Source organism: Lissotriton helveticus, chromosome 4_1 (assembly GCF_964261635.1).
Source record: "Lissotriton helveticus chromosome 4_1, aLisHel1.1, whole genome shotgun sequence".
Taxonomy (NCBI): Eukaryota; Metazoa; Chordata; class Amphibia; order Caudata; family Salamandridae; genus Lissotriton; species Lissotriton helveticus.
The window spans coordinates 2119880577-2120024755 of NC_136063.1; positions in this window are offsets into that span (position 1 = coordinate 2119880577).

Below are 144179 nucleotides of genomic sequence, written 5' to 3' on the forward strand. Positions count from 1 at the left end.
AGCAGCTGGACTCATGGGTAGACACTGGTGACCAGGGTGACCAACAGGTGGTTAGTGACCCACAGCTTTATGGGATAAAGACTTCTACCTACTGAAGACTCGGCGGCATTTAATGCCTTAATTGAACAGGCAGCTGCAAATCACAAGGTGGAGATGCATGCCGACCCTGTGGAAGTTGACTTTTTGTTTGATACATTCTCTGCATCGGAAAAGACTGTTAAAACACTGCCAATGCTTAAAGGGGTTCTCAAACATGCCACTGACATTTTCAAAGAACCCACCAGGGCAAGGGTGGTCAACCCACGTATAGAAAAGAAATACAGACCGGCACCTGGGGACCCTGCTTATATACGGGGCCAGTTGCCTCTGGACTCTTTGGTCGTCTCCAATGCACGCAAGAGGGCGAATTCACAGACAACGGGTGAAGCTCCTCCCCCGGACAAAGAGTCAAAAGTGCTGGAGGCAGGGGGCAAAAGGGTGGCAGCGCAGGCAGCAAACATATGGCGCATATCCAATACACAAGCCCTGTTGGCTAGATATGATAGGGCGCATTATGACACCTTGGAACAGCTTTTGCAGCACCTTCCAGACCAGTTCAAAGAAGAAGCTGAAATGTTGATCCAGGAGGGCAAGCTCATTTCGAATGCTGCGATTAAATGTGCGCTTGATGTTGCAGATACAGCGGCAAGGGCGGTGAACACTAGTGTTATGTTAAGGCGTCAGGCATGGCTCCGCATCTCAGGCTTCAAGCCCGAGATCCAAACAACTATCCTCAACCAACCCGTCAATCCAGACAGACTGTTTGGCCCGGAGGTTGACACCACCCTTGAAAAGATTGAAAAAGACACTGAGACGGCTAAGTCCATGGGTGCTCTTCAGTCTCAGCAATACAGGGGCAACACTTTTCGTCGCTCAGGTACAAGAGGTGTTCCCAGAGGACACTTGGCACAGCAGACAAGTTTCAATAGAGGAGGCGCCCAGGCCTCTTACCCCAAACAAAATAGAGGTGGTTACAGAGGAAACAGCGCCAAAGGCAGAGGCAGAGGCAACAGTAGTTCCCGTTCCTCTGCTGCCACCAAACAGTGACTCCCTGTCACTGCCCCCCGACCATCCAACACCTGTCGGGGGGAGACTCCAACAGTTCCTGCCAGTCTGGAGAAACATCACCACAAACAGGTGGGTAAGAGATCTTATCCAGTTCGGGTATTGTTTGGAGTTAACGTCCACTCCACCCAACATACCCCCAAGACAACGTCCTATGTCAGCAGAGCACTTGCACTTATTGCAGCAGGAGGTTCTCGTAATGCTGCAAAAAGGAGCAATAGAGCTCGTGCCAGTGGAGGAAGAAGGCACAGGGGTTTATTCCCTGTACTTCTTAATACCAAAAAAGGACGGCTCACTCAGACCCATTCTGGACCTGCGCCCCCTCAACCTATACATACTCTCAGAACATTTTCACATGTTGACACTACAACAGGTTCTTCCACTATTAAACCAGGGAGACTTCCTCGCAACCTTGGACCTCAAGGATGCTTATTTTCACATTCCACTCCACCCTTCCCACAGAAAGTACCTCAGGTTTACCATACAGAACAGGCTTTACCAGTTCAAGGTCCTACCCTTCGGAGTGACCACTGCACCCAGAGTGTTCACGAAGTGTCTGGCGACCGTGGCGGCGCACCTCAGGAGACAGAACATACATGTCTACCCTTACCCCGACGACTGGCTCGTTCAAGCCAAGTCGGCTCAACAGTGCGCCGCGGACATGTCCCACACTATTCACCTCCTTCACAGTCTGGGGTTCTCGCTAAACTATCCGAAGTCGCACCTCCAGCCAGCCCACGTGCGGCAGTATCTGGGCGCGACCATAAATACTCTGGCTGGCAAAGCACAGCCAAACCCAGCGAGGATCGCCAACATCCAGTCGCTAATCCAGAGGTTCAGACCCCAACACTCACTCCCAGCGAGAGTGTTTATGCAGTTGATAGGCATGATGGCCTCCTGCATCTTCATAGTCCCGCACGAGAGACTGCATATGCGTCCGCTCCAGGAATGTCTAGCGCATCAGTGGACGCAGGCTCATGGACAGTTGAAAGACCTAGTGTTGGTGACCGGTCGGGCATACAACTCTCTGCATTGGTGGAATCCACACAACCTTTGCAAGGGCCGACCGTTCCACGAGCCTGTAACACAGATCATCCTCACGACGGACGCATCTCTCCAGGGGTGGGGAGCTCATGTGCTCCACTACACGGTGCAGGGACTATGGACGACACAGCAAAGGAAGATGCACATCAACTGTCTGGAGTTGATGGCGATCTTTATGGCGTTAAAGTCCTTCAAAGTACATTTGTGCAACAAGGTCGTGTTGATCCGGACGGACAACATGACGGCCATGTACTACATCCAGAAGCAGGGAGGTACACACTCTCCACAGCTGTCTCATCTGGCTCAGAGCATGTGGAAGTGGGCCATTCAGAGGAACATCTTCCTTATGGCAGAACACCTTCCGGGCAAGGACAACCAGATGGCGGATCTGCTCAGCAGGTACAGCCATCAAATGCACGAGTGGGAGATACATCCATCGGTACTCCGCCCGTACTTCCAGCAGTGGGGTCATCCAGAGATAGACCTGTTTGCCACAAGGGAAAACACAAAATGCCAAAGCTTTGCCGCCAGGTTCCCTCACCCACAGTCGCAAGGCAATGCGATATGGATGAACTGGTCAGGCAAATTTGCGTACGCTTTTCCCCCAGCACCTCTCATTCCGCTGGTGGCAAGAAAGCTAAAGCAACACTCGATGACGCTCATCCTGGTTGCTCCAACGTGGGCACGCCAACCATGGTACACCACGTTTCTAGAACTTTCCGTGGTACCGCATCAACGGCTGGCACCTCTCACCCAGGCTCTTGACGCAGAACCATGGCGACATTCAGCATCCAGACCCGCAACAGCTCAATCTGGCGATCTGGCTCCTGAAGTCCTAGAGTTTGGCTACCTTAATCTGCCTCCTGAATGCATGGACATCATCAGAGAGGCAAGAAAGCCCACTACGAGAGCTTGCTATGCAGCGAAATGGAAGCGTTTTGTCATATACTGTACAGAGCATAACATAAATCCGCTAGATGCATCCATTCCAAACATCATTTGCTACTTGTTACATCTTTACAAATGCAATCTAGCGTACGCTTCCATTCGGATACACTTGTCAGCCATAGCAGCTTATCTTCAGAACAGGCAGCACCTCTCTGTTTTCAGGGTGCCTGCCATTAAAACCTTTCTAGAAGGGCTGAAGCGGGTCATTCCTCCCAGAACCCCGCCCGCTCCAGTATGGAATCTCAATGTGGTCCTCACTAGGTTGATGGGTCCACCCTTTGAGCCTCTACATTCATGTGAGATTCAATTCTTGACATGGAAAGTGGCTTTCCTCATTGCCATCACGTCTCTCAGACGTGTTAGTGAGCTACAGGCGCTCACGATACAAGAGTCATTTATTCAGGTTCATTCCAACATGGTGGTGCTCCGCACTAACCCCAAGTTCCTTCCAAAGGTGGTGTCACAATTTCACGTCAATCAGACAATTGAACTGCCCGCATTCTTTCCAAATCCAGAGACGGTGGCGGAAAGAATGCTCCATACCTTGGACGTTAAGAGGGCGTTGATGTACTATATTGACAGAACACAACCATTTAGAAAGACACAACAACTATTCGTTGCCTTTTCAGCTCAGCACAAGGGCAACCCCATTTCCAAAGCGGGAATAGCCAGGTGGATCGTTAAATGTATTCAGATTTGCTATCAGAAAGCTAAACACACTTTAACGATCCCACCCAGGGCACACTCCACACGCAAGTTAGGAGCCTCCATGGCATTCCTGGGAAACATTCCTTTGGAAGACATTTGCAGAGCAGCCACGTGGGCCACACCACACACATTTACCAAACATTACTGCGTAGACGTACATTCCAAACAGCAGGCAGCTGTAGGACAAGCTGTTCTCAAGACTCTATTTCAGACTTCTGCAGCTGGCACGGGCGGCCGCCGTTAATGGAGGTACTGCTATATATTCTATGCAATAGATATGAATTTAGCAGCCCACATGCCTCGAACTGAATATGCTACTTACCAGTATGCATCTGTTCTTGGCATGTAGGGCTGCTAACATTCATATCGCCCACCCTCCTCCCCGGCGCCTGTAGCAGCTGCAGATTGCTTCTTGCATTCAATCATTAGCATGGACATCTTTCACACTGTCATACTCCATCTTTGCCGCAATGGATAAAAACAATCTGGGGATGGAGTCGATGCCCATGCGCACTGTAGTCCAGGGGAGGAGCCACCTATCTCGTGATACTTCGAAGACTCTTCCAGGACAACAATGTGCAATCATCCGGACCCAACACTAGGCGGCGATCTATGCAATGGATATGAATGTTAGCAGCCCTACATGCCAAGAACAGATGCATACTGGTAAGTAGCATATTCATTACCACCTGCGCTCACTCAGGGCGTGAGCGTTGACATTAGCTGCGTGACACCTCTATGCATGCATATCGAAACAATAGAAGAATAGCGAGCAGGTACATAAAATGGTTAAAAAAGAGAGGTCCACCCCCGCCTGGGACCGGCATGAGAGAGAGAGAGAGAGAGAAGGGGGGGGTGGGGGGGGTTGGACAGGAGCTGCGAAATACTGGGAAGCCTCGAAGGAAACATTTTATATAGCCCACAGCGCGGCCGCAGCACAAGGAAGGCCCGTGTCTAACATCACAGGCAAGGTACCCAATATTGTTATAAGGTGACATAGAAAACACGTGCCAGCAGCGGAAAATGCCGCCACCCTACCATGTCCGTGCCGGACCTAGGGAGGCTGGCCTGATTGCGTAGATACAATGGAGGGTAGCGCTGCCGCTATAGACACAACTGGACCGTCGGCCACCAAGGCCCGCGCACACCAGGACTGTGCTGACGCCGACGGCCCAGCCGCGCCTGCTCCCCGACCAGTGCTCTGTTCCCGTCCGCCGCCCCCGCCCATACAAACCGGGGCAGGCTGCAAAGTCGGCAGTCTCAGCTGCCGTATCGAAGACCCCTGCACGCTGCCTAATCCACTGGGCAACTGGACTGAGGGAGGAGCGACCAGGGGGGGGGGTTCCCCAGGGGTTGTTCTAATCCTTGCGAGGGTGGCCCGGGGGAAAACGCTGTGAATGTGAATGTAAATCCCACCACGTGGGATTTAAGGCGAAATCTTCATGGAGGGTTATTTCAAAGGGCTGTAACTCTGTGAACAGGGGGCCTGACCCGGCCAGTCATTTCATGTTCCATTAGTTTACAAGGATCAAGGTTGCGCAAAGCCTTTTGTCGTTTTGTTGTGGTGCATGGTTTTCTTGAACATTTTACGACTAACGTGTTGTCGCTTTTGCTTGTGTATTTGTGACTACGCTCAGTCTACAAAGCGGTTCTTGTTTCCATTAAAACATGGGCAGGCTGTCTTTTGGCCCTATTTCGCATTTCACAATCCCCATGCTGACTTATTTAGGCAGTTTTTTTAAATGAAGTGGCTCGAACTACCTGACGTAAAGTAATCATTAGCATGCAAGGTATCACTTTTCTGGATAATGCGAAATGGAAGCAATTCACGGAGGGATCGAATGCACACGGGCGACCCGCCCGCCGAGGGGGACACCGCCTGGGACTCATGCACACAAACGACCTGCCCGCCGAGGGGGACACCGCCTGGGGCTCGTGCACACAAATGACCCGTCCGCCGAGGGAGACACCGCCTGGGGCTCGTGCTACGGCCTAGAAACGGGCCGGGAGAGCAAACTAAACCCGCCCCTCAGGGCGCCCTGGCCCCCAGCAAGCGCGACCGGGAAGGTCGTCTGTGAGGGCTCGACGTCGTCTCGTCTCCCCCCCCCCCCCCCCCCCCCCCCCCCTCCTCAGCGGCCTGTCGGTAAGCGGGCCGCCTAGCCCGGCTCAACCTCCAAGAAGAGGGAGTAGGCGGATACCACCTGTGGCCGGGGGGGGGGGGGTGCAGCCAGGCTTGCCCTGGCCCCCAGCAAGCGAGACCGAGAAGATCGGGTGAGTGCTCGACGTCGTTACCCCCACCTCCTCAGCGGCCTGTCAGTAAGCGGGCTGCCTAGCCCGGCTCAACCTCCAAGAAGAGGGAGTGGGCGGCGGGGGGGTACAAGCCCGTAGGCCAACACTCACAGCAAATTAGGGTCACGTCACATGCGGCATCCGGGTCCGATCCTAGTCCTGGTGGGAGAAGGGGGGGGGGAGGGCTACCTATGGGCCTAATAGAAATGGTGGCCTGGGAGCGACCTGCCTTCTACGTGACCCGTCTGGAGGGGGGGAGCAGCGGCAAAGAGGACGCGGGTGAGGAAGGGGAGCCCCTTATACCTGGGGCCACGCCCCTTGACCAACAGCCTGCCCGCGCCGCCCGCAGGGTCCTGCTGCCCGGCTCCCTCAAAGGTACTACGGGGGGCTGCCCTCCTACGGGTTCCCCTGCAGGGACCACGGGCATCCTGCATTATTAACAAGCTTGTGACTGCTAGGTGCTATAAAGCATCGAATCTGTGGCTGAAAAGATCAGGTAAATATAAAATAATATTAAGTGTCTCTGGATATATTAGCAGGCATACGTACCTGAAGTCTCGGGACCATGCACAGATAATAAAATGCTGCAATTGCAAATTCCCAAACTGCATTCTTGAAAACAAAGGCACTGGATGCATTCTTGTGGGGAATAATGGAAAAGCCACCGCGTCGAGAGAATTAAATCGAGGGACACCAGAAACCTTGAAAGCGTGCGCCGGCTGTGAGGTGAACTAGCTGACGAGGAACCGACCTGAGGTGGACGAAATACTTGAAAAACACAGGGGGAACTCTCTACGCCTTTGGGAGAGAATAACAGCGTTTCCAGTCCACTGGAAAATGGGGTTTGTCGAGCACAGCAGCGGGTTCTGAGAATGTCACAAATTGAAAATACGGGAACGGAGACAGCGGGACCGGAGCTCAGCTGTGCTGTTGCTTCCATCAATCAAGCTTGTCGGGCTGCTTAATTTTCGGATCTCGAAGCAAGGGTGATTTAAATAGAACAAGCTGTCATCAATGCGCGAATGCAGCCGTGTGTTTATTTGAGCATCGCGCTTTCAATTTAACAATAGCAGTTAAAGTGAAAGCAGCATACAAAAATAAACACACGGCTACCTTTGCCAACGTCTAATGAAAAACAAATAGTGCTTACAGACTATTTGAAGGAGACCGTGTAATGCCGCAAGTAAAAGATCCAGTCCCGATGGGCGGTTCCAAAAGGAGACTGGCCGTAACAAGGAGGGACTAAGAAGCCTCATTCTCAATGGAAAGCCAGCATTTACCCTGGACGATGACGCCAGCCAATGCAACATATGGGCGGGACTTCCACACCACCTCTAAAACATACCCTAATACAGCATGCCTCGCAAAGCACATGTGCTACAATGCTAAGCGAGACCTAAAAAGCAGCGACACATAGTGACATCAGTTTGATGGACGCTTAACTTCTGTTTATATGTACAGAGTGCTGATGCCCACGGGTCAAGTGCTGCATAGTTATGCATAAATGGTGAGCATCTAAAACTAAATCACCGCAGAAATGTCACCGTGCTGTGGCAACTTCCCATACTTTAAATACAGAGTTTACACCCAGCATATTTTGGCAAAGTAGTAAAGCCAGGGTTAAATGTAAAGTCTCAGTGCAATGGCTAAAACTTTCCCACTGTCCTGTGTCAAGCCGTGGAGATTGGGTGCTTGTCTACCTCAGCGAATTGCACACTTAGTTGGGGATCTCTTTCAAGGATTCTTTCATAGCACTGGCTACTTAGACAGAGCTTCTAAGCACACTTATTATACACAGAAAAGGGACTAAAGGCAGAAGATTTTGAGGCCGAAGATTCTACTCCATCTCAATTCATTCATCAAGTTACTTTCTTTGTAGACTTGAGTCGCCAAATGTAGTGATAGAAAGCAGAGAAGGCTTACTCCAGGGTGCAGTAGGTAGTCTGTCACTCCAATACAGTACTGTCAATTATATGACTACCTTGGAGACTATTTACGTAATTTAGAGGGCACCATGGATTGAAACCCACAAAGTAACTCCACGACTCACTGTACCTGTGGCTTAGGCTGTCATCGATGGCTCTTTTCCTTAGACCGTCAGAGACATTCAGTTCCGTTTAGACCACCATGGATTCCTCCTTTCCTTTCGGCATTCACAGGCGGCTCCTTCCAACTTTCAGGGACTACCTGTCCCTAACCGAGGTGGAAATAGTTTTACCATGTTTTTGGAGACCCCTGTAAACTGATATGGTCAGCAGGCCCACGGATGTGTTAAGTTTATGCTTTAAAACTTATCTGAAGTAGTTAAACGTTTTGCACAGAAATGTGTGTGTAAATATTGTCATCAACAGTCTGTAGAGATACGCATTAGCCATTTTAAATGCAGGATTTTTTGTTAATTACATTCTTTTTTTTAATTCATATAAGGCCATGTGTGATGATTTATTTTGTTTAGGATCAGTTCTATTCTGCTTTTAAGCTAATTCAGTATAACTTCATTTCCTACCCACACTGACCGGCTGGCTGCTAATGTATGAGCTACTCTCTGGGTTTCTGGAGGGAAACAAGTCCAATGATTGCGTGTGGGCCAATTCACGTGCAAGTGTACACGGAATTTTTCTTCCCTGAGTACATATTGAATGTAGTGAAAGGGTAAGGCACGCACCGCTAATGTGAACCAATTGAAAAGTTGAGAGGTTGTTGTGTGCAAACCAGGGCTTTGCTGTCTAGACAAATCAGCGTTGGGGTAAATTCTATGAAGCAATTCCCGATGGGAGTTGTCCCCCAGTGCACCCCTTTATGAGTACCCGTAGGTATAAATAAGTTCAAACAGACACAAAGTTCATTCCAAAAGAATTTTTTGTAATGGTGATTAACTCTTTTTCATAGTATCACAATGTTCATCTGCACAATGGATGTACTCTTCAAACATCAATGAATGTATTCACAAATATTTCTTTCCACATTCCTATGCATTTCGGGCTCGTCCAGCCCTTCATCAGGGGAATTCTCTAAGAAAAAAATGAAAAACGGACTGTTTTCAGGGAGATTTCTCCTATTCATAAGATCAACCAAAAATGCTTCCATGTATCTGGATTATTACTACTGTAAGATTCACGTGTTCCAAGTGCTCGTGAAAGACATAATGCAAGTCAAATATGGGTCATAAATTTCCGTGCATGTTTAGTGCTCATAAAGATTAACTTCTGCGGTGCAATATAAGACTACGAGTTGTTGAAAGAAAACAAAGTGCAGGAAAGAAGAAACCAACACCCATGCTCAACCAGGTGAAAACGAGCGATGTTGCTCGCTCCAATATATACCAGAATTAAAAAATGAAAGGTAGAAACACACACTTCGTATCGACCATTGATTCCAACCATGAAGTGTCAGTACCATTGTTAGAAACGCGGTAAAGTAGTCCGAAATGTGGACAAGTTAGTACTCTCTGGAAATGAAGTGTTAGCACACGATTAATCACGCGTTCCCGCCGGCGTTTACAGCCCGAGGGAACCGGTGTTCATGATAAATAACGCACGCCGAGTGCATGGTGGTAAACATCAAAAGGGAACTAACGAAGAGTCTACCAATATGGGGGCCATTTTAAAACGGTAAAAAAAAATCGTAGAAAGGCACAGATAGTGTTAAGTATAACAGCCATTCAAAAGCAGAAGGTATTGTTAAATGGCAATATTGTACAAACAAATCGTCAACATTAAAGACAACAATGAAAATATGTCTACGAAGGTGTCCAATGAGTTTAAAGGAACGGATAAACACAGTGTCAAATGTACAAGTATGAGTCTGAGGAGAAAAAGGGTTAAACAATAATACACATTATGTCTGGAAAAATAATTAATACTAGAGCATCATGAATCAGTTTAAAATTAGCACAGAAATTCCGTACGGTCATTTAGCCCTGTGGGCTGCATCGTGCTCAGGAAACGTATCCAAAAGTTTTCTCTTTGGAGCAATTTGTTCTTGGGGTTGAAACCCTCAGTATTGACAACATTATCAAGTATCATGAATTGTAGTTGTGCTATGTTGTGTCTGTATTTCAGAAAGTGCATGGCCCCGGAAGATTTCATATTGGCAGTTCTTATGTTACTCTTGTGTTCCAAAATTCTGGTTCTTATCTTCCTTTCAGTATGTCCAACATAACACAGGCCACAGGGGCACTTCAGTAGATAAATTACATTCGACGTATTGCAAGTTGCATTGACTTTCAGTTTGATTTTGTGACCTTTCATGGCCTGATGTAGGATGTTACCTTTTATTACATTATTGCAATTACTGCAATTGTAACATGGTTACAGTCCTTTATAACTTGGGGGTGAACATTCAATCTTGGGATGAGTTAACAATTCTTTAATGTTCGGACCTAGAGTATAGGCAACAATTGGTATTTGTTCAAATAATCCCCTAAAATCAGGTTCTTTACTCAATAGTGGCCAATGTTTTAAGATTATGCGTCGGTATTTGTTACTCAAAGTGGAATATATGGAAACCACTGTAATTAGTTTTTGATCAATCTTGGGTTTCAATTTGAGTAAATCTTCTCTCTTCATCAATTCACACTTTGATTTGGCATTGTTCGCTATCTCATCAGGGTATCCACGGTCTTTAAATCGTTGGCACATGTTGTTGATTTGTTTTTTACACTCGGTTTCATCAGAAATGATACGTTTGACTCTCATAAGTTGGGATAAAGGAAGATTGTTTCTTAGATTCTGCCTGTGAAAACTCAAATAAAGAAGGGTGCTGTTACGATCAGTATCTTTCCTGTATAAGGTAGTTTGGAATTTCATGTTCTCCAGTGTTACTTGTACATCAAGAAAGTGTGCAGTGCTCCGATCGTAGGTCCATGTAAATTGAACCCGGTCATTGATGTTGTTCAGACCTTGTAAGAATTGCAGAAGTTCCCTTTCTGATCCAGACCATAATAGAAAAATGTCACCTATATATAGGATATACAGTCTACCGGAGTGTATCCATTCAGGTAGATTCAGGATGTTGTTCTGTTCAAAGAAATGCATGAATAGGTTCGCGTAGACTGGGGCAGCACAGTTGCCCATTGAGGTCCCGTTAAGTTGTAGGTAGCAGGTATCTCTCCAGGTGAAATAACTTTGATACAGGGTGAACCCTAATATTCCATCAAAAACGGTTGGAGTGTCGGGTTGATGTCAGAATTCAAAATTGCATTTTCTGTCGCTTCTATCCCTAGATTGTGCGGGATGGACGTATATATTGACTTGACGTCAACAGTACATAACCAGTATTCCTCACTGCTTGATAACACCAGATTATCGAGTTTGTTCAAAAATTGAGTGGTGTCTCGTATGTATGTAGGCGTTTTGACCACCAAATGTTGTAGGTGTTTATCCAACAGCTTACCAACAGGCTCGTGAATGCTGCCTCTCGTGGAGAGAATTGGTCTAAATGGAGGTCTGTGTAGGTCCTTATGGACCTTCGGTAACATGTATAGTGTAGGAGTTTTCGGACGTTCCTGGGTCAAATACCGTTTGTTTTTTTCCGTGATCACGTTGTCTTCAAGAGCCTTCTGAAGAATGGTTTCCAGTATTTGTTTGAATTCTTCTGTTGGGTTCGTGTCCAAAGGTGCATAGGTGGTGAGATCCGTTACATGTTGGTGTACCTGTTGATAATAAAATTCACTGTCCATTACAACTAAAGCGCCACCTTTATCTGCATTTTGACACACAATATCTTTGTTCTCAGCCATCTTTTTCAATAGGGATCTTTCCTTAATCGTCAAGTTACTGTGGTTCAGCTTAGTTTGAAATTGTCAAGTTGTAATGTCTTGTTTCACCAAGTTCTCAAAAGTATCGATCAACTTGTGACTGATAAGAGCCATAAATGTGCTGTGTGGGCGTAGGTCCAACAAGGTGGTATCAGGTGGAGTCTCAACTGTGATTATATTCTCAAAATAATGGCGAAGTCTGATGTTTCTCATCAATTTGAAAAAGCTCACTTCTAATTCAAGAGTGTTAGAGTTGGTGGTAGGTACGAACGATTGGCCTTTTTGCAATGTCTTAATTTCCAATTCAGTAAATGTCTGTGATGAAATGTTAATGACTAGATTGTTGAATTCATTCATCGTTTCTTGACCTTCCTTTTCTCTGGCTCTTTTGTTTTTTTCTACTATTTTTTCCCCGCCGGGGTCTTCCTGCGCCTCCAACCACCAACACATGAAGATGTGCATTATATGTATACTACGTGTATTTAACCGAGGGCAATGCGGGGACGGACAGTGAGAGCAGCCCCTGGTATGAAGCAGCAACCCTTCCAGGTGTGATCTGTAGCAAACAGGAGAGTAAAATGTGGTCCGAAAGACACTATCACCAAAACACCAGTAGCTGTGAGGCTAACCATACAGTGTCTGGGACAGAGAGTCCACAGAGGTAAAATAAACACATGAAACACACAAATACAGGACAGAGTGCCCACTGAGGTATACTCATCAACTGAAACAAAGCAGAACAGGGAGTCCAACGAGGCAGAATCAACTACTGACAAACAGGGCAGAGTCCACAGTGGCAGATTTAACATCTGGCACAAAGCAGGCCAGAGAGTCCCTAGTGGTAAACTGAGGGCAGTAATGGAGAGAGTCGATGAAAGTAGACTAAACAATTGACACACACTTTGGCAAAGAGTTCACAGAGGTAGAATAAGCAGCAGGGCAGAGAGTCCACAGGGATGGAACAACAACTTGCACACAGCAGGGCAGAGTCCACAGACTTATAATCAACTGACTCACACATTAGGGCAGAGTCCACAGAGGTAGAATCAACTACTTACACAGAAGGGCAGAGTTTCTATGGAGGACAAAAAAAACTGAAACAGAAAGGCGGAGAACTCGCAGGTAGAATAAACAGCAGGGCAGCGAAGCCACTGAGGTAGAAAAAAAGAATTGAGACCAAACATCAGGGAGCCAATTGAGGAAGAGTACAAAACTAGGCAGGGAGTCCACAGAAGTGGGACAAACAACGTACACACCAGAGAGAGCGAGAGCCCACAGAGGTAGAATGCACCACTGACGCACAGCAGGACAGGGAGTCCACAGAGGTTGAATAAACAGAGCAGAGTTCACAGAGGTAGAATAAATAACGGACACACGGAAGGGCAGAGAGTTCAGAGAGGTAGAATCCACAACTGAGACTAAAGAGTCCACAGAGAAGTAGAACCAACAATCGGCAGACAGCAGGGCAGGTGAACCTCTGGTGTCTGCGACAGAGTGCCCGAGATGCACAGTCCGCATTAGATCAGGATTGTGATGTTATCCCTGATCTGTACAGATCCAGGGCAGGCCTCCACAGAGAGGTGTGATGACCACCTGAGCCCCGGCCAGAGCACTCACTGAGCGTCATAACAATGACTCTCCACAACAGGCCACGTCATCGCACTCAGTAACAAAGCAAGTACCAGGAATACAGAAGCCGGTGATGCAGGAGTAGGACTCTAGCACAGCAAACAGGAAAATACATAATTTGGGTTTACTTGTTGACGTATCCAATGAGCTAGGTTTGCAGTGTAAAATATATGTTCGAGGCATATGAGCTGCAGATCTCACACTGCATTAGAGCACCACCTGGTGTTGGGCTCGGATGATTGCATGTTGTTGTCGTCTTGGAAGAAGTCTTTGTAGTCACGAGATAGGTGACTCCTCCCTTGGACGATAGTGCGCATGGGCATCGGCTCCATCCTTAGATTGTTTTTTTCCGCCACTGGGTTCGGATGCAACTTTTCCGCTCCGGTTCGAAATCTACTTTTCAAGTAGTTTGACGGGTAAAAACTTTACCAAACAACTTTCTATATCAATAACTATAGACTCCACTTCATCAGCTGGATTCCGGTCATCGACGCGGGCCTTTGGGCCTATCCACGTGGTGAGGCCTACAACTCATGGAAAGGACGCCATTCAAGAGATGCCTCGAGTGTGGAGCAAAAGTTCCACACAGCGACCATCACGAGGTGTGTAACCTGTGCTTATCACCAGAACACGACGAGTCGAGCTGAACAGCTTGCGCATCCTTTCGATCCAAGAAGACCATTCGAGATTGGAGGGCCCGTCGACGCGATATGCAGAGATCAGCTCCAGAACCGGTGGATATCTTCAACGGTGGTCCATGTGTCCCGGAGGAAGATTCAGATGATCGCCAGATCGTATATGAGGCAGACGACTCTGATGACTCCATACCATCAGGTCAACGCTCGAGTACGACTGCCCCTTCCCCTTCCCCAGCCCCAACACCTAAATCAAAGGCCAAAACTCCGCCTTTGGGGCCCAGTCGCGACCGAAACACTGCTTCGAAAGCCCCGCCATCGAGCCCGGCTTCGAAGAAACTATCAAACCCTTCTGGTAGCTCCATACCAGCTCCCTCGGCACTGAAACCAAAAGAAGTCCCTTTTCCAAAACACACTCCGAAACCGTCCACTCCTAAAGACAAGACGGCTCCGAAAGCAATGAAGCCTGTCTCCGACACTTCCAAGCCAAACAAGACAGCTTCCAGCCCGAAGTCTTTGGTGCTGAAACCTACAAAGCCTGCTTCCGATGCCCCCAAGCCCACAAACCAGGCCTTGAATCCAAAGACATTACCTTCGGTGCCGAAAACTACGCCAAAGGACTCTATAACAGCTCCTAAGGCTAAAGACTAGCAACAACCATGCCCAGAACCGATAAAATTGGCGCTGAAAGCGGTTCCTCAAGAAGAGGAGCTTTTACAACCTGATCCTTTGCAAAAAAGGAAATACACCAATACCTAAGGGCTACCATAACACCAATACAGCTCTAGCTTATCCCAGTCCAGCCAGGATACAGAGCATTCAAGCCTTTGTCCCAAAGTTTCAAAACCAACACTCTCTCCCAGCCAGAGTGTTCATGCAACTAGTAGGCATGTTGGCATCTTGCATTTATATTGTACCATATGCAAGACTGCAAATGCGCCCATTGCAGGAATGTCTTGCACATCAGTAGAATCAGGCACAAGGACAACTTACAGACCTGGTGTTGGTGGACAGCCGCACACATCGCTCTCTGCAGTGGTGGAACACAAAAAAACTTGTCCAGAGGGCGGCCGTTCCTCGAGCCTGTTCCACAGATAGTACTGACAACGGAGGCATCCCTTACAGGATGGGGAGCCCATCTGCTTCACCATACAACTCAGGGAAGATGGACCGCTCAACAAAAGGTGCTTCACATCAATCACCTAGGGCTGCTAGCAATATTCCTAGCACTGAAATCCTTCCAAGTACATGTACGGAACAAAGCTGTCTTGATCAGGATGGACAACATGACAGCCATGTACTACATTCAAAAACAAGGAGGCACACATTCCCTGCAGCTATCCCAGCTCGCACAAAACATTTGGAAATGGGCCATTCCACAAAATATATATCTTCTTGCAGAACACCTTCCAGGAGTTCACAATCAGATAGCAGATCTGTTAAGTCGACAGACACAACAGATTCACGAATGGGAACTACATCTGCAAGTTCTTGAACTACTCTTTCACAAGTGGGGTCATCCAGATATAGACCTGTTTGCCACACACGAGAACGCAAAATGCCCAACCTTCCCCGCCAGGTTTACACACCCGCTGTCCAAGGGCAATGCAATATGGATGAACTGGTCAGGCAGATTTGCGTACGCTTTTCTGCCAATCAAATTGATCCTGGTAGCTCCCACATGGGCACGCCAACTGTGGTTCACCACACTGCTAGAACTCTCTCTAGTTCCACACCAAAGACTGTCTCTGACACCATCCATTTTAACGCAGAACCATGGAGACATCAGACATCCAGATCCAAGTCAACTGAATCTGGCGATACGATTCCTGAAGTCTTCAGAGTTTGGATACCTTAACTTGCCACCAGACTGTATGAATATCATTAAAGAAGCCAGTAGACTTACTACTAGAGCTTGCTATGCTACAAAATGGAAGAGATTTGCCATTTACTGCACTAATGATCAAATTGATACTCTTGATGCTTCCATCCAAAATATCATGTTATCTTCATTTTCAAAGATGTAATCTAGCATATTCATCTATACGTTTACATGTTGCAGCCATTGCAGCATATCCACAAAACAGACAACATATGTCATTGTTTAGAGTACCTGCAATCAAAGCTTTTATGGAAGGATTAAAGAGAATCATTCCTCCTAGGTTACCATCCTCTCCAGTGTGGAACCTAAACATTGTTCTTACCAGGCTCATGGGGCCCCCATTCAAACCTTTACATAAGTGTGAACTGCAATATCTCACATGGAAAACAGCTTTCCTTATTGCTATTACCTCTCTTAGGAGAGTTAGTGAGAATCAAGCTTTCACTATACAAGAACCATTTTTACAATTATACCGTAACAAGGTGGTTCTACGGACTAATCCTAAATTCCTTCCTAAAGTAATTACTCCTTTTCATCTAAATCTATCAGTAGAGTTGCCAGTGTTTTTTCAAAACCCAGACTCTGTAGCAGAAAGAGCTCTACACACACTAGATGTAAAAAGTGTTCTTCTCTATTACATTGATAGGACCAACACTTTTGGTAAAACAAAGCAACTGTTTGTAGCTTTCTCTCCACCACATAAAGGCAACCCCATCTCTAAAGCGGGAATTGCAAGGTGGATTGTAAAATGTATACAAATATGCTATCACAAAGCAAAACGTACATAAACAGTTTCTCCTATAGCGCACTACACACGTAAACTAGGAGCCCCCATGGCTTTCTTAGGGAACATTCCCCTAGAAGACATCTACAAGGCAGCAACATGGTATACAACACACACGTTCACTAAACACTATGTGTTGATGTGCAAGCTAAGCATCAAGCTGCAGTAGGCCAAGCTGTCCTCACAACTCTTTCAAACTACTGCAACAGATACAGGTGACCACCGCTAGGGGAGACACTGCTGTACAATCGATGCACAGTGTGAGATCTGCAGATCATATACCTTGAACGGAAAATGCTACTTACCAGTATGCATCTGTTCTTGGCGTGTAGAGCTGCAGATTCTCACATGCCCTCCTGCCTCCCCAGGACCTGTATCTGTTCCAGTTCTATCTTAGATATACACGCATGGACATCCCTTCTTAATTTCTACCAACTCCATCATTTCCCATCATGGCGAAAAACAATCTAAGGATGGAGCCGATGCCCATGCGCACTATCGTCCAAGGGAGGAGTCCCCTATCTCGTGACTACAAAGACTTCTTCCAAGACGACAACAACATGCAATTACCCGAGCCCAACACCAGGTGGCGATCTAATGCACAGTGTGAGAATCTGCAGCTCTACATGCCAATCACAGATGCATAGTGGTAAGTAGCATTTTCCTTCTTTCAAATTAATCTTAAGCTAAGAAGCAAAATTCAGGTAAAAGTAGTGCTCAGATTTCATGAAAATACATGTTTAGGTCCTTTCAGAAAGATCACATAGTGGCTGTCAGCAGTTTTACAGGTCTTCTCCTGGTCGTGCAAGGGCAGACTCTGACCATCTGCCAAGCTAATCACTGCAAGGCTTTATCAAACACTGCCTTTGGTGAGACGAGTAATGCGTCCCTCGGCAGGACAGAGGCACCCGGCTAGGGGCTTTCGAGTCTTCGTTAGCAAGCATTTGCAATGCAATAGATCAAATTGCATTGCAAATGGTTCAGCTTAAAACTGAGTGCAGCGCCGCTTCAAGGATACCGCGCTCAGTTTCTTTTTTTTTATTTAAACTTTAACACTGAATGTGGCGTCCTTAAAGTGGGTGCCGCGCTCAGTGTTCAAGTTAAAAAAATATATACAGAAACCGAGCGCGGTGTGCTTGAAGAGGTGCTGCACTCAGTTTTAAAGTAAAAAAACAAACAGACCGCGGTGTCCCTGAAGTGGACGCCGCGATCAACATAAATGCTAAATATAAAGTGAGCGCGGTGTCCCGAGTGGAGGCTGCGCTCACTAAAGTAATAAAAAGCATACAGTTTTGAGGGCATAGCGCTGCAGCCGCCATTGTCCCCATCAGTATCTATTTTAAAAATAGTGCTCACCCACCAGATAAAGTCCACTGTGTATCGCCGCAAGTAAACGATCCAGTCCGGATGGGAGACCGGGCGGCAACAAAGAAGCCACCCTGGCTGCATACCTTACAAAAAAAGATACGTTTCTTCGTTCGAACTTTTCAAACAATATTCTGCAGTGCGACCTCCCACTCCACCTTCGGCAACAAAGAAGCCTCATTTTCAATCAAAAGCCAGCATTTACCATAAACTATGACGGCAGCCAATAAAAAAGATGGGCGGTGATTGAACTCCACTTCTAAAATCTACCCTACTACAATATGCCTCGCAGAGCGACAACACATGCGCGCTGCAACGCTAGGTGAGACCTATAAAAGAGTTTCTCAGTGCCATCATTCCCTGAAAGTACTACTCCAACAATCTTTGCTAATTCGGGTTCCACCCAGGCAACCAAACGGGGATTGATATTGTGACTTTGTGATGTCCTTGCGGTGGCTAATGAGAATTCTTTGTTTCATCCTCCTGAATTTCTTTTTGCTGTTTAATTAATTTGTTCTCTGTATCCTTCTGTGCTGCATCATGGTGACTTGAAGCATCTTTCTGCTAACAAATTCACGGTGACTCAGTTTTTATTCCCTGTAGTTTCACACAAATTTTGATGCTCTTCATGACCCTTAGGGTGTGAAGACTTTTGTTTCCTCACATTTTGCTTGTGGCATCCCAATCTGCCAAAGCCTGGATATTTTGTGTTTTAATGAAACACTTATCACTGTACAACTGGTTATCAAAGCAAATGTTTTAAAACTTGCCCATAATCACCTGTTGAATCGCACTGCTGTTGCATTTCCACTACTCTGTGTAAGTTATAGTTTTCTACACTAATTTATTTTCTGGAATACAGACTAAACCACATTGACCGTGTTGGAAACCTCACCAAAATGTTGGAGTTTCAAAATAGCTCATATAATATGCTCTCACTTGCCACTTAATGATGAGTTTGGAATATAATACATATTGTTTTTTTGAAAGAATGCTTTTACTTTCAAGCGTGGATTGTAGCATTCCTCAAAACCACAATGCACCAGGACACATGCTTATTCATAAATCTTTTTTCTCTACCATCGGATTTGCATATGATTCGAAGTGCTCCAGAGCAGACTAAACCAATGAACATTTTGGCCCTAGAGAGGTGGATGGAACATTCCATAAATCTCCGAAGCAAGACCAATGTACTATATGGTACTGGGAAATTGCTGTGGGTGTTAAACTTCACGAAGGCACAAGATATCCATACCTGGACATTTTGCAAACGTGTCTTGAAGCCAGTGGATGAGAAGATAGCCAAGTCACTAAGGTGAATAATCTGAAGAGGATCTGACATATGAAATGGCCATATGGCTGGATGATCTGATTAAGGAGATGAAAAGGTGAATATAAATGCTAAAAAGTGCAAGACAAAGATAAAAAGACCTTGGGGGACCCTCAAATGATGGAATAAGTAGAAGATTGAAACATGACTAATCCTATTCAATCTCGGACATCCTGATCCCACACCTTGCAAAGATGTACTCCGCGGCTATAGATGACTTCGCCTTGCCCCCGACACTTAATGAGGCAACCCTCGTCTCCTTACTCAAACCTGGCAAGGATGGCACACAGATGGGTTCTTACCGCCCTCTCGCACTCCTCAACACGGACTACAAAATCCTTGCTGTGAGAAGTTGGCCTGATATGCAGTGCTCACTATTCTAGTGATCACTATGTATCAGTCCAAACAACCCTTATTGATGTTTGGTTGTAAGTCAACCTGATAGACCAGCTATCCTAGTAGCATGGACACGTGCAGTCTTTAGGCTAAACTCTAGAGGGCGTGTTAAGCCAGCTGTTTTACCATCACATATACCCCTTGAACACCAAGTGAAAGGACACCACACAAGTTGTTATGAAAATAAACGTATATTTATTTATAACAAGACTACCCTGGCTCTTTATGAGACAGGGAGCTAAGCACACAACAAAACTCTTAAAGAAATACTTAAAGTCGCACAATTTACACAAATGCCCGAGGGGCACGAAAAACCATATACACAAGAAGTGGAATGCGAAATTACTAGCAGGTAAGTACTACTCTTATAGACTTTAGAAACGCTAGACCTACAATGCTGAACCCTTAGATTAGAAGCAGGAGGCCTAGGGACGTTGTGTGCAGAGTGGGAACTCTCACGCGTAAGGCGGGAAAAAGTCTATGGAGGCTAGTAAAAGCAAAGTTAGTGTTCTCGGGCGAACCCGACTAAGTAGAGCTGAAACGACAAAGGATCCTGACAGTTAGACTATGCTGGAGCACCGAAATGCTCAGGTTACCTAGCCCAGGGGCTGCGGCTGCATAGGGCTGAAAAGACGTCGGAGATCCTCGCTGCAGTCTATGGAGCCTGAAGAAAGAAGTTGCTGGCAGGCGACCAGTGAAGAAGTTTGTGGTGATCCAAGCCTGGATCGATGAAGATGAAGACCAGTAAGCAGAGGGGACCAAGTTCTGAATCACTAGCCAGTGATTAGCTGGGCACCAGGATGGCACCGGACGAAGTCACCTCGACCAGGTGAGTGGGCGACGCTGGGCTCTGCAGTCTCTCGGACCAGGAGGCGTTGTCGGCGACCAGGATGGAGGGGCGAGCTGGCCCACGAAGGTATCTGCTGTCGACGTCGCTGGACCCAGGATTGGGGCAACAACTCTTGGCAAGCGCAAGCCCACGCGGTGGACTCAAAATGGCGTCTGGAGTGGACCAGGAGGGTCCGGGGTGCTCCTCTGCTGGAGGGGAGCAAGGGCCAGTCTGGAGCAACCAGACCAGCGGTGTTGTCGTCGTGGTTTGTCGTCAGAAGGGCCACTAGCCAACGGGCAATTGACCTGGACAACGCGGTGAGCAGCAAAGAGCAGAAGGGCCCCACGCAGATCTCGTGGATGCAAGGGGGCTGGACTTCGGTGCTGGAGCTGCTCAGGGTTGGGGCTTCTCGGACCCCAAAGCACTCACGTGAGGATCCCTCAGTAGTCGTGCTGGGCAAGCGTCGTGCAGTTTTAAAGATGGCCGGTCCCTCGAGGTCTCGTCGCACCCACGGGTCTCAGCTGGGCTGATGATGTAGGTAGAGGTCAGAGGTGCCAGGAAAGCCGGTTCTCGTCGAGCTGGGCAGTCTTGATCCGGAGGAGAGACTTACAGCAGACCGCGATGCTTGGATGGTGCCTGCTGCTGCAGGGTGACTACTCCTTAGTCACAAGGGAGAAATCTTGAGAAGAGTCTTGAGTTCCTTTCGTGGAAAGTAGTTTCAGGATTCAAAGATGATCTAATTTGGAAGGGGGCCTGCTCCTACCTTTATCCTGCAAAAGGGGGCTGGCACGCGACTAAGTCCTGCCCTATGGGTGGGACTAGGAGGGGGGTGGTTACACCCCTCTCCCCAGCCGGACTTCCCCCAGCTCAGGGGCTGGTGTGCCCCTGGAACTGGTTCAGACCGGCCTATGCATAGTGAGTACCGGGGTGCCACTTGCAGTCACCTTCCTCTATAGCCCTGCCTACCTGGGATACACAAAATCCTGTCTGGACAGTGCTGGCACCGCCCCTGGCAGGAAACCCTTTGTCCTTGCCTCCCGCGCTGGAAGGACTCCCAGCAGCAGGAGGGCAGACTTGTGTCTCGGTGGCAGCATCCATTTTGTGGAAGCTGAGGCTATGTCAGACTTTAACCGGGGTTACAGGTTACCAACATGTCGTGTCCCTCTAGAAGGGTGGAATGCTAACCCCGTCGCCAGAATTGGCGAGGGGTTAGTATTCCAATTCGTATGACACCTTACTCGACATGTTTTGATAATGTTATACCAAAGTTAGCATTTGACCGCGAGGTACATAATGCACTTAAGAGTATATGGTATAGCGTTATCATGGAACAGCTATTAGGACTTGGTTCCACAAGCTGCAAACGGGCTCAGCTCATGCCAGAGCACCATTTCACATTATTCCAAGCACTCTGCCTTCAGGATTGTTAAGGCCTGCCATAGGAGTGACTGATAGGAATATATGTGTCCATTTTAGGGTTAGATATAGGAATACTATATCTAAAGCAAAGGGTGTGTACACCACCTTGCCTCAGCTGTCAAGCAGCCAGTTGTGTCAGCTTTGGATGGCCATCCAGGGGTGGCATAATACATACTTCAGCCCCTGGTAGGCCCTGGGTGCACCTATGCCCTGGGTACCTAAGGTACACTGTACAGGGGCTGATAAGGTGACCCAGTATCCAATTAGGTATGTACCTAGGGTACATGGAATCCATTTTACAGAGAGAGCAGTGGGCCTGGGGTCCTGAATAGCAGGGCCCCAGGTCAACTAAGTCAGAAAACCAGCAAAACACCAGGCAAAAAGTTGGGGGCAACCATAGTCAGGGATCTACCTTCCTACATAACCCCCCCCCCAAACGAAAGGAGATAAGGCTATCCTTGACCAGGTAAGCCTATATTGCCCAAGTGGTCATATAAGGAAGTACCAGCACTGGCATGGTTACCCCCTATCTCATGGTCCACTAAGCAATCCCTCACCTTAAGGGTATCTGCTAAGCGTGGAAGGGTATACTCAGATGTGAGTCCCTTGCTCATTGCACCATCAGGATTCAAGCAAGCCGGGCCGACGACGGCTGAAATGCCAGAAACCGGTCCCCGGAAGCTTGTTTCCTTCCCAGTGTAAGAATTGGCTTGGTAGTTTGGTTTGCCCTGTTCCCATCATGCACTGGGACAGGAACAGACTAATTTGCATATAGCCAGGTTCTGAACTGGGATGGTGCAGTGAGCTAAAAAACGGTGTTGGATCTAGCCCTGATCTCTTGACTGGGTGAGAGTATTCTGCTTAATTCAGAAACTCTGTCCATCACCACCCCTTGTTGTTAAATATTCAGGATTGTTAAGGCCTGCCATAGGAGTGACTGATAGGAATATATGTGTCCATTTTAGGGTTAGATATAGGAATACTATATCTAAAGCAAAGGGTGTGTACACCACCTTGCCCCAGCTGTCAAGCAGCCAGTTGTCTGATTTAGTTAGTCAACCCAGGGGTGGCATAATACATGCTGCAGCCCCTGGGAGACTTCTGGGTACACCTCTGCCCTGGTTACAGGGACACAAGAGAGGGCCCAGTGCCAATTCAGTACCTGGGTACAATTTGGAGTAGAGAGAACAGCTAGGCTGTGGGTCTGATTAGCAGGCCCACAGCCAGGGAAAGTCGTAAACCAGTGAAGCAAAAAGCAAAAATCTGGGGTGATCATAGGATTGTAGACCCTACTCTCCTACACTTGCCTCCGCACTTGCTCGCAGACTGGCCCCTATGGTTCCTGCGCTGGTGCATCAGGACCAAAATGGGTTCGTACCGACAAGACATACGTCCCACAACATCCGCCGCCTGTTCCGCTTGCAGGAATATGCCACGAGACAGTGGCCACGAGCAGGGTGCCTAGTGCTGGACCTGGAGAAGGCGTTCGACTCGGTGGAATGGCCCAACCTGCGAGCGGTAATGGACAAATTCGAGCTGGGGGACGACTATCAAACGATGGTTGGACTCTTATACCGCAGACCCACGGTCCGAGTCCGTACTGGAGCGTTACTCTCCGACCCTATTTGTGTGCGGAGAGGCACCAGACAGGGTTGCCCACTGTCACCCCTGCTGTTTTCCTTAGCAGTGGAACCCCTAGCTGCGAAACTCCGGTCACGGGATAGATTGGGGCATACCGATGGCGGACGGACTACATGTAGTGTCATTGTATGCTGATGACCTTCTCTTGTACGTCAATGACCTGAGCAACGTCCCGACGTCCCTAACTGCCATTTTCGGCACCTTCGAGGAAATGTCGGGATTGCGGGTAAACTGGGCCAAATCGGGGGCCTACTCCTTCAACCCGAACGTTCCCAAGTGCGACATCCACATCGGGGGTGAGACATTGCAGTGGTGCCCCAACACGTTCAGATATCTTGGGATACACATCTATCGAGACCCCATAGATATATTGGAAGGAAACCTGATGAGAGCGATTGCCTCTACCCAAGCTCAGGTTGGGTTCTGGAAGACATTGCCACTGAATGTTCCAAGTCGCATAGCCCTAGCAAAAATGATAATCCTACCGAGGCTGTTGTACTACTTTGCAAACATACCGACTTATGTACCTACCCGGGTGTTCCGAGACCTCGAGGTCCTGCTGCGTGACCTGATTTGGAACGAAGGTCGGCCTCGAGTTGCATTGACGAAACTCTACATGCCCACTGAAGAGGGCGGACTAGCTGTTCCTAACATGGAGCTATACTATCTAGCAGCGCAAATGCAGTGGGTGTCAGGCTGGCTAGGTGGTAAGAACCTGGGAGACACGGACGCCACTGTCTGGTCCCTATTCCAGGTCCACGTGTTGTTTCACCCGCTGACACGGACTCCCCGACCGCCACAACTGCTACTCGCGGTGGCGCGCAGGTGCATCCTCCCCTGCTTGCGCCTGACTCGGGCGACGGTACCATATGCGCCGATATTGCCACTATTAGGTACCCCGACAACGGCAGGGACCCTAACGGCTGTAAGGTTGGATAGCTGGACCACCGCGGGGTGGAAACATTAGGTGACCTATACTCTGACGGCGCCCTCCTACCCTTCGCAGATCTAGTGAGAGACGCATCCCTCCCGGCTGGGCAGGCCTATCACACGCATCTCTCATTCACGCGCTGACTACCACTTGGGGAGACATGTCTGGTGAGCCACCAACGCATCACTTCATGCAATACCTTCATGTCATGAGCAACGGCACTCACATCATTCATTGGTTAACGCAAGCACTCCTCCTACACACACACCCAGCAACAGTGCAGCTGAGGGAAAAGTGGGCGACTGACAGGGGGAGGGACTGGACGGACAAAGAGTGGGCTATGATCCTGGCTGGCCCAGTGAACATCCCCCGCAATCCTCGCTTCAAAATCATACAGCTTTATATATTGCACCGCGCATATCTCACCCCGGACAAGATAAATAAGTATTTTTCAGTCACAGACACTGCCTGCGGACGCTGCTCCCTACTAGGTGCGGACCTCCTCCACATGCTCTGGCTCTGTCCTGCCCTCCAACAGTACTGGGAAGTGGTGACCATGATGCTCCGACATTGCACCAAGGAACAGGTGCCACACACGTGGGAAGCCTGCGTCCTAGGATTGTACAAACGCACGCGACTAAACAAAGTCCAGACCAGATACTGGGATCTCGGACTCATCACGGCCAAGAGACTGCTTACCAAGCGATTGAAGGCTGAAACACCCCCGCACATCCGACACTGGAGCCTGTCGCTGACAAATTGGGCACGAGCAGAGAGCTCTGTCCTGAAACGGGAGGAGACAGCGGGGCTCAGAAAATTCCCTATTGCACAACACTGGGATGACATCCTACATTCCTTTCTGCAGAAATGTGTGGAACAAGGGATTACGTGAAGATCTGTGTGCTCACCCCCCCCCCCCCCCCCCCCCCCCCCCACCGATACCGGTTCCTGCGAGCCACGTACAGTACACCATACGCCACCTATCCGACCACTGTGCTCTGCCCACCGTTTGACACGTGCTTGGCTGTTACACATTGGCGAATGCCTGCCCCCCTCCCGGACGTGCGTCACCGCACGCGACGCTGCACCACAGGCCCGGGCACTGTAGAACTGCACCGGAATGACACGCCCAACAGGCCCCTGCACCGGAATGATACGCCCAACAGGCCCTTGAGACCCCCCCCCCGTAGCCTTGCCGGGCGGAGAGCCTGCACTTCTCTCCCCCCCCCCCCCCCCCCCGGTCTCCCACCTGCTTGCCCCATAAGACACGACTGACACGCTGACTCCAACCCCCCCCCTCTCAACGATATGGCAAACTCTACCCGTATCTACCCATGCCTACCTCTTACATAGCTCATGTTACTGTTTTATAGTTAATTAATAATCTGGTTTCGTCTCCTGTTAGACCATGCCCATGCGAATACAACTCTGCATTTCATATTACACGACGTCCTCGGGCGTGACAACTAGGGCCTAGGCGCTTCACCTGAGTGCTGAGATAAATGGAAGTCATTTTCGTCAGGGTGGGCGAGCAGGGCGGCCACGCGCTCCAAACACGCTTAGACACTGTGCACCCTCATCACTCGTTCATATAACACCATGTTCACCTGAATGTTGACCCACGCGGATACCCTTCCCAACGACGCACGAAAGACATGGTGGGCTCAACCGACACTGATGCTGTTGATGAGTGCCAACCCAACGTAGCAACTCTAACCCCACAGACCCTATAAGGAAAATCCATAGACCACACACTTTCGTAACACCGAATGATTGTATGATTGCAGAGTTATGTGACATGTTGATATGCGCTGCCGAACCCCAGGGTTGTCGGCCTTGAAGCTGTGTTCACTTATCCCATCTAGTGCAAAATTCATTACCCGCAGCTGGCCCGACTGGGTTGTAAGCTACATGCTGTGTACAATGTATGTTAGACAATAAAGGTCTTTTAAAAATAAAAAATAAATGAGTACAGCCTTCAAGAAAGTAGGAAAACTAGGTATCTACTGAGCCTTTTTATATTGATGGCTGTTGGAAATGACTTAAGTGTTAGTTTGGTTTACTACCCTATTTAATTTATTTTAAACCTAGTTTGTTGACTTTTAGGACTCTGCGCACTTTACTCCTGCTCACTGATAGTACACTACTTGTTCTCGATCTTCTAAACATGGAAAAAATAGCATACACCTAATTGGCACATTTAGTGTACTTATATGTCCCTACTAAATGGTTCTATGTACCCAGGGCCTGTAAATTAAATGCTACAAGTGGGATGCAGCACTCATTGTGCCACTCACTAAAGTAGCCTTATAAAACAGGTCTTAGGCCTGCCACTATAGACCAGGTTTAAAAACTGCAATTTAGATCTGACAAAATAATCCTTTTGCCAGACCTAACCCTTCCTTTTTAATGTGTTTAAGTCACCCCTATGGTAAGCCCTAACAACTGATTGGACAGGGTTTGTGGCATTTAAAAAGTAGGATTTGTATATTTCATGTTTTGCATATCCTGGCAGTGAAACCCCCCGAAGTGTTTTTTCACTGTAGTAAGGCTGATTCTCCCATAGGCTTACACTTTTTTACCTAATTATATTTAATAATGCTAAACCCAGTTTGGGAACAGCTAGATAGCTGCTTCTTCAGCTCATTTTAATTGTAATTTGTGAAATTGTCTTTAATTGTAAAGTCTTATTTTAATTTACTGTTTTGAGAATGCCACTTTTAGAAAGTTCGCATTTGTCTGCCTTAACAAAATGTTCCTTTTCGCCTGTGTCCGTGGTCACGTGACTGAAAGGAATAAACATCACAACTCAGGAGAGCCATTAACAGACCATGGACAAAAGGCTTTGGGTTTGAGGAAGGGTGTTCTTTTCCTGAGCAACTTCAAAGGGTAGCTTGAGGGCTGTACCCAGCCCCTTGTTGACCTCTGAAGATAACTGTCCTCTCACTGACAAAATGCTGTGCACACCTGGTGGTCCTGCCTGCCCTTTGTTTCAATAGCCAGCCTGCAGCCAAACTCGTGGGGGGCGGGGGGGTTGGTAGACAAAGAGTTGACTCTCACCTACAGATGGGCACTGGGTATAAAAGTGGTATAAAAGTGGCACCCTCAAAACTTGAAATAACTATCCAGGACCTGTGAACATTAAGGACTGCCCAGCTGTCTGAAGGAAGACTGGACCAGCTTACTTTTAACCCAGGATCCCAAAGATGACTACAAGGGTTGGTTGGCTGACCTGCTGCTTGTGTTACAGGGAAACAACAATCTTCTAAAAGCATCTCCTGCTGTCCAGCTGACCAGACCCAACTTGGCCTGACCTGGTCCCCACTGCTGGCCTATGTGGGAGTAGTCCTGAAAACCACTCCCCTTACCCCCTCCCCAAGTGCTGTCCTCCAGATCCTGGACCCTTGAATGGAGTTAGTGTACTCTTCCCTGCTCAACTGAAGTTTTCACTGCATCCAGCGCTCTGCAGCGCAGAACCATGCAGACCTTGCATGCCAGCACCTTTTCAGTTCATTCACCAGATCTGATGCAGAACAGCTCGGGACAAAACAGGGATTTGTATCTCATCACCTCACAGCTCCTAATTGGTGACTTCACAGGAACTAATGCAGTACAGTCCAGAATGATGCAAGGCCTCACATTGCAGCACCGTACAGCTCCTGATCCACAGCTCAGCTAACCAGAAACAGAGCCTCACATGCACCAAGGACAAAAGGTACAACTCCCAGAGGGTCTCACCTGGTCCTGTACCCGACTGGAGCTCCATCGCAGTCAGTCTGAACCCTTGACTTCGTCCTAGTCTGGCCTGATGCTTAATGCCTTTTTTTTGCGAAAACTCTTTTTATTTAATTTTACACTAATCAACTAATGGCAAAACAAGCGGTGCAAGTCCTCGCAATCGTTCACATAGTACTGTGTCCATTAAGTGAGGAAGGCACTCGGAATCCATTCCCATACACATTGCAATTGCCATCACAGTTAAAACATATAAAGCTATAGCCCCAGGAACAGAAACCCACTCCCATATTCCACAAAACCCATATAGAAAAAGAAAAAAAAATAGAAAGATAACTAAAGGTACTTGGATGATACGCTACACAGTCAATAGCAATGGTTGGTGTTGGAGAGCTTCTATATGAGAATCAGCAGCAACTGGGAACTGGAATAGATGCAGCACCCATGTACGTGACAAGCCGGCAACTAACGGCAGACCCTTGGATAGATGGGTCGCCAAGTGAATTACATTTGTATCATCATCTCTAAGATGCCCACCATCCTTTCCATTGTGATAGCTTGGCACAAACATGCATGCCGTGTCCGTGCTGGAGCGTCTTTCCTCTTCAACACTCCAGCCACTGCCAATTTAGCTGCGCCCAAGCAAATCCACATTATGGTGGTGTTGCCCTTAGTCTGCCATTTAGGTCTGTCATCATGCAGGCCCAATAATGCAAATTCCAGGGTATCCGTAATTGGGTAGCCCAGAATGTCTTTCATTTTCACCAGGATTTGACCAAAAAGGCTGGATTGCTGGGCAGTCCAACCAGATGTGAAGAAAGTCGCCCTGCAGCCCACATCTCCTCGAGCATAAATCAGAAGTATTAGGTAAGATGTTCTTCAGCTTAGTGGGGTACAAGTACCAATCACAGAGTAGTTTATAGTGTTCCTCTCACAGGCCCAGTGAATGATAACATTTTGGGATATCCTTCCAAAGTTTCCTTCACTTTCCTTCAGAAATTTCTCCCCTTAGAGAGTGCTCCCAGAAAACGAAATGTACCTCTGTGGTGTGCAGCGTGTTCAGTAGTAGGGAGTAGAAAAAGGAAGTGGCTACGTTTGAGGATCCTGCTCTTCTCATGAATTGTTCTGCAGGGGTGAGTTTTCTAGTGGCTGCGAGTCTATCATCTGGGTGCAGTGCCCAATGTTTCAGTTGTTCATAGTAGTAATGTTTGGTGTCTGGAAGATGAAAGTCGTGCTGGAAGTGTTCGAAAGGTAAAATGTCCGACATGTGAAAGAGGTCAGAGAGGGTAAGACAGTCCCTTTTCTCCTAGTGTCAAAAGGACCAGGCCGTTGAAAATGCCTGATTGTACTGTATCAGCATGTATGGGACGGAAAGGTAGACCATGCAGCCAATCTATTCACCTCATTCCATATTTTGAGTAGTTTTTGTAGGGGTGGTCAAGTAGCTTTGGGGGCTCTCTGCTTTTGGTTTCCTCAGCACATCCCATATGACTCTCTACTATTGCCCTCTCCATGTTTAGTCCGTATTAGTCCAAATGTGCGGTTTTATGATAAAGGTGGAAACCTAGGAGGGCTAATCCACCTACATCCTTCGCCGCTATGAGCACTTTAAGGAGCAGACTGGCTCTCCTGATCTGCCAAACGAAACAAGTGATCAAGGGTCGCACAGTAGAAAGAAACTCCCAATCTATTGTAGTGGGGAGGCCTTAAAAAAGATATAGCTCCATCAGCATCTTGATCGCATTTATACGACCCATTCATGAAATATACTGGGGGCCCAGCATTTGAGATCAGTTTTCAGCTGCTGGAAAAACTGAGAGCTCATACAAGGCTGACTGCTTAGGGGTGATTTTGATGCCTAGATATGAGATATCCTTTTTTGACCATTGGAAGAGGGTAGAGACCATCAGCGTCTCCATGTCTGTGTTGGTCAACATCAGATTAAGTAGAAAGGACTTAGTCAGATTAATATGGAAGCATGATACACCCTCAAACAGGCTTAACTCCTCCTGAAGGTTTGTCAGGGAAAGCTGAGATGAGATAAGCGTCAATAATTTATCATCATCAAATAATGAATTTTGTGTTCTATGGACCAGAAAGTAATGCTGCTTATGATAGGAGTGGATCGTATATTGGCAGCTGGGGGTTCTATACTCTATGCAAATGAGTGGAGAGCGGGGACACCCTTGCCCCCTCCTCAATGAAAAAGCTCTGCGCTCATGCCATTAATCAAGAATCTATACCATGGTGTTAAATAATTGGTTTGATTATTGGCGATAGACACAAAAGCCAAAGTGTTTTCAACATGTTGAATAAAAAGGACTAGTCCACCTGATCGAATGCCTTCTCAGCGTCAAGACATAACAGCACAGAAGGTATTTGTTTTTAGTGGCTTTCTCATTCAGGTGGATTACATTGTCATGTCTGCCCGCCCTTAATGAATGCAGACTGATCCTGGTGTGTCAAGTCTGGTATCATATCTCATAGCCTAGTGGGCAAAATCTTTTAATAGAGCTTGGCATTCAGATTAAGTAAAGTTATAGGCTTGTATGAACCACATGAGTGGGGATCTTTCCCCAGTTTTGGGATAATTAACACGTTCGCCTCGCTAATGGACGGCATGACTGCTCCCATCCCAGCTATATAATTTAAAAGGGAGGTCTGTGAGGAACCAAGTCAAAGCTAAATGTCTTATAAAATTGAGCTATGAGCCCATCTGGTCCCAGCAACTTATGGAGTTTCAGGGAAGCAATAGCCCTCTGGACCTCTTCGTCACTGATCGGTTCTCCCAGCAACTTTTTGGGTAGGAGTCACCCACGGGAAATTTGCAGTGGTGAGGTAATAGAGTTGAGAATGGGCATTAACCAGGTTAGCCTTATACAGCTTTTCATAAAATGTGTAGCATATGCAGACATTTGCTACATCAGAGCTCTCTAATTCACCCGAATCCCGAAAAATATCCCCGATATATTCCATTTCTCCCTTGACCCAGAGTGGTCTCACCAAGCATGAACCCACCTTGTTAACTTGCTCATAGGACGTGTGCTTTAGGTGCAGAAGCAGATGTTCTGCCCTTTTGGTATAAATAGCATTGAGTTTCTCCAGTAGTGCAGTAACTTTTTGCTGAAGGGTTAGCGTTGGAGCGGCATGTCTCTGTTCGGGTTTTTACAATTCCTCTGCAAGTGTCCTTTAGTCTTTCATTCTCTGTTTAGTGTTGAGACTAGCCACGAGGTCCGGTTGCAGGGAGCGCTAGGTGCCAAACGGGTGCTGGGCGTAGCGGGCGGTGTGCCATTGTCGCCCCACCCACCTCCCGAGACCTATGGGGAGTGGATGGTTTTTTATACAAACCACACAGGTCCCTCAGAGGTAATTTTCACGACTTGGTGGTTTTTTGCACTATTTTACGCAACTATTTTTAACTTTCACGTCCTCTGGTAGGGTGGACCTTAGCGCGCCCACACCGCCGAGGTACACATCCCATTGGTCCTGAAGAAAGCCCGGTAAATCGTACACATAAGGGCAGAAACATGTCGACCCCACGTTTATAGTGGAAATAACCAATACATTACTTGGCAGATTTCCCGACACATAATTTTAACCTTGTCAGACTGACCACAGAATAAAAATGTTTCTTTCTGGTACAGTTCTTTGACAATTTTAATTATCAAATTTTTTCACACTACTGTCACAAAACCAGCTCCGCAGTAACCTGCCGTTGCAGCACACCAGGGAGGCATTCGGCTTCTCCTGGTGGGCCCGATGATGAAGCATGTCACCACCCAGTGTGGTGAGTGAGGGCTTCCTAAAAAAACCTATAACGACTTCCAATGTGTAGTGTATAGGGTCATATCGATCTCTGATCATGTGCTACTAATTTATACTATTCTGTTGACACTCTCTTGTTGTTTTACAAAATAAGCTTGGGGGACTGAGGGTGTCCCTTTCCCTCTCTCTCATATTGTTAATACCGCGTTGAGACTAGCGCCATACGTTTCACTCTCAGTACCGCTTTGTATGTGTCCCAGTTCTTGGAGGGGGCGGTGTCTTGGGGCGGTTTATTTCAAAGAATTCTCTTATGGTTTTCTACAGGTCATCCCTGAAAAGATGATCTCTTGGCGGTATTTCAGAGGTGGGTCTAGCAACACAGGAGCATGGTCAGATATTGTGATTGGGTGATTTGTCGCTGTCCTCAAGTCTTGGGTAAGAGCTTGGCTAAGGAACACATAGGTTCGAGGCATGAGATGCTTTGCATACTCCTGCCATCTAGGGGTGGGTCAGGATGTTTACAAGTTGTTTTTCTCTGAAGATGTCTTTTCTCTTTCAGCCCTCATCAGCCAGGATAGCTTGATTTTTCTCTGCAACCAGGCTGCCGCGTGCAGGGTGCTGTTTTGATGTTGGATGCCCTGTTGATTTCAATGGAGATTCTGTGGGACAAAGAAACACTGTAGGCTCGGGGACCAGGAGCGACCACCACTTCGAGGATGTTGAGGGATGGTTAGGCACCGCTGGGTTGGGCACACAAGGCCGTGGGGCGTCTGGTGCAGGGGTGCATTTAGACTTCGGATTTTCTTACCCGCTCTGGTCGTGGTGGGGGTCCTCTGGATTGAGGCTGCAGGCATCGTCAGGAGGCTTGGGGCAGGTGAGGGGTCGCCGGATCTTGGGTCAGGATCGCCGGGGGGACCACCTTGTGGTATTTTTCCGCTTGGGCTGGTTACGGCAGGTGCAGAGTGGGCTGGATTCGTGGTTCTTGGCTGGAATCAGGAGGTGCAGTTCAGACAGGTCCTGTAGTCACGGGAGAAGCAACCTTTAAAGTGAAGGCAGGCAGGTCCTCTGGGGTTTGTGAGGTTGCTGGCTGCTGGACACGCTGGGGTTTCGTAGAAGCAGGTTCTAGGCGAGACAGGCCTGTAGGGCTGGGGCCAAGTCAGTGGACGTCGTCCTCTTGTTAGCTCTGCACGGCTTCTCGTCCTTCTTCCTCTCTTCTTTTCAAGTGGTTGCTGGATCTGAGGAAGGAAGGTTCAGGGTGCCCCTAAATACTAAATTTAGGGGCGTTACATGTAGGTAAAGGGCATGGACCAATGGGTCCCTTCCCTGGGGTGGGTACAACCCCTATTCTGCCACTCTCCAGTGGGAGGGGGGCAGGAGCCTGTTCCTGGTTGGTTGGGTCCCCCCATCCTCAAGATGGCGGGGACTCGAGGTTGTGCTTCACCTCGCCTCCCCCGCAATAGGGGTGGAGTTGGCAGAGGTGGGCACACCACTCTTCCACACTTGTTTTTCCCGCTGGTTCTCCCGCCCAAAGTGGGGGGTAGAACCAGTTGCTGACAGCAGCAAATGGTCTGGAGAGGCTCACATAGGCGGCATGCCTTTGAAGCTTCTCCTTTGTGAACCCTGCCCATCCTGGGGGAGGAGACTTGGCATCTTGTCCCAGGATGTGCATTGTTTCAGGCCCCCGGAAGCAGCAAGCTCTTGACCCAGGGGTCCAGAAACATGTCTGTTGGTGGCAGCCTAGGCAGCCGCTCAGTCAGGTCACCAAGAGTTGGTAGAGTTTCAGGAGGCATCTCTAATATGACCTCTGTTGTGTATTTTACTTCAGTGTGGGTTTAATGTGCTGAGAAGTTTGATACCAAACTTCCCAGTCTTAAGTGCAGCCATTATGGTGCTGTGGAGTTTGTAATGACAAACTCCCAGCATCATATACTCTTAATGGCAGCAAATGCACTTACAGTGCCCATGAATGGACCAGGGTACTGTGGGGTACAGGGCTCATGCACCTGTCCCCTCACCACTGGCATAGGGCACCTAGCCAGAGGGGTGACTGATGTATGCCAGGGCAGTGGTTTGTGGGCATGGCACACAGGGATGTGTGCCATGTCGACTCTTCACTTTGTTCTGCACCAAGACACACAGCCTGCAAAGGTAGTGTGAGTATCAGGGTACAGGGCCACTAAGGGTGCACGGTAAGTGCTGCAGCCCTTAGAGGCCTTCTCTGGCCACAGTGCCCTCGGAACCTGTTGTACCATTTACCAGGGGCAGTGTCCAGAGATGCCAATTGGGTTTAGGCTTTAGTGCAGTTTTAGGGAAGGAACATAGGTCATGGGTACCTGATTAGCAGGAGTCCCGGGCACACTCATTCAAAGAACGTCAGCAATTCAGCAAAACGTGGAGGCATACCATGCAAGAAAAAGGGCACTTTCTCACAGGTGCCAGTTACAATTCCTCTCATGGAATGTTGCTTTCCTCATCGCAATAACTTCACTGAGCCGAGATGGTGAACTTCAGGCATTAACTATACAAGTGCCTTTCTTTCAGCTTCACAGAGACCGAGTGGTTCTTCGCACCAATCCCAAATTTCTCGCCAAAGTAGTTTCTGCTTTTCATATGAATCAATCGTTGAGTTACCTGTGTACTTTTCTCAACGTGATTCTGTAGCAGAACGGCCTCTACACATCCTTGATGTTAGCAGTGCGCTACTATATTACGTTGAAAGAACAAAAACAAAAATTCGCAAAACAAAGCAGCTCTTTGTTGCTTTTGCTCCACCACACAAAGGCAATCCCATATCTAATTCAGGCATTGCAAGATGGATTGTAAAATGTATCCAGACATGTTCTGCAAAAACAACTTTGATAATAACCCCTAGAGCGAATTTCACTTGTAATATAGGGGCTACCACGGCCTTCTTAGGTAATATCCCCCTAGCTGACATCTGTAAGGCAGCAACATGGTCTATACCGCACACATTCACCAAACATTATTGTGTAGATGTGTTAGCAAGGCTACAAGCTAATGTAGGACAGGCAGTACTTGAAACACTGTTTCAGATAACAACTACAAGTTACACCTTCTCACACATACACTGCACATATCCAGTAAACATCAGTTCTTGGCATGTAGAGCTGTAGATTCACATGCTTTGCATACTCCTGCCATCTAGTGTCGGGTCTGGATGTTTATAAGTTGTTTTTCTTCGAAGAAGCCTTTCCAGTCACGAGTTAAGGGGACTACTCCTTTCGGTGATAGTGTGCATGGGCATCGACTCCATTGTTAGATTGCTTTCCCGCAGAGAGTGAGTAAGGAGTTAGTAAGTGTAGAACAGAGATGTCTATGCGTTAGTATGTAAACTGAGAACTGCAACTACTACAGGAGACCGGGGACGCAGGTGGGCGCATGTGAATCTACAGCTCTACATGCCAGGAACAGATGCTTCCTGGGTAACATTATCCGTTCGAGGCATGTGAGCTGTAGATCACATGCTTTGCATAGATTATAAAGCAATATGCTGCCAGAGTGGTGGCTAATCCTTAGTATTGGGATAAAGTGTTCTCCAGGTGTCTAAGTCACAGCTCCTGTATTTTCTGTTTCAAAGCTTTGTGAAAGCTACCAGTGGGTGATCTGTGGGGATGTGTGCTATCCATAACTGAGTGCGATGTGAGGTTGTAATCCCCCAGCAAGACTATCTCGCCATCTGCGAATCCCCCTGCAAAAGTCAGGAGAGAGTGTATGAAGGGCACCTGGTTAGACTTAGGCACCTAAACAGAAGCAAAGGTACACTTTCTCCCTCTAATACACTCCTTCACTGGAACAATCTTTCCCTCTTTGTGTTATAACCCTCAGGTTGACATTTTGAGGGAGGAATGGAATAAAAGTGCCTCACCTTTATGCGTAGTAGATACAGAGGACTTGTACATCATGAGGTAAGTCTTATGCTTATCCAGTATTGGGGTATCTTTCATAGATTCACATGCCTGAATCATTCCCCGTCGTCGAGGCGGGAGTCCCACGGTATAAATATATACAAAAGCAGTGCCTAAAAAATTTCTTGTAGTAGGCTGGAAAAGGCTAAAGGCCTAACTAGGCCTCAAAACTTAGCAGCCTATCTACATCATTATGTAAAAAGACCTGAAATAGTAGCCTCAGCCAATCAGCTGTCCTCACCCTCTAGAACCTTCCCGGCTCAGGCAGTTCTCCTCAGATTTTCACTGCACTTCGTGTGTAAGGGAGTCTCCCTGAGTGCCTACTCAGTTTTTTGGCTTTTTTCCTCAAAAATGTCTGAAAAGAAGGCTCTTTTCAAGGCTTGTTGAACCTGCTATAAGAAGAGGGTCCATGTGGATGACCAGCACTCTGACTGCATTTATTGTCTACACCCCTCACATGTTGTGAAGGACTGTAGGATTTGCCGTACCTTCCTTTAAAAAACAATCAGGGATAGGGAGGCAAGGGTTCTTTGGTGGTTAAAATCATCTTCCACTGATGATGAGGACAAGGCCTCTACCTCCAGCAAGAGAGCCAGATCCAGGGAAAGCTCTTCTCCTGAGAGAAAGAAAAAACTTAAACCCTCTCAGAGAGCCTCAGAACCCTCAAAGAGTGCATCGTCTTCTTCACGAACGACAACTGTGAGTACAGCCCAGGCTAAGACTGTTTCTCTGGTGTCTGTTCATACTACTACTTTGACTTCTACTTCTTCAACTACTTCTACGGTCACCACTTTGGCTATTACCTCACCTCTGATGTCTGTAAAAATGTTGTCATCGCCTGTGAAGCCTTCGACGACAAAAAACAAGTTGCCGTCTGTCCCGTCGTCGACGTCTCCATCGACGACGGCCCCGTTAACTAAAACTTCCGGTCCGTCAACGAAAATCCCGTCGACGAAGCCAACATCGTCGTCGACGAAGACACTGACGACGATCTCGTCGACGAAGGACTCGTCGACCAAGAAACCATCGACGACCTCGTCGACGAAGGACTCGTCGACGAAGACACCATCGACGCCCTCGTCGACGAAGGGCTCGACGACAACGATGCCATTGACGACCCCGTCGACGGCAAAATCATTGCCATTGACGACAGTTCCATCAACGGACAAGCTATCGACGGTTCCGTCGACGGAGAATCCAATAACAATGGCTTCATTGTCATCAACTACTACGATGGCAGTGGCATCTGCTCATCTGTTGCCCAGTTCACCTCCGACAAAGATCCAATATACGTATTTTCAAATGAAGACGTATCAGAGGCGAGATTATTCTCACATTTCTCCACTCTTACCATCACGCCTTTTGGAGACATATGTGGAGGAAGATTCAGATGAAGGTGAAGAGGATGACGGTCCTTTTGGCATTGCCCGTCACCCTTCTCAATTGAATATCAAATATCAGGAGGACAATGAGGATGATGTCCATGGTCATTATGCACATGAAGATTTCCCGACGCCATATCAATCACCCCATGCCAGACCTCCTCGATCTGAGGACACTGGTCATCTGCCATCTACTTTAATTCAGGATTTACAAGCTATGTTGGCAAACTATCGCCAGAGATTTCCTCCAACTCCAGTTACACCTGCTGTGCCGCCTACCCCAGTTGACGTGCCAAGGCCTCTGTCACCGCGAGCATCATTGTCACCGAGACAGGATACTGGTCCTGCACCTCAAGTTGACACGGATACTTCTTCTCATGATGACGATGATGGCAGGGAAGAGGGCGAATTGCTGGATAATACACCCATAGATCCATGGGAGGATTATGTCATTCCTATGCCTTCACCGCCTGCGCCCCGCCCTTCAGATTCTCCACCTGAGGATATTGGCGGATTTCACAATATTATGCATCGTGCTGCTAATAGATTTGAATTGACCGTCACAGTTGAGCAGTCTGACTGCTTTTTGCATAACTTTAAAGAGGGATATCGCAGAGTTACTAGGGCTATCCCCATTATTTAATATGTATGGAAGGAGGGCCTCAACATCATGAAAACGCCCGCTTCCATTCCTGCAGTCCTTCCAAGAATAGAGAAAAAGTATTGAGCACCATCGGATACTCCATCTTGTTTAATAGGTGTGATGGGGCAGGGTCAGGGGGTACAGTGAATAGCGAGACAGAGTCAGGGGGATCAATATCAAGTGAGACAGAGGCAGGAAATAGCGCTCTTAAAGAGGGTTTTATTTTAAGATATGCTTTCCTTCGTTTGGTAGACACTCTTAGTCTTGCGAATTCGGAGGGCTCCGTCCTGACTCCTCTTGGGAATCCCGAGCTATCCAGAATGAAGCCGTGGCGGAGTGCAGCTGATCCGCTTTTTCAGGTCTTGTTAGGGGGGGGCTTGTGGCTTGTCGGTGTTCAGGCTCCGGTCTCCATCCGGACGGTTCCGCAAAGGAAAGGAAAGAAAAGGAGAAGTCACTGGGGCGTCCTTGATAGAACTATAGGGGCCCGGGGTGTGAGGGAAACCAAGTGCTCAATTATATACACGTCCGTAGTGCTCGTGTGGGGTAGGGTACAGAGGCTATACAATGTTTACACTGGGTCTCGGGTGTTCGACTGGCCGCTCCGCCCCACCCAGCCCGCTACTTTGCCCCGTACCTTGTGCAGCCACGCTCCTCCCGTGGGAACGTGGCAGGGCGAAGCGCCGAACCGGTGGCCTCCTGGCTTGAAGAAATCAGCTGGGCTCTGCTCGTATCCTTCTTCTCCGACACTCGACTGCTCCGCTCTCCGTCTCCACTCCAAAACACCTTCCGCCTCCGGGAAAACGCCGTCCGCCTTCTTGCTCGTTCTTCCGGCTTTTGGCTCGGCCTCGCTCTCAGGGGCGGGGCCTCGTCGTACTGCAGTCCGGGTTTAAAGGGACCCTGCTCTTTTTCCGACGGGAAGTTCCATACACTGCCGACCTCCGTCGTGAACCAGTCCCCTTGTTCAGTCGCATCAGTCTGTGCAGGGAGGATAGAAAGGGGGGTCAGCGGTACAGCGGACCACCAGTCCAAGGTAACATCAGTATCCACGTCCACAGGACCCGCCTCCCCGTCACAATAGGTCACCCTCGACCAGACTCTGTCATATCCCAGGCTGCACAGCAGAAGTCCAAGAATCCTTCTGTTCCCATTTCAACACCACCTGACAAGAAAGGCAGGAGACTGCATGCCATTGGGAAGAAGTTCTCTGCAAATGCAGCAGCCTCCATTAAAGCAGCTAATTCGTTGGCTATCCTGGCCCGTTATGATAGGCAGATGTGGTCCGATCTGTCTGAATTCCTTGATTTGATCCCTGAGGATCATCAGCAAGAGGTGCGCAGGATCGTACTGGAGGGAGAAAGGGCAGCTTCGGAAATCATTGATTGCGCCCTTGATATTTCGAACACCAACTTCAGACAATTGGCAGGAGCAGCAGTACTTAGGCGTCAAGGTTGGCTCAGGGCTACCACCTGCAGGCCTGAGGTCCAAACAAAAATCTTGGACATGGCATACGATGGGGATTCACTTTTTGGAAAACACATCGATGACGCTTTGCTGGCAATAACAACAGATACGGACACAGCTAAATCCCTTGGTACCCTGCAATACAAGAGGGGATCCTTTAGAGGAGCAAGAGGCCGTGGTTACTCCTCCAGGGGGAACTATTCCAACCAGCAAAATCGCCAATACCAATCTCAGTACAAACAACCGTACTATCAATCCTCTTACAGACAGCCTGCCTCTGGTTCTTTCTCTCGTCAAGGAGGGAAACGACGCTCAAACAATCAAGGGCGTGATTCCAACAAGCGCCAATGAGCTTTGCCGGACGTCAGCTATTCATCCTCCCCTTCCCGTGGGCGCCAAAATTTCCGCCTTTTACCAACAATGGCGGACAATAACTTCGGATCAGTGGGTCCTGGATCTTGTCAGGAATGGACACACTCTGGAGTTTTTGCAGAAGCCACCAACAACTCCGCCCAGGGGTCCCCCTCCCCCTCGTCTTCACTTACTCTTCAAAGAAGCCTTAAAGATGCTACACAAGAATGCGAGAGAACGAGTTCCTCCTTCTCAGAAAGGGAAAGGATTTTATTCTCGCTTATTCCTCGTAGAGAAAAATTCAGAAGAGTGGCGTCCAATACTGGATCTGCGCAAACTCAACAAATATCTAAAGAAACAGAGTTTCCGCATGGTAACGTTGACTGACATTCTGAATTGTCTCAACAAAGGGGACTTTATGGCTTCTCTGGATCTGCAAGACGCCTACTTCCACATCCCTATTCACCCAAAACACCGCAAATACCTAAGGTTTCAAGTGGCTGGCGTCCACTTTCAATTCAAAGTGCTTCCATTTGGCCTCAAATCGGCCCCTAGAATCTTCACCAAATGTTTAGCCCCGGTGGCAGCAATGCTGAGGTCCCAGGGAATACAAGTTTACCCATACCTCGACGACTGGCTGTTAAAAGGACCGTCGAGAAACTCCACAATGGAGGCGGTCAGGAGTTCCCTCTCCCTCTTCTCCAATCTGGGACTGACCCTCAATTCGAACAAATCTCAGCTTCAACCTCATCAGGAGTTGACCTTTCTGGGAGCGGTCTTGAACACATGCCAGTGCAAGGCGTTCTTGACTCCGGAGCGGCAGAACAAACTGTTAAAACTAGCAAAACAAATATTTGCAAGAAGGTCACTTTCAGTTCGTATATTTGCTTACCTTCTAGGGATGTGCTCCTCTGCAATCAGCCTCATCCCTATGGCGAGACTCAGAATGAGACCGTTACAGGAGGAATTACTTCGCCAGTTGAGGCAAGTCGACGTATCGTTCGACGACTGCATCAAAGTAACTACCAAAATGAAGCAAGCCCTTCTTTGGTGGTCGAAGGCGCACAATTTGTCACCAGGCCTCACTTTTCTTCAAGACATTCCAGAGTTCACCCTAACTACGGACGCTTCCATGGAAGGTTGGGGAGGTCACCTTCAGAACCTTCAGATCCAGGGACGGTGGTCTCGTCAGTACTGGCAGAAACACATCAACAGCCTAGAGCTGAGGGCCATTTTTCTGTCCCTGCAAGCCTTCCTTCCAAGGATTGCGAATTCGTCTGTGCTGGTGCATACGGACAATACCACCAGCATGTACTATATCAACAAACAGGGAGGAACAAAATCTCTCACCCTGTCGCTGGAGGCTCAGGAGATGTGGGAATGGGCCCTACGCCACGGCATATCCCTCAGAGCAGAACATGTGCAAGGCGTCCAGAACTCTCTAGCCGACAACCTCAGCAGGGCTTTCACGGGCTGTCACGAATGGGAGCTCAAACAACATCAAGTAGAGAGGATCTTTCAAACATGGGGAACACCAACGCTGGATTTGTTCGCCACGCAGCAGAACAGCAAATGCCTGTTTTATGCCAGCAGGTTTCCCCAACAGGCGTCAAGGGGAAATGCCCTTTTGATGAGATGGTCCGGAATATTTGCGTACGCTTATCCTCCGATTCCGCTCATTCCGAAAGTACTGCAAAAGATGAAGAGGGAGCATTACACTCTCATCCTCATTGCTCCCCGTTGGCCACGGCAGTTTTGGTTTCAGGAGCTCCTTCTGCTCTCTCAACAGCCTCCACTTCATCTCAAACTGACAGTGTCAATGTTAACAAGAGAGGGGGGCCAGATCCAACATCCGGATCCTCAATCACTGCACTTGCACGCTTGGCTCCTGACTTCCTAGAGTTCAAGGATCTTAACATCTCCTCGGACTGCAGGGCGATCTTATCACAGGCACGTGCGCAAAGTACCATCAAGACATATCGTTTTAAGTGGAAACGATTCTGCTCATGGTGTGGAGAAAAAAATGTTCATCCACTTCAAGCTCCTCCTGAAGCCATCCTTCCATATCTGCTGTCTCTAGCTAAGGCTGGACTAGTCTTTTCGTCCATTAAGGTGCATCTGGCGGCAATATCCAGGTTCAGGAAGAGTTCCAACAAACCATCCTTATGTTCATCATCTTTGATCAAACAATTCCTTAAGGGGCTATTCCGAGCTTTTCCACCAGTTCGTCCTCCTCCTCCTGAGTGGGATCTTAATATTGTTCTCTCTCAACTTCTAAAAAGGCCTTTTGAACCTATTTGTTAGGAGAAGGGCCAACTTCCACAGGAGCGAAGAAGAATCCCTCCACCTCCAAGACACAGCAGCAGGAATGCGATAACAGAGTATACGACACTCCTGTCTACTGTCTCCTAAAAGTATGAGGGAATTTACCCAAGGAGTGTCCACCACTCTCCTCATACGAGGGGTAACACAATAGTAGAAGGCGTCTCTGGGGATGGTCCAGGCTAGGAAACAAAAGCACGTTATGAACAGTCACACTCCCTATGGTTACTCTAAACACAGCGAAACATTGACAAGTGTGATTAATAATGGATCTTACCCCAATTGTAGGTCGGGCAAGCGTCATCGATGAGTCCAGGCAAAAGGGAGGGGGCCAATAAGGACTCACGAAGGACTCAACACACCTCAGACGCAAACCAAAGTTTAAAGGAAGGTGAGGTGAACCGACCGGCTGTCTGAAGGGGGGGCCAGTGCAGCGGAGCAGTAACACCAATCACCCAAACACAAGCAAACCAACTCAAAACAAAAGGAGTGAGGGGCACCGACCGGCTGCACAGGGGGCGAGTACAGCGGAGCAGTACCCTCTCAGGAGGTGAGACACCCGGCCCCTAGTAAGTCAGGGCGGAGCGCTCACTCTCGATAGGAAGCCCAATAGAAAGGAATAAGCAAAGGAGGTAGTGCAGCCAAAGAAACAAGGAGACTGTAGAAAGTGAACGGACGACGCCCGCAAAATGCGTGAGATATAGCAGGGCGTCGTGTTCACCGGTAAAAGAAGCGGCGAAGTTTTACCGCTTAACAGTCAGGCACACACACACACTCGAGGAGGAGAATTGGAAGGGCAAAAGGGCTGCAACCAGGAATAGCAGTGTCTAAACAACAGAACTCCAGCAGAGAGTCCTCAGACGCCAGCACCAAACTCGAGCAGGAACCAGGAAGTGGGGAGGGGGCGTGGTCACAAGAAAGTAAGCCAAGCAATGACGGGAGGGCTCTGCTCCTCCTTATTCCCCTTAGGGAATGTCAATAAAGTACATGCTCTGACAATAAGGGGCCATAAAAAAGTGTCAGAACCACATTAAGCACACAAGTCAAGGCTGATTCCTAACAGTACCCCTCCTTAAAGACCTATTTACTGGACCTGGTTTCGAGGGATGCAATCTTTGGAACTGTCGGATCAACCGCACTGCATGTATATTTTCCGCAGGTTCCCAGGATCTTTCTTCAGGGGGGTATCCTACCCAATCAATGAAGTACTGGAGTTTACCTCGGATTCGTCTGGAGTCCAAGATTTGGCTTACTTCATATTCTGTCTCTCCGTCTATCTGCACTGGAGGGGGAGGGATTTCAGGGACCAGGGAAGGTATGTATTTCTTGATCAAGGAACTGTGGAACACAGGATGGATTTTCATGCATGGGGGTAGCTGGAGTTTTAGGGTGACAGGGGTGAGTATTTTCTCTATGGGGAAGGGCCCTATGAAGCGTGGTTGGAATTTTTTCGACCCCTCCATTCTGAGGTTTTTTGTGGACAGCCACACTTTCTCTCCTATCGTGTATACTGGCTCTGTTCTACGATGCTTATCGGCTTGTCTCTTCATTGCTTCTTTAGCCTTTTCTAGCTCTGTCTTTGCTGCTTCCCATGTGCTCTGGGTGCGGGCATGTTGTTCATCTAAAGCGGGTAAAGTGTCATCGGGGGGTAAGACAATGGGGAGCATTCTAGGGTGTTGGGCGTGTACAAAGTAGAAGGGAGAGACCTTGGTGGCTGCATGACTGGAATTGTTATAAGCAAATTCAGCTAAAGGGAGGGCTTGAACCCATGTAGATGGAATAGTGGTTAACAAACACCGCAGGAATTGTTCTAACGTTTGGTTAGTTCTTTCGGTTTGCCCATCTGTTTGGGGGTGATATGCGGTAGAAAGCCTGTGATCAATTCCCAACACCTCACACATTCCTCTCCAGAACTTAGAGACAAACTGGGGACCTCGGTCTGAGATGATAACTGAGGGCAACCCATGTAATTTCACCACTGTGTCCAAAAAGACAGCCACTAGTTCTTTAGAGGAAGGTACTTTCCTTAGAGGAATGAAATGACTCATTTTGGACAACAGATCTACTACTACATAGATAGTAGTATAGCCTTGACATGGTGGTAGATCCGTCATGAAGTCCATACTAATAGTATGCCATGGTGCAGGGGGTATGGCTATATGCTTTAGAAGCCCTGTGGGTGCACAATGAGAAGCCTTTTGGCGGGCACATATCGCGCAAGAGTGTACATATTCCAAAACGTCTTGAGACAAAGTGTCCCACCAAAACCATCTGCGGCATAATTCAATAGTCTTACGCCCACCTGTATGTCCTGCCAAAGGGCTACTATGACACCATACAATGATCTTTTGTCTCAAGGGAGAGGCAGGCACATACATCTTATTGTCATGATAATATATCCCTTCTTTGATGGTGTGGAGGGGGTTTTGTAACCACTCATCCGATGGGATAGCTACGAGTAGGCCCTTGAGGTCCTCAAGAAGTGTGTGATCCTTTTCCCCCACCCCAAGGATCTTGTTTTCAGGGATGATCGGAAGTGGTTGTTCTCGGTTGGGGCGGTCGTCCAATCCTAGACGGGACAATGCATCTGCTTTTCCCTGTTGTGTGCCGGGCCTGTAAGTGATCACAAAATCATATTCACTGAAGAACAATAACCACCTCATCTGCCTGGGCGTGAGCGCTCTGGCTGATTTAAAGAATTGAAGATTTTTATGGTCAGAATAAATGGTGACCACATGAGGAGACCCTAATAAGTGATGTCTCCATTCCTGAAAGGACAATTTGATGGCCAACAGTTCTCGCTCCCCTATGGTGTAGTTTCTTTCCGCAGGCAGTAAGGTTTTGGAAAAGTAAGCGATGGGATGCATTTGACCGGTATCAGTGTCTCGTTGGGAAAGAATACCCCCTACAGCATATTGCGAGGCATCAGCCTCCACATAAAAAGGTTGAGTATTGTCTGTGTGTCGGAGAATAGGAGCTGAAGTGAACTTATCTTTTAGGACACAAAATGCTTGTTCTGCCTCAAGGGTCCAAACAAAAGGCACCCCTTTTCTCAAAAGATTTGTGATGGGGGAAACAGTGTCAGAAAACCGATCAATGAATCGCCGATAGAAATTGGCGAATCCTAGAAAGGATTGTATTTCTCTGACCGAAGTGGGACTTTTCCATTGCACCAATGCCTCTACTTTCTTGGGGTCCATTTGCAGGCCACCAGGTTTAATGGTAAAACCCAAGAAATCAACTTCTGTGGTGTGAAAGGTGCTTTTATCCAATTTGGCGTATAACTGATTCTCCTGTAACTTGTGTAATATTCTTTGTACATGCTCTACATGATCTGTTTCGTTTTGGGAGAAGATAAGAATATCATCGATATAGACTATGACAAAAATATCGATGTACTCCCTCAGAATGTCATTAATGAAGTATTGGAATGCCGCCGGGGCATTGCATAACCCGAACGGCATTACACAATACTCATAGAGTCCGAATTTGGTACGAAAGGCAGTTTTCCATTCGTCTCCCTGTTTTATCCTAATCAAATGGTAAGCACCCCTGAGATCGATTTTGGTGAATATTTTTGCCCCTTTGATCTGGTCTAGAAGGACAGGAATCAGAGGAAGGGGATATTTGTTTTTTATGGTTATTTTGTTCAGGGCTCTATGTTCCAAGCAAGCCCTGAGCCCTCCTTCTTTCTTATCGATAAAAAACAAAGGGGAAGAAACAGGTGACGTGGAAGGTCTGATGAATCCTTTTGCAAGCATTTCATCCAGATAGTTTTTTAGGTAGTCGTTTTCCGAGGGAGTCAAGGCATAAATGCGACTGCAGGGCAAGTCAGCACCGGGTATCAGGTCAATCCTGCAGTCATAGCTCCTGTGTGGAGGCAATTTGGTAGCTTCCTGCTCACTAAATACGTTGGAATACTCTGCATATTGGTCAGGCAAACACGAGTCCACCCCTGATTGTACTGCACAAAATAACGGCAAGTCTGGTTCTCTGGCTTCCTGGTAACAGTGTTTTCTACAGAAAGGAGAACTCAATGTAACAGTTCTCTTCACCCAATCTATAGCAGGATTGTGTATCTGCAACCATGGGACTCCCAAGATGACACCAAAATTGGGGGCATCAATCAGGTCAAAAACAAGGTTCTCGGAGTGACCGTTATTGAACACGATAGTCAGTGGTGGAGTTTGATAACTAATCATTCCGGAGGATAACTCAGAACCATCCACCGCCCAAATGGATTCAGGCTGAGGTTTAGCTACAAAGGTAAGACCCAATTGTTTGGCTAGTTGGATGTCAAAAAAATTCCCCGTTGCTCCGGAATCCAATAGAACTGACATGGTATATTGCCTTTTGACCAAATAAGTGAGAGTAATGGGTACAGTGAAATGCTTAACCACTATTACTGGTTTGGAGGAGATCTGTGGATGGTTTGAGCTTAAGGAATCGACCTCTATGTTCCTCAAGCTTTCGAGTTTTCCGAACTCGAAAGACTGCTTACTGATTGCTTTGAGGTTTTAGGGCGCACAGGACATTCTCTAGCGAAATGCCCTCCTTTTCCACAGTAGAGACAAAGGTTTAGTTTCCTTCTCTTCTCTTTTTCTTCCGTGGATAGAGGCCCGCGAATTCCCCCTATTTGCATGGGTTCTGGGGCATCTTTCGACATGGGTTTCTCAGTTCTGTGGAAGACCATCTTGGGCACAATAGTACGATTCCTTTCTCCTTTTCTCTCATGCAACCTATGATCTAACTTCACTACCAGATCAATAAAGGAGGCACAGTCCTCGGGGGGATTCACTATCTGAGAGAGTAGGTCTTTTATTTCCTCACATAGCCCCCGGTAAAACAAGGAGGTTCTTTTGTCTTCGGGCCAGTGGGTTTCGGCTACCAAGCGGTTGAAAATGGTTATATAAGAGAGCAGATCCTTCGAACCTTGTCTGAGATTAAGTAACTCAGTGTCACTAGCTTGCATGTAGGAATGCTTAGCAAAAAGACTTCTCATTTTCTCCTTAAACTGATCGAGATCGTATAACAAGGGATCGTTGTTCTGTACTAGCGGAACAGCCCATTTTGCTGCGTTCCCGGCTAGATATGATATGATGAAAGCCACCTTGGCCGAATCGTCAGGAAAGGACGCCGCTTTGCATAAGAACTGGAGTTGGCATTGATTCATAAAGACTTCAAATTTAGAGCTATCTCCTGAGAACCTCTCGGGCATGGCTAAGGGCACAGGGTTCGGGGTGTGCACCGTGACTTGAACAGGGGAAGCAGTAGGATCAGCGCTAGCTCTCGGGTCTTGTTCTGTAGGGGACAGTGTGAATTTGGCAGGCTGAATATAGCTTTTGCGGATTTTAGGAATGGTGCCTGTTCTCAACTGATGGACTTCTGCAACTAGTCTCTGGTTTTCTGTTCCTAATCTGCCTACTTCTGTCTGCAGGGCCACAAAAGCGGCCATTAAATCCTCCATAGTAAGGGTCTGAGGGGTAGGGCCCGCAGCCTCCATAGCGGGGTCAGGATTCATCCTCTCTCAGGGGAAGGATAATTCGTGGGCTTGGCTTTCTGTTAGGAGAAGGGCCAACTTCCACAGGAGCGAAGAAGAATCCCTCCACCTCCAAGACACAGCAGCAGGAATGCGATAACAGAGTATACGACACTCCTGTCTACTGTCTCCTAAAAGTATGAGGGAATTTACCCAAGGAGTGTCCACCACTCTCCTCATACGAGGGGTAACACAATAGTAGAAGGCGTCTCTGGGGATGGTCCAGGCTAGGAAACAAAAGCACGTTATGAACAGTCACACTCCCTATGGTTACTCTAAACACAGCGAAACATTGACAAGTGTGATTAATAATGGATCTTACCCCAATTGTAGGTCGGGCAATCGTCATCGATGAGTCCAGGCAAAAGGGAGGGGGCCAATAAGGACTCACGAAGGACTCAACACACCTCAGACGCAAACCAAAGTTTAAAGGAAGGTGAGGTGAACCGACCGGCTGTCTGAAGGGGGGGCCAGTGCAGCGGAGCAGTAACACCAATCACCCAAACACAAGCAAACCAACTCAAAACAAAAGGAGTGAGGGGCACCGACCGGCTGCACAGGGGGCGAGTACAGCGGAGCAGTACCCTCTCAGGAGGTGAGACACCCGGCCCCTAGTAAGTCAGGGCGGAGCGCTCACTCTCGATAGGAAGCCCAATAGAAAGGAATAAGCAAAGGAGGTAGTGCAGCCAAAGAAACAAGGAGACTGTAGAAAGTGAACGGACGACGCCCGCAAAATGCGTGAGATATAGCAGGGCGTCGTGTTCACCGGTAAAAGAAGCGGCGAAGTTTTACCGCTTAACAGTCAGGCACACACACACACTCGAGGAGGAGAATTGGAAGGGCAAAAGGGCTGCAACCAGGAATAGCAGCGTCTAAACAACAGAACTCCAGCAGAGAGTCCTCAGACGCCAGCACCAAACTCGAGCAGGAACCAGGAAGTGGGGAGGGGGCGTGGTCACAAGAAAGTAAGCCAAGCAATGACGGGAGGGCTCTGCTCCTCCTTATTCCCCTTAGGGAATGTCAATAAAGTACATGCTCTGACAATAAGGGGCCATAAAGTGTCAGAACCACATTAAGCACACAAGTCAAGGCTGATTCCTAACACTATTCACAAGGCGGAGCTAAAGTTTCTAACTTGGAAAGTGGCTATCTTACTGGCTCTCACTTCAGCCCGCAGAGTTAGTGAGATACAGGCCTTCACTATTGCACAGCCTTTTTTTTGCAATTCTCTAAAGATTTTGTTACGCTTAGAACCAACCCAAGATTCATTCCAAAAGTACCAACTCAATTCCACATCAATCAACCGGTCAAGCTCAGAACCTTTTTCCCGGATCCTAAAACTCCGGCGGAGAAGGGTTTACATTCTCTAGATGTTAAACGGTGCCTGAAGTTTTATCTTCAAAAAACAAAGGACATCCGCAAATCTAATCAACTTTTTGTTGCTTATGGTCAATCCACCTTGGGTCAAGCTGTCACGAAGGCAACTATAGCTAGATGGTTGTCTTCTACGATTATCTTCTGTCATGACAAATCCAACAAACCTTTAACAAGAAAGGTCAAAGCGCATTCCACCAGAACAATGTCCGCGTCAACGGCCCTTTTCGCTGGAGTGACGCTGGAGAACATTTGCCGAGCTGCTACGTGGAAAAGTGTGCACACTTTCACCAAGCATTACTGTCTGCAGTCGGCAGTTCATGATGAGACAGCAGTTGGAGATGCGGTGCTGCAGCATCTTCTTCACTAAGGTTAGACTTTTTATAGTCTTTTATTCTTCATTTGCCTGTTTAAGCATATGTGTTCTTTATGATGTTTTAGCATTTTCTAACGCTGTCCTATGTATAATGTACTTATGAAGGTTTTGATGCATATGTTCTATTAACAAGTTTGTGCTCTATTACCTTCCTGGTTGTGTGGGGGTATGTATGGTTTATTTTGTCTCCCACCTTCCTCTAACGACAGACATGATGTCACTGCTTGCTACTCTGATTCAGGCATGTGAATCTATGAAAGATACCCCAATACTGGATAAGAAAACAAGTTACTTACCTGTAACTACGGTTATGCAGTATTGGTATCTTTCATAGATTCACATGCACCCACCCTCCTCCCCGGCACGGCAGTTCTGTTTTATGGATACTCATTCTCACTTGTGCTGGGAAAATCTGAGGAGAACTGCCTGAGATGGGAAGGTTCTAGAGGGTGAGCACAGCTGATTGGCTGAGGCTACTATTTCAGGTCTTTTTACATAATGATGTAGATAGGCTGCTAAGTTTTGAGGCCTAGTTAGGCCTTTAGGCTTTTCCAGCCTACTACAAAAAAATTTTTAGCCACTGCTTTTGTATATATTTATACCGTGGGACTCCCGCCTCGACGACAGGGAATGATTCAGGCATATGAATCTATGAAAGATACCAATTCTGGATAACCGTAGTTACAGGTAAGTAACTTGTTTTCTTCCTTCTATGGTCTTCATTTGGTCTGAGATGTCTCCTGCAAGGTCACAACAGCGTAATGCTGATCAAGTAGATATTTCCACAATTTGTGGTGCTTGGCCGGTGAGTTCATGCCCATAATATTCCTGAAGAGTGTATTGATCACTAAAATGTTCGTAACCCCCTGGTTGTCTGCACGATTTCTCTTCTCCAACCTTTTCTCCCATCTTCCCGCCTTTCTGTCTTGCCAGCCCGGTCCCTCCCCTTAGCTTTTGAGCCCAGTGTCATGATTGCTTCCACTTTCTCCCCCTCTCTGCCCACTCAAGAAAATGTCATCCATGTAACTGAGAACATAACTTAAATCCCAACCTGGAAAATAATGAGACAACTGGTTCCAAGTCATTTATGTCCTGTAGGTAAAGATTCATTGTGATAGATACCTCTACTGACGCATTAGACTAGCACAACTGGTTAAGGCACAATGAAAACATGTAAAATGGATCTGAGTGGCAATGCTTTCGTTTCATGCGTACCTTACAGTCAAGCCTCCGTTATCCCCCTCTCTCTGACAGAGAGAGGATCATCCGCAAAGTGTTCTCTCCAACATGTCTCTGTGGAGCAGAGTAGCCCTTGTTGCTACAGTGCTGTGTCGGAGAGTGCAGGCTGGTTAAATGATCTTTTTGCCAGCATTGCTTAATGCTTTCTTTGCTGACTTGGATGTCGCTGAGAGAGTGAGAGGCCTTCGGTCTGGATGCTGTTAGTGTTGCACCTCGAAGTTCCTTGGGCCATCTTTAGGTTGCTAAGCTTCAGGGATTGGCATCTCTAAATGAGCTATGGCCTTCGCAAGATCTGTTACATGGTGTGATTTATTGTGTAGATCCCAGGCTAGCCCAAACGGATATGTCCAGCGATATTTGATATGATCTTGTCTGTTTGTCTTTCAGCAGCCAGAACTGTTGACGCAGGGATAAGGTTGCTGGAGCTATATCTTGATAGAGAGAGCAGGTGGCCCCCTGAAATGTGATTGTGTCTATCTTTTGGACTGCCTGTAGAATGGCCTCTTTCTCCTTAACATTGAAGCTTTGCCAGTACATTATGTGGCACTTCCTCTCACTTGTTGTCGGTTTGCACCACCGGTGGACTCTCTCCACTTTGACCTTCATCTGCATGTCTCCAAGCAGCTCTGAGAACAAGCCCATGACAAAGTCTTCCAAGTCCTGGTCTTCCGCTCCCTCCTCCAGATCTCTAATCCTTATTTTTTGCATCTCAATCTATTTTTGAGGTCTTCTCTTTTCAAGAGAGGCTTGCGGAGAGATTGGGCAAGACCGGAGCGCTGTTCCAGGTCAATTGCTTTGGTATTTAGATCCATAAACCAAGTGCCTATGGAGTTTTACTGTTCAAGTCAGCCTTAAGGGTTTCCAAAGAAGAGTCTAAGTCAGTTTTAAGTTTCTCTTGGCGTTCCTTTTCAAACTCGTGCAAGGATGAGTCCCTCATCTGTCGTGAGGGGCATAGTGTCACATGGGGCTGTTGCTGACCTGCTGTCACGAGTTTCTGCTGGGGTGAAATAACTGTTGAGATGTTGCTTCGTTGGAGGTATAAAGACTGCAGATTCAGTTGATTGACAATGCCCAGTATTGAGAGTGAGGATCGGGGTAGTCCCCTCTGTGAGAAGTTGGCCTGATATGCAGTGCTCACTATTCTAGTGATCACTATGTATCAGTCCAAACAACCCTTATTGATGTTTGGTTGTAAGTCAACCTGATAGACCAGCTATCCTAGTAGCATGGACACGTGCAGTCTTTAGGCTAAACTCTAGAGGGCGTGTTAAGCCAGCTGTTTTACCATCACATTTACCCCTTGAACACCAAGTGAAAGGACACCACACAAGTTGTTATGAAAATAAAAGGATATTTATTTATAACAAGTCTACCCTGATCTCTTTATGAGTCAGGGAGCTAAGCACATAACAAAACTCTTAAGAAAATACTTCAAGTCGCACAATTTACACAAATGCCCGAGGGGCACGAAAAACCATATACACAAAAAGTGGAATGCGAATTACTAGCAGGTAAGTAAGTATTCTCATAGGCTTTAGGATCGCTAGGACTAATCTACTGAACCTTCAGATTGCAAGCAGGAGGCCTAGGGACGTCGTGTGCAGAGTGGGAACTCTCAGGCGTAAGGCGGGAAAAAGTCTATGGAGGCTAGTAAAAGCAAAGTTAGTGTTCTCGGGCGAACCCGACTAAGTAGAGCTGAAACGACAAAGGATCCTGACACTTGGATAGTTAAGCTATGCTGGAGCACCGAAATGCTTAGGTTACCTAGCCCAGGGGCTGCGGCTGCATAGGGCTGAAAAGACGTCGGAGATCCTCGTTGCAGTCTATGGAGCCTGAAGAAAGAAGTTGCTGGCAGGCGACCAGTGAAGAAGTTCGTGGTGATCCAAGCCTGGATCGATGAAGATGGGTACCTGTAAGCAGAGGGGACCAAGTTCTGAATCACTAGCCAGTGATGAGGTGGGCACCAGGATGGCACCGGACGAAGTCACCTCGACCGGGTGAGTGGGCGACGCTGGGCTCTGCAGTCTCTCGGACCAGGAGGCGTTGTCGGCGACCAGGATGGAGGTGCGAGCTGTCCCACGGGGGTATCTGCTGTCGACGTCGCTGGACCCAGGATTGGGGCAACAACTCTTGGCAAATGCAAGCCCACGCGGTGGACTCATAATGGCGTCTGGAGTGGACCAGGAGGGTCCGGGGTGCTCCTCTGTTGGAGGGGAGCAAGGGCCAGTCTGGAGCAACCAGACCAGCGGTGTTGTCGTCGTGGTTCGTCGTCAGAAGGGCCACTAGCCAACGAGCAAGTGACCTGGACAACGCGGTGAGCAGCAAAGAGCGGAAGGGCCCCACGCAGATCTCGTGGATGCAAGGGGGCTGGACTTCGGTGCTGGAGCTGCTCAGGGTTGGGGCTTCTCGAACCCCAAAGCACTCACGTGAGGGTCTGTCAGTAGTCGTGCTGGGCAAGCGTCGTGCAGTCTTGAAGATGGCCGGTTCCCTCGAGGTCTCGTCACACCCACGAATCTCAGCTGGGCTGATGATGCAGGTAGAGGTCAGAGGTGCCAGGGAAGCCGGTTCTCGTCGAGCTGGGCAGTCTTGATCCGGAGGAGAGATTTGCAGCAAACCGCGATGCTTGGATGGTGCCTGCTGCTGCAGGGTGACTACTCCTTAGTCACAAGGGAGAAATCTTAGGAAGAGTCTTGAGTTCCTTTAGTGGAAAGTAGTTTCAGGATTCAACGATGATCTTGTCTGGAAGGGGGCCTGCTCCTACCTTTATCCTGCAAAAGGGGGCTGGCACGCGACTAAGTCCTGCCCTATGGGTGGGACTAGGAGGGGGGTGGTTACACCCCTCTCCTTTGTCCGGTCTCTCCCCAGCTCAGGGGCTGGTGTGCCCCCAGAACTGGTTTGAGCCGGCCTATGCACAGTGAGCACCGGGGTGCCACTTGCAGTCACCTTCCTCTAAAGCCCTGCCTACCTGGGATACACAAAATCCTGTCTGGGATGGTGCTGGCACCGCCCCTGACGGGAAACCCTTTGTCCTTGCCTCCGTTGCTGGAAGGACTCCCAGCAGCAGGAGGGCAGACTTGTGTCTCGGTGGCAGCATCCATTTTGTGGAGCTGAGGCTCTGTCTGACTTTAACCGGGGTTACAGGTTACATACATGTCGTGTCCCTCTAGAAGGGTGAAATGCTAACCCCGTCGCCAGAATTGGCGAGGGGTTAGTATTCCAATTCGTATGACACCTTACTCGATATGTTTTGATAATGTTATACCAAAGTTAGCATATGACCGCGAGGTACATAATGCACTTAAGAGTATATGGTATAGCGTTATCATGGAACAGCTATTAGGACTTGGTTCCGCAAGCTGCAAACGGGCTCAGCTCATGCCAGAGCACCATTTCACATTATTCCAAGCACTCTGCCTTCAGGATTGTTAAGGCCTGCCATAGGAGTGACTGATAGGAATATATGTGTCCATTTTAGGGTTAGATATAGGAATACTATATCTAAAGCAAAGGGTGTGTACACCACCTTGCCCCAGCTGTCAAGCAGCCAGTTGTGTCAGCTTTGGATGGCCAGCCAGGGGTGGCATAATACATGCTTCAGCCCCTGGTAGGCCCTGGGTGCACCTATGCCCTGGGTACCTAAGGTACACTGTACAGGGGCTGATAAGGTGACCCAGTATCCAATTAGGTATGTACCTAGGGTACATGGAATCCATTTTACAGAGAGAGCAGTGGGCCTGGGGTCCTGAATAGCAGGGCCCCAGGTCAACTAAGTCAGAAAACCAGCAAAACACCAGGTAAAAAGTTGGGGGCAACCATAGTCAGGGATCTACCTTCCTACACCCTCCCCCCACTTTATATGGCTTGTATGTTTGAGAGGGGTATATGGAGGACTCCAGAGGGGGTAAGTGGTCCTCATTACTGGAGATAAATCATGTGGCCGCTCCCGCTTCAGGCACCCTGAGTGGAGCCTCTGAGCCGCCTCAGCCCTGCCTAAAGTCTCTGGGCAGTCCTGAAATGTTCAGACGAAGTAGTTGTACCCAGGCGTGGCTGAGCAGACTTTAGAGTTCCTGCTGAGCAAATGGCACTTACTAAGGCTGACTTTAGCCTTTTGCAGATGGGAACGAGTTGTGAGGGGCCTTCAGGGACTGCTCTATTAGTATCGTGGAGGCCACATGTCTCTCTGCTGATCCGCTGTTTTAGGGTCAGGCAACTTATTCGATTCCTCGGTGAGCCAAGCCGCCGGTCACTGAGCATCATTGTAGGGGCCCTGATGATCACTCTGAAATTGCAGGGAAGGAGCAGGACAGTTAATGGGGGCTGAGGGCGCGCGCTTCTTTATGTCCCATCCCATTTACCCCTTTGTGCGTTGACATGCCACTATGATGGAGTCGGGCACACACCTCATGCAGCTCCGTTGTTCTAGACCTCCCACCCCGGAGCAGAGGACCAGTCAAGTCTCCGAATCATCCCTCCTATAGGCTGAGGACACCCAGGGTATGTAACAAGGAACTGTTTGGGTGGCTCACTATCTTCAGGCCAGGTTGTGGGAAGTCGAGGTATGGGGACTTCACTTACCAGGGCTTGTCTTGTCTCCAGCTGCCACCCCTTAGCCTCCAGTGTAGAACTGCAAACTGCTGCTGCCCGGGGTGGGGTAGTCACAACACGGCAGCAGTCTCTATGCTCAGCTCAGTCACATGCACCCCCATGGTGCGGGTACGCTGCCATCTTGACGTTGGCCTCCTTCTCTGAATCCTATCCCATCCGTCTTGTGCGATTGGTCACCGTCGCTTACTGGTGCTCTCTCGTCGTCCACACATTCTTTGTTATCCTCCAACAACCAAGTCGCTGCATTAGTAGGTGTTGTGCCTTAACCTTTCTGAGAGTGGGAGCTGAGCCTACATGGATCATATCCTCTCAGCCATCTTGGCTGACCACGCCCCATGCCTTGTTGGCACAGTTATCCCATTAAAATGTTAAACGTTATAACTTAAGTTCAATTGATTGGGTGTTTGTAATTATGGTGTCATTGCACATTGCCTCCAAGCTAAGCCAGACCTCTGTGTGCCAGCTATCAGAGAGTTAAGCAAAGGTTTATTTAGTGACTTTTGTGGCTCATCCTGATGAAGATTGTGACTATTAGTTGATTGGGGTGCTCACCCTTCTCAACTAACAACCTAGTTTCTTACAATGGCAGTACTTTTATGTTTTGCTAACATATTTAAATTAAATACCAGTATTTGTAAAGCGCATAACTACCTCCGAAGTGGTGTCCTGGCACTGGGGGCTCTCGGGAAGATTAAGCAGCTATTGCCCAGAGTCACATGGTGTTAGGCTAACCTGCCGCCGGCAACGGGGATCGAACCTTGAACCCTATAGTCCGGAGTCAGGCTCCCTGGCCGCTGCACCACACCTCTTCCACCAAACATCTACTAAACATCTTCAAATGGACTGGTCGTTATTGGCAGATTCTACTTCAGACTGATGTAAGGAAAGGAGTCCTTAATTAAAACAAGAGCTGTAAAAGTACAGGTGCAGAACTTTCAAAGATAATGGTACGTTTTGGGAGTTGTTCTGCTTCACATGTATAAAAAAGTATCTATTAGTAGTCAGACAAACTTTGTCAATGTTTAAGTGTAAGCTGCTTTGTTCCCGAGGATAATGCATTGCGTACGAAAACATGGCAGAGTATGGATATTTTTAAAATATACACAAGCCTAGTCTATAGACATAGCACATTAATTGATATGGAGTTACCTTCTTTTCAATAATTCAGCAATATTTTACTTTAAATGTGATTACTAAGCATGGGTGGAATTTGCAAATTCACGTTACGCAAATTTGTAATCGCGATTCGCAAAAATCCATCAAATTCCGCAAGCTTGCGAATGGTTTTTTTTTTTTTTCGAGTTCGAGATTTTTTTACCAGTTCGGGAACGAGAACTTGTGCATGCGGTCGCAACTGTCGCGAACATGTTGTTTCCACTTAACCAGCCTGCTCGCGATGCCTTTTTCTTGTTTCGGGTCGCAATGACATGTTCCCAATTTCCTGTTTCGGGTCGCAATTACGTGTTCGCGTTCGCAATTTCTTGTTTCGGGTCGCAATGACGTGTTCGCGATCACGGCGTCGCTCGGCATTCTACCAAACTCTCGCAGTGCACGCGAACAGGGAGGAAAACTCATCAGCAAACGCAGAATCATGGTAATTCTATGCCGCGTGCGCGCGATATTGTATTTTTGAAGCGAATTGCGGATTTTTGGGCAATTTCGCGTGATTCGCGGATCGTGAAATTGCCAAACATTCACAAATTCCATGAACGCAACGAATTTTCCTTCCATACTTAGTGATTATAATGGGAAACTGTTCATCCAGATCTCATAGTTTGAAAACACACGTAAACCAATCTGCATGAGGGAAAGACGACCTAAATTTAACAGCCTCTAGTATTTATTTCAGATATGTGACTCCTTTTGTATTAAAATGGTCAGTTACAACAGCTCCTTAAAACAATTTGTTCAGGTCCTCAAGATTTATTGCTTTTTTTTAAATTCCCCAGAGTTAAAGAAAACTAATACTAGCCTTTAAGTTAAACATCTGAATCTCCAGACATCTTCAACTTCTAATTTCCTTCACTTAATCTTCCATGATATGAAGCTGCCTTTTAGGGCAAATATCTAAATTAAATATATGTGTTTAAAATTGATCAACTATATAATAAATAAATGAGTTTAGAGCTTTGAGAATTGTTTATAGTACTACTATTTTAAAGCTTGACATTTTCTGAATTTAGGTCTAACTATCATAGGATTATATCTTCTGCCTAAAGGTTGGAAAAATAACATTAATGAAATGTTCTGAAAATACTTGTAGAATTTGCAGTAACCCCCTAGCTAGCTCTTATTAACGCAAGCACAATGTTGAATCTTAAAATGTATATAAATTCCTCTATTTAGTTGAGAGCAACAATTACCCAGAATTGAATAGCTAGTATCCAATAATCCAGTCTCATATCTAATTTTGTACACATGTATATTCACAATTTAACCATACCTTATAAAATTCTCCTACTAAGAGTCAAAGCATATGCAACCTTTACAGAGTCAAATAAATCATTCAATTGATTGCAGCAGATTATGCAGTCAACACACCTTTTTCCATGTCTGACATTAAGGGAAACGTTGTTCCAGCCATTTGCATCTCAGTGTTTTTTGCGTACTGTTATACCCATATTCATGGCAGGAATTGCCATTAAGCTACATAAATCCCAAAGACCCAAAGAAACTGATAATCGTTTTTTCATTCATATGTTAAAATGAATAATTGTCTATTCATGGATTTCTAAACAGCCTCACTACATCTTTCACTGGTTATCTTGAGGAGTCATATGGATTGGAAAATGCTTAGTCAAATCCAGTTGCCCTGTCAACACTAGAGCTTAACCTTTCAAAAACGAGTATGTTTAAGTGCATTTATTATATTTACTTATTTCAGTCTCAAATTGAACCAGTTTGGCTTGAGATCCACCAGACTGTCCACTGGGCTGAATCAACTTCAAGTCTCACGTTCGATAAGAAATTAATTTCAACACTGCTTGATTTCAAGTTTGGTATGGTCGTTAGACAGAATATTGACCCTTGATGCTTGCTTTTGGGCTAATCTAACTTCTTGTCACACACATTATATAAAGCACAAATCTGTTTTTCAATTCAGTTCAGTGGAGCACAATTCCTCTTGAGTCTCAAGCCTCAGCAGTTTAAACTGATATCTGCTGCTGTTTCCAGCTTCTTGTCACACATTCTACATAAGACAATATAACCACATTTTAGCACAACTTGCTGGCAATTATTGGTTGACCATTGGACTTAGTTGTGACCCATGTTACTTTGGATTGTAGTGCGGTATTTAGTTCATGGTCTGTATTAAACCCATGTTCCGCTTTTGGTAGGGTTTCTATCCGCTATGTTTCCTTAACACTCAAATGATATCCTCTATCTCCCTTGTGGTTAGACTTTGATGTATACCCTCAAGCTAGATCTTTCCTATCTATCTGTTAAAAGGCATCGCAAATGGGGATTTCACATTGAAGTTTTTAACTGCATTTGTGTTTTCTTCAAGGGTTCCTTTAGAGACATTTGGTTAATCCTATATATTATTTGTACCAACATCTGTGACCATACATAATGCAAACGTTTGTTCTGCAATAGAAGAAACTCCAGCCATCAAATACTCTAGAGTTGTCAAAGTTGAACACAGTTTTGATTTTATTTCAAATATTTTTACAGCAGACTCTATTACACTGAAAACAACGTTTTAGTTGTCTGACAACATTCTGTAATGTTAATGGAATGCTGACACTAGGGAAAAAGTCTGTTGTCTTGTATCAAGGCATGTGTTATTTTCCAGAAACCTTGCAAAAATGCACATAGCGGGGGCAAAGACTATATTTTCGGAGTACAGAGAACAAAAACAGTGGAGGATTGAACACTTCGAGGAATAAATGTTTTGCAGCGTGAATCTTTTCCGGATTCACATGCTGTGCATTATTCCGCCAACTAGTGGTTGGGTCTGGAATTGTTGCATTTCTTCCCCTTTTTTTGTTGGTGGGCGTTAACATACCACCATTTGGTGTCCTCTTGTGACGTAGAAGGGCTTCCTCCACCGTTGAGCCTGGATCGATACAGAAGGAGCTCCTAATGTAGTGTAGTTCCTATATCCCTGATAGGCTCTGAGCATTGGAACAATATACACTATAGTTTTGACATAGGACTGAGGTCAGTATGTCTCTATCGAGTACATTAAACTTAATTACTTGTATGTGCCAGCTAACTTAGAGGTCACTAGAAACTTCTTGAATAAACAAGAAGGGATTCGTTTCTGACAACCACATAAACATGACAACTTTGTTTCCCTTAGAATCGGAAATTTGTGGAACTGCAGGATAAGTTCAATATAAGTAGGAATAGTTTTTATAAATACCTGCAGGTACGCAGCTTCCTGTGCAATATACAGGGGGGAGTGGTAGGATTTAACAATAATTGCATATTGGACCTGATAGAAAAGGAAGGGGGGGTGTCGATCCGTAGTGTGTATGCAAACCTGGTTCCTACTAAGCCAGATGATATGGAGAAGCATAGGGGTAAATGGGCGAATAACTTGGGGTGAGTCGGCTAGATTCCAAGATTCCCTGGAGTTAGGCTGTACAGTACTGTGTTCAGCCCCTCTGCAATCCCAGCACTACAAAACACTCTTCTCGCTCTACTATACCCCGGCTAGAATAGCCCAGTGGGGCGGCACTTCAGGGACGACATGCTTTCGTTGTGATGCACCAGAAGCAGACATCATACATATCTTTTCTACATGCCCGCAACTGTATATGCTGGTTAAATGCATTGAGCAATTTTTATCAGAGGTCACAGGGGCCAACATCGTCCTTACCCCAGAGTTAATGTTGTTAGGTGTAGCAACAGAATATAATAGTATGCACGAAGAATTTTTATTTTTAGCTATGGCTGTTTTAAGATTGATGCTCGCCAGGACATGGCTGGATAAGACCCCCCCAGCTATGCAGCATTGGCTTGCTAGTCTTTTGGCGGTCTACAACCTTGAAAAAGGGATATATGAAAGGAAAGGTAAAAGGGGGAGGGCATTAGGGAAGAAGATCTGGAAACCATTGATGCTGTGGAAAAGGGATAGTGTGGAGGTTTAGTGGAGGGGGGCCAGCAAGGGTATGCATGTAGATTCCGCTTTCTGCTACTTGAATATGCGAGCACTTTTTTTTTTCCTTTATGGTGTTTACAACTGTTAATGCTAAATCATCTACTTTCTTTTTTAGGTCTCGCCTGTCGATGCGCATGCGCATCGAGCAAGCGAGACTATAGGGGCTCATCCACACTTTATCTAACTTGCAAGGAATCGTGGCGATTCCTTGCAGTGCCCGTGACTTTTAAGCTCAATGCGCATGTGCATTGAGCTTAAAAGCGCGTGCACAGCCGCCCGCATTCCTCCGACACCTTTGAAGTGAAGCTTAGCTTCACTTCAAAGGCCCGGCTTGTTCACACCCACATGCCGCTCTGCCCTGCTCCGCCCCCTCCCCTGAGTCATCCTGCCTGCCCTCGACGTTCCCCCCGCCCCCTCCCGCCACGCAATGCCGAGAGCTTGTCGTACTTGGAAACGCGTGCATGTACTACTGTTTGCAAGGAGTTCTTCAGCATGTGCGGCGTTTACCATCGCTCCCGCAAGGTAAACGCTGTGCAAATCTCACCCCGTCTAAAATTTGCAGTCTCCTGCCTACCTCCTTCCATCTCTCAAGTTAGCCTCCCATAGTCCCGTTTCCATCCTAGTTTTCCCTCGGGCCCATACCTGCCTTCTGCCCAGTTTCACCTCCCGCCTCAGTTCCTGCTAGGACCAGTGCAGTCGGTGGGGGCATCCCCCTCCCCCTGTTCCCTCCTCTGCAGCACACACAGCTCTGCCTAGCTGCAGTCAGCGCTGACTGCTGTAGAGATCAGCCTGCTCCGCTGTTAGGCTTGCAGGTCCGCCATGGAAGGAGGGGGGGTGCGGGGCGGCTAATGAGTAAGAAGGATCCGTAAGCTCTCCCAGGGCTTGGGTAGGTAACAGCTCTGTGCACCAATCGCCTGGGCCCCCTTTCTGTACCCAGCTTACTGCTCATTTCATCTGAGAGCTTGTCGTACTTGGAAACGCGTGCATGTACTACTGTTTGCAAGGAGTTCTTCAGCATGTGCGGCGTTTACCATCGCTCCCGCAAGGTAAACGCTGTGCAAATCTCACCCCGTCTAAAATTTGCAGTCTCCTGCCTACCTCCTTCCATCTCTCAAGTTAGCCTCCCATAGTCCCGTTTCCATCCTAGTTTTCCCTCGGGCCCATACCTGCCTTCTGCCCAGTTTCACCTCCCGCCTCAGTTCCTGCTAGGACCAGTGCAGTCGGTGGGGGCATCCCCCTCCCCCTGTTCCCTCCTCTGCAGCACACACAGCTCTGCCTAGCTGCAGTCAGCGCTGACTGCTGTAGAGATCAGCCTGCTCCGCTGTTAGGCTTGCAGGTCCGCCATGGAAGGAGGGGGGGGGCGGGGCGGCTAATGAGTAAGAAGGATCCGTAAGCTCTCCCAGGGCTTGGGTAGGTAACAGCTCTGTGCACCAATCGCCTGGGCCCCCTTTCTGTACCCAGCTTACTGCTCATTTCATCTAACGTTTCTTTCCCCTCCACTCATACAAAGGCATCAAGGCCTGTGTCTTCGTCGTAAAAATAGCACTTCGTGTTTGTGTTTAACCGATAGCCGAAGAGTGGCGTATTTCCCGTCATTTGTCAGCTATTGAGGTCATCCCATCTGTGGCGACCTGACTTTCTACTTTTAAATGATTCACAGTTGTAACTGGTCGACTGGACTGTGTACCAGGTAGGAATTTCGAAATGTCCCCCCCCCCCGCCCCCGCCCCCTCTATTTGGATAGCTGCAAGAGAGGACACAACTGTTTCTGCGCCCCACCCGCCCCCTCCCTGCACCGCCATTTTCTGTCCTCCCCCCTGCCCAGGTCCTCACAGTGGTTCAAATGGTGGGGTCAGGCCGTGGGGGGTTCTGTGGTCTCAGGGGAGTGTTTGTCAGACTCGTCATTGATTTCTGGTCCCTCAGCCCCTTCGTTTTACGACTCTGCAGCTGTACATTAAAAAAAAAATTAAAATCAAAAGCTCCGGTGACACTTCAGGAAATATAAATGTCTGAGCATGCTTTTCAGAGTCTGCGACTTAAATCACGGCCCGGTCCTGACGTGCACTTCCGTGGAACCCGCCATGTTGTGGCCACCTTTTGTTTGAGGGCGCTCGTAAATTTAAATAACAAACTCTCTCTTCGCATTCTGTGGCAGTCGGTGCCAGACAGCCTTAATCCTCGGAGGGGCGTTATGCTGTCCGTCTGAGGCAGTTTACAGAGGCCTCGCGAGGTGTGGACTCTCTCTCTTTCTCATCCTCTTCTTGTGGCCCGTGTTTCTCCCCCTCTCACTCTCGCCCCAACCTTCTCTATGTCCCCCCTCCTTCTTTGCCGTTCCCTCTCTCTTTCCTCCAACCATATCCCTTCACTTTTTCTCAAAATCTTCCTCTTTTAACCCTAGCTCTCACTCTCTTTGTATTTCCCTGTCTCACGCTCCCTCATTCTCCAGTCTCGTGCTGTCTCTCTCCTCGCCTTTGCCCACTCTTTCCTCCTCGCCCAATTTGCTCGCAGGCTCTCGTTTTCTTCCTTCCTCTTTCCTCTCGATTTCACTGCCACTCTGTCATCCCAATTCCTTTTTTTTCTATTTCACTAACTCCTTCCGCCTTCCCCTCTCTTATACTCCATATTTCTCTCTGAGACAGGCAAGGTCTCCTTTCCCCTTCTTTTACCCATTTCTTCACCTTTCACTTGCATCTTTCTTTCCCTCCTTCCACCTTTTGCGCTTTATCTCCTATTCACCACGTTCTGCATATTTTTAATGCGCCCACCTCTTTTTAATCTTTCTTTCTTCTTTAGTTTTTTCTATCTTTTCTCTACTCTCTTCTTTTTCCATGTCTTTCTCGAATATTCTCTTTTTTTCTGGCTCCTGCTGCACCATATTGTTTGTTCTTTCATTTGCCACACCTACTTTGTGCTTCCTTTCCCTTACTTCTTATAATTTCCTCATATGCTTGAATTGAAGTGAGTGCAATTTAGCGAAACAAACGTAAAGTACAACCTTTTTTTTTCGCTATAAAATTTGGACACTCATTTTAATTAGGTGAGTTGACATGCCCCATGCCCTGCTGAGAAATTAAACTACTACGTATGACAGAAATCCCACATTAGAGGATCATCCATGTACTACATTCAAAGATCATCCATAAATTCAGTTCAGTGTCCCTCTTCAAACATCCAACATGGATCGAGAGATACGGAGCCCTGCTGCAGCCTATTAACAAACTCAGTAACTGTGGAAGCAACCAACAACTGGGGAGGAGTTGCATGGCGCTGTGCAGAAATAAAGTCGCGTGTTGAAGCGTATTGCTCACCTCTGCTCCTTAAATTTAAAGTGAAAGCAGCACCGTTTATAATTAAATAAAACAGCATCAGACATGCTGCTTGAGCCATGAAAAAACACCTGTGACTAACAACACGAGTGGTCACCATATTTAATAATAAAGCTGAAGCCTAGTGCCGAGCTAATGAAGAGATAAAGTGCGATTTGCCTCTGAAAATATTAAATGCCGTCCAAAACATGAACCGTGGTTTCACTCGCTGATGCACACAGCAACTCCGCGGCGCTGACGCGCACAGTTGGATTTTAAATTGCGTGCCTACTTTACAGTTTACTCACTGATGCGCACAGCAGCTCCATGCTTTCTTGCAGACTCGCACAGCAGCGCTGATACGCACATCTTGATTTTAAAACTGCGTGTCTAGTTTACAGTTCACTCGCTGATGCGCACAGCAACTCTGCTGACGCGTTTGACTGGATTTTAAATTGCGTGCCTACAGTACAATCGCACAACACTTTAGTACAAGTATTGCGTGTCTACTCTGCAATCTTTTCGCTGATGCGCACAGCAACTCTGAGTGCAGTCTCTTTCAATCGCTGACACACACAGCACGTTCCCATCTAATTGTGTGTATACAGTACAACATATTATATCCTATGTCTTCATTAACAATATAGTGTATCTGTACTGAATATATATCCAGCATTTCAGACTGCATTTCAGAGCTTTTAGAAATGTTTATGGCTTTTTTTTTTTGAAATTCTTTAGCATTGGCTACAGGAAACAAAAATGCTAAAGATTTACAAAAAAAACCCATAAACAATTCTAAAAGCACTAACTCTAATGCTGCGAGACCTATTGCATTTTCAATGCTTGTTTGAACAATGTATTCTGTATGGATAACTAAACAACGTGTGTTTTCTTTTTACATTATATGCTGTGCTGTGCTATATGTGACAACATTTTTAATAAAAAATAATAAAAAGAATCGGAACAATCTCCGAAACGTGGAAACAATAGATAAGTTTCACTCAGTCAATAGTGCATGCTTCATTTCTACAGAGTTTGCAAAGAAATAGGGAGACGGGCATTTCAATAAAGAGGGTTAATTGAACAGTCTTATTTCTCATGCAAGAGATATGAACTACGACAATCGTATGACAGACTGCAAAGTATAATATGTACAGCGTTTGCAGTAAGATAGAATAATAATGTAATACCATGGTTTGTAGCTATGACGTATATTCATAAAAATACATAAATAAATAACACAGGCTTAAATGCTCATATGGTGCTTGTAAAATATTCCTCCCCCAGTGTACCTAACGTAAGTGTAGTACGAGGGAAGAAGTAGGTGCTGTTTAGCTATAGTCTAGTTTAGCAAAGAGGTGCCAAGATTTGCCTAAAGTCTCTCTAGGTTCTAGTCCGCTCCATCCCTTAGAATGAGTGAAGTTGGAATCTCTTTCTGAGTCTCGATCTCGAACACCCCGCAAGGAGAGTCAGAAACACTGGAGCTGGATTATCTGCGAGAAGGATGACAGCGTCCGGTCAGTGCGTCAGGCGGGGAATTGCTGCCGAACTTGCCGTGGCAAGCTGCGTCGTGCAAGTAGGCAGCTGTACCGTACCGTGGTTTGCCATGGCAAGTGAAGGTAATTTTATAACTTGAAGGTATTTAGGAATGCCAGTATTGACGTAAAAGTTGGGCATAAGAAAGTCATGAATGAACCCCATAGGAATTCATGCATAATAAATGAGTTCTTGGAGAAATCAATATCCAAGCAAGGGGAAGCCCTAAAGGCTTAAGAGTCTGGTCGTTGTGACGTGGATAGACGGATGTAGTTGATCATGCCTATATTTGGTTAGCATGAGCAATGCCTAAATAAGGGCTGGATTTCTATGCCTAAATAAGGGCAATGTGAATCGTACCTATATAAGGGCATGAATTTGGAAATCTATATATGGTATCTAAATCGACACACAACACCCACTCCACTTTCGTATGAACAACATTACTAAATCCTAAACATGTTAAACATATCTAAAACATAGTGTATTGCATGATTTGCTAAAAACATGTCCAGACATATTTTTCAAAAATTCATTTAAAAGTGTTGCTGTACGCATTAAAGCAATGCTTCATTCAAAGATATGTAACGTTTGCATGCTAAATGAATGAATCATAAACATATATACATGATGAAATGCCTCGTAAATACAGAAGAAAAAGGGCCAAGACCATTTCATTTCAGATTACCAAATCATTTTATTGTGGACAAGGTCAAATATTGTCTCTGAAAGTATTAAAAGAATTCTTGTTCTCTATGAATAGTTCTAGTATAAGCAGATTACCTGTGCCAAAAAATGAAAAATACAAATTTGGAGAAAAATAATTAATCATTGGAAAAAGTTCCAAAGTTAGACCCTTGTTTTTGAAAAATGAAGGTCCAATTCGAAGTCTCTCAGGACACTGCATGCCAAAATCAAAAGTCAGTGTTAGGGCTTGGAGAAAACATGAAATCTTCTAATCCTGTAGACAAAAAGTCGTCTACCATTGTAGGTGAAAGTAGGATTACCTCGTTTAGAAGACTAACCGCACATAGATGAGAAGCATCGCCTTCAGCATTGGTCGCATCAGCAATGTTCATATCGGCTGTTACCTGCACGGCTGTTGTTTCCTCTCGTACCTCAGCAGTAGCATTTTGAGTCTGTGAGATCTCAATGAATGCCGTCATCAGGATTGGTAGCTGCTGGGGACAACACAGAGCATGGGCCGTTACCGGGTCCAGTAGAGTATCGATATCCATAGGCATGACTAATGAGTGTTAGACAGATGTCACGCATTCTTCACCGCATAGCAGGCAGCGTAAAAAAGGTAAGATGCAATCTTGCCAGATTTGTCTGAATGACAGAAACCATGTGGTATTTTTTTCTCGTAGACGCAGTAAACCTAAAATTTGGACGATGCCCTTACGACACTTCATCTCCAATAGAGCTCTCTTGGAGTGACGTTGGTGATTTGGCTTGCCATATCGTAGCAGTAGGAGCGAAAAAAGGATCCCTGCAACAAGTCTAAAAAGTAGTGGCAGTCCGCCAAACACAGGGTGCACGAAGTTGGGAAGTATTCCGAGGACTGCTTAAAAAGGTGCTAACAGTCTTGAGCACATGGTCTTAAATACATGTACAATACCGCTCATATCAGACATGTTTAAGATACGTTCCAACATTTCTGAGAAATGTATAGGGCAGTTTGTATTCAAAGGGGCATGTATCTCGTCCTTGCGACTTGTAGGTCATAGGTTTCTTTGGCTGAGGTCAGTGGCACAGTTTGTTGCAAAAGAATGGCTTTCATTCTGCTTAAAGTATCAATTTGTATAGGAGATGTTCAGTGAAGGGTATAGAGGTGACTCCCTGGCTGTCTTGGTTTGTGGAAACAATACTTGCATACAGCAAGTGACCCTGGATGAAAGTCACTAGATATGGGATACCTGGCAACATGCCACAGCAGCTGTGATCATTCAACATTCGGTAACTCCCATTTGAAAGTAGCGCAAAAATTTGATTAATTACTGCAGCTGGTGAGCCGTATAGGTGGCAGGATAAGTTTGTAGTGGAATCATCGCAGGCCCTGTGTAAATAATAGCCTGACAAAGGAGAGAACCGCTTAGTCCGTTTTCACAGTTAGAACCACTAAGAAACACTTCACGTCCCCCACTCCAACATCTGTGTTTGTATGGTAAATTCCAGGATGTCCTGATGTATTCTTTACCCAACCTTTCATATTTGCTTGCTGGGATGTGTTTTAGGCAATACTGAAAATGGAAAATTGTAACAGGCAGAGTGAATATACCATGTATGATCCACTTGGTAGCTGTTTTTTTTCTGCCACTGTGAATGGTAATCTTTCCAGTATTTCAATGCTCAGCACCGTATGGTCTGCTCCCCTTTGTGCAGGTTTGATCTGTTTATCCGTGAGATTGAATTCTGAAAACAGTAACGTATTGTTGATTAAATGCCAAGGCACATAGCTTGCATGCAATTTTTGTAACGTCCAGCCTAATAGCATGATCGAACGTAATTGAGACTGACCGTGTTGCAACATGACCAAGTCTTGTTCCATGATGTCTATGGCAGAAGACACAATGCTGTCCAATGAATATATCCTGGACGACAGTCGTTAACACATTGTCTACTACAGAGAGATTTCTCTAAATTAATACGATCAATTTCTTGTATTCGTTCTGCAGTCTCTGTTTGGGTAATCTTCCAAATTTCGTTATAAGCTGCATAAATACCGGCATATATGAAACATTTTTACGCGGTTTTCTTGGTCCTAGCAACAAGTACCTGAGGTCTGCGCCATCTTTAAGTAAAGATAAGTGTTGTTTTACATCCTCAAGTGTAGATTTATGTAGCCAATCAAGGCATAGTTTCCCTACACTGTATGATGTTACTATCCCAGGATGTTGTCTTTGAACATATCTTGGGTCTGGCCTATTGATAGTGAAACCCTGTGTTTTGTTCAGGAATCGATTTTGACAGTTGTTTGTGTCTGTGGGCCAGAGCAACCATTTACACCATTCTGGATCTGCTCTGTTGTGATGCAAAATATTATGTAAGTCGACCTCCCCCCGTTTAGTACTATTACTTGCAGTCTGTGGAGTGATTTTTTGTGTATTCCCCTGATGAGAGGTTTGTTGTGGAGTAACTATTGTTGGTTTTACTGTGAAAGTCCAGATGACATATTGAACCAATTGTCTGTAAATATTAGTTGACTCGTTGAGTAAGTAATTCTACATCTGTCATTTCTTCAATGTCAGGATGAGGTGTGTAACCGGCTAAAACCGGCCATGTTGCTCCTGGTCTACCTAGTGGAGCGAGCCTGGTAATGTGATTTAAGTGTTTTAGAGTGCCTTTAAACCAGAGCTCATGCTCCTGGTATGTGAGTGGAATTTCAGTATCCTCGAAAGGAATATGTTCCTCAGGTGGTTCATCTTCTTTGTAGAAGTGAAATACATGTGTTACTGGATGTGATTCAGGGAATACTATCCATGAGTAGAATACCTCTGTCTGGTGAGATTCATGTGCCTCTATCACAAAAACTGCTCTACCACCTCTTGGTGTTAGACCATGTTTTAGAGTGATGGCTAGTCCTTAAATTTGGAGGAATGATTATTGCATTCTTATCGGTTTCATTAAAACCTATATAATTGAAAGCTGCTTCGGCTTGGTCAGCCGCAGATCCAACGGTTTCTGTGTTATTGTCGGTATTAGACATTGTTTAATGAAAATTGCAGAGCAAGTTTCAAGAAAACAAAGATCGGGTGCACAATATTTTGGAGCACTGTATCCTTCAATGTTGAACAAACCAAACAGCTAATACATAGGATTTTCGTCCTAATCAGCTATGGCCGATATAATCCCTACCCACTCCAGATGTCTTATGGAGTAGTGGGTCTCTGAGAAAAGCATGACTGAGTTATTTAAGTATCTAGCGTTAAATTAGTGCCTTACCAAACCGTTGTGCGCCATGTAGTGTAGTTCCTATATCCCTGATAGGCTCTGCGCATTGGAATAATATGCACTATAGTTTTGGCATAGGACTGAGGTCCGTATGTCTCTATCGAGTACATTAAACTTAATTACTTGTATGTGCCAGCTAACTTAGAGGTCACTAGAAACTTCTCGAATAAACAAGAAGGGATTCGTTTCTGACAACCGCATAAACATGACAACTTTGTTTTCCCTTAGATTCGGAAGTCAATCGTGCATGCTTCGTTTCTACAGTGTTTGCGCAGAAATAGGGAGACGGGCGTTTCAATAAAAAGGGTTTATTGAACAGTCTTATTTCTCAAGCAAGAGATATGAACTGCTACAATCGTAAGACAGAATGCGAAGTATACGTACAGCATTTGCAGTAAGATAAAATAATACTGCAATAGCATGGTATGTAGCTATGACATATATTCATAAAAATACATACATAAATAACACAGGCTAAAATACTCATCTGGTGCTTCTAAAATTATCCTACCTCCGTGTAGCTAACCTAAGTGAAGTACGAGGGAAGAATTAGTTGCTGTTTAGCTATAGTCTAGTTTAGCCAAGATTTGCCTAAAGTCTCTCTAGGTTCTAGTCTGCTCCATACCTTAGAATGAGTGAGGTTGGAATCTCTTTCCGAGTCTCGATCTCTAACACCCCGCAAGGGGAGTCAGAAACACTTGAGCTGGATTCTCTGCGAGGAGTATGACAGCGTTTGGTCAGTGCGACAGGAAGGGACTTGACTTCCTTCCAAATTTGGCGTGGCGAGCCGCGTCGTGCAAGTAGGCAGCCGAACCGTACCGTGGTTGAAGGTGTTTAGGAATGCTAGTATTGACATAAAAGTCTGGTATAAGAACGTCATGAATGAACTCCTAAGGAATAGATGTTCATGCATAATAAAGGAGTTCTTCGAAAAATCAATCTCCAAGCAAGGGGAAGTCCTAAAGGCTTAAGAGTTAGGTTTTCCAAGAACTCGTTGTGACATGGATAGCCGGATGTAGTTGGTCATGCCTGTATTTGGTTAGCATGAGCAATGCCTAAATAAGGGCTGGATTTCTATGCCTAAATAAGGGAAATGTGAATCGTACCTATATAAGGGAATGAATCTGGAAATCTATATACGGTATCTAAATCGACACATAACACTAAGATTTGGAGAGAAGAATCGAAAAATAAGGAAAAACTTCTGCAGGACAGCAGTGCAAGATTTCTACTTTCCGGACTTCAATCCAAACCGCTGGAGTCCGCCAAAAGGTGAAAACATCAAATCTTCGACAACAAATGGAGAATGCGCATGCAGGGGGCTCCCAATGCACGGTAATGGACAAGACACCGTTCAAGTTCTGCAAGCATTGCCATCACAAGTACACTCAAAAAGATCAGCATCCTGTCTGCAACCTTTCCCTACCGCTGGACCACCGAAGTGACGACTGCAACGCGTGCTCTGTCTTCACCTAAAACACGTTGAGGGTGAGAGACAGACCGAGATGAGCCAACTATAACATGCAAGTCCAAGGCCCACCACCATTGCTTCAAGACCTGGGCCTCTCCAGCGAAGAGGAGGACAGCGTAGTTGAAGGGCCAGAAGGCGATGAGGACAGATACATCCCATTCTTGTAGGTAGAGAAGAAGACTTCGAAGGAGGGAAGAGAACCATCGACATCAAAAAGACTAGATGAGTCATGAAAAATTGACTCTAGATCCACAAAAGGAGCCTCGGCATCGAAGCACTCGACAACCGCAGTTGCGTACAAAGACAAACTCTCCGTTGGATCCTTGGACAAGGACTCAGTGACGTCAAAGACCCTCAAAAGATCAAAGATGTCGAAAGATGGTCACGAAAAAGACGCCACAGCATCAACAAAGGAGATCGAAACAAGCTTCGACAGCGTTATTGGCGTCGGCAAGCACAAAAAGAAATGCCAAAGGTCTTGACACTGCATCTCACGCTGCCGAGATGGAAAAGGAGAGAAAATTGCTGGAAGCCGAGATGGCAAGTATTTTACAGCGCAAAAAAGAATTAGGCGAAATCTTGAAGCAATTCAAGATACTGCCGAAAAGTTCAACGGAAGGGGAGAAGGTCATAGAGGAATTTCAGCCGCCAATGACTCCCGAACCGCTTGACGAAGAAGAATTCTTTGGGGAAGACTAGGAACACATGTATGTGGGTTCAGCGAACTCCGGCTCAAGACCTGCAATGGCAAGATCTTGACGCCGAATCACCAGAGGAGGCTGTGAATACATATCCTTCGAGGCCCTCACCACCAGATGATATTGGGATGTACAATAAGGTAATTAAAAAGGCAGCTGAAACTTGTGGAGTGCCGCTGGAGGAAGAAAAACCCTGATCATGTTTTCCGTTAGAGACTTTGATGCCAACACAATCAAAAGCGAAAGGTAGAGAGATGTGCAGCAAACCAATGGCTCATAGCTAATTCGAATGCACTACTGAACAGACATGCTTATCAACATTGGGTGGAAGTAGGAGACCTACTAAAGAACCTACCAGACCAGTTCCAAAGAAGGGTAAGCCACTTATTGGAAGAAAGTAATAACATTGCAAACACATGTTTCAAGTCAGCCCAAGATGCAGCAGAGACATCAAGCAGATAAATGATGATCAGCATCATTGAAAGAAGGCACCCATGGCTGCGAATCTCTGGTTTCAAGTCCAGAAGTTCAAAGCAACATAATAAACTCACTGTTTAATGGTGAACAACTGTTTGGAAGTGTTGTTGACAACAAACTAAACTAATTTAAGAAGGACAACGAAACCGTAAAGTCCATGGCGCACTACAATTCAGAGGCATGCGTAGAGGCACCCCGTCAAGAAGCCAACTTGTAGAGGTAACCACCAACCTGTTACCTCACATCAAACATATCAGCAAACATGCCAAGGAGCAAGCCAGGGTCAACAGCAAGGGCAGCAGCAGAACTGGCAGTATCAGCAAGGAAGACAGTCTTTTCGAGGGTGCCCCTGTGACAGAGTCCACCCACAAACTAACTGACTACAATCCAAAGCTTGCACACTCACTGAGAACATCACTGAGTGTGCCTACAAGGACTCAGCCTATACAAAAACAACACTCTGTAAGTTCACAGTTACTCCTGCATACTACACCAGTAGGAGGCGGATTCAGATTCTTCCATTAAAATTGAAAGGACATCACTTCAAACAAATGGATATTAAACATAATACAGTACCGTTACAGCATAGAGCTAAGCAAGCAACCTCCAAACAAAAAGATACGTTCAAAAAGGGAATTATCTCAACTACTCCAAGAGGTGCAGGAACTTCAAAGAAAACATGCAATTGAGCAAAGAACAACAGCATTTACTCCACTTACTCCCAAATTCAAAAGGTAGATGGAACATTGCGCCTGATATTAGACCTAAGGTTTCTAAACAAATTCATAAAAACAGAAGATTCAAAATGACTACTCTTCATGAGGTGATACCTCAATTGCCAAAAGGCCCGGCCACAGCACCTGTAAAGACACACATGTAAGAAGGGCGAACAGCACAAACTCACAGCACCCCGTCCACCCCCCGCAGCCTGACGTACGTCCGATAACAATCCGATGTCCACTTCCCCAACCGTTTGATCTCCTCCTTCTCCCACCCCCTCCGCGCCGCTTCTGTCGCCGCCCCGATCCGAAAGGAATGCCCCCCAAAAGCCTTCGGTCCTCACCCATAAACCGCAGGGCGTGCCGCAGAACCCCCAGAGCCTGAGCCGCTGTCACCTTTCCGCCGCGCCGTCAATTAAAGACCTCCTCATCCAAAGCCCACCGATCCTCCGCCAACTGCCGTCCCTACGCCGCGGGACACACCCCCTCCCGACCTCCCGGGCCCAGCGCCACCCATGTCCCCACTCCCCGCTGATCCGTCTTGGAGTGTCGCAAGCGCACCGCCACCTCCCGGTCCTGTATCTCCACATCCTCCCAGAGAATCCCCTGCCCCCTTTTGAACCCACCAACTCCGACACCCGAAAAGCACCAAAGAACAGCCAGGACATTAATGTGGAAAACAAAACCGCCTCCGGGCCATCCCTGCACACCGAGGGCAAAGCACCAATCAACCCCCCAAGTAACGCCACCGTAATTGGCCGACGCTTATGCACCTTCGCACCCCTCTCTCACTCCCACCCCTCCAGCAATCGAGCCCCCAACTCCCCTGCCGACGGAGGGTACCCCCACCACAGCTTCCCCATGAACGCCACCGCCGACAACTTGCCCGCAATCGTCACCCGCGACAAACCCTTTTCCATCAACTGCAACATGAAACGCACCACCTGTTCCTCTCGCTGCCTCACCGCACCAGACTGCCGGAACTCCTCCCAGGCCTGCACGTACGCCTTCCAGGTAGTGTCAGCCACCGACGCCCTTACCAGCTGGAAAACCCAGCCTCTCCCACCGACCAAAGCTCCATCGGGACCGGCGTCTTGACCATCTCCGCCTCTGTGGCTAGCCCATGGAATCTCTGCCACTGTGAACGAGACAAAGCATCCGCGATGTCATTGTCCACCCGGGGATGTGGCGAGCATGAAACAAAATGTCATTCTCCAGGCAGCGCAGCACAAACACCCTCATCAACTTCAAGACCTGTGGGTCCTGCGCCGACTGTCTGTTCACCACCTGCACGACGGACATGTTGTCCACCCGAAACAAGATCTCTTTTGCACCAGGTCGGCCGCCCACACCGTGACTGCCACCACCAAGGGGAAACACTCCCCAATACTACGCCCCGCCGCCTGCCACCGCGGCGGCCACTGCTCCGCGCACCATCTCCGGGCCCAATACAAGCCGAAACCGCCAACACCCGCCGCATCCGAATACATCGTGACGTCCCACTCCCAGTCTTCCGCCGGTGCCACGGGCACCCCATTGAAACGGCCCAGGAAAGCCCGCCACATGCACAAATCCTCCTTCATTCCCACCGATGGGCGCACATGGTGGTGCGGCAGGGTCAAACCGGACAATGCCAACCCCAACCTCCGACAGAAAATCCGACCCGCCCGCACAACGCGACACGCAAAGTTAAGATGCCCCAGCAGGACCTGAACTTCTCATACCAACACCTTCCGTTTTGCCAGCATCGCGTCCACCAAAGCCACCATTGCTGCCCTCTTGTCCTCCAGCAGGCATGCTTCCATCGCCGCTAAGTCGAGCTCTATAACGTTAAAGGACAACACCGTACTGGGTCTGTGCGTCTTCTCTGGCACCAGGGGAACCCCAAACTCCCCCATCATTTCTGCCAAACTGTCCAGCTGCCGCTGGCAGTCCGTCGTACCGGGTCGCCCCACCAGGAAGAAGACGTCCAGGTAGTGCGTCACTGTCTCAGAGCCTGTGCGCCTGGAAAAAGCCCATTGCAGAAAGGAGCTGAACCGTTCAAACAACGCGCACGAGATGGAACACCCCTTAGGTAGCGCCTTGTCCACAAAAATGCCACCACTGAACTGAATCCCCAGCAACTGGTGATCCGCCGGATGAACCGGGAGCAAACGGAATGCCGACTTGATGTCACACTTCGCCATCATAGCGCCCCGACCGACCTCCGACACCAGCCTCCGCGCCACATCCACTGACGAGAAGGACACCGACGCCAGGGCCGCCGAGATGTAGTCATCCATCTACCCCTCGGGCCATGACAGGTGTTGGATTAGCCTGAATTGGCCCGTATCCTTCTTGGGCACCACCCCGATCGTGGAGATGATCAACCCAGGCAGCGGAGGTTCCGCAAAGGGGCCCGCCATACGGCCCTCCCTTACCTCCTTGAACAGCTTCTCTCGGACAATCACCTTGTGGGTATTCACTGACTTCAGAATGTCCGCCCAGCGCACAATCCGCGGGCCCTCATAGCCCAGCCGAAAACCGATCCTCAACACCGCTGCATCCTCCGCCCGCGGATATGCCGCCAGCCAAGGCTCCATCTGCTCCAGCCTAACCGGCGTATGAGCCTTTTCCCAAGGCTCCGCCACCCCCCCCCCCCCCGACCTTCCCCCCGCCCGCCCCCTTGTGCACCCCCATTCTGCGCTCCTCCTGCTGCGGACAACTGCCCCTGCGGGGCACTGACCCCCCAGCAACGCACCACTGGGTGACGCCATCCGCATTTGGAGCACTCGTGCCGGAAGCGGCACATTGTCCGCCCGCACGCTCCCTTATTGAAATCCCAGCAAGCCCCGACCGAGCCCTGGCCGGGTGACTCACTGTGCCTCACCCCTCCCCGGGTGGGGCGGGCCGAAAAGGGGGTCGGCACCAGCGGCAAACCGCTGGCCGTATAGACGGTGCGCCCAAACTTGGCCCCGCCCATCGTCTGCTGGTATAAATCAGAATCCAGCTCCCCCCATTTGGCGTCCGGGTCAGCCGCCATGAGCACCCGGAACTCCTCATCATAGTGGGACCAAGCGTACCCACCGTAACCTCACCTGCGCCCTCTGCACCACGTCCATGTACTTAAACAGCGCTATGGACCGATCCGGGAACTTTTCCCAATAGACGCTGGCGTATATTAGGAAAGCCGCCGACCAATTGTCAATCGTCGGGGGCACTTTTGGCGCCTCGCCAACTCCTGCTCCTCTTCCTTAGACCCTTCCTTAGACGTCAACTCCCTGTGCAACAGCTTCAGGATGTCTATGTACTCTCCTTTCCATATCTTTTCCTTCGTAGCTATCGACAGATGCGCCCCCAGCGGCTTCGTCACCCCCATATATGGGAGTTTGGGCACCGGCACCACACAACTCTCCTTACCCCCACTTGTGGCTACCCCAGCCTTCGCGCCACCTGCTGCCGATTCCCCCTCAGCGCCCGACCCGCTGCCAGCCGTCGACGCCCCGCCGTCCGTGCCCACCCCTGTGTCCTTCACATACCGGCCTTTTACCAGCCGCCCCCCCTCATCACCCCCAGTGTCCGTCCCCACCCACACTTGCGCACAGCGCCGCTCGCCCGCACCACTCCCCACTCCGTCTCCAGCCTTACCTGGCGTCAAGGTCGGCGTCCGCGCCGGGTCCCGCCGCCTAACCAGTGGAGCTGAGGGGGCCGTCACTCTGGGCGCGTCCTGCTTTGATCGTACCTGTAACACACTGTCAACAAGGTTACTCAATCCCCCCCCCCCTCCCGAATCTCCCCCTCCTCCTCAGACTCCCCCAGACCAGCATCTGGTAAATCACGGCCACCCTCCATGGGCTCCAGCCGGCTCAACCCCGCCTTCTCTCTACACAACCGCATCAGATCTACCAACTCCACATCCTCCCCCCGCTCCACCACTGCACTCGCACTAAAATCTGAAGTATGTGCTTCCACAGACACCCCCCTACCCCCGGCGGCCGTCACAACCCTTCGGGGGGGGGCTGGCGGGGACCTATCCCGCCTCCGTCCGCTGTGGTCCCTTGACATGTCCCGTGGTGGAGCTCGACCACCCGTACAAGGCGGAGCCGCATGCTGCTTACCCGAGCACCTCGCAAACATCTCCTGCCAAGGAAAGAAGGTGGAGTCCAGCATGCCGGGGTAAAATGGTCTCATCTCCCCCACACACGCAGCCCCTGCCCCAACCCCGCTGCGATCCACGCCCCCAACCCGCCGAGTGACCGCCTCGCCGCGCCGGGTGCCCTGCGCCCTCTACCCGCCACCCCACCCCCCAATCCTACCACTGCGGACCTGCTGGCCCCCCCACCCCATCCTCCCAACCCGGCCCCCCCAGCCCCCGTCCTTCCAACTCAGCCCGCATCCCCCAGCCCTCCCCAGCCGCACCCCCATCCCCCGCCCCACCCCTGCGCCCTCCCCCGGTACCCGACCCCTCACCTGCCCCCTCTTCGCGTTCCCTCCACGCCCCCTCCCTGCGCCCCCCCTGGTGACGGAGACCTGCTCGGGCTCACCATTCTCGCCCCTCCCCCAAAGACGAGGACCCCCAGTCCAGCTCACTCTCCCCACCCTCCTTCCCCCCCCAAACCTCCCCAGCCCTCCATATCTGAGTCTTCCACCAACAGCGGGAACCCCGCCCCCCCGCCACCTCCCCCCTCTCCCTCCATCTGCCCCTCCCCCTTATCCCCCTGTGGCACCCCCGCATCCCTCACCAGTCCCCCACCTCCACCGGCAGCCTCGTTCCATACCCCTCCCCCCATGCCCCCACCACTGCCCCCTTCCCCGCACCACTGCCCCCTTCCCCGCTCCCAACATCCAAGACCCGATTCCCTGCGCTCACCCCCCCCCCCCCCCCGTCCCCCTGCCCCATCCAAAAACATGAGTGCCGGCCGAGCTTTCCTCCCTCTGCTCCCCCAATCCCCGCCCGCGTGCCCCGACGCTTCGCAGCGCGGCCGCGCCTCTCTCCGTCCCTCTCTCCCCCGCCCCACTCCCACCGCCAGGAGCCGTCCGCGGCCAAGACCGCGGAGGCTCACATGCCCACACTGCTGCCGCGGCGCCGCTAGCAGCGCGCCGCTGTGGTCTTAACCTGAAGGTCGGGCCGCACCACGTCCATGCGGCCCGCCTCCTGCACCCGGGGGTCCCTCAAAGCCGCCATGTTGCCACTCATTTACCGCAACGCCAGCCAACGATCGCCGCCGCCCACTGAACTCGCGGACTCACGCACCACCAGGATCTCCCGCCGCAAGCGTGCACCCTCCAGACAGCGCCGCACCACCAGGATCGCCCGCCACAGCCGCTCGCAGGTAGCGCCGCACCGCCGCAAGCCTGTCCTACCAAAAAAGCTTGTGCCCCCAACTGCCTAACCGGCTGCTCTGTCACTGTACACCAAAATGGTGGACAGTGACACAAAATGTCTGGTCAAATACCCCCCCAGCCCAAACAGCCCAACGCAACTTTCGCTGTTCCCCAGCACCCAAAACTACCTGGGGGAGGCAGGCCTCCCGCTGGTCGGCCGCCCCTCCCCTCCCATCCCACCGGTTTTCAATGCACACTCGAGTTCTGCTTAGGCCATGATTGTGTGTGAAGCCATATTTGCGGACTTGAGCACAGAGTTTATTCATTGGCTGCTGCAAAACTTTGGAACACTTCCTTTAAATTTAAGCGAGAAATCGCCCCTTGTTCGTCTGAGGAAGGCGCTAAACTCCAGTTTTTTTGAGCTATAACACTTTTGGAATTGCTTTTTTTTCAATTTCGTGGCTAGAAACTTTTCCGAGGTGCAAGCCTCGCTCGCTCATCAACCTAAGCTAAAACATTCTCATTACTGCATTATCTGTAGTATTGGAGTTTTGTTAGTTTTCAGATAAACAGCAGGTGGTGCTATTTTACCACTGAGAAAAACGTACGCATTGGTATTAAATGCAAAGGAAATATTCCACCATTTACAGTCGCTTTCTTATTAAGCTTTCATGTTCAAGCACTTTAGTTGTGCACTTGCACGAAATATCTTTGCTTTTGTGCAATATGCCCACGAGTACCTAGTATTATTCATTCTGTTAGTTTCGTAGTTGTATGTGTTGTGCAATGTAAAGCCCATTTCCGTACTTGAATTGTAACGTTGTTTACTCTGCTGCTTAGAGATTAAAATTGGTAACACTACAGGTTCTAGGAGCCCCAGAGAGAATTGAGTGTTGAGATAAGTGATTTAGATGTGCTGAGTTAAGCTGTTTTATAGCAGAAGTGGGCAGTGGCCTCCAAACGAAGGCACTTCAGATACGAGGGCTGGAACGAGGAAGTCCTGTGTCTTAGAGGTGAAGTAAACGGTGGTGTCCCATTTTTTACCCCCAAGTGGCTTTTGGGGATCCAGATAGCACGCTTGAATGTTCTAGATAATATAACAGTAAGGCTTTCACTTCTAATGTTAGGTCTTGCCTAGATTCAATGTCTGAAGCCATATAGACTCACTAAACATAAGGGTGTCCCCAATGTATGAAAAACCAGTACGAAAATTTCAAAATATAAAGAATATAGATAATTGCCCCCACAGAACAGCTCACTTAGATTTCAATTTTATATTTCATTTCATTTTTCATTATGATATTTTTCATATAGACTGACATCAAGGGGATGATTGTATGGTATCGAGGTTTTCAGTTGAATTTTCTCCCATAATCTGCAAAATTAAGAATGTGTCGTTGGGATAATTTAACGTTATCTATAATTGGCAGATGCAATCTGATTAAAATGACGATTCTGCCTAAGCTATTATACATCTTCCGCACAGTCCCTCTTGAAATACAGAACGATTGGTTTAGGCAAATTGAGAGGGAGATATCTAGATTCATATGGTCGTATAAGCGGACACGCAGATCAAATGTATTTCTATCCCTTCCTATAGAAAGGGAGGGTCTTGGATTACCTAATTTTAAACTTTATTATTTAGCAGCTTCCTTACAATACTATTGACCTCTCTTTGGCATTAAGAACAAGCATTTACAATGCAATGGTCTCGGCATTATTAAAGGTAGAGCTATTGGCATGGCTCATGACATTTTTTTTTTTTTAAATCATAAATAAATGGCATTGTCATTTACAATGCCAATAGCTTAATCGCTCGCAAATGCATGCCCTAATGCATTTACACACACAGAGCCACACACACAGAGCCACACACACAGAGCCACACACACAGAGCCACACACACAAAGCCACCCACACAAAGCCACCCACACAGTCATTCACATAGAGCCCCTACACAGAGCCACCTACACAGCCACCATCACACAGACAGAGCCACCTACAAAAAAAGCTATCCACACATATAGCCACCTACAAAAAAGCTATCCAAACAGAGCGACACACACAGAGTCCCACACACACACACACACACACACACAGCCACACACACAGAGCCACGCACACACAGAGCCCCACACACACGCACACACAGAGCCCCACACACACACACACACACACACACACAGCTAGGCCCTCTCCTATTCTAGACTCCTCTGTTCGAGGCCCGCCTTGTTCTAGCCCGCCCTCCATCCTTTCCTTATTCCAGGCCTTTGTTGTCTGTAATGCTTCCTAAAGCTGTTGTAAGATGTTTAAGCCCCTGCACGTCCAGTTCATCACAGATCGACGCTGAACCTTTTACCACATGGCAGGCGCCTCGGTCGCATCGCCTCCTGCCTCCCTGACCCCCCGACCCCCATCCTCCTATCCCCTCCCCCGCCCCTCGCACACACACGTCTGATGTGCCCTGGTGCCTTCACCACCTTTAATGCTTGTTTTAGTTTTAAACCTTTGTCTCAAGAGAAACAAACTCAGCGGACCTTGGGATGATAAGCCCAGGCAGCAGATGAGGCATCTGTACTTACATACCCAAGGGGTCCCTGAGAGCTCACGGGAGTACAGTGAATAGAAAGGTGCTGCTGCGTGGGGCCTCGAGGGCCCTTGGATGTAGGAGACTGGGAGCCCCTCTCTCAGGAACCCGCAGCCCCCCAACATCCGTTCACACACCTACAGCTCCAAAGGTCTGCTCCGTCCCACGTCTAGGGGCCGATCAGGTTTACTATCCCTTCCCTGCTGTGTGATCCCGGCAAGGATTGGTGGGGCCGCTGGGCTGTTAGGGTGACCAACTGGCATGGGTGCAAATTCAGGACAGCAAGTGGAACAAGAGCGAAAGCAAAATGAGCTCGGAGAGGGACTTCGAAAACGTTTATTTCTATATAGAAACACGACTATATGTAGCGAAACCTATTAAAACTTACCTGGAGTGGCAGCGGGGCTGTTACTGACGACAACAACAACAAAAGGAAAATGGCTGCCGCAAAGCTCCAAAATTTTCGGAATCGGGGGCGTGTTTTTTGCTGAGTGACGGATGACGTCACAGATAGAAAGAACGCAAAAAACACGCCCCTGAATCCGAAAAAGACGGGGCTTGAACCGAGTGACGCCCCTCTCCTCCAATGGCTGGCCAGCATTTACTAGGCCAGCCAATGGAGAAGAGGGGCGGGTTCCAAGCCCCCTCTAAGAAACATAAAATCTTCGGGCTCCGCCCACCCTGCTTACGCAGTGCGACAGAGTCCTCGACCTAAAAAGGAAGGAATGGATTCCAACTATGTTCCACCAATATTTGAGAATTTGGTTGGGTCGCGAGCCAATGGATGCCTATTGAAAATACACAAACCTTATGACTATAAAAAGGTTCACTTTAAGACTTTATTAGCAGCATTTTGAAACTAGTCAGGGATCAGGAAAAAACTAGGGCTTGGCAGATACAATAGATGTATGCCATTAATTGAAAATGATCAGCTACCTGAGGCATTGTCAGATGCACACTTGCAACGTTGGGAGAAAGCAGGGGTCTTGACAGGGGATCATATTGCCTCTTTTGAGGAAGTTAGGGCTAAATTTATTATTGATCGTCTGGAATTTTTTAAGTTCCAACAAATAAGGGACTTTCTTCTTAAAAAAGCCAGCGTAGCATCAGGGTTTTCAGTTATATCTTTGATGGAAGTTTTAATTTGTACACCCTGTTTTTCAATTTCGTCCCTGTATAGTATATTGTTGGAAGATGTAACTGATGATCTCGGAAAAACATGCACTAAAATGGCAGGCCAGGTTGGATGTTACGGATTCATGTTTTTAGTAAGTCAATAGAAATGGGTAAACGGGTATTTTGTACTGCAAATTTGCGGGCACAACATTTCAAGACTCTTTTTGATTTATATATTGCGCCGGCAAAAATTGCTAAGTGGGGGGTACAGAAGTAACCCATTGTTTTAGGTGTAAGGCATTTGAGGCGGATGCGACCCATATTTTTTCTACCTGTCCCAGCCTGGACGTTTTAAGAAGAGATATTTCCGGCTTCCTGCAGCTTGTCTTAAAAAAAGTTCTGCTTTCTCCTCAGCTTATGCTACTTGGGGTAACGGCACAAGATAGCTCTAGCAGTGAGTTTGTATTTTTAGCTATGTCTGTGCTTAGATTGTGTCGCCTCAGCATTGTTAGATTCTTATCCCCCAACCTTTTTGCAATGGAAAGCCCGGCTACTACATATATTTAATTTAGAAAAAGCACTCTATAAACAAAAAGGTAGATAGAGCAGAATTAAAGGACTGAAGATTTGGAGTCCATTAAAGACCTGGGCTAATGGGCTAATTTAGGAGAAGAAATATGCCTATTACGATGAACTATATATGAATTGTAATAGTGTGTTTTTTTTTCTTTTCAATGCTCCCTTTCATATGCTATGTGTCGCTTTGTGTACTCTTTCAGTTATATGATTATATTGGTGTCAAGATTAGAAAAACGATGCTATGTTGACTTAAGCTGTTCTGCTCTTTTTGGCTTTTGCTTTTTTCTGTGTTTCGGCTGTATATCTTTTTTTTTTTAAGAGAATAAAATAAAAATATGTTTTTAAAAAAAATCTACTTTTCTGTGATTTTTACCAAAAACCGAGGAGGCCAATGATTGGACAGTAGCGATTTGTAGGGATCACTCCAAAGATTTTTTCTTGCTCTAGACAAGGTTATATCTGTTTTTTTCTTTTATTTCTTTAGGATGCATTTAATATAGCAGCTTTTTAAGCATTTTACGACCGCACCAAGTTTTAGGGATGTTTAATATATCTGGTAGTGGTAGGAAAGTGTGTAATGTATTCCTATCTGTGTGGAGGCAGTGTATGTGCAGCTTAGATTGATGGTTTAGTTTCTGAGGCAGCAGAGATTAGTCAGGAAACTGAAGTCCTCATTGTGAGAAGTTGGCCTGATACAAGGTGATCACTATAACTAGTGAGCATCATATATCAGTCCAAACAACCCTTATGGTGATTGGTTGTAAGTCAACCTTATAGACCAGCTATCCTAATGGTAGCATGGACAAAGCAGTCTTAGGCTAAACTCTTTTGGCATGTGAAGCCACCTGTTTTACCACAATATAACCCCTTGAATACCAGATGAAAGGACACCACACAGGTTGTTATGAAAATAAACAGTATATTTATTAATAACAACACCTCTGAACTCTTTGAGGTCAGAGGGCTAAGCACATGACAATCTCTTAGGAAAAATACGTCAAGTTGCACAAAATTACAATGGTGCCCTAGGGGCACGACAAACCATATACTAAGTAAGTGGAATGTGAAAGTCGATAGAAGAAATGGAGCTGTCCAGAGGCTGTAGGATCGATGGGACCACGCTACACTAACTCTAGGTAAGTAATAGGAGGCCCACGGAACGCGTGTGCAGAGTGTGAACTCACGCGAGATGCGTAACAACGTCTATGGACAGTACAGTTCAAGTAAAAGGTAAGTACGGACAATCCTGACTAATTAGGACTAAAACGACTGTGGAACTGGACACTAGGACAGTTAAACTACCCTTGAGCACCAAAATGCTCTCGTTACCTCACCCACGGGCTTCGGGTGCATAGGTGTCAAAGTGCGTCCGGTTCTCGCGTTGAAGTCAATGGAGCCTGAAAGAAAAGATGCTGCAGGCGACCAGGAGGAAGATGTCCGGTGCGATCCACGGGTGGATCGGTGAAGAAGAAGACCTGAAAGCAGAGGGGACAGTGTTCACAGTCACTAGCCAGTGACTGGAGTGGAACCAGGAAGGAACTAGATGTCGTCGTCGCGATCAGGTGAAGAGTGGACTCTTGACTCTGCAGCCACGTGGACCAGGAGGTGTCTTCGATGACCAGGATGGAGGCACGAGCTGTCCCACGCAGGCTCTCCCTGTCGGCGGTGTTGGATCCGGAATCGGCGTCAACAGGCCTTGGCAAAGGCAACCCACGCGGTGAGTGGAGGAAGCGTCTGGTGCGGACTAGGAGAGTCCGGGGATCTCCTCTTTTGGAAGGGAACAAGGGCCAGTCTGGAGCAACTAGACCAGCAGCAAAGATTCAAAGGTTCGTCGTCTAGGAGGCCACTAGCCAGCCGGCAAGTGACCAGACAACGCGTCGAGCAGCAAACAAGCAGAAGGGCCCCACGCAGATCTCGTGGATGCTGGAGGGCTGATCTTCGGTGCAGGGGCTGCTCGGGGCTGGGGCTTCTCCATCCCCAAAGCACTTGGTCGAGTTTACCTTGGGAGTCGTGCCGGAAGTGAAGTGCAGTTTCTTCCGAGATGGCCAGTCCTACGTGTCTCGTCGCACCCACGGGTCTCGGCTTTGCTGCAGATGTGGGTTGAGGTCGGAGAGGTCTGGGAATCCGGGTCTCGTCGGGCTCTGAAGTCTGGATCCTGGAAGGAAGACGACAAAGGGAAGCCGCTGGACGCTTGATGGTGCCTGCAGTTGCAGGGTGGACACTCCTTGCCCACAAGGGAGATTTCTTCAGTCTTCTGTGGAGCAGAACGTCGAAGTCCAAAGTTTCTTCTTGTAGAGTAGTTCAGGATTAATCTAATTTGGAATGGGACCAGCTCCTACCTTTATCCTGCTAAAGGGGGCTGCACCACTGACTAGTTCCCTCCCCTGGGTGGGACCAGGAAGGGGGGTGGTTACACCCCCTATCCTTTGTCCAGTTTCCCACCAGAGCTGGGGCTGGAGTGCCCCAGCAACTGGTTTGAACCGGTGTATGCACAGGGCACCTTGTGTGCCCCAGGCATGTCTCATTCCTTTCAAGCCTACCCTACCCAATACACAAAATCCTGTCTGGGGTGGTGCTAGCACCTCCCAAGGCAGGAAACCCTTTGTCCAAGCCGCCCTCGCTGGAAGGACTCCCAGCAGCAGGAGGTCAGACTTGTGTCTGTGGTGGCAGCATCCATTTTGTGATGCCAAGGCTCGAGTTAACTTTAACCGGGGTTCACAGTTACATACATGTCGTGTCCCTCTAGAAGAATTGGCGAGGGGGTAGTATTCCAATTCGTATGACACCTTACTCGACATGTTTTGATAATGTTATTCCAGAGTTAGCATTCAATCGCGAGGTCGATAATGCACTTAAGAGTATATGGTATAGCGTTATCATGGAACAGCTATTAGGACTTGGTTCCGCAAGCTGCAGACGGGCTCAGCTCATGCCAGAGCACCATCTCACATAATTCCAAGCACTCTGCCTTCAGGATTGTTAAGGCCTGCCATAGGAGTGACTGATAGGAGGATATGTGTCCATTTTAGGGTTAGATATAGGTATACTATACCTACAGCAAAGGGTGATTACACCACCTTGCCCCAGCTGTCGTGCAGCCAGTTGTGTCAGTTTTAGATGGCCAGCCAGGGGTGGCATAATACATGCTTCAGCCCCTGGTAGGCCCTGGGTACACCTATGCCCTTGGCACCTAAGGTACACTGTACAGGGACTGATAAGGTGGCCCAGTACCAATTGGTAAATGCACCTAAAGTACATGGTTGTCAATTTAGAGAGAGAACAGCTAGGCTGTGGGTCTGATTAGCAGGCCCACAGCCAGGGAAAGTCGTAAACCGGTGAAGCAAAAAGCAAACATCTGGGGTGACCATAGGATTGCAGACCCCACTCTCCTACACTCATCCTCTGCTCCACCCCCTCCGCATGGGACATCACATTGTGTCCCCCCCCCCACCCTCGGAACCCACCCACCCCAACAGACTACGCACGCAACCTCGGCATCATACTAAACTCTTCACTCAGCATGAATCGCCAGATCAATGCCGTATTCTCCGCATGGTTCAACACCCTCTGCATACTTCGCAATACGTTCAAGTGGATCTCTCTTTGACTGCAGGAAAACCGTCACCCACAAACTCAGCAGACTGGATCACGGAAACGCTATCTATGCCGTAATCAACAAAACACTCCTTCGCAAACTCAAAACCGCCCAGAATGCCGTAGCAAGACTCCTACTAGACATCCCACGACTTGACCACAGCACCCAACATCTCCGCGACCTCCACTGTCTCCCCATCGAAAGAAGAGTAACCTTCAAACCGCTCATATACGCCTACAAAGCTCTCCATGTCTCCAGACCCCAATACCTAAACAGAATCTCCTTCCACGCCCCCAAAAGAAACCTCCGCTCAGTCGACCTCGCCATAGCCACAGTCCCCCTTGTCTACAGGACCATAACAGGAGGAAGATCCTTAACCTACCTCATAGCCTAGACCTGGACCAATTCAGAAAAGACCTCAAAACCTAGCTCTTCCAATTTCCCCAACTAAGCTGCCCACTCCCTCTTCCCTGAGAGTCTTGAGTCCCTCACAGGTGTGTTTTGCGCTCTACAAACCCCTGATTGTTTGAAAATTGGGCCAGGAGCATACTTTATTTTATATCTGAAACCTGTTTCGTTTCAGGGCAACAGAGGAGGCCAATTGAAGCACTTATCTAATTTGTTTGGCCTCAGAAAAGGTAGCAAAGTTATTACACCTGCTGCCTGTCGAAACGGATGGGCAGGCTTCATTAATTATTGTCATATTTTTAGATAGATTTATCTTCGAGTATTGAATAGATTTAGAATCAAAGATGTATATATATTTTATTAGTAATGCAGGCATGAGTTCTCAATTTTGTTTTTGAAAATTCCATCTTGAGACTGAGATGAGGAGAGGACCATTTTATATGTCTTTTTTTTCCTCAAAGATGTGTCCCCCTCCCCCTTGGCTGCCCCTCCCTCACTCCCCAGGGTTAAGTTGAATTGTGGTTTTGGAGAGCAATAAGTGTGAGAAGTTGGCCTGATATGCAGTGCTCACTATTCTAGTGATCACTATGTATCAGTCCAAACAACCCTTATTGATGATTGGTTGTAAGTCAACCTTCTAGACCAGCTATCCTAGTAGCATGGATACGAGCAGTCTAAGGCTAAGACTCTAGAGGGCGTGTTAAGCCAGCTGTTTTACCATCACATTACCCCTTTAACACCAAGTGAAAGGACACCACACAAGTTGTTATGAAAATAAACAGATATTTATTTATAACAAGACTACCCTGAACTCTTTATGAGTCAGGGAGCTAAGCACATAACAAAACTCTTAAGAAAATACTTTAAGTCGCACAATTTACACAAATGCCCTAGGGGCAAGAAAAACCATATACACAGTAAGTGGAATGCGAACTTGCTAGCAGGTAAGTAATACTTTTCTAGACTTAGGAATCGCTAGGCCTACAATTCTAAACACTGGGATTAGATGCAGGAGGCCTGTGGACGTCGTGTGCAGAGTGGGAACTCTCACGCGTAAGGCGGGAAAAAGTCTATGGAGGCTAGCAGTTGCAAAGTTACTGTTCTCGGGCGAACCCGACTAGGTGGGTCGAAAACAAGAGTGGATCCGAACACTTAGGGTGTTGGACTATGCTGGAGCACCGGAGTACTCAGGTTACCTAGCCCAGGGGCTGCGGCTGCATAGGGTTGAAGTTGCGTCGGAAACCCTCGTTGAAGATCCAGGAGCCTGAAGAAAGAGTTGCTGGCAGGCGGCCAGTGAAGAAAGTTCGGAGTGATCCAAGCCTGGATCAGGGAAGAAGAAACCTGTAAGCACAGGGGACCAAGTTCTGAATCACTAGCCAGTGATTTGAGTGGGCACCAGGATGGCACCGGACGAAGTCACCTCAGCCAGGTGAGTGGGCGCTGCTGGGCTCTGCAGTCTCTCGGACAAGGAGGCGTTGTCGGCGACCAGGATGGAGGTGCGAGCTGTCCCACGAAGGTTCTTGCTGTCGACGTCGCTGGACCCAGGATTGGGCAACAAGTCTTGGCAAATGCAAGGCCCACGCGGTGGACCTAAAATGGCGTCTTGAGGGGACCAGGAGGGTCCAGGGTGCTCCTCTTTTGGAGGGGAGCAAGGGCTAGTCTGGAGCAACCAGACCAGCAGTGGTTGTCGTCGTGGAGCGTCGTGAGGGGGCCACTAGCCAACGGGCAAGCGACCTGGACAACGCGGTTGGCAGCAAAGAGCAGAAGGGCCCCACGCAGATCTCGTGGATGCAGGGGGGCTGAACTTCGGTGCTGGAGCTGCTCAGGGTCGGGGCTTCTCTTACCCCAAAGCACTCAGTCGAGGGTCACTCGGGAGTCGTGCTGGACAAGCGTCGTGCAGTTCTGAAGATGGCCGGTCCCTCGAGGTCTCGTCGCACCCACGGATCACAGCTGGGCTGATGATGTAGGTTGAGGTCAGAGGTGCCAGGGAAGCCGGTTCTCGTCGTGCTGGAGCAGTCTTGATCCGAAGGAGAGACTGGCAACAAACCGCGATGCTTGGTTGGTGCCTGCTGCTGCAGGGTGACTACTCCTTAGTCACAAGGGAGAATCTTGGGAAGAAGTCTTGAGTTCCTTTCGTGGAAAGTAGTTTCAGGATTCAAAGATGATCTGATTTGGAAGGGGGCCAGTTCCTACCTTTATCCTGCAAAAAGGGGCTGGCACGCGACTAAGTCCTGCCCTATGGGTGGGACTAGGAGGGGGGTGGTTACACCCCTCTCCTTTGGCGGGCTTTCCCCAGGCCAGGGGCTGGAGTGCCCCTGGAACTGGTTTCAGCCGGCCTATGCACAGTGAGCCACTTGCAGTCACCTTCCTCTAAAGCCCTGCCTACCTAGGATACACAAAATCCTGTCTGGGACGGTGCTGGCACCGCCCCTTGACAGGAAACCCTTTGTCCTTGCCTCCTGCTCTGGGAGGACTCCCAGCAGCAGGAGGGCAGACTTGTGTCTCGGTGGCAGCATCCATTTTGTGGAGCTAAGGCTATGTCTGACTTTAACCGGGGTTACAGGTTACATACATGTCGTGTCCCTCTAGAAGGGTGGAATGCTAACCCCGTCGCCAGAATTGGCGAGGGGTTAGTATTCCAATTCGTATGACACCTTACTCGACATGCTTTGATAAAGCGATACCAGAGTTGGCATATAACCGCGAGGATTATAATGCACTTAAGAGTATATGGTATGCGATATCATGGAAACGGCTAAGGGATGGATCCCGAAAGCCGCAGACAGGCCCAGCTCATGCCAGAGCACCATCTCACACGATTCCAAGCACTCTGCCTTCAGGATTGTTAAGGCCTGCCATAGGAGTGACTGATAGGAGATCTGTGTGTCCATTTAGGTTTAGATATAGGGATACTATATCTAAAGCAAAGGGTGAGTACACCACCTTGCCCCCAGCTGTCAAGCAGCCAGTTGTGTCTGTTTGGTTAGTCAGTCCAGGGGTGGCATAATACATGCTGCAGCCCCTGGGAGACTTCTGGGTACACCTCAGCCCTGGGTACAGGGACTTGGAAAGGGCCCAGTACCAATTCAGTACCTGGGTACAATTTGGAATAGAGAGAACAGCTAGGCTGTGGGTCTGATTAGCAGGCCCACAGCCAGGGAAAGTCGTAAACCAGTGAAGCAAAAAGCAAAAATCTGGGTGATCATAGGATTGCAGACCCTACTCTCCTACATGACCCCCCCCCCCCCAAACTTTGGGACAATAAACTAACCTTGACCAGGTGAGTCTTCTTGCTCTAAGTGGAAATACCTGGAGAGCCCATCGGCATTGCCATGATCAGTACCAGGTCTGTGCTCCACTGTAAAATCCATCCCCTGTAGGGAAATGGACCACCTAAGTAGTTTGGGGTTTTCACCCTTCATCTGACTTAGCCATAAGAGGGGCTTATGGTCGGTCTGAACTGTGAAGTGAGTTCCAAACAAGTAGGACCTCAACTTCTTCAGGGCCCATACCACAGCAAAGGCCTCCCTCTCAATAGCTGACCAATTTTTCTCTCTGGGGGTCAGCCTTCTGCTAATGAAAGCAATTGGCTGGTCGTTGCCATCAAAATTCAGCTGAGATAGAACAGCTCCCACACCCAACTCAGAAGCATCTGTTTGGACAATGAATGGTTTGGAGAAGTCTGGACTCTTTAGGATAGGTGCTGTGCACATGGCCTGCTTTAGTTCATCGAATGCTTTCTGACAGCTTGCTGTCCACTGAACTTTCTTTGGCATCTTCTTGCTTGTCAGGTCATTAAGGGGGGTCACTATGGACCCATAATTTCTGACTTTCTATAGTACCCAGTCAGGCCCAAGAAAGCTCGAACCTGAGTCTGGGTGATTGGAGGAGCCCAGTCCTTGATGGCCTGTATCTTACTCTCCAGTGGCTGAACCTGGCCTCCACCTACAAGGTGGCCCAGGTATACAACCTGTGTCTGCCCTATCTGGCACTTAGTGGCCTTGATAGTGAGGCCTGCCTTTTGCAGGGCCTCTAACACTTTCCTCAGGTGGACCAGGTGATCCTCCCAGGTGGAGCTAAAGACAGCAATATCGTCCAGATATGCTGCACAGAAGTCATCCATCCCAGTGAGAACTTGATTCACCAACCTTTGGAAGGTGGCAGGGGCATTCTTCAACCCAAAGGGCATTACCACAAACTGATAATGACCACCAGGGGTAGAAAATGCTGTCTTGGGCCTGGCTTCCTCAGTCACCTGATTTGCCAATACCCAGCTGTCAGGTCAAATGTGCTTAAGTAGTTGGCAGAAGCCAATCTATCTATAAGTTCATCTGCCCTTGGTATTGGGTGGGCATCAGTCTTAGTGACTGCATTGAGGCCTCTGTAGTCTACGCAAAACCTCATCTCTCTCTTACCACCCTGGGTGTGAGGCTTTGGCACTAGAACTACTGGGCTAGCCCAAGGGCTATCTGAGGGCTCAATGACTCCCAACTCCAACATTTTCTGCACTTCTGTTTTGATGCAGTCTCTGACATGATCAGGCTGCCTGTAGATTTTACTCTTGACAGGCAGACTGTCTCCAGTGTCAACCTCATGGGTACACCAATCAGTTTGTCTGGGTGTCAGAGAGAACATATGTCTGAAGGATTGCAGAACTTGCCTGCAATCCTGTTGCTGATGTTCAGAGAGGCTGCCACAAAAGACAACACCATCTACTGATCCATCATCAGGATTCTGAGTGAGCAGGTCTGGGAGAGGGTCACTCTCTTCCTCCTGTCCCTCATCTGTGGCCAGGAGCAAGCTCATGTCCTTCCTGTCGACATATGCCTTGAGCCTGTTCACATGGAGCACCCTGAGGGGGCTCCTGGGGGTTCCAAGGTCCACCAGGTAGGTGACCTCTCCCTTTTGCTCAATGATGGTGTGGGGCCCAGACCATTTGTCTTTGAGGGCTGCTGGTGCCACTGGCTCCAGTACCCACACCTTCTGCCCAGGCTGGTATACAGTCAGGACAGCCTTCTGGTCATGCCAAGCTTTTTGGAGTTCTTGGCTGGCCTCTAGGTTTTTGGATGCCTTCTCCATGTATTCAGCCATCCTGGAGCGGAGACCAAGTACATAGTCCACTATGTTGGTTGCAGGCTTTTTGAGAGGTCTCTCCCATCCTTCCTTCACCAAACACAGGGGTCCTCTTACAGGATGCCCATATAGAAGTTCAAAAGGGCTGTAGCCAACCCCCTTCTGTGGGACCTCTCTGTAAGCAAACAGGAGGCAGGGTATCAGGACATCCCATCTACGCCTGAGCTTTTCAGGTAGTCCATGAATCATCCCTTTGAGGGTCCTGTTGAATCTCTCAACAAGCCCATTGCACTGTGGATGATAGGGTGTGGTGAACTTGTAGTTAACACCACATTCCTTCCACATTGCAGTCAGATATCCTGACATGAAGTTTGCACCCCTGTCAGAAACAACCTCCTTAGGGAAGCCCACTCTGGAGAACACTCCAACTAGGGCTCTTGCCACCACAGGTGCTGTAGTGGTCCTAAGTGGAATAGCTTCAGGATACCTGGTGGCATGGTCCACCACCACCAGTATAAACTTGTGCCCTGATGCTGTCTGGGGTTCCATTGGACCAACAATGTCAATCCCCACTCTTTCAAAGGGAACCCCCACCACATGTAGTGGTATGAGGGGGGCCTTTGTTGTGCCACCTGACTTACCACTGGCTTGGCAAGTGACACAGGAGCGACAAAACTCCTTGGTATTCTCATTCATGTGGGGCCAGTGAAAGTGTGAGACAAGTCTGTCCCAAGTCTTTGTCTGACCTAAGTGACCTGCAAGGGGAATCTCATGGGCCAAGGTGAGAAGGAAACCTCTCAGAGACAAGGGGATGACCAGCCTCCTGGTTGCACCAGGCTTGGGGTCTCTTGACTCAGAGTACAGGAGTCCATCTTCCCAGTATACCCTGTGGGCACCTGTGGCATTCCCTGCAGCCTCAGCAGCAGCCTGCTGTCTGAGGGGTTCAAGGGAAGGGCAGTCTAACTGTGCCTTCCCCAGGTCTTCTCTGGAGGGTCCCCCTGAGCCCAGAAACTCAACTTGATCAAGTTCAAGCTCTTTAGGCTCAGTTTCCCTCAGCTCTCTCAGATCAGCCTCCTCAGAGACTTGATCCTCAACCTGGGGCAAGGGGGAAGGCAAAGCCTTACCCTTACTGCTCTTCTTCTTGGAAGGTGTCTGGTCCTTTCTTCCAGGATCCAGCACCTGTTCAGTGGGGCATTTTCTGGCCTGTGACCTAGTCACAGCAAGCACATGTGCTGGCAAGCCTAACATTTCCATGTGAGTCCTCTGTTCCACTTCTGAACATAGGGATGACTCCAAATCATTGCCCAACAAACAATCCACTGGGAGGTCTGAACTAACCACAACTTTCTTTTGGCCACTTACCCCTCCCCAGGAGAAAGCAACAATCGCCATACTATGACTGGTAGTGACGTTGCTGGCATTGGTCACCAGGAAATCTGTACCTGGCATGATCTGTCCAGGGTCCACAAAGTTAGGTGTCACCATGGTGACACTGGCACAAGTGTCCCTATAGGCCTGAGCCATTTTGCCATTTATTAAAGGTGTCTGTCTGTATTTGCCCAAAGTATTGGGACTTACATCAGGGGACATATCCATATCCCCTGTACAGACAAGGACAGCCTGAGTGAGTGTGCCAACTAAGTTGTCAGACTCCTCAGTTCCCAAGGTTAACCCAACTAATCCCTTGGGAGGTGCACTACCACTACTGACTGTACTAGGGGGTGCAGTTGCCTTAGGGGCTGTAGTGGTAGAGGTTTGCCCTCCTCTTTTGGTGCACTCACTAAACCAGTGAGACTTACTTTTACAGTACTGGCACCACCTTTTTGACTGGCCTTCTTGAGTCTTCTTTTTCTGCTGTGAAGCCTGACCCCCACCCTCTTTGGTTTGTTGGGGACCTGTTGAAGACTTCTGGTCATTTTGTTCACTCTTGGTATTACCCTTCTGGTCTGCTTTCTTCTGACCACCCTGGTTCTGGTTCTGGTTCTGCTTGATCCTTGTTCTGACCCATTTGTCTGCCTTCTTTCCCAATTCTTGGGGAGAGGTCAGATCTGAATAATCAAGGTGCTGGTGCAACAACTGGTTCTGACAGTTATTTAAAATGTGTTCTCTCATCATCAGATTATACAATCCTGTGTAATCAGTAACCTTGCTACCCAGCAACCAGCCCTCCAAAGCCTTAGTGGCACTATCCACAAAGTCAGACCAGTCCTGAGACTGAGTTTTCTGGGTGTCTCTGAACAGCAACCTGTACTGCTCAGTGGTTAAACCAAACCCATCAACCAGTGTATTCTTCAGGACCTGGTAATTGTTAGCATCCTCCACTCTTGTAGTGAGGAGCTTATCTCTACCTTTGCCATCAAAGGAGAGCCACAGTATAGCTGCCCACTGACTCTGGGGAATGCCCTGCACAGTGCAGGCCCTCTCCAAAGCAGCCATCCATTTCTGGATGTCATCCCCTTGCTTAAAGGGGGGCACTATTTTTGTCAGGTGTTTAGTATCTAAACCCTTCTCTCTATCTCTTGGGAGATTGCTGCCACCAGTGGGAGCTAACCCACTCATCTGCTGCTCTCTAGCAAAGGCAAGCTTTTCTTTGGCCAGGGCAAGTTCTTCCCTTTCAATCCTCAGAGTAGCCTGCCTCATCCTGGCTTCATGCTCCATTCTCTGAGGGGAAGTCAATCTCCTCTGTGGAGAGTTCCTTCTCCTCTGAGAAGAGGCATTAGAGTGCAGAGATCTATTGGAGTCCCTAGAAAGAGATCTATCTCTCCTAACTCCAGGGTTAGGCCTACTTAGGGTCAGTACTGGGGGTCCCCCAGATCCTAGCCCAAGCAAGTCTATGTTGGCCCTAGTTAGCCTTCTGACTACCTCAAGACCTTTGTCTACCTCATCCCCAGAGAGTTCCTCAGGCTCCTCCTCCTCAACTGCATTTACAGTGTTGTGGAGGTCTGGATCCCCAGTGGTACCCTCTAAGGCTGGCATATTCCCATCTAGCTGAGAAATCTTTCTCGCATCATATGTCTCTAAGAGACCTATCAGAAAGGGAATGGTGGGGTTAGACCCCTGCTTCAGTTTTCTGGAGACACAGATCTGTCTCATCTCCTGGAAATTGAGAGCTGCATATCTTGATTTGACCTGTGGAGGGTCAAGATCCACAAGGGGAGTCTCAGTAGATTCTCCTTGGGTAGACATGCTTTTTCTAGTGAGGTGTAAGTGGTGCACTTACCTACACTATATGTTTGCCTACTGATCCCTTGCTAGAGTTGTAGTTTAGGGTGTGCTAGGCCCTAGGAGCTACAACAGCTGGTTCAGTAGAACTCAGAGTATTCTAAGCTAAGTTATATGTACCTTAGTACTTATGTGATCTTTCACAAGATATTCTTAGGATATGTGTGGTAAAACAAACAGCAAGCTCAAATCCCAACCGCTGCTCACCAATGTGAGAAGTTGGCCTGATATGCAGTGCTCACTATTCTAGTGATCACTATGTATCAGTCCAAACAACCCTTATTGATGATTGGTTGTAAGTCAACCTTATAGACCAGCTATCCTAGTAGCATGGATACGAGCAGTCTAAGGCTAAGACTCTAGAGGGCGTGTTAAGCCAGCTGTTTTACCATCACATTACCCCTTGAACACCAAGTGAAAGGACACCACACAAGTTGTTATGAAAATAAACAGATATTTATTTATAACAAGACTACCCTGAACTCTTTATGAGTCAGGGAGCTAAGCACATAACAAAACTCTTAAGAAAATACTTTAAGTCGCACAATTTACACAAATGCCCTAGGGGCACGAAAAACCATATACACAGTAAGTGGAATGCGAACTTGCTAGCAGGTAAGTAATACTTTTCTAGACTTAGGAATCGCTAGGCCTACAATTCTAAACACTGGGATTAGATGCAGGAGGCCTGTGGACGTCGTGTGCAGAGTGGGAACTCTCACGCATAAGGCGGGAAAAAGTCTATGGAGGCTAGCAGTTGCAAAGTTACTGTTCTCGGGCGAACCCGACTAGGTGGGTCGAAAACAAGAGTGGATCCGAACACTTAGGGTGTTGGACTATGCTGGAGCACCGGAGTACTCAGGTTACCTAGCCCAGTGGCTGCGGCTGCATAGGGTTGAAGTTGCGTCGGAAACCCTCGTTGAAGATCCAGGAGCCTGAAGAAAGAGTTGCTGGCAGGCGGCCAGTGAAGAAAGTTCGGAGTGATCCAAGCCTGGATCAGGGAAGAAGAAACCTGTAAGCAGAGGGGACCAAGTTCTGAATCACTAGCCAGTGATTTGAGTGGGCACAAGGATGGCACCGGACGAAGTCACCTCAGCCAGGTGAGTGGGCTCTGCAGTCTCTCGGACCAGGAGGCGTTGTCGGCGACCAGGATGGAGGTGCGAGCTGTCCCACGAAGGTTCTTGCTGTCGACGTCGCTGGACCCAGGATTGGGCAACAAGTCTTGGCAAATGCAAGGCCCACGCGGTGGACCTAAAATGGCGTCTTGAGGGGACCAGGAGGGTCCAGGGTGCTCCTCTTTTGGAGGGGAGCAAGGGCTAGTCTGGAGCAACCAGACCAGCAGTGGTTGTCGTCGTGGAGCGTCGTGAGGGGGCCACTAGCCAACGGGCAAGCGACCTGGACAACGCGGTTGGCAGCAAAGAGCAGAAGGGCCCCACGCAGATCTCGTGGATGCAGGGGGGCTGAACTTCGGTGCTGGAGCTGCTCAGGGTCGGGGCTTCTCTTACCCCAAAGCACTCAGTCGAGGGTCACTCGGGAGTCGTGCTGGACAAGCGTCGTGCAGTTCTGAAGATGGCCGGTCCCTCGAGGTCTCGTCGCACCCACGGATCACAGCTGGGCTGATGATGTAGGTTGAGGTCAGAGGTGCCAGGGAAGCCGGTTCTCGTCGTGCTGGAGCAGTCTTGATCCGAAGGAGAGACTGGCAACAAACCGCGATGCTTGGTTGGTGCCTGCTGCTGCAGGGTGACTACTCCTTAGTCACAAGGGAGAATCTTGGGAAGAAGTCTTGAGTTCCTTTCGTGGAAAGTAGTTTCAGGATTCAAAGATGATCTGATTTGGAAGGGGGCCAGTTCCTACCTTTATCCTGCAAAAAGGGGCTGGCACGCGACTAAGTCCTGCCCTATGGGTGGGACTAGGAGGGGGGTGGTTACACCCCTCTCCTTTGGCGGGCTTTCCCCAGGCCAGGGGCTGGAGTGCCCCTGGAACTGGTTTCAGCCGGCCTATGCACAGTGAGCACCGGGGTGCCACTTGCAGTCACCTTCCTCTAAAGCCCTGCCTACCTAGGATACACAAAATCCTGTCTGGGACGGTGCTGGCACCGCCCCTGACAGGAAACCCTTTGTCCTTGCCTCCTGCTCTGGGAGGACTCCCAGCAGCAGGAGGGCAGACTTGTGTCTCGGTGGCAGCATCCATTTTGTGGAGCTAAGGCTATGTCTGACTTTAACCGGGGTTACAGGTTACATACATGTCGTGTCCCTCTAGAAGGGTGGAATGCTAACCCCGTCGCCAGAATTGGCGAGGGGTTAGTATTCCAATTCGTATGACACCTTACTCGACATGTTTTGATAAAGCGATACCAGAGTTGGCATATAACCGCGAGGATTATAATGCACTTAAGAGTATATGGTATGCGATATCATGGAAACGGCTAAGGGATGGATCCCGAAAGCCGCAGACAGGCCCAGCTCATGCCAGAGCACCATCTCACACGATTCCAAGCACTCTGCCTTCAGGATTGTTAAGGCCTGCCATAGGAGTGACTGATAGGAGATCTGTGTGTCCATTTTAGGGTTAGATACAGGTATACTATATCTAAAGCAAAGGGTGAGTACACCACCTTGCCCCAGCTGTCGTGCAGCCAGTTGTGTCAGTTTAGTTAGTCAGCCCAGGGGTGGCATAATACATGCTTCAGCCCCTGGGAGACTTCTGGGTACACCTCAGCCCTGGGTACAGGGACTTGGAGAGGGCCCAGTGCCAATTCAGTACCTGAGTACAATTTGGATAGAGAGAACAGCTAGGCTGTGGGTCTGATTAGCAGGCCCACAGCCAGGGAAAGTCGTAAACCAGTGCAGCAAAAAGCAAAAATCTGGGTGATCATAGGATTGCAGACCCTACTCTCCTACATGACCCCCCCCCAAACTTTGGGACAATAAACTAACCTTGACCAGGTGAGTCTTCTTGCTCTAAGTGGAAATACCTGGAGAGCCCATCAGCATTGCTGTGATCAGTACCAGGTCTATGCTCCACTGTAAAATCCATCCCCTGTAGGGAAATGGACCACCTAAGCAGTTTGGGGTTTTCACCCTTCATCTGATTTAGCCACAAGAGGGGCTTATGGTCTGTCTGAATGGTGAAGTGAGTGCCAAACAAGTAGGCCCTCAGCTTCTTCAGGGCCCAGACCACAGCAAAGGCCTCCCTCTCAATAGCTGACCAATTTTTCTCTCTGGGTGTCAACCTCCTACTAATGAAAGCAATAGGCTGATCATTACCATCAAAATTCAGTTGAGACAGAACAGCCCCCACACCCAACTCAGAAGCATCTGTTTTGACAATGAATGGCTTGGAGTAATCTGGACTCTTTAGGATAGGTGCTGTGCACATGGCCTGCTTTAGGTCATTGAATGCTTTCTGACAGCTTGCTGTCCACTGAACTTTCTTTGGCATCTTTTTGCTTGTCAGGTCATTAAGAGGGGTCACTATGGACCCATAATTTCTGACAAACTTCCTATAGTACCCAGTCAGGCCCAAGAAAGCTCGAACCTGAGTCTGGGTGATTGGAGGAGTCCAGTCCTTGATGGCCTGTATCTTACTCTCCAGTGGCTGAACCTGGCCTCCACCTACAAGGTGGCCCAGGTATACAACCTGTGTCTGCCCTATCTGGCACTTTGTGGCCTTGATAGTGAGGCCTGCCTTTTGCAGGGCCTCTAACACTTTCCTCAGGTGGACCAGGTGATCCTCCCAGGTGGAGCTAAAGACAGCAATATCGTCAAGATAAGCTGCACAGAAGTCATCCAGCCCAGTGAGGACTTGATTCACCAACCTTTGGAAGGTGGCAGGGGCATTTTTCAGTCCAAAGGGCATTACCACAAATTGATAATGCCCTCCAGGGGTAGAAAATGCTGTCTTAGGTTTGGCTTCCTCAGCTAACCTGATTTGCCAATACCCAGCTGTCAAATCAAATGTGCTTAAGAAGTTGGCAGAAGCCAATCTATAAGCTCATCTGCTCTTGGTATTGGGTGGGCATCAGTCTTAGTGACTGCATTGAGGCCTCTGTAGTCTACGCAAAACCTCATCTCTCTCTTACCACCCTGGGTGTGAGGCTTTGGCACTAGAACTACTGGGCTAGCCCAAGGGCTATCTGAGGGCTCAATGACTCCCAGCTCCAACATTTTCTGCACTTCAGTTTTGATGCAGTCTCTAACATGATCAGGCTGTCTGTAGATTTTACTCTTGACAGGCAGACTGTCTCCAGTGTCAACATCATGGGTACACCAATCAGTTTGGCTGGGTGTCAGAGAGAACATATGTCTGTAGGATTGCAGAACTTGCCTGCAATCCTGTTGCTGATGTTCAGTGAGGCTGCCACAAAAGACAACACCATCAACTGATCCATCATCAGGATTCTGAGTGAGCAGGTCTGGGAGAGGGTCACTCTCTTCCTCCTGTCCCTCATCTGTGGCCATGAGCAAGCTCATGTCCTTCCTGTCAACATATGCCTTGAGCCTGTTAACATGGAGCACTCTGAGAGGGCTCCTGGGAGTTCCAAGGTCCACCAAGTAGGTAACCGCTCCCTTTTGCTCAATGATGGTGTGGGGCCCAGACCATTTGTCTTTCAGAGCTGCTGGGGCCACTGGCTCCAGCACCCACACCTTCTGTCCTGGCTGGTACACAGTCAGAACAGCCTTTTGGTCATGCCAAGCTTTTTGAAGTTCCTGGCTGGCCTCAAGGTTTTTAGATGCCTTTTCCATGTACTCAGCCATCCTGGAGCGGAGACCAAGTACATAGTCCACTATGTTGGTTGCAGGCTTTTTGAGAGGTCTCTCCCATCCTTCCTTCACCAAACACAGGGGTCCTCTTACAGGATGCCCGTACAGGGACTGATAAGGTGGCCCAGTACCAATTGGTAAATGCACCTAAAGTACATGGTTGCCAATTTAGAGAGAGAACAGCTAGGCTGTGGGTCTGATTAGCAGGCCCACAGCCAGGGAAAGTCGTAAACCAGTGCAGCAAAAAGCAAAAATCTGGGTGATCATAGGATTGCAGACCCTACTCTCCTACACACAACCATAGAAACAAAAGAGAAAAAATAGGCCTAGGCCTTGACTCATTTTGTATCCTATCACTCTCTTTGTGTAAAAGAGACCAAACGTTTGTCAGGACCAATCAGAGCAGCCTCACCCCATAGAACCTTACTGAGAGAGCTCAGAGCCTCAGATTTTTCTACCGCACGTTGTGCTAGGGAGTCTCCACTGAGCTCTGCTCAGTTTTCTCATTCTTACTGGTTATTTCTTCAACTTTTTACTACAATAAAGACATGTCTGACAAGGAGAAGAAGGCCTTATTCAGGTCCTGTGCGTCTTGTGGAAAAAAGCAACTTTTTGTAGAAGATAAGCATGAGAGCTGTATCTATTGCTTATACCCGGATCACAAGGCTACAGACTGCAAAATTTGTAAGAACCTTCTCTACAAAGACACTTCGTGACAGAGAGGGCCGGCTTTTGACCTGGCTTCAAAAAATGAAGACTCGGAAGGAGGTGCTCTCGTCAGATGAAGAGGATTCAACATCTCTGGCTTCCTCTCACAGATCCAAGAAGAGGGGTAGGTCTCCTCCTTGTTCTTCTTCAGCCGAGCCCCCTATCAAAGCCCCTCATAAGATCTCTGACAGGTCTGAGAGGGCTAGTCCCCTTAAATCTCCTCACGGAAGTGAAAAGGAGAGGCAGGGACAGGCTGCTGGATTGGTTACAGCCTCTAAGGACAAAAAGGAGGTTTCTATCACTTCTCCTCCGTCCAAGAAGGAAAAGACTGGTGACAAATACTCTACAGTCACTCCGGGGACCACGCCGGAGAAAAAACAGCGTCCGTCGACGACAAAAACATCAGGTACGCCGACGACAATTGCTTCTATGAAAATTCCCGCTGTTTCCTTGGCTCCGTTGACGGGCTCGTCGTCGGTAGCGGTCTCAACGTCGACGACTTTGTCGTCGTTCAAGGTTCCCGGTTCGTCGACGATAACTTCTTCCACGTCGACGATGTTGGTTTCCGGAAAGGTGCTGTCAACGGCCTCGTCGACGACGACAACGACTTCGACGACGACACTGATGGTGATGACGACGAGTTTGTCTACGAAACCGTCGACGATCATTCCGTCGACGACGTCCAAGACTCCGTCGACGAGGTCCACTGTGCCGTCGACGATACCGTCGACGATACCGTCGACGACGGCCGCACCGTCGACGACGACTCCGTCGACGAGGCCGTCGACTGGTCAAAAAATGCAATTTCCTCTGCAGAAGATGAAAATTACACCTGAAATGACGTCTTCTCGACGAGTTTCGTCGCATCCACCGACTATGCTTCTGGATGACGAGTCGGAGGAGGAAGAGGAAGATGGAGGCCATTATGGGGATGCCTACAGTCCCTCAGACTTAAATGTAAATTGCAAGAGACTGACACGGAGGAATATTATGAGCATACATATGACCAACAGATGCATCACTATGTTCCTCAGGAGCGACGTCCACCAGCTTTAGGGCAGGACATGGTGGCCATGCCCGCCTCTCTAATCTCTGATCTACAGATGATGCTGCAGGACTATAGAACCAGGTTTCCTTCGAAACCTTCAATGCAGTCTGCGCAACCTCCACCACAGGTGTTACCACAAGCGCAACCAGTTGTCGTACTGCCTCCTTCGCAAGTGGTGCCTCTCCCACCACCAGCGGTCATACCTACGGTCCTTTCCCAGACATCGGATCTGGAACCCGCCAATACTGTTCAGCAGGATACCTCTTCGGATGATGATGTACAGATGGATCCCTTCACTGATCCATTGCAGGACCCAGACTTGGATCAAGGTGACAGTGGGCAACAAGATTCAGACGCCGCTGGCCGGGATACTTCTATTTCCCCTCCAGTTGATATAGGGGGGTTCCATAACCTCATGGAGAGAGCAGCAAAGAGGTTTGGACTACCAATTACGAGGGAAGAGTCTGAATGTTTCCTGTATGACTTCAAGGAACAATACAGAAGATCTGTCAAATCCATTCCCATAATTGAGCAAGTGTGGGAGGATGGTAAAAAGATCATGCAAAATCCAGCCACGGTTATTCCGGTCCTCCCCAGGCTGGAAAAGAAGTATAAAGCTCCAGAGGGCAGTCCAGCTTGTCTTCTTGGGCAGCCGAAGCCTGATTCGGTGATCTCACAGGCCGCTCAAAGCAAATCCAAAAACCCATCAACGCCTTTAACTACGCCTCCGGACAAGGACGGTAGGCGCCTGGATAACATGGGAAAGAGGTTTTCTTCCATGGCCAGCTTGCTGGTTCGAGCAGCAAATGCTCTCGCCATTCTAGGCAGATACGATCGCCAGATGTGGTGTGACATGGAGCCGTTTGTGGAACAACTGCCAGACTCCGCGAGGGAAGAGCCCAAGAGAGTACTGATGGAGGGAGAAAAATCATCCTCCGAAGTTATCGACTGTGCTATGGATATAGCTTCCACGGCTTTTCGTGCCTTAGCAGGGTCAGCAGTGCTACATCGCCAGGGCTGGTTGAGAGCCACCTGGTTTCGTCAGGAGGTCCAAAATAAGATCCTGGACCTCCCATTTGATGGAGAGATGCTCTTTGGTAAGCATGTTGATGATGCCCTGCAAAGTATAAAAAGGATACGGACACGGCAAAGTCTTTGGGATCACTCAACTACCGTAAGGTCCCATTTAGAGGCGCTCGTGGCAGAGGTTTCTCTTCGTATAGAGGCAACACCCAACAGAGATATTCCTCGCAGTCTTCGCAGTCTTATAAGACTCAATATTCAAACCAAAGGCAGGGACAATCGGCGTCTTTCTCTCGCCAACCTCCGGAAGGGCGTCAGAACCGTCAAGGACGAGACAATGCCAAAAGGCAATAGCAGCCTCCTGGCTCTACCTACTGTTCCTCCCCTCCCAGTCACATCAGTGGGGGGCAGGATATCCTTTTGTCTGAACAGCTGGAAGTGTACAACATCGAACCAGTGGGTCCTGAATATTGTTCAGAGTGGCCATATGTTGGAATTCCAAGATCGTCCTCCAACAAGAGCTCCGGGCGCCACCCGCACAAAACATCTGGGACTGCTCCACCTCGAAGCCCACCAATTGTTCATCAAAGGGGCAATAGAACCAGTGCCTCTCTCTCAGAGGGGCAGAGGTTTTTATTCCAGGTTCTTCCTGGTTCGGAAGACGGCAGAGACGTGGCGCCCCATACTAGACCTACGAGAGCTCAACACTTATCTCATCAAGCTCTCTTTCAGGATGGTCACTCTCCAAGAAATTCGTTTTTTGAACCCAGGCGACTATTTGGGCGTCTCTGGATTTGTAAGATGCGTATTTCCGCTTACCGATACACCCAGCTCACTGACAATATCTGCGCTTCACAGTGGGCAAGAGCCATTTCCAATTCAAGGTGCTTCCGTTTGGCCTTCGGTCTGCACCTCGGGTATTCACCAAAGTGTTGGCACCAGTAGCAGCTTTTCTACGAAAACAATCCCTTGAGGTTTTCCCTTACTTGGACGACTGGCTCGTCAAGGCTCCATCGTTCAAGGAAGCCTCTCAAGCTGTTTCGACTTGCATACAGTTGTTCAGTCACCTGGGCCTTCAGCTCAACAAACTCAAGTCAGTTCTACAGCCCTCCAGATCCACAAGGTTCCTTGGGGCCATTTTGGACACGACGCAATGCACAGCTCGTCCTTCGGAGGAACGTCAACAGAAGTTGATCGTATCGGCTCGCCAAGTGTTCCACAAGAAATGCCTTTCAGTCCGACAATACAAGTCCCTGCTCTGGTCGATGTCATCCTTGTGAGAAGTTGGCCTGATATATAGTGCTCACTATTCTAGTGATCACTTTGTATCATACCAAACAACCCTTATTGATGATTGGTTGTAAGTCAACCTGATAGACCAGCTATCCTAGTAGCATGGACAAGAGCAGTCTTTAGGCTAAACTCTAGAGGGCGTGTTTAGCCAGCTGTTTTACCATCACATTTACCCCTTGAACACCAAGTGAAAGGACACCACACAAGTTGTTATGAAAATAAAGTATATTTATTCATAACAAGACTACCCTGAACTCTTTGAGTCAGGGAGCTAAGCACAATACAAAACTCTTAAGAAAACACTTTAAGTTGCACAATTTACACAAATGCCCGAGGGGCACAAAAAACCATATACTACAAAAGTGGAATGCGAAATACTAGCAGGTAAGTAACAAGATCCAGAGGCTTCAGGATCGCTAGGACTACACTACTGAACCCTAAGGTTAGGAGCAGGAGGCCTAGGGAGATCGGGTGCAGAGTGTGCACTCTCACGCGGGATGCGGGAAGAAGTCTATGGATGCTAGCGTTTCTAAAGTTACTGTTTCCGGACGAATCCGGCTAGATAGACTTAAAATGAAAAAGGATCTGGACACTTGGATAGTGAACCTGTGCTGGAGCACCGAAATACTCGAGTTACCTAGCCCAGGGGCTGCGGCTGCTTAGGGTTCAAGTGACGTCGGGAATCCTCGTTGAAGTCTATGGAGCCTGAAAGAAGAAGTTGCTGGCAGGCGACCAGTGAAGAAGTTCGAGGTGATCCAAGCCTGGATAGGAGGTGAAGACTACCTGAAAGCAGAGGGGACTTAGTTCTTAATCACTAGCCAGTGATTATGTGGGCACCAGGATGGCACCGGACGGAGTCACCGCAGTCAGGTGAGTAGGCGACGCTGGACTTGGTAGCCACACGGGCCAGGAGGCATTGTCGGCGACCAGGCTGGAGGTGCGAGCTGTCCCACGAAGGTGTCGGCTGTCGGCGATGCTGGATCCAAGATTGGAGCAACAAGCCTTGGCAAAGGCAAGCCCACGCGGTGGAGTCAAGATGGCGTCTGGAGTGGACCAGGAGGGTCCAGGGTGCTCCTCTTTTGGAAGGGAGCAAGGGCCAGTCTGGAGCAACCAGACCAGCAGTGTAGAACGTCGGGGTGCGTCGTTAGGAGGGCCACTAGCCAACGGGCAAGTGACCGGACAACGCGGTTAGCAGAAAAGAGCAGAAGGGCCCCACGCAGATCTCGTGGATGCTGGGGGGCTGGACTTCGGTGCTGGAGCTGCTCAGGGTCGGGGCTTCTCAAACCCCAGGGCACTCACTTGAGGATCCCTCGGCGGTCGTGCTGGATAAGCGTCGTGCAGGTCTTGATGATAGCCGGTCCCTCAGGTCTCGTCACACCCACGAATCTCAGCTGAGCTGTAGAGGCAGGTAGAGGTCAGAGATGGCGGGGAACCCGGGTCTCGTCGAGTTGGGCAGTCTTGATCCGGAGGATAGACGTGCAACAGACCGCAAGCGCTTAGGTGGTGCCTGCTGGTGCAGGGTGGCTACTCCTTAGCCACAAGGGAGAGCCTTCATAAAAGTCAAGAGTTCCTTTCGTGGAAAGTAGTTCAAGATTTAGAATGATCTAAATTGGGAAGGGGGCCTGCTCCTACCTTTATCCTAAGAAAAGGGGCTGGCGCGCGACTAGGTCCTGCCCATGGGTGGGACCAGGAGGGGGGTGGTTACACCCCTCTCCTTTGTCCGGTCTCTCCCCAGCTCAGGGGCTGGTGTGCCTCTGGAACTGGTTTGAGCCGGCATATGCACAGTGAGCACCGGGGTGCCACTTGCAGTCACCTTCCTTTCAGCCCTGCCTACCTGGGATACTCAAAGTCCTGTCTGGGATGGTGCTGGCACCGCCCCTGACAGGAAACCCTTTGTCCAGGCCTCCCTCGCTGGAAGGACTCCCAGCATCAGGAGGGCAGACTTGTGTCTCGGTGGCAGCATCCATTTTGTGGAGCTGAGGCTGTGTTCAACTTTAACCGGGGTTACAGCTACCAACATGTCTTCTCCCTCTAGAGGGTAGGAATGCTACCCCCGTCGCCAGAACTGGCGAGGGGGTAGTATTCCAAAGCGTATGACACCTTACACGACATGTTTAGTTAATGTCAGACCAAAGTTACCATAACCGCGAGGATTATAAGGCACTTAAGAGTATATGGTCTGACGCTATCATGGAAACGGCTAAGGGATAGATCCCGAAGGCCGCAGACAGGCTCAGCTCATGCCAGAGCACTATCTCACACGAATCCAAGCACTCTGCCTCCAGGATTGTTAAGGCCTGCCATAGGAGTGACTGATAGGAGATCTGTGTGCCCATTTTAGGTGTAGATATAGGTATACTATATCTAAAGCAAAGGGTGATTACACCACCTTGCCCCATCTGTCAAGCAGCCAGTTGTGTCAGTTTTGGATGGCCAGCCAGGGGTGGCATAATACATGCTTCAGCCCCTGGTAGGCCCTGGGTACACCTATGCCCTGGATACCTAAGGTATACTGTACAGGGACTGATAAGGTGACTCAGTATCCAATCAGATATGTACCTAGGGTACATGGAATCCATTTTAACAGAGAGAGCAGTGGGCCAGGGGTCCTGAATAGCAAGGCCCCAGGTCAACTAAGTCAGAAAACCAGCAAAACACCAGGCAAAAAGTTGGGGCAACCATAGTCAGGGATCTACCTTCCTACAATCCTGCATACCATTAATACCACATTGCAGGCTGCGAATGCGTCCTCTGCAGGAAGAACTAGACCAACAATTGTGCCAAGCAGAGGGATCATTCAACGACAAAGTGTTGGTGACATCAGAAATGAGAAAGGCATGCGAATGGTGGCTAGTACAAGACAATATCGCACAAGGTCTGACATTCAGAATTTCGCCATCCCCCCTGATCATTACCACGGATGCCTCTTTGGAAGGCTGGGGAGCGGTGCTCCGAGAGCTTCAAGTCAGCGGGCACTGGAGTCCAGAGCAGCGCCAGTGCCATATCAATTTTTTGGAGCTCACGGCCATTCGGTTGGCTTTGCAGGCTTTCCTTCCCAGAGTTCAAAATCATACAGTGCTGGTACGGACGGACAATACGACGGCCATGCACTACATCAACAAGCAAGGAGGAACGAGGTCGCAAACTCTGTCCAAGGAAGCACAGAAGATCTGGGATTACGCGATTCTTCACAACATCAGTCTGAGGGCCGAACACCTGGCAGGTTCTCTCAATGTCACGGCGGATGCCCTGAGTCGCCAGACAGAGGTGAATCACGAATGGGAATTGAATCAGTCCATTCTGGAGAGTGTGTTCTCGGTCTGGGGGACACCAACCTTCGACCTTTTTGCCTCTCCGTTGAACGCCAAATGCCGGTTTTACGCAAGCAAAGTTCATCATCAGGCATCTCTGGGGAACGCCCTTTCGATGGCCTGGTACAGCGCATTCTTTTACGCTTTTCCACCAATTCCCCTCATTCCTCGAGTACTCCGGAAAATGAAGGCGGAACCATGCAGGATGATTCTCATTGCACCGGCGTGGCCCCGGCAATTCTGGTACACAGAACTCCTTCTGCTCTCCCAGGCTCATCCAATTTGCTTGTGACCAATTCCGTCCCTATTGTCGAGGAATCAGGGACAAGTTTTCCATCCGGACCCGAAATCGCTGCACTTGACAGCGTGGCTCCTGAACACAGAGAGTTCCGTCATCTGAATCTCTCCAAGGAATGTAGAGAAGTTTTGTCCCAGGCTCGAGCACCGAGCACTAATAAAACTTACAAGGAAAAATGGAAGAGGTTCTGCCTGTGGTGTCAAAGACAAGGTCTCCATCCTTACAAATCTCTGCCTCATCAACTATTGCCATATATACTATCATTGGCTAAGTCTGGGTTGGCGCATTAGTCTGTGAAGGTACATCTTGCAGCCATATCGAGGTTTCGGCGTAGTTCTTCAGGCCCTTCCTTATGGTCCTCTAGGATTGTTAAACAATTCTTGAAAGGCTTGTTTCGGATGTATCCTCCAGTTCGCCCTCCTCCACCAATTTGGCAGCTCAATCTTGTCCTGGCTCAACTCATGAAAGCTCAGTTTGAGCCGGTGCAAAAGGCGGACTTAAAATTCCTATCTTGGAAACTGGCCCTCCCCTTAGCTCTAACATCAGCAAGACGAGTTAGTGAGCTTCAAGCCCTCTCCATAGTGCATCCATTCCTTCAATTCAAAAAGGATGTACTTATTGTTCGCACCAATCCGAAATTTATTCCGAAGGTACCGTCTGAGTTCCACTTGAATGAACCTTTGATTTTAAAGTCTTTCTTTCCTCGCCCTTCTACGCCTGGGGAACGCACATTACATTCTTTGGACGTTCGAAGATGCTTGAAATTCTACTTAGAACGCACACGACCCTTTCGGAAATCATCCCAATTGTTTGTTTCCTACAGCGCATCACGGAAGGGGTTTCCTTTGGCAAAGAGTGGCATTTACCGCTGGATCTCCAGTGCGATTCAATTCTGCCATCATGAGGCGGGCAAGCCACTGGACAAGAAGGTCCGTGCACATTCCACGAGGTCTGTGGCATCATCTGTGGCTCTCTTTTCTGGAGTCGCCATTAAAGACATTTGCAGGGCAGCAACGTGGAGCAGTACTCATACCTTCACGAAACACTACTGCCTCGAGTCTGCAGGACGAGAAGACGCGGCTGTTGGTCAAGCAGTTCTGCGGAATCTTTTTCATTGAGCGGTGAGCTTTCCCGACAATCCCTCCATCCTGGTGAGCACATTTTGTTTATTGTTATTGCTATGCTAAGAGTATTGCTATATGGTTATGTGATGCCATGTCTCTACAAAATGTGTCTTGGTGATTTACTGCTAGCTACTCTGATACAAAGCATGGGAATCTATGAAAGTTCCAATACTGGGGCAAGAAAACAAGTTACTTACCTGTAACTTTGGTTCCCCAGTATTGGTAACTTTCATAGATTACCATGCGCCCACCCTCCTCCCCTGGGAAAGCTCAGTCTTTTTACAGAGATAGTGGCGGTTTGCACAACGGCTACGAAAAACTGAGGCTCTGAGCTCTCTCAGGAAGGTACTATGGGGTGAGGCGGCTCTGATTGGTCCTGACAAAAGTTTGGTCTCTTTTACACAAAGAGAGTGATAGGATACAAAATGAGATGAGGCCTAGGCCTATTTTTTCTCTTTTGTTTCTATGGTTGTGATACTACCGAGGCTCCCATTCCGACGACGGGGAATGATACAAAGCATGGGAATCTATGAAAGTTACCAATACTGGGGAACCAAAGTTACAGGTAAGTAACTTGTTATCCAGTATTATGGGTGTCTTTCATAGATTCACATGCCTGAATCATTCCCCGTCGTCGAGACGGGAGTCCCCGGTACATAGAAAAGTAATGTCCTATAGACATACATAGAGAATAGTAGGCCTAAAGGACTCACCTTAGTAACATATCCATGTCCTTTTGTAAAAAGGACCAAACTCTAAACAAGAGCCAATCAGCGATCACCTCCCTCTAGAACCTTCCTGGCAGGAGCCTAAGTCCCTCAGATTTTCTACCGCACGTTGTGCTAAGGGAGTCTCCTCTGAGCTCTGCTCAGATTCTGTGTTTATTTTCACTTCATTAAATAACTTTGCTTTTCTACTATGGATTATCTTCAAATGCATTCTTTAAAGAAGGTCTGGTAAGGAGAAGAAAGAATTTTATTTTAGAGCCTGTGCTTCTTGTTCCAAGAAGTTGATCTGCTCTGTTTCTCACACTGAAGGTATGTCGCACTTTCTCAAGTAAGTTTTTGAGAGGTCGTGAAGGGCGACATTTAATATGGTTAAGACCAGAAAGGAGGTTTTTTTTATTTTCTCCAGTTACTGTGATGAGGCGTTGCCCTCAACGTCTAGGAGACCTCAAGAGAAGAGAATCTCCTCAGACTGATTCCTCAGGGGGACGTCCTGAGAAGGCCCTCAAAAAGACCACTAAGCATGGGCGGATTTTGCGAATTGGCAATCTGCGAACTTGTGTATTTACGGATTCGCAATCCGCGTACTCTCGCGAATTTGCGGATTTTTTTTTTTTTGTGTTCGCAAGGATTTCTGCCAGTTCGCGAGGGTTCTGTACCAGTTCGCAATTGCGAACTTACTTGTCGGCTCGCAACGGCCGCGACTATGTTGTTTCTACATCTGGTTCATCATCACAGGTTCACAGCACCCTCTGTTTCACCACTGCCACCCTCCGGTACACCCATGCCACCCTCAGGTACATCACTGCCACCCTCTGGTTGGTTTATCACTGTAGATTATGGGGGTGAAAAAAAGCAAGCACAGCTGCCCTGCTTCAACTGACATGAATTAATTTGGGGTTGATTAATGTGTCACTGAATTTAAACTTCCAGTCTGGCTGGCACCTGCTTCCTTATCTGTAATTTGCTTTCTGTTGCAGTGCACTTTTTTTTCACAGGACCTTTGTGGCCTATAGTTGCAAGTAGGCAACTGAACTCTGAAGGGGCCCCTCAGGAAGCACTACAGGGAATGGTTACTAATGATAAGATTGAACTTTTGCACCTGCTGAGTGCTTTTAGTTTGGTCTGTAATTGCTTTCTGTTGCAGTGTAATTTTTTTAACAGGACCTTTGTTGTATACTTGTAGCTATTCTCTGAGCCTGCTGTGAGGGTCATAGAATAGTTGCAAGTAGGCAAATGACCTCTGAAGGGGCCCCTCAGGAAGCACTACAGGGAATGGTTACTAAAGATAAGATTGAACTTTTGCACCTGCTGAGTGCTTTCACTTTTGCAAAAATCCAAATATCCAGCAGCATCCACAAAAAGTAATCCTTCCAGGTCAATATCCAAATCAAAGTGACCAGCACATGAAGAAAGCACTGGGAGGAGCCTGGTGGACAGGAACAGGAAGTTGGAGACTGTGGGGCACTTCCTTCCTCCCACCCCCACCCCCCAAAATGGACTCCTTGCAAAGAAAAAGTGCAGGCAAATGTCAACCTGAGGAGTTATTCTGATAAAAATCATAATTGTCAAGGTTTATGCTGCCTGCTGGTGGATTTCTTGTGCGAAATTACAAATTTTGCAATCTCGCAATTGCGAGATTGTCGCTGCCCGCCGCATCTACATGTTCGCAAGTGTTTACTCCCACGAAATTGTATAGTATTCTAGTTGGCAAGTGCGACCAAGCAAAAAATCCGCTTCGCACGGATTTTACGAATTTTCGGCAAGTTCGCGGATTGCGAATTTACCGAAAATCCGCAAAATCCGCGAGCGGAACGGATTTTACGCCCATGCTTAAAGACCACTCATGGTCTTCTGGGCGCAGTCCTTCAAAATCTCCTCACTCTGTGGTAAAGGAGAGTAAAGGACTTGCTTTTGGAGAAAAACCATATAAAAAAGACGACTTCTGAGCCGTCAAAATTACCTCCTCTGATCATGGGACCCTTCAGAAAGGGCGTCTTCTTTACCTCCTGAGGTAAAGACTAGCAGCCAACATGGTCAACAGGATCGTTGACAGAAAAAAACATCATTGCCTGATACAGCCTTTTCGTCTACGATGGCTCGTCTACGATGGCCTCATCTACGATGGCTCGTCTACGACGGCTCGTCTACAACGACGTTGTCGACGACGGCCTTATCTATGACTACTTGTCTACGACGGCCTGTCTACGGCGTCGACGATGGCCTCGCCGACGATGGCCTCGCCGACGATGGCCTCGTCTACGATGGCCTCGTCGACGATGGCCTCATCTACGATGGCCTCGTCTATGACGACTCGACGAGAGCGACGACAGCGTCGATGAGGACAGCGTCGACGACGAGAGCGTCGATGACGACAAGAGCGTCGACGACGACAGCGTCGACGAGAGCGTCGACGACGACAGCGTCAACGATGAGAGCGTCGACGACGCTATGTCTGCTGGTCTATGACGGCTCGTCTCCGACGGCCTGTCTACGACTGCTCGTCTACGACGGCCTGTCTACGGAATCTACGAGGGCCTCATCTACGATGGCCTCCTCTACGAAGGATCATCTTCGATGGCTCGTCTACGACGGCATAGTCATCGACGGCCTTGTCTATGACTGCTCGTCTATGACGGCCTGTCTACGGCGTCGACAAGGGCCTAGTATAGAATGGCCTCGTCTTTGATGGCCTCGTCTTTGATGGCCTCGTCTTTGATGGCCTCGTCTATGATGGCCTCGTCTACGATGGCCTCGTCTATGATGGCCTCGTCTACGATGGCCTCGTCTATGATGGCCTCGTCTATGATGGCCTCGTCTATGATGGCCTCGTCTATGATGGCCTCGTCTATGATGGCCTCGTCTATGACGGCCTCATCTACGACGGCATCTTCTACAAAGGCTAGTCTACGATGGCGTCGGCGGCCTTGTCTACGACGGATCGTCTATGGCGTCGTCTATGACGGCCTCATCTATGACTGCTCGTCTACGACGGCATAGTCCATGACTGCGATCTACGAAGGAAAAATCCGCCAATTCTGGAATTTCTTATAATGTGGTAGAGAGGGCTGCTCAACGTATTAAGATCTCAATGACCTCTCAAGAACAGGCCGGCTTCTTGTATGACTTCAAAGAACCTCTCAAGAAGGCTGTATGGTCAATACCGATTATCAATTACCTATAGTCAGAAGGGGTAAGGGTCATGCAGAACCCCTCCTCTGTATCACCAGTTGGATAAGAAGTATAGGGCGCCAGATACAGCACCGGCTTGTTTAACTGGACATCCTAAGCCGGACTCCGTAGTGACACAGGCGGCCCAGAAGAACTCCAGGAATCCTTCGGCCCCTTTGTCGCTTCCTCCTGATAAGGACAAAGAGTGGACAACATTGGGAACAGGTTTTCCTCAATGTCGGCAATCACGGTAAAGGCCGTGAACGCTCTAGCGCTCTTGGGACGCTATCATGGACAATTGTGGGCACACATAGCCCCATACCTGTCGGAATTGCCAAATTCATCCAAAGAGGAAGTAAAAAGGATTCTGCTAGATGGTGAAGCATCGGCGTCAGACACTATAGTCTGCGCGATGGATATCGCTATGACAGGGTTCCTCAAGTTGGCTGGAGCAGCAGTCTTGCGGCTCCAAGGATGGCTAAAGGCAACCTGTAGGAGAGTAGGGTCTGCAATCCTATGATCACCCAGATTTTTGCTTTTTGCTGCACTGGTTTACGACTTTCCCTGGCTGTGGGCCTGCTAATCAGACCCACAGCCTAGCTGTTCTCTCTATCCAAATTGTACTCAGGTACTGAATTGGCACTGGGCCCTGTGAGAAGTTGGCCTGATGTGCAGTGCTCACTATTCTAGTGATCACTATATATCAGTCCAAACAACCCTTATTGATGATTGGTTGTAAGTCAACCTTATAGACCAGCTATCCTAGTAGCATGGATACGAGCAGTCTAAGGCTAAGACTCTAGAGGGCGTGTTAAGCCAGCTGTTTTACCATCACATTACCCCTTGAACACCCAGTGAAAGGACACCACACAAGTGTTATGAAAATAAACAATGTATTTATTAGAATCACAACAACCCTGTACTCTTTATGAGGACAGGGTGCTAAGCACACAACAAAACTCTTACGAAAATACTTTTAAGTTAGCACGTTACACAAATGCCCGAGGGGCACGAAAAACCATATACGCTAAAAGTGGAATGCGAATTACTAGCAGGTAAGTAACAGTTCTAATAGGCTTTGGAATCGCTAGGACTTAACTAGGGAATCGTTAGATTACTTCTAGGAGACCTAGGGGACTCGGGTGCAGAGTGTGCACTCTCACGCGGGATGCGGGACAAAGTCTATGGAGGCTAGTAAAGGCAAAGTTAGTGTTCACGGGCGAACCCGACCTGGTAGGAAGAAAACGACAGTGGATCCTGACCCTAGGATAGTGAGGCTATGCTGGGACACCGAAGTGCCGAAGTTACCTAGCCCAGGGGCTGCAGCTGCATAGGTCTGAAAAGACGTCGGGGATCTCGTTGCCGGACCAGGAGCCTGGAAGAAGGAAGTTGCTGGCAGGCGACCAGTGAAGGAAAGTTCGTTGGATCCAAGCCTGGATCGAGGAAGAAGAAACCTGAAAGCAGAGGGGACCAAGTTCTTGAATCACTAGCCAGTGATTAAGTGGGCACCAGGATGGCACCGGGCGAAGTCACCGCAGTCAGGTGAGTGGGCGCTGCTGGGCTCTGCAGTCTCTCGGACCAGGAGGCGTTGTCGGCGACCAGGATGGAGGTGCGAGCTGTCCCACGAAGGATGAAGTCGTTGGCGTCGAAGTTACCCAGGATTGGGCAACAAGCCTTGGCTAATTCAAGCCCACGCGGTGGGCTTAAAATGGCGTCTTGAGTGGACCAGGAGGGTCCAGGGTGCTCCTCTTCGGAAAGGGGGCAAGGGCCAGTCTGGAGCAACCAGACCAGCAGCAGAAATGTCGTCGGGCGTCGTCAGGGAGGCCACAAGCCAACGGGCTAGTAGCCAAACAACGCGGTGAGCAGCGGAAAGCAGAAGGGCCCCACGCAGATCGTGGAGATGCTGGGGGGCTGCACTTCTGAGCTGGAGCTGCTCAGAGTCGGGGCTTCTCGGACCCCAAAGCACTCACCAGTAGATTACTCGGCGGGTTTGCTGGAAAGAAGTCGTGCAGTCTTGCAGATGGCCGGTCCCTTGAGGTCTCGTCGCACCCACGGTTCTCAGCTGGGCTGTAGAGGTGGGTAGAGGTCAGAGGTGCCAGGGAAGCCGGTTCTCGTCGAGCTGGGCAGTCGGATTCCGGAGGAAGGACTTACAGCAGACCGCAGTGTTCTTAGATGGTGCCTGCGGATGCAGGGTGACTACTCCTTAGTCACAAGGGAGAGATCTTAGGAAGAAGTCTTGAGTTCCTTTCGCAGAAAGTAGTTTCAGGATTCAAAGATGATCTGATTTGGAAGGGGGCCAGTCTCTACCTTTATCCTGTAAAAAGGGGCTGGCACGCGACTAGGTCCTGCCCTATGGGTGGGACCAGGAGGGGGGTGGTTACACCCACTTCCTTGGCGGGCTTTTCCCCAGCACAGGGTCTGGAGTGACCCTGGAACTGGTTCCAGCCAGCCTATGCACAGTGAGCACCGGGGTGCCACGTGCAGTCACCTTCCTCTAAAGCCCTGCCTACCTACAATACACAAAACCCTGTCTGGGACGGTGCTGGCACCGCCCCTGGCAGGAAACCCTTTGTCCTTATCTCCTGCTCTGGGAGGACTCCCAGCAGCAGGAGGGCAGACTTGTGTCTCGGTGGCAGCATCCATTTTGTGGATGCTAAGGCTCTGTCTGACTTTTAACCGGGTTATAGGTTACAGGCATGTCGTGTCCCTCTAGAAGGGTGGAATGCTAACCCCGTCGCCAGAATTGGCGAGGGGTTAGTATTCCAATTCGTATGACACCTTACTCGACATGTTTTGATAAAGCGATACCAGAGTTGGCACATAACCGCGAGGATTATAATGCACTTAAGAGTATATGGTATGCGATATCATGGAAACGGCTAAGGGATGGATCCCGAAAGCCGTAGACAGGCTCAGCTCATGCTAGAGCACCATCTCACACGATTCCCAGCACTCTGCCTTCAGGATTGTTAAGGCCTGCTATAGGAGTGACTGATAGGAGATCTGTGTGTCCATTTTTAGGGTTAGATATAGGTATACTATATCTAAAGCAAAGGGTGAGTACACCACCTTGCCCCAGCTGTCGTGCAGCCAGTTGTGTCAGTTTTAGTTAGTCAATCCAGGGGTGGCATAATACATGCTTCAGCCCCTGGGAGACTTCTGGGTGCACCTCAGCCCTGGGTACAGGGACTTGGAGAGGGCCCAGTGCCAATTCAGTACCTAAGTACAATTTGGATAGAGAGAACAGCTAGGCTGTGGGTCTGATTAGCAGGCCCACAGCCAGGGAAAGTCGTAAACCAGTGCAGCAAAAAGCAAAAATCTGGGTGATCATAGGATTGCAGACCCTACTCTCCTACATGACCCCCCCCCAAACTTTGGGACAATAAACTAACCTTGACCAGGTGAGTCTTCTTGCTCTAAGTGGAAATACCTGGAGAGCCCATCAGCATTGCTGTGATCAGTCCCAGGTCTATGCTCCACTGTAAAATCCATCCCCTGTAGGGAAATGGACCACCTAAGCAGCTTGGGGTTTTCACCCTTCATCTGATTTAGCCACAAGAGGGGCTTATGGTCTGTCTGAATGGTGAAGTGAGTGCCAAACAAGTAGGCCCTCAGCTTCTTCAGGGCCCAGACCACAGCAAAGGCCTCCCTCTCAATAGCTGACCAATTTTTCTCTCTGGGTGTCAGCCTCCTACTAATGAAAGCAATAGGCTGATCATTACCATCAAAATTCAGTTGAGACAGAACAGCTCCCACACCCAACTCAGAAGCATCTGTTTGGACAATGAATGGCTTGGAGTAATCTGGACTCTTGAGGATAGGTGCTGTGCACATGGCCTGCTTTAGGTCATTGAATGCTTTCTGACAGCTTGCTGTCCACTGAACTTTCTTTGGCATCTTCTTGCTTGTCAGGTCATTAAGGGGGGTCACTATGGACCCATAATTTCTGACAAACTTCCTATAGTACCCAGTCAGGCCCAAGAAAGCTCGAACCTGAGTCTGGGTGATTGGAGGAGTCCAGTCCTTGATGGCCTGTATCTTACTCTCCAGTGGCTGAACCTGGCCTCCACCTACAAGGTGGCCCAGGTATACAACCTGTGACTGCCCTATCTGGCACTTTGTGGCCTTGATAGTGAGGCCTGCCTTTTGCAGGGCCTCTAACACTTTCCTCAGGTGGACCAGGTGATCCTCCCAGGTGGAGCTAAAGACAGCAATATCGTCAAGATAAGCTGCACAGAAGTCATCCAGCCCAGTGAGGACTTGATTCACCAACCTTTGGAAGGTGGCAGGTGCATTTTTCAGTCCAAAGGGCATTACCACAAATTGATAATGCCCTCCAGGGGTAGAAAATGCTGTCTTAGGTTTGGCTTCCTCAGCTAACCTGATTTGCCAATACCCAGCTGTCAAATCAAATGTGCTTAAGAAGTTGGCAGAAGCCAATCTATCTATAAGCTCATCTGCTCTTGGTATTGGGTGGGCATCAGTCTTAGTGACTGCATTGAGGCCTCTGTAGTCTACGCAAAACCTCATCTCTCTCTTACCACCCTGGGTGTGAGGCTTTGGCACTAGAACTACTGGGCTAGCCCAAGGGCTATCTGAGGGCTCAATGACTCCCAGTTCCAACATTTTCTGCACTTCAGTTTTTATGCAGTCTCTAACATGATCAGGCTGTCTGTAGATTTTACTCTTGACAGGCAGACTGTCTCCAGTGTCAACATCATGGGTACACCAATCAGTTTGGCTGGGTGTCAGAGAGAACATATGTCGAAAGGATTGCAGAACTTGCCTGCAATCCTGTTGCTGATGTTCAGTGAGGCTGCCACAAAAGACAACACCATCAACTGACCCATCATCAGGATTCTGAGTGAGCAGGTCTGGGAGAGGGTCACTCTCTTCCTCCTGTCCCTCATCTGTGGCCATGAGCAAGCTCATGTCCTTCCTGTCAACATATGCTTTGAGCCTGTTAACATGGAGCACTCTGAGAGGGCTCCTGGGAGTTCCAAGGTCCACCAAGTAGGTAACCTCTCCCTTTTGCTCAATGATGGTGTGGGGCCCAGACCATTTGTCTTTCAGAGCTGCTGGGGCCACTGGCTCCAGCACCCACACCTTCTGTCCTGGCTGGTACACAGTCAGTACAGCCTTTTGGTCATGCCAAGCTTTTTGAAGTTCCTGGCTGGCCTCAAGGTTTTTAGATGCCTTTTCCATATACTCAGCCATCCTGGAGCGGAGACCAAGTACATAGTCCACTATGTTGGTTGCAGGCTTTTTGAGAGGTCTCTCCCATCCTTCCTTCACCAAACACAGGGGTCCTCTTACAGGATGCCCATACAGAAGCTCAAAAGGGCTGTAGCCAACCCCCTTCTGTGGGACCTCTCTGTAAGCAAACAAGAGGCAGGGGATCAGGACATCCCATCTTCTCCTAAGAGGTTCAGGTAGTCCATGAATCATCCCTTTCAGGGTCCTGTTGAATCTCTCAACAAGCCCATTGCATTGTGGATGATAGGGTGTGGTGAACTTGTAGTTCACACCACACTCTTTCCACATGGCAGTCAGATATCCTGACATGAAGTTTGTACCTCTGTCAGAAACGACCTCCTTAGGGAAACCCACTCTGGAGAACACTCCAACTAGGGCTCTTGCCACTACAGGGGCTGTAGTGGTCCTAAGGGGAATAGCCTCAGGATACCTGGTGGCATGGTCCACCACCACCAGTATAAACTTGTGTCCTGATGCTGTCTGGGGTTCCATTGGACCAACAATGTCAATCCCCACTCTTTCAAAGGGAACCCCCACCACAGGTAGTGGTATAAGGGGGGCCTTTGTTGTGCCACCTGACTTACCACTGGCTTGGCAAGTGACACATGAGCGACAAAACTCCTTGGTATTCTCATTCATATGGGGCCAGTGAAAGTGTGAGACAAGCCTGTCCCAAGTCTTTGTCTGACCTAAATGACCTGCAAGGGGAATCTCATGGGCCAAGGTGAGAAGGAAACCTCTCAGAGACAAGGGGATGACCAGCCTCCTGGTTGCACTAGGCTTGGGGTCTCTTGACTCAGAGTACAGGAGTCCATCTTCCCAGTATACCCTGTGGGCACCTGTGGCATTCCCTGCAGCCTCAGCAGCAGCCTGCTGTCTGAGGGGTTCAAGGGAAGGGCAGCTCAACTGTTCCTTCCCCAGGTCTGCTCTGGAGGGTCCCCCTGAGCCCAGAAACTCAACTTGATCAAGTTCAAGCTCTTTAGGCTCAGTTTCCCTCAGCTCTTCTAGATCAGCCTCCTCAGAGACTTGATCCTCAACCTGGGGCAAGGGGGAAGGCAAAGCCTTACCCTTACTGCTCTTCTTCTTGGGAGGTGTCTGGTCCATAATTTCAGGATCCAGCACCTGTTCAGTGGGGCATCTTCTGGCCTGTGACCTAGTCACAGCAAGCACATGTGCTGGCAAGCCTAACATCTCCATGTGAGTCCTCTGCTCCACTTCTGACCATTGTGATGACTCCAAATCATTGCCCAACAAACAATCAACTGGGAGGTCTGAACTGACTACAACTTTCTTTTGTCCCTTCACTCCACCCCAGGAGAAAGCTACAATTGCCACACTATGACTAGTAGTGACATTGCTGGCATTGGTCACCAGGAAATCAGTACCTGGCATGATCTGTCCAGGGTCCACAAAGTTAGGTGTCACCATGGTGACACTGGCACAAGTGTCCCTATAGGCCTGAGCCATTTTGCCATTAATCAAAGGTGTCTGCCTGTATTTGCCCAAAGTATTGGGACTTATTTCAGGGGACATATCCACATCCCCTGTACAGACAAGGACAGCCTGAGTGAGTGTGCCAACTAAGTTGTCAGACCCCTCAGTACCCAAGGTTAACCCAACTAATGCCTTGGGAGTGACACTACCACTACTGACTGTACTAGGGGGTGCAGTTGCTTTAGGAGCTGTAGTGGTAGGAGTTTGTCCTCCTCCTCTTTTGGTGCACTCACTAAACCAGTGAGATTTACTTTTGCAGTACTGGCACCACCTTTTGGACTGGCCTTCTTGAGTCTTCTTCTTCTGGGAAGCCTGACCCCCACCCTCTTTGGTTTGTTGGGGACCTGGTGAAGACTTCTGGTCATTTTGCTCATTCTTGACATTACCCTTCTGGTCTGCTTTCTTCTGACCACCCTGGTTCTGGTTCTGGTTCTGCTTGATCCTTGTCCTGACCCATTTGTCTGCCTTCTTTCCCAATTCTTGGGGAGAGGTCAGATCTGAATCAACAAGGTGCTGGTGCAGCAACTGGTTCTGACAATTGTTCAAAATTTGTTCTCTCATCATTAGATTATACAATCCTGTGTAATCTGTAACCTTGCTACCCAGCAACCAGCCCTCCAAAGCCTTAGTGGCACAATCCACAAAATCAGACCAGTCCTGAGACTGAGTTTTCTGGGTGTCTCTGAACAGCAACCTGTACTGCTCAGTGGTTAAACCAAACCCATCAACCAGTGTATTCTTCAGGACCTGGTAATTGTTAGCATCCTCCACTCTTGTAGTGAGGAGCTTATCTCTACCTTTACCATCAAAGGAGAGCCACAGTATAGCTGCCCACTGACTCTGGGGAATGTTCTGCACAGTGCAGGCCCTCTCCAGAGCAGCCATCCATTTCTGGATGTCATCCCCTTGCTTAAAGGGGGGCACTATTTTAGTCAGGTGTTTAGTATCTAAACCCTTCTCTCTATCTCTTGGGAGATTGCTGCCACCAGTGGGAGCTAGCCCACTCATCTGCTGCTCTCTTGCCAGGGCAAGCTTCTCTTTGGCCAGGGCAATTTCTTCCCTTTCAATCCTCAGTTCAGCTTGTCTCATCCTAGCCTCATGCTCCCTTCTCTGAGGGGAAGTAAATCTCCTCTGTGGAGGATTCCTTCTCCCCTGAGAAGAGGCATTAGAGTGCAGAGATCTATTGGAGTCCCTAGAAAGAGATCTATCTCTCCTAACTCCAAGGTTAGGCCCACTTCGGGTTAGTACTGGGGGGCCCCCAGATCCTAGCCCAAGTAAGTCTAAGTTGGTCCTAGTTAGCCTTCTGACTACCTCAAGACCCTTGTCTACCTCATCCCCAGAGAGTACCTCCTCATCCTCCTCCTCAACTGCTGAATCAGTGTTGGGGAGGTCTGGATCCCCAGAGGTTCCCTCTAAGGCTGGCATGCTCTCATGTAACTGAGAGAGCTTTCTGGCATCATATGTCTCTAAGAGACCTATCAGAAAGGGAAGGGTGGGGTTAGACCCCTGCTTCAGTTTCCTGGAGACACAGAGTTGTCTCATCTCCTGAAAATTGAGAGCTGCATATCTTGAAGTGACCTGTGGAGGGTCAACACTGACCAGGGGAGTCTCAGTAGAGTCCCCCTGAGTCGACATGCTTTTCTAGTGAGGTGTAAGTGGTGCACTTACCTACACTATATGTTTGCCTACTGATCCCTTGCTAGAGTTGTAGTTTAGGGTGTGCTAGGCCCTAGGAGCTACAACAGCTGGTTCAGTAGAACTCAGAGTATTCTAAGCTAAGTTATATGTACCTTTAGTACTTATGTGATCTTTCACAAGATATTCTTAGGGCATGTGTGGTAAAACAACAGCAAGCTCAAATCCCAACCGCTGCTCACCAATGTGAGAAGTTGGCCTGATGTGCAGTGCTCACTATTCTAGTGATCACTATATATCAGTCCAAACAACCCTTATTGATGATTGGTTGTAAGTCAACCTTATAGACCAGCTATCCTAGTAGCATGGATACGAGCAGTCTAAGGCTAAGACTCTAGAGGGCGTGTTAAGCCAGCTGTTTTACCATCACATTACCCCTTGAACACCCAGTGAAAGGACACCACACAAGTGTTATGAAAATAAACAATGTATTTATTAGAATCACAACAACCCTGTACTCTTTATGAGGACAGGGTGCTAAGCACACAACAAAACTCTTACGAAAATACTTTTAAGTTAGCACGTTACACAAATGCCCGAGGGGCACGAAAAACCATATACGCTAAAAGTGGAATGCGAATTACTAGCAGGTAAGTAACAGTTCTAATAGGCTTTGGAATCGCTAGGACTTAACTAGGGAATCGTTAGATTACTTCTAGGAGACCTAGGGGACTCGGGTGCAGAGTGTGCACTCTCACGCGGGATGCGGGACAAAGTCTATGGAGGCTAGTAAAGGCAAAGTTAGTGTTCACGGGCGAACCCGACCTGGTAGGAAGAAAACGACAGTGGATCCTGACCCTAGGATAGTGAGGCTATGCTGGGACACCGAAGTGCCGAAGTTACCTAGCCCAGGGGCTGCAGCTGCATAGGTCTGAAAAGACGTCGGGGATCTCGTTGCCGGACCAGGAGCCTGGAAGAAGGAAGTTGCTGGCAGGCGACCAGTGAAGGAAAGTTCGTTGGATCCAAGCCTGGATCGAGGAAGAAGAAACCTGAAAGCAGAGGGGACCAAGTTCTTGAATCACTAGCCAGTGATTAAGTGGGCACCAGGATGGCACCGGGCGAAGTCACCGCAGTCAGGTGAGTGGGCGCTGCTGGGCTCTGCAGTCTCTCGGACCAGGAGGCGTTGTCGGCGACCAGGATGGAGGTGCGAGCTGTCCCACGAAGGATGAAGTCGTTGGCGTCGAAGTTACCCAGGATTGGGCAACAAGCCTTGGCTAATTCAAGCCCACGCGGTGGGCTTAAAATGGCGTCTTGAGTGGACCAGGAGGGTCCAGGGTGCTCCTCTTCGGAAAGGGGGCAAGGGCCAGTCTGGAGCAACCAGACCAGCAGCAGAAATGTCGTCGGGCGTCGTCAGGGAGGCCACAAGCCAACGGGCTAGTAGCCAAACAACGCGGTGAGCAGCGGAAAGCAGAAGGGCCCCACGCAGATCGTGGAGATGCTGGGGGGCTGCACTTCGGAGCTGGAGCTGCTCAGAGTCGGGGCTTCTCGGACCCCAAAGCACTCACCAGTAGATTACTCGGCGGGTTTGCTGGAAAGAAGTCGTGCAGTCTTGCAGATGGCCGGTCCCTTGAGGTCTCGTCGCACCCACGGTTCTCAGCTGGGCTGTAGAGGTGGGTAGAGGTCAGAGGTGCCAGGGAAGCCGGTTCTCGTCGAGCTGGGCAGTCGGATTCCGGAGGAAGGACTTACAGCAGACCGCAGTGTTCTTAGATGGTGCCTGCGGATGCAGGGTGACTACTCCTTAGTCACAAGGGAGAGATCTTAGGAAGAAGTCTTGAGTGTCCTTTCACTGGGTGTTCAAGGGGTAATGTGATGGTAAAACAGCTGGCTTAACACGCCCTCTAGAGTCTTAGCCTTAGACTGCTCGTATCCATGCTACTAGGATAGCTGGTCTATAAGGTTGACTTACAACCAATCATCAATAAGGGTTGTTTGGACTGATATATAGTGATCACTAGAATAGTGAACACTGCACATCAGGCCAACTTCTCACACAACCTCTTTCAGTCCTGAGGTGCAAACAAAGATTTTGGACATGCCATATGATAGCCAGTTACTAATTGGCACAAACAATTGACGAAGCAGACACTGTGAGAGCTTTGGGCACTCTTCAGTATAAGAACCAGTCCTTTAGTAGAAATAGAGGAAGAGGACCGTCTTCCCACAGAGGGAATTATCAATACAAGTCTTCCTACTCTTCAGGCCAGAGTAGACCGCAATACCAACAGCGCCAACAACAGCAAAACAAGCAATCCTCTTTTGGGAGGTCGTCCTTTCAAGGTAAAGGACAGCGGAAATGACAAAAATCCACGGCTGCTTCTATGACAGATCTCGATTATGCTACGGATAGGAGCTATAGGGAGAGTACCTCCATCTCGGAAGGGAGAAGGGTTTTATTCCCACTTCTTTTGATCCAGAAAAAAGACAAGAAGTGGAGACCAATCTTGGATCTCAGGGCCCTCAACAAATTCCTAAGAAGCAGTCGTTTCGCATGGTAACGATCCAGGAGGTCTTGCGACTACTGTAAAAGCAGGATTTTAGAGCGTCCGTAGACATACAGGATGCTTACTTCCATATACCAATTTACGGAAATCACAAAACTGTACTTGAGATTTGCAGTAGCGGGCAGACACTTGCAGTTTTGCGTTTTGCCCTTCGGGCTCAAGTCTGCACCGCTCATATTCACGAAATGTCGTACCACGGTGGCGGCATATCTCAGACAGTGCCATCACCAAGTCTTTCCGTATCTAAATGACTGGCTGGTCAAGGCTGTCATGCCTGTCGCGTATATAATGAATAGCGCTAAGGGAACGCTCCGTTATTCAGTCCGTTTTCTAGTGGTTGGCGTTGGTTGGCAAATACTATGGTGAACGTATGGCACATGCGTAAGCACCACGCATGCGCTAACAGATAGCGTTATGGATTTAAACCCGCCCTAGACCCACAGGAAGTGCTTCGCGTTCAGCCAGATAGTGTTCATATTCGTTCCGGGTTCACGTCGGCGTCCGAGGAGCTAGGGGTTTCAGGCGTGCAGGTACTTCTTGGTGCATGTTAAGGTCTAAGAAGCGGCTCGCTTCTAGATTCATTGTTATGCTTTCGTTTCTCTCATGTTGTATTTGTTTTACCGCGGATTGCGGTGGGCTATTTGTGTTGGTTCCTGTTTCCCTCGGTTAACACAGGGGTTTCCTTTGGTTTCGTTCGGTGTTACTATGTGACAGAATACTTGTACTTGGTATTTCAACCGGACACATTTACAGAGCATCTGCTCGGTGCTCAGGGTGAGTGCCTTAGTCATACAGAGAGAGTGAGAGTAGGAGAAGGTGAGAGTACGATATCTAATGGGTGTTATTTTCTTTTAAGGATACAGACTTTATGTACACAGTCCATTCAGGCACATTACAGAGTTCCAGATATTCTCCTTGCATTCTTTTTCGTTTTCACTGAACTTCCACAAGGTACATAATAGACTTGATACTTATCATTTCTTGGGGAATACAGGGAGGGAATTGTTTTCACTTATATCTCTTATGTGTCACTGCAGTACTACAGCGGAAGATACGATATTCCTCTGAGTGGAAGAAGACTGTGGAGTGCCTTTCTTTTTCTCCCCTTCCTACCCTTGTTTTGTTCCCCTGTGTTCCCCTTGGTTACGTTTCGGGTGTTAGAGTCCATTCCTGACGCCCGGGAGGTGACGGGGGGGGGGGGGAATCAGGGTGCATAGCATCGTGGATCCAGGACACTTCCGAGACAAAGAAGGTGCGTGCATGACAGAACGCGAAGCCTTTATTTAAGTGTCTCCTAGGTGTCATGGATCTCACGCTTCAGGACGTAGCTAGCATGGTGGGGAATCTCCAGAGAGAAACCCAAAACATTGCAGAAAGATTAGAGGCATTAAGTGCACATGATGGGGAGAGAGCAGGGACCAGCAACCCAACCCCAGTAGTGCAAGTGGTCACACCCCATTCCATACCTTTGGCCCCGCCTGAAAGGTTTTATGGAGAACCCTCTAAATGTGCGGCTTTCCTGACAGTGTCAGTTACATTTTTTATGCAAAGCTGCCTGCTTTCCTAACGATCAGGCAAAGGTGGCTTTTGTGCTATCATATCTTGGAGGGTCAGCAGCTAATTGGACCATCCCCTTGATAGAAAAAGATGATCCCATGTTATTGGATTATGACGCCTTCCGAAGGGAACTGCGTAAGATGTTTGACAAGCATACATTCACTCACGCTGCGGATACAGAGCTACTAAATCTGAAACAAGGGTCAAAAGATCTAGTCACCTACATCACAACATTCAATAGATTAGTGGTAGAGGCGGATTGGCCTGCTAATAAAAGAAGTGCTCTTTTTTATAAAGGCTTACGAGATGAGCTCAAAGACGAGTTGGCTCATGTGGTAGACCCTCCGGCCACCTGTCCTGAGTTAATCGTTTTAGTGGTGAAACTAGATCATAGATTAGGTGAAAGGCGGAAAGACAGAGTGAGATATGAATATCCTATATTCAGCCACAAAGAAAAGAAAACAGAGCCTGAAACTAAGTCTGAAGAACCAGAACCCATTGTAGGAGAGTAGGGTCTGCCATCCTATGATCACCCAGATTTTTTGCTTTTTGCTTCACTGGTTTACGACTTTCCCTGGCTGTGGGCCTGCTAATCAGTCCCACAGCCTAGCTGTTCTCTCTATTCCAAATTGTACCCAGGTACTGAATTGGCACTGGGCCCTCTCTAAGTCCCTGTACCCAGGGCTGAGGTGCACCCAGAAGTCTCCCAGGGGCTGCAGCATGTATTATGCCACCCCTGGGCTGACTAACCAAACAGACACAACTGGCTGCTTGACAGCTGGGGCAAAGTGGTGTACTCACCCTTTGCTTTAGATATAGTATACCTATATCTAAACCTAAATGGACACACAGATCTCCTATCAGTCACTCCTATGGCAGGCCTTGACAATCCTGAGGGCAGAGTGCTGGGAATCGTGTGAGATGGTGCTCTGGCATGAGCTGAGCCTGTCTGCGGCTTTCGGGATCTATCCCTTAGCCGTTTCCATGATAACGCATACCATATACTCTTAAGTGCATTATAATCCTCGCGGTTATATGCCAACTCTGGTATCGCTTTATCAAAACATGTCGAGTAAGGTGTCATACGAATTGGAATACTAACCCCTCGCCAATTCTGGCGACGGGGTTAGCATTCCACCCTTCTAGAGGGACACGACATGTTGGTAACCTGTAACCCCGGTTAAAGTCAGACAGAGCCTTAGCTCCACAAAATGGATGCTGCCACCGAGACACAAGTCTGCCCTCCTGTTGCTGGGAGTCCTCCCAGCGCAGGAGGCAAGGACAAAGGGTTTCCTGTCAGGGGCGGTGCCAGCACCGTCCCAGACAGGATTTTGTGTATCCTAGGTAGGCAGGGCTTTAGAGGAAGGTGACTGCAAGTGGCACCCCGGTGCTCACTGTGCATAGGCCGGCTTGAACCAGTTCCAGGGGCACACCAGACCCTGAGCTGGGGAAAGCCCGCCAAAGGAGAGGGGTGTAACCACCCCCCTCCTGGTCCCACCCATAGGGCAGGACTTAGTCGCGTGCCAGCCCCCTTTTGCAGGATAAAGGTAGGAGCAGGCCCCCTTCCAAATTAGATCAATCTTTGAATCCTGAACTGACCTTCTACACGAAGAACTCAAGACTCTTCTCAAGATTTCTCCCTTGTGACTAAGGAGTAGTCACCCTGCAGCAGCAGGCACCAACCAAGCATCGCGGTTTGCTGCAAGTCTCTCCTCCGGATCAAGACTGCTCCAGCACGACGAGAACCGGCTTCCCTGGCACCTCTGACCTCTACCTACATCGTCAGATACGCTGAGATTCGTGGGTGTGACGAGACCTCGAGGGACCGGCCATCTTCAGAACTGCACGACGCTTGTCCAGCACGACCACCGAGTGACCCTCGACTGAGTGCTTTGGGGTAAGAGAAGCCCCGACCCTGAGCAGCTCCAGCACCGAAGTTCAGCCCCCCTGCATCCACGAGATCTGCGTGGGGCCCTTCTGCTCTTGGCTGTTCACCGCGTTGTCCCGGTCACTTGCCCGTTGGCTAGTGGCCCTCTGACGACGAACTTCGACGACAAACACCGCTGGTCTGGTTGCTCCAGACTGGCCCTTGCTCCCCTCCAACAGAGGAGCACCCCGGACCCTCCTGGTCCACTCTGTAGGAAGGTAGATCCCTGACTATGGTTGCCCCCAACTTTTTGCCTGGTGTTTTGCTGGTTTTCTGACTTAGTTGACCTGGGGCCCTGCTATACAGGACCCCAGGCCCACTGCTCTCTCTGAAAAATGGATTCCATGTACCTTAGGGGATATCTAATCGGATACTGAGTCACCTTATCAGTCCCTGTACAGCGTACCTTAGGTACCCAGGGCATAGGTGTGCCCAGGGCCTACCAGGGGCTGCAGCATGTATTATGCCACCCCTGGCTGGCCATCCAAATCTGACACAACTGGCTGCACGACAGCTGGGGCAAGGTGGTGTAAACACCCTTTGCTTTAGATATAGTATTCCTATATCTAACCCTACAAATGGACACACAGATCTCCTATCAGTCACTCCTATGGCAGGCCTTGACAATCCTGAAGGCAGAGTGCTTGGAATCGTGTGAGATAGTGCTCTGGCATGAGCTGAGCCTGTCTGCGGCTTTCGGGATCCATCCCTTAGCCGTTTCCATGATATCGCATACCATATACTCTTAAGTGCATTATAATCCTCGCGGTTATATGCCAACTCTGGTATCGCTTTATCAAAACATGTCGAGTAAGGTGTCATACGAATTGGAATACTAACCCCTCGCCAATTCTGGCAACGGGGTTAGCATTCCACCCTTCTAGAGGGACACGACATGTATGTAACCCCTAACCCCGGTTAAAGTCAGACATAGCCTCAGCTCCACAAAATGGATGCTGCCACCGAGACACAAGTCTGCCCTCCTGCTGCTGGGAGTCCTCCCAGAGCAGGAGGCAAGGACAAAGGGTTTCCTGCCAGGGGCGGTGCCAGCACCGTCCCAGACAGGGTTTTGTGTATTCCAGGTAGGCAGGGCTACAGAGGAAGGTGACTGCAAGTGGCACCCCGGTGCTCACTGTGCATAGGCCGGCTGAAACCAGTTCCAGGGGCACTCCAGCCCCTGGCCTGGGGAAAGCCCGCCAAGGAAGTGGGTGTAACCACCCCCCTCCTGGTCCCACCCCTAGGGCAGGACTTAGTCGCGTGCCAGCCCCCTTTTCCCAGATAAAGGTAGGGACTGGCCCCCTTCCAAATCAGATCATCTTTGGAATCAAGATACCACTTTCCACGAAAGGACTTCACGATTTCTTCCTCAAGATTCTCCCTTGTGGCTAAGGAGTAGTCACCCTGCATCCGCAGGCACCATCCAAGAACACTGCGGTCTGCTGCACGTCCTTCCTCCGGAATCCGACTGCCCAGCTCGACGAGACCCGGCTTCCCTGGCACCTCTGACCTCTACCCACCTCTACAGCACAGCTGAGAACCGTGGGTGCGACGAGACCTCGAGGGACCGGCCATCGCCAAGACTGCACGACTTCTGCACAGCAAGCCCACCGAGTAATTTCCTGGTGAGTGCTTTGGGGTCCGAGAAGCCCCCACCCTGAGCAGCTCCAGCACCGAAGAGCAGCCCCCCAGCATCTCCACGATCGGCGTGGGGCCCTTCTGCTTTTTGCTGCTCACCGCGTTGTTTGGCTACTAGCCCGCTGGCTTGTGGCCTTCCGAACGACGCCCGACGACAACACTGCTGCTGGTCTGGTTGCTCCAGACTGGCCCTTGCTTCCCTCCATCGGAGAAGTACCCTGGGCCCTCCTGGTCCGGCTAAGACGCCATTTTAGGTCCACCGCGTGGGCCTTGCATTTGCCAAGACTTGTTGCCCAATCCTGGGTCCAGCGACGTCGACAGCAAGAACCTTCGTGGGACAGCTCGCACCTCCATCCTGGTCGCCGACAACGCCTCCTGGTCCGAGAGACTGCAGAGCCCAGCAGCGCCCACTCACCTGACTGCGGTGACTTCGCCCGGTGCCATCCTGGTGCCCACTTAATCACTGGCTAGTGATTCAAGAACTTGGTCCCCTCTGCTTTCAGGTTTTCTTCTTCCTTGATCCAGGCTTGGATCCATCGAACTTTTCTTCACTGGTCGCCTGCCAGCAACTTCCTTCTTCCAGGCTCCTGGTCCGGCACGAGGATTCCCGACGTCTTTTCAGACCTATGCAGCTGCAGCCCCTGGGCTAGGTAACTTCGGCATTTCGGTGCCCCAGCATAGCCTCACTATCTAAGGGTCAGGATCCACTGTCGTTTTCTCCCTACCAGGTCGGGTTCGCCCGTGAACACTAACTTTGTGAATTCTAGCTTCCATAGACTTTGTCCCGCATCGCGCGTGAGAGTGCACACTCTGCACCCGAGTTCCCTAGGCCTCCTGCTAGTAATCTAAAGGTTCAGTAGTCCAGTCCTAGCGATCCCAAAGCCTCTGAGAATCGTTACTTACCTGCTAGTAATTCGCATTCCACTTTTAGAGTATATGGTTTTTCGTGCCCCTCGGGCATTTGTGTATAACGTGCTAACTTAAGTATTTTCATAAGAGTTTTGTTGTGTGCTTAGCACCCTGTCCTCATAAAGAGTACAGGGTTGTTGTGATTCTAATAAATACATTGTTTATTTTCATAACACTTGTGTGGTGTCCTTTCACTGGGTGTTCAAGGGGTAATGTGATGGTAAAACAGCTGGCTTAACACGCCCTCTAGAGTCTTAGCCTTAGACTGCTCGTATCCATGCTACTAGGATAGCTGGTCTATAAGGTTGACTTACAACCAATCATCAATAAGGGTTGTTTGGACTGATATATAGTGATCACTAGAATAGTGAGCACTGCACATCAGGCCAACTTCTCACATTGGTGAGCAGCGGTTGGGATTTGAGCTTGCTGTTGTTTTACCACACATGCCCTAAGAATATCTTGTGAAAGATCACATAAGTACTAAAGGTACATATAACTTAGCTTAGAATACTCTGAGTTCTACTGAACCAGCTGTTGTAGCTCCTAGGGCCTAGCACACCCTAAACTACAACTCTAGCAAGGGATCAGTAGGCAAACATATAGTGTAGGTAAGTGCACCACTTACACCTCACTAGAAAAGCATGTCTACCCAGGGAGAATCTACTGAGACTCCCCTGGTCAGTGTTGACCCTCCACAGGTCACTTCAAGATATGCAGCTCTCAGTTTTCAGGAGATGAGACAAATCTGTGTCTCCAGGAAACTGAAGCAGGGGTCTAACCCCACCACTCCCTTTCTGATAGGTCTCTTAGAGACATATGATGCCAGAAAGCTTTCTCAGTTACATGAGAACATGCCAGCCTTAGAAGGAACCTCTGAGGATCCAGATCTCCCCAACATTGCTACTGCAGTTGAGGAGGAGGATCAGGGGGAACTCTCTGGGGACGAGGTAGACAAAGGTCTTGAGGTAGTCAGAAGGCTAACTAGGGCCAACTTAGACTTGCTTGGGCTAGGATCTGGGGGACCCCCAGTACTGACCCTAAGTAGGCCTAACCTTGGAGTTAGGAGAGATAGATCTCTTTCTAGGGACTCCAATAGATCTCTGCACTCTAATGCCTCTTCTCAGAGGAGAAGGAACTCTCCCCAGAGGAGATTGACTTCCCCTCAGAGGATGGAGCATGAGGCTAGGATGAGACAGGCTACTCTGAGGATTGAAAGGGAAGAAATTGCCCTGGCCAAAGAGAAGCTTGCCCTGGCAAGAGAGCAGCAGATGAGTGGGTTAGCTCCCACTGGTGGCAGCAATCTCCCAAGAGATAGAGAGAAGGGTTTAGATACTAAACACCTGACTAAGATAGTGCCCCCCTTTAAGCAAGGGGGTGATATCCAGAAATGGATGGCTGCTCTGGAGAGAGCCTGCACTGTGCAGTGCATTCCCCAGAGTCAGTGGGCAGCTATACTGTGGCTCTCCTTTGATGGTAAAGGTAGAGATAAGCTCCTCACTACAAGAGTGGAGGATGCTAACAATTACCAGGTCCTGAAGAATACACTGGTTGATGGGTTTGGTTTAACCACTGAACAGTACAGGTTGCTGTTCAGAGACACCCAGAAAACTCAGTCTCAGGACTGGTCTGACTTTGTGGATAGTGCCACTAAGGCTTTGGAGGGCTGGTTGCTGGGTAGCAAGGTTACAGATTACACAGGATTGTATAATCTTATGATGAGAGAACAAATTTTAAACAATTGTCAGAACCAGTTGTTGCACCAGCACCTTGTTGATTCAGATCTGACCTCTCCCCAAGAATTGGGAAAGAAGGCAGACAAATGGGTCAGGACAAGGATCAAGCAGAACCAGAACCAGAACCAGGGTGGTCAGAAGAAAGCAGACCAGAAGGGTAATGCAAAGAGTGAACAAAATGACCAGAAGTCTTCACCAGGTCCCCAACAAACCAAAGAGGGTGGGGGTCAGGCTTCCCAGAAGAAGACTCAAGAAGGCCAGTCAAAAAGGTGGTGCCAGTACTGCAAAAGTAAATCTCACTGGTTTAGTGAGTGCACCAAAAGAGGAGGACAAACTCCTGCCACTACAGCCCCTAAGGCAACTGCACCCCCTAGTACAGTCAGTAGTGGTAGTGTACCTCCCAAGGCATTAGTTGGGTTAACCTTGGGAACTGAGGGGTCTGACAACTTAGTTGGCACACTCACTCAGGCTGTCCTTGTCTGTACAGGGGATATGGATATAACCCCTGAGATAAGTCCCAATACTTTGGGCAAATACAGGCAGACGCCTTTGATTAATGGCAAAATGGCTCAGGCCTATAGGGACACTTGTGCCAGTGTCACCATGGTGACACCTAACTTTGTGGACCCTGGACAGATCATGCCAGGTACTGATTTCCTGGTGACCAATGCCAGCAATGTCACTACTAGTCATAGTGTGGCAATTGTGGCTTTCTCCTGGGGTGGAGTGAAGGGACAAAAGAAAGTTAGTCAGTTCAGACCTCCCAGTTGATTGTTTGTTGGGCAATGATTTGGAGTCATCACAATGGTCAGAAGTGGAGCAGAGGACTCACATGGAAATGTTAGGCTTGCCAGCACATGTGCTTGCTGTGACTAGGTCACAGGCCAGAAAATGCCCCACTGAACAGGTGCTGGATCCTGAAATGATGGACCAGACACCTTCCAAGAAGAAGAGCAGTAAGGGTAAGGCTTTGCCTTCCCCCTTGCCCCAGGTTGAGGATCAAGTCTCTGAGGAGGCTGATCTGGAAGAGCTGAGGGAAACTGAGCCTAAAGAGCTTGAACTTGATCAAGTTGAGTTTCTGGGCTCAGGGGGACCCTCCAGAGCAGACCTGGGGAAGGAACAGTTGAGCTGCCCTTCCCTTGAACCCCTCAGACAGCAGGCTGCTGCTGAGGCTGCAGGGAATGCCACAGGTGCCCACAGGGTATACTGGGAAGATGGACTCCTGTACTCTGAGTCAAGAGACCCCAAGCCTAGTGCAACCAGGAGGCTGGTCATCCCCTTGTCTCTGAGAGGTTTCCTTCTCACCTTGGCCCATGAGATTCCCCTTGCAGGTCATTTAGGTCAGACAAAGACTTGGGACAGGCTTGTCTCACACTTTCACTGGCCCCATATGAATGAGAATACCAAGGAGTTTTGTCGCTCCTGTGTCACTTGCCAAGCCAGTGGTAAGTCAGGTGGCACCACAAAGGCCCCCCTCATACCACTACCTGTGGTGGGGGTTCCCTTTGAAAGAGTGGGGATTGACATTGTTGGTCCAATGGAACCCCAGACAGCATCAGGGCACAAGTTTATACTGGTGGTAGTGGATCATGCCACCAGGTATCCTGAAGCTATTCCACTTAGGACCACTACAGCACCTGTAGTGGCAAGGGCCCTAATTGGAGTGTTCTCCAGAGTGGGCTTCCCTAAGGAGGTTGTTTCTGACAGAGGTACAAACTTCATGTCAGGATATCTGACTGCAATGTGGAAGGAGTGTGGTGTGAACTACAAGTTCACCACACCCTACCACCCACAATGCAATGGGCTTGTTGAGAGATTCAACAGGACCCTCAAAGGGATGATTCATGGGCTACCTGAAACTCTTAGGAGAAGATGGGATGTCCTGATCCCCTGCCTCTTGTTTGCTTACAGAGAGGTCCCACAGAAGGGGGTTGGCTACAGCCCTTTTGAGCTTCTGTATGGGCATCCTGTAAGAGGACCCCTGTGTTTGGTGAAGGAAGGATGGGAGAGACCCCTCAAAAAGCCTGCAACCAACATAGTGGACTATGTACTTGGTCTCCGCTCCAGGATGGCTGAGTATATGGAAAAGGCATCTAAAAACCTTGAGGCCAGCCAAGAACTTCAAAAAGCTTGGCATGACCAAAAGGCTGTTCTGACTGTGTACTAGCCAGGACAGAAGGTGTGGGTGCTGGAGCCAGTGGCCCCAGCAGCTCTGAAAGACAAATGGTCTGGGCCCCACACCATCATTGAGCAAAAGGGAGAGGTTACCTACTTGGTGGGCCTTGGAACTCCCAGGAGCCCTCTCAGAGTGCTCCATGTTAACAGGCTCAAAGCATATGTTGACAGGAAGGACATGAGCTTGCTCATGGCCACAGATGAGGGACAGGAGGAAGAGAGTGACCCTCTCCCAGACCTGCTCACTCAGAATCCTGATGATGGATCAGTTGATGGTGTTGTCTTTTGTGGCAGCCTCACTGAACATCAGCAACAGGATTGCAGGCAAGTCCTGCAATCCTTCAGACATATGTTCTCTCTGACACCCAGCCAAACTGATTGGTGTACCCATGATGTTGACACTGGGGACAGTCTGCCTGTCAAGAGTAAAATCTACAGACAGCCTGATCATGTTAGAGACTGCATCAAAACTGAGGTGCAGAAAATGTTGGAGCTGGGAGTCATTGAGCCCTCAGATAGCCCTTTGGCTAGCCCAGTAGTTCTAGTGCCAAAGCCTCACACCCAGGATGGTAAGAAAGAGATGAGGTTTTGCGTAGACTACAGAGGCCTCAATGCAGTCACTAAGACTGATGCCCACCCAATACCAAGAGCAAATGAACTTATAGATAAATTGGCTTCTGCCAACTTCTTAAGTACATTTGATTTGACAGCTGGGTATTGGCAAATCAGGTTAGCTGAGGAGGCCAAACCCAAGACAGCATTTTCTACCCCTGGAGGGCATTATCAATTTGTGGTAATGCCCTTTGGACTGAAAAATGCACCTGCCACCTTCCAAAGGTTGGTGAATCAAGTCCTCACTGGGCTGGATGACTTCTGTGCAGCATATCTAGACGATATTGCTGTCTTTAGCTCCACCTGGGAGGATCACCTGGTCCACCTGAGGAAAGTGTTAGAGGCTCTGCAAAAGGCAGGCCTCACTATCAAGGCCACAAAGTGCCAGATAGGGCAGACACAGGTTGTATACCTGGGCCACCTTGTAGGTGGAGGCCAGGTTCAGCCACTGGAGAGTAAGATACAGGCCATCAAGGACTGGACTCCTCCAATCACCCAGACTCAGGTTCGATCTTTCTTGGGCCTGACTGGGTACTATAGGAAGTTTGTCAGAAATTATGGGTCCATAGTGACCCCTCTTAATGACCTGACAAGCAAAAAGATGCCAAAGAAAGTTCAGTGGACAGCAAGCTGTCAGAAAGCATTCAATGACCTAAAGCAGGCCATGTGCACAGCACCTATCCTAAAGAGTCCAGATTACTCCAAGCCATTCATTGTCCAAACAGATGCTTCTGAGTTGGGTGTGGGGGCTGTTCTGTCTCAACTGAATTTTGATGGTAATGATCAGCCTATTGCTTTCATTAGTAGGAGGTTGACACCCAGAGAGAAAAATTGGTCAGCTATTGAGAGGGAGGCCTTTGCTGTGGTCTGGGCCCTGAAGAAGCTGAGGGCCTACTTGTTTGGCACTCACTTCACCATTCAGACAGACCATAAGCCCCTCTTGTGGCTAAATCAGATGAAGGGTGAAAACCCCAAACTGCTTAGGTGGTCCATTTCCCTACAGGGGATAGATTTTACAGTGGAGCATAGACCTGGTACTGATCACAGCAATGCTGATGGGCTCTCCAGGTATTTCCACTTAGAGCAAGAAGACTCACCTGGTCAAGGTTAGTTTATTGTCCCAAAGTTTGGGGGGGGGTCATGTAGGAGAGTAGGGTCTGCAATCCTATGATCACCCAGATTTTTGCTTTTTGCTGCACTGGTTTACGACTTTCTGCTAATCAGACCCCCAGCCTAGCTGTTCTCTCTATCCAAATTGTACTCAGGTACTGAATTGGCACTGGGCCCTCTCCAAGTCCCTGTACCCAGGGCTGAGGTGTACCCAGAAGTCTCCCAGGGGCTGAAGCATGTATTATGCCACCCCTGGGCTGACTAACTAAACTGACACAACTGGCTGCACGACAGCTGGGGCAAGGTGGTGTACTCACCCTTTGCTTTAGATATAGTATGCCTATATCTAACCCTAAAATGGACACACAGATCTCCTATCAGTCACTCCTATGGCAGGCCTTAACAATCCTGAAGGCCGAGTGCTTGGAATCGTGTGAGATGGTGCTCTGGCATGAGCTGAGCCTGTCTGCGGCTTTCGGGATCCATCCCTTAGCCGTTTCCATGATATCGCATACCATATACTCTTAAGTGCATTATAACCCTCGCGGTTATATGCCAACTCTGGTATCGCTTTATCAAAACATGTCGAGTAAGGTGTCATACGAATTGGAATACTAACCCCTCGCCAATTCTGGCGACGGGGTTAGCATTCCACCCTTCTAGAGGGACACGACATGTATGTAACCCCTAACCCCGGTTAAAGTCAGACATAGCCTCAGCTCCACAAAATGGATGCTGCCACCGAGACACAAGTCTGCCCTCCTGCTGCTGGGAGTCCTCCCAGAGCAGGAGGCAAGGACAAAGGGTTTCCTGCCAGGGGCGGTGCCAGCACCGTCCCAGACAGGGTTTTGTGTATTCCAGGTAGGCAGGGCTACAGAGGAAGGTGACTGCAAGTGGCACCCCGGTGCTCACTGTGCATAGGCCAGCTGAAACCAGTTCCAGGGGCACTCCAGCCCCTGGCCTGGGGAAAGCCCGCCAAGGAAGTGGGTGTAAGCACCCCCCTCCTGGTCCCACCCCTAGGGCAGGACTTAGTCGCGTGCCAGCCCCCTTTTCCCAGATAAAGGTAGGGACTGGCCCCCTTCCAAATCAGATCATCTTTGGAATCAAGATACCACTTTCCACGAAAGGACTTCACGATTTCTTCCTCAAGATTCTCCCTTGTGGCTAAGGAGTAGTCACCCTGCATCCGCAGGCACCATCCAAGAACACTGCGGTCTGCTGCACGTCCTTCCTCCGGAATCCGACTGCCCAGCTCGACGAGACCCGGCTTCCCTGGCACCTCTGACCTCTACCCACCTCTACAGCACAGCTGAGAACCGTGGGTGCGACGAGACCTCGAGGGACCGGCCATCGCCAAGACTGCACGACTTCTGCACAGCAAGCCCACCGAGTAATTTCCTATTGAGTGCTTTGGGGTCCGAGAAGCCCCCACCCTGAGCAGCTCCAGCACCGAAGAGCAGCCCCCCAGCATCTCCACGATCGGCGTGGGGCCCTTCTGCTTTTTGCTGCTCACCGCGTTGTTTGGCTACTAGCCCGCTGGCTTGTGGCCTTCCGAACGACGCCCGACGACAACACTGCTGCTGGTCTGGTTGCTCCAGACTGGCCCTTGCTTCCCTCCATCGGAGAAGTACCCTGGACCCTCCTGGTCCGGCTAAGACGCCATTTTAGGTCCACCGCGTGGTCCTTGCATTTGCCAAGACTTGTTGCCCAATCCTGGGTCCAGCGACGTCGACAGCAAGAACCTTCGTGGGACAGCTCGCACCTCCATCCTGGTCGCCGACAACGCCTCCTGGTCCGAGAGACTGCAGAGCCCAGCAGCGCCCACTCACCTGACTGCGGTGACTTCGCCCGGTGCCATCCTGGTGCCCACTTAATCACTGGCTAGTGATTCAAGAACTTGGTCCCCTCTGCTTTCAGGTTTTCTTCTTCCTTGATCCAGGCTTGGATCCATCGAACTTTTCTTCACTGGTCGCCTGCCAGCAACTTCCTTCTTCCAGGCTCCTGGTCCGGCACGAGGATTCCCGATGTCTTTTCAGACCTATGCAGCTGCAGCCCCTGGGCTAGGTAACTTCGGCATTTCGGTGCCCCAGCATAGCCTCACTATCTAAGGGTCAGGATCCACTGTCGTTTTCTCCCTACCAGGTCGGGTTCGCCCGTGAACACTAACTTTGTGAATTCTAGCTTCCATAGACTTTGTCCCGCATCCCGCGTGAGAGTGCACACTCTGCACCCGAGTTCCCTAGGCCTCCTGCTAGTAATCTAAAGGTTCAGTAGTCCAGTCCTAGCGATCCCAAAGCCTCTGAGAATCGTTACTTACCTGCTAGTAATTCGCATTCCACTTTTAGAGTATATGGTTTTTCGTGCCCCTCGGGCATTTGTGTATAACGTGCTAACTTAAGTATTTTCATAAGAGTTTTGATGTGTGCTTAGCACCCTGTCCTCATAAAGAGTACAGGGTTGTTGTGATTCTAATAAATACATTGTTTATTTTCATAACACTTGTGTGGTGTCCTTTCACTGGGTGTTCAAGGGGTAATGTGATGGTAAAACAGCTGGCTTAACACGCCCTCTAGAGTCTTAGCCTTAGACTGCTCGTATCCATACTACTAGGATAGCTGGTCTATAAGGTTGACTTACAACCAATCATCAATAAGGGTTGTTTGGACTGATATATAGTGATCACTAGAATAGTGAGCACTGCACATCAGGCCAACTTCTCACAACCACCTTGCCCCAGCTGTCGTGCAGCCAGTTGTGTCAGTTTAGTTAGTCAGCCCAGGGGTGGCATAATACATGCTTCAGCCCCTGGGAGACTTCTGGGTACACCTCAGCCCTGGGTACAGGGACTTGGAGAGGGCCCAGTGCCAATTCAGTACCTGAGTACAATTTGGATAGAGAGAACAGCTAGGCTGTGGGTCTGATTAGCAGGCCCACAGCCAGGGAAAGTCGTAAACCAGTGCAGCAAAAAGCAAAAATCTGGGTGATCATAGGATTGCAGACCCTACTCTCCTACAAGAGCTTAAAAAAGTCCCCGAGGAAGTGTATACCATAGATGGGAGTCCTTTAAAATCTGGACCCATCACACATTCCAGCATCCCTTTGGATATGTGTATTGAAACCACGCATAAGGAACAGTTAGCTTTTGATTAGATTGATTCCCCCCAGTTCCCAGTGGTCTTGGGTCTTCCTTGGTTGCGCCTCCACAACCCTCACATAAATTGGAAGACAACTAGTATTACATTCCCGAAGCACGAGGAACAACCAACACCCTCTGGTAGCTTAGATCTTCAGGCTCTCTCATCTAAGGAGATTGACTACCCCATGCAGAGTACAATTTCTTTGGTATCAGAGGTAGTCACAGAAACAGATCAGGGGGAACAACCCGATTTAACGTTACCTCCTGTGTATCAAGAACACCAGACCGTGTTTGATAAAAAACAAGCTACCTGTTTACCGCCCCATAGAGTATACGATTGCCGAATAGACCTGCAACCTGGCACTCGTATACCTACTAGTAGGGTATACTCCCTTACGGAGAAAGAGAATCTGTATTTAAGGGAGTATCTTGACACCATGTTGGAACTTGGGTTTATTCGACCATCTAGATCCCCTGCTTCCTCGGCTTTGTTTTTTATCCCTAAAAGAGAAGGGGGTTTGCGATGCTGCATTGACTATCGCTCATTAAACAACATCACTATAAAAAACAAGTACCCCTTGCCGCTCATCTCCTCTCTACTCGATCAGGTGAAGGATGCCCAATGGTTCACGAAATTAGATCTACGTGGAGCCTATCACCTGGTTCGTGTTAGAGAGGGCGATGAATGGAAGACCGCCTTCTGCACCAAGTTCGGGCTGTATGAATATCTGGTGATGCCAGCATTCCAATATTTCATCAATGAAGTGTTGAAGGAGTATCTTGACAAACATGTCATAGCCTATATCGATGATCTACTGATATATTCCAAGACTCTTGAGGACCATATAAATCATGTGAAGTCTGTCCTACATCTGTTGCAGGAGAACAACCTTTTCTGTAAGTTAGACAAATGTTTTTTCCATCGCCACCAGGTTGCCTTTTTGGGATTCATTGTGTCAGCATCAGGTCTACGTATGGATCCACGAAAGGTCAGTGCTGTCCTGGAATGGCCACCCCCCAAAAATGTGAAAGAAATCCAACAATTTATTGGGTTTTCAAATTTCTATAGACGTTTCATTCACCAGTTTTCAGATTTGGTAGCTCCTATCACCCGGTTATTACGTAAAGGGGTTCCGTTTCAGTGGTCAGAAACAGCGGACAAAGCCTTTAACATACTCAAGACCGCCTTTACACAGGCCCCTATTCTCAAGCACCCTGATCCTTCCAGTCACTACGTGGTAGAGGTTGATGCTTCACAAGTAGCCGTGGGAGGGATACTGTCTCAAGCTGACGCTGACACTGGTGAATTGCATCCTGTGGCCTATTATTCCCACAAATTGACACCTGCTGAGGTGAACTACGCTGTTGGAGAGAGAGAGCTCTTAGCCATTAAAAAGGTATTGGAGGAATGGAGACAATATCTCCTAGGTACAAACCATACAGTCACTGTCCTAACAGACCATCGTAACCTCCAATATTTGAAATCGGCAAGAGCACTGTCCATGCGACAGTTGAGATGGACACAGTTTTTTAATGAGTACGATTTCAAGATACATTTCAGAGCAGGGAGACAAAACGGTAAGGCCGATGCCCTTTCTCGCCTGGGATTCGATCCAGTCCCTTCAGCTGAGACACCTCCTTGTATTATTGCTCCCCAAAGGTTGATTGGAGTGTTACCCACTGAAGCGGATTTTCTCCTGCAGGTGAAACATGCACAAAGTGAGCCCACTTCTCGAGACATAGCACACCAACAACAGGCCATTGTTACAGACGACCTTCAGTACATACAGGGAGGGTTGTTTATCCCCACAGTACCTCTACAAAGGCAAGTGATGGAATGGTGTCATTCTCATGGGGTGGCTGGACATCCAGGCTATAAAAGAACCTTAGAGTTGGTAAGGAGATACTGTTGGTGGCCCCACATGGTAAAGGACATACAACATTTTGTACAAACTTGTCATGTCTGTGCTCAGGGAAAGTCCTCACACGAAGGCTTAGTGGGTTTGTTACTGCCCCTTCCCACACCAGTAGCGCCCTGGCAGTCTGTTTCCATGGACTTCATCGTAGAGTTACCAAGAACGCACAGGGGCAATACCGCTCTTTTAGTGGTAGTGGACATGTTCACCAAATCTGCTCATTTCATCCCGCTACAAGGTCTTCCTACCTCTGTTGTATTGGCGGGTGTGTTTCTACAAAATATTGTACGACTCCATGGTCTTCCGTCTGTCCTGGTTACTGACAGAGGCTCTCAGTTTATATCTAAATTCTGGAAGCAGTTATGTAAATCACTGCAAATAGAGGTCCGCCTGTCTTCTAGTCATCACCCTCAGACAGACGGACAGACTGAACGTGTAACCCAAAGCCTCGAACAATTCTTGCGGTGTCAACTATTGCAAGAACAAAAGGAGTGGGATGAGCTGATTTGGTTGGAGGAACTATCGTATAATAATAGCCGCCACTTTTCCACATTATTCACACCCTTTTATGCTTCGTACGGTTTTCATCCTAAAGTACTCCCCTTTCCTCCATTGAGGCCTTGTGCCATTCCGGCTGCTCAGGATTTAGTATCACATTTACAGACAGTACATTCTACCATTCATACCAACCTTGACAAAGCCAAAACAGAGTATAAGAAGACCGCAGACGCACATAGACATTCAGGACCTGTGTACCAACAAGATGACAGGGTTTGGTTGTCCACTAAACATCTAGCATTGAAGGGAGCATGTAAATTTAAACCCAAGTTTATTGGTCCCTTTTCTGTTCTTAAAGTCGTCAATCCGGTGGCTTTGAAATTGAGACTGCCCCTTCGATGCCATCCTGTTTTTCACATCTCGCTGTTGAAACCGGTGTTGCCTGATACTCGTCTTCCTGTTGCTCCTCTCTCCACTTCGGTGGACTCTGATAATGAGTATGAGGTAGGAGCTATATTGGACTCCAGGAGAGTGAGGCGTCGACTCCAGTATTTAATACACTGGAAGGGGTTTGGAGTGGAGGAGAGGTCATGGGAACCTGCCAATCAAGTACACGCGCCTCGTTTACTGCGAGCCTTTCACAGGAGGTACCCCCACAAGCCCAAACCGGTGGGGGGCGTTGTGGGAGGGGTGTTCTGTCATGCCTGTCGCGTATATAATGAATAGCGCTAACAGAACTCTCCGTTATTCAGTCCGTTTTCTAGTGGTTGGCGTTGGTTGGCAAATACCATGGTGAACGTATGGCACATGCGTAAGCACCACGCATGCGCTAACAGATAGCGTTATGGATTTAAACCCGCCCTAGACCCACAGGAAGTGCTTCGCGTTCAGCCAGATAGTGTTCATATTCGTTCCGGGTTCACGTCGGCGTCCGAGGAGCTAGGGGTTTCAGGCGTGCAGGTACTTCTTGGTGCATGTTAAGGTCTAAGAAGCGGCTCGCTTCTAGATTCATTGTTATGCTTTCGTTTCTCTCATGTTGTATTTGTTTTACCGCGGATTGCGGTGGGCTATTTGTGTTGGTTCCTGTTTCCCTCGGTTAACACAGGGGTTTCCTTTGGTTTCGTTCGGTGTTACTATGTGACAGAATACTTGTACTTGGTATTTCAACCGGACACATTTACAGAGCATCTGCTCGGTGCTCAGGGTGAGTGCCTTAGTCATACAGAGAGAGTGAGAGTAGGAGAAGGTGAGAGTACGATATCTAAAGGGTGTTATTTTCTTTTAAGGATACAGACTTTATGTACACAGTCCATTCAGGCACATTACAGAGTTCCAGATATTCTCCTTGCATTCTTTTTCGTTTTCACTGAACTTCCACAAGGTACATAATAGACTTGATACTTATCATTTCTTGGGGAATACAGGGAGGGAATTGTTTTCACTTTTATCTCTTATGTGTCACTGCAGTGCTACAGCGGAAGATACGATATTCCTCTGAGTGGAAGAAGACTGTGGAGTGCCTTTATTTTTCTTCCCTTCCTACCCTTGTTTTGTTCCCCTGTGTTCCCCTTGGTTACGTTTCGGGTGTTAGAGTCCATTCCTGACGCCCGGGAGGTGACGGGGGGGAATCAGGGTGCATAGCATCGTGGATCCAGGACACTTCCGAGACAAAGAAGGTGCGTGCATGACAAAGGCTTCATCCTTAAAAGACGCGTCCAGGTCATCCAACGCCTGTTTAAAGCTTTTCGATTGCTTGGGTCTCACCCTCAATCAGGAAAAATTGGTCCTACAACCTTCTCAGTACATCAGTTTCCTAGGTGCAACCCTGGACACACGGTCGGCAAAAGCTTTCCCATCCAGAGAGAGGATGAACAAGCCCCTTGCCCTTGCTGCTATAGTAACCTCGAAGAAAGTCTTGACAGTCCGCCTCTTCAAATCCCTCCTGGGGATGATGTCAGCGTGTATCCTCCTGATTCCTCACTGTCAACTACGAATGAGGAATCTTCAGGAGGCGCTCTCAAAGCAGTGGGTCCAATGCACAGGGTCATTCGAAGGCCACATAAAAGTGAATCCTCAGATGGTCAGAGCCCTTTGATGGTGGATGTCATCTCAAAACCTGTCTTAAGGCTTGTCATTCCTGCTTCCGGCTACTCCTCATATTGCCACAATAGGCGCCTCCTTGGAAGGCTGGGGAGCTTTTCTGCAAGAGCTACAGATAAGCGGATAGTGGTCTCCTATGGAGAAGAAACTACATATCAATCTGCTCGAATTGCGGGCGGTCTTCCTGGCCCTTCATGTTTTCCTGCCAAGAATCAAATATTCCCTGGTGCTCGTCCGGATAGACAACACCACAACTATGCACTACCTCAACAAACAGGGAGGGACACGCTCGCTGACACTCTCGCGAGTCGCAAAAAAAAAAAAAGTCTGGAATTGGCTCACACTCCACAATGTAACCCTAAGGGCGGAATATGTCCCAGGCGCGGACAATGTGCTCGCCGACACGTTGAGCATGCAGAAAACATCGTCACACAAGTGGGAGCTAGATCAACAACTTATCGACCAGATCTTCTCCAGATGGGACACGCCGCAAATCGATCTATTTGCGACGAGAATGGACGCCAAATGCCCACACTTCGCAGGTTGGCATCCCCAGTCAGGGTCTCTAGGGAATGCATTTTCCATCTCATGGCGCAAGCGTCTTTGCGTACGCCTTTCCGCCATTCCCGAGGCTTCCTAGAGTCCTCAGGAATATTTCGATGGAGCCTTGTACTCTAATTTTAATAGCCCCAACTTGGCCGAGGCAACATTAGTTCAGAGCGCCACCGTCTATCCCTGGAGCCGCCGATCCACCTTCGGCAGTATCCATCGCTGCTCACAATGTACAACATCCGGATCTGAAGTCTCTCAGGTTAGCTACCGGGCTCCTGAGTTCCGAGAGTTCCACAATCTGAATATTCCACAAGACTGTAGGGACATTCTTGCCAGAGCAAGGGCAGATGGAACGACCAAAACGTATTCCTTGAAATAGAAGCGCTTTTGTGTTTGGTGTGCAGATCAAAACTTTCGGCTTTTCTCCTCCTCACCGGAGCAAATCTTACCTTATCTATTACATCTGGCACTGTAGGGCCTAGCCCACTCCTCCATTAAAGTACACTTAGCAGCAATATCTTGTTATAAAAGAACTTCAACGAGTCTATCTCTCTGGTCAAGCAGGTTGATTAAGCAATTTCTAAAAGGATTATACAGATCTTTCCCGCCAGTAAGTGTGTTGCCACCTGCCTGGCATCTCAATGCGGTTCTTAACCAGCTCATGAAACATCCGTTTGAACCAGTACACAGAGCTGTCCTGAAGTATGTCTCGTGGAAAACAGCGCTCCTCCTGGCACTCACATCTGCAAGGAGGGTCGGTGAGCTACAGCCGTTTTCAATCCAGGATCCTTTTCTACGGTTTTAAAAAACAACAGAGTAATCCTGAGAACCAATCCTAGGTTTATCCCAAAAGTCCCGTCGGACTTCCACCTAAATGAACCTGTGGTTCTGCGTTCCTTCTTTCCAAACCCAAGCATGGCAACTGAAAGATCGCTGCATTCTAGGGATCTCAACAATGCTTGAAGTTTTACATTGGCAAAACGAAAACATTCAGGAAATCTAACCAGCTCTTCGTAGCTTACAGCAGACCTAGGAAAGGTCTACCACTTACCAAGCAGAGCATCTCCAGATGGATTTCTGCAGCCATTGCTTTCTGTCATGACCAAGCTGGACAGCCATTGCATTCCAAAGTGAGAGCGCACTCCACGAGAGCTATGTCCACTTCTATGGCCCTTTTCGCAGGGGCGCCAGTCATTGGCATTTACAGGGCGGCAACATGGAAGTCGCCGCATACATTCACTAGGCACTACTGCCTGGCTACGGAGCTGAGGAAGGATGCAGTAGTGGGACAAGAAGTGTTCAGCTATATATATATTTCAGTAAGGTGAGCCTTCCTCCATCC